We start from the raw sequence: 144,179 nt of genomic DNA on the forward strand, positions 1-144,179 counted from the left end.
TCCAAGCGGTTTAAAAGATATGATCAAATCTTTAAACCAACTAAGTTTTTGGCCTTCAAACCAATCTACTTATGGGTTGGCCTTAAAACCAAAGTGATAATTCTACAAAAGCATTTGATTAGATCCAATATGCTGCTGTAAAAAACTAGAGATGAAAAATAAAAGCAAATGGAGCTAAAAACTTGATTCAAGCCCCACGGTGGGCGCCAAAAATGTACACTCGAAAGTGTCCCACTCTAAACCCTTCTATCCAAACGATTCCATGAGTTCGAAATGCTTGGATGCCGGCTTAAAGCTCCCTATCCACGGAGTGCAAGAGAGTGTATTTCAAGTTCAAGGGCTCTTAGATGAGCCTTAGAGATACTCTTCTTGCTAGTAAACCATGCAATGGGAGGTTCCAAAGACAAGATGCAAGAATGCAAATGTCCCAAGGAGTTCCTCAAGGATGCAATGCAAATGAAGATTACGCTAAGAATGAATATGAAAAGTGCAGCTATTCTAAGCATGTATGAGAGTGTTGCAATCCAACTATTAGACTATATGATTTAAGATACATGTAAAAATGAAAGCTAAGCTAAGCTAGAATGCCATGATGCCATGGATGAGAGAATGTAGACAAGAAATAGAAGTTCTCCACAAAGCTCCAAAGAAACCTGTTAGAAAACCTGTAGCATAACAATGTTCAAAAGATGGATCGATTGAGGGGGAAAACTCTCTCCCCTTTAAAGATGTACGGACGATGGAGATCAAGATGAAGATGGTGGATGATCAACGGTTGAATTCGAAAATAGGAGTGATCCATGTGCACACACAAGTCAACCAATAGAATATAAGTTGACTTGTCATATAAGACAAAAGTCTCACAAGCCTTTTCTTTTATTTGTAAAATAGAAAAAGGACATTATGTGTGCACTTTAAGTGGGTTAGAAGAATGGGGTCCTTTATTTAATTAAAAGGGGACATGTTCTTTTAATCAAATAATGAACTTAGGATAGCATAGTCAAACTATAGATTATAATCAAATAAATTGATTATTAGCAATTTGGCTTAGATAAATGATTAAATTAATTTAGTCAAAATTTTGAAAAGGGGGCTAATAGTCTAGATGACCATTTTTAGGTGATTATAATAAGAAGGTTCAAGACTAATGGAGTCTGGTTGAATTACCTCCTCCTGATCATGAGACTTTTGTGCTTTTGGTTTCTTTCCTTTGGAGAGATCTTTTTTGCGTTCAACAACTACTTCACTACCTTGTGGGACCTTGACCTCATTGATTTTCTTAGCTGCTTAATTAGGGGATGACTGGTTAACATATTCAATCATCTTATCAAGTTCACTAGGATTCATTCTTAAATATTCCGCAGGAGAAATTTGTATCTTGGATGTCTTACAAAACTCCACGATGTCAAATGAGGAATCGGGATCAAATACCCTTTTTAGGATTTGAGGTGTAGTTGTAAAGATAGGCGATGATTTATTCTCATTACTCCCTTTTACTTTTTGCTCTTTAGCCTGAGTTGGAATTGAAATACCTTTGCCATGAATATCAACTTCTGTAGTTCATTGCCCTCGGGTTAAGACTGAACATGAAGCTTCTTCTAAGGTTAATAAGATATCATCACCTCTGTTAGAATCAAATTCATACTCAAGGTAATAATTTACGGAGTCGCCAGGTTCCTCAGAAGATTCTTCTTCTATTATCACATTAGTGGAAGACACCCTTTCTGCTTCTAGTTGCTGATATATGATATTTTTAGGGCAAGAAGTTCCCTCATGGTCATTTGTAAGATGGAAGACACATGTTGTTTTTGCTAGGTGGAGCTTCAATCTGTAATCTTTGTTGACTTGAGGGTAATGCAAATTGTTTTCCCTGATAACTACTTTGGCTTGCATATTTTCTTGGGATATCTTGGTATGGTGTGTTCATTTTAGGGAGTTGTTTCTTGAGAGTCATCACATCGTTGATTAACTTTTGAACTAATGGGTCTAACTTTTCTGAGGAAGGTGATTGAGTTTTAGAACCTTGCATTTCTTTCTTCCATTTTCCTGCAGCTAAAAGATCATCTTCTAGTTCAACGACTAATCTTTGAGCTGCCTCAACATCTGCTACTCTGTTTCTCCTCAAATGAAAACTAATGTCCGGAGGCATCGCATTAACAAAGAATCCTTTACAATTTTCATCATTGGGTCTCTTGGTAGCAGGAATCTTATGAATTATCTTATTGAATTTTGCTACAAAATCCCTCATGGGTTCGTGTACCTCCTTTTTCAATTGAGTCAGCTGAAGTAGCAAGGTATGTTCATCTTTAGAGGATTTGAATCTATCCTCGAAAGCAGTACGCATATGATTCTAGTCGGTAATAGATCCTTGAGGTAGATGATGAAACCAGTCTACTACATCATCAATTAGAGTCTACACAAATAATCTCACAGCTACATCTTCATGAGCCACAACAAGGACAACACATGAGGTATTAAAGGCATTAAGGTGCTCATCGCTTGATTTCTTTCCATCACCATAAAATTTAGGCAATACATCTTTTGCACCTTTAGGGAGTGGGTGTAGATTACCTCCAAGAGCTAAGGGGCCTACTTGCGCACCCCAAGGATTAGCAGCCATCGTAGGGAAAATGAGGTGCAAAGGCTGGATGTTTAAATGAGAAGGTATTAATGTCCCAGGTAGAATTAATGCTTGAAGGTTTACAACTACAAGAGTAGGTTTGCTAGGAGAAGTTGGCCTACTTTTACTCTTGATGGACTTCTTTCGCTTCTGAGAGAGATCAGGGGCAAAATTGAGACTTTTTACAAACTCATAAGATTCATCAATGAATCCCTTCCTTTTTTCGCTTCGAGTATACCTTTTGCTAGCTAGCTTATCGCTGTATAGGTTAATATATAATACTCAGAATGCTCTTGGAACTAGTCTATCCACTATTGCTTCCTCGTTAGCAATAGGTACACCCCTAATGAGTTCGGCCCTTTCTTCCTCTCTTTCAAGCACTTGATTAACTTGTGTAAATTGCTCTATGCTTGTTCTGAGTTTCCAAGCTAGTGCACTTAAGTCAAAAATGATATCTTCTTATGTGTTATCGAACCCTAACCCTGGTTGAAGTACTGGGAAAACTTCATGATGCGGTAACACCATTTTATCGTTCCCCAGTAGAGTCGGCAAAAAATGTTAGTGAACAGTTTTTCCCATGGATGTTCATATATCAAAACTGAGAAAAGAATGTAAACTAACAAATGAATTCCTACTTGAAGAATTTAGGAATTCTCTGCTTAAAATTTATTCAAATGAAACAGGTGCAGCTACCTTTATTGCATTAAAAGTTTTAACTAAATAAACTCAACATAATAACTCTCTAAGAATGTCATTTGCTGGAGATGTTGGAACAACTTATTTGATCTCATCAATACGAAACAAACCTTAATGCAGAAGATCCACTCAACTTTAATTATCAAAATGATCCACATAGCTGAATAATTAAATTATCGAGCAGGCAAATTTCATGAACTCATTTCCCACAGAATTTCCAAATTTAGAATTCACATTTTCAAAATCGATAAAAGATGCGGCTAAAAGCTTAAATAGTATCTATAGAAATACTAAAAATAAGTAGACAACAATACCCACTTACAAAGCTTTCAACTCAAAATCAAACTTTAGAGTTTCAAGTATCTGTTGAAGTTCTGAAATGTTACTTATAAAATTGGAAATAAAACTGTAAACAAAAGTAGTTCTGTCTACCAGTCTACTGGAGAAATTCCAACCCCTCAAACAATACTAATTATTACATTTATAGGCATGGGGTTGGACTTGAGCCAAAAATTACCCCGCCAGGAGTTAATTGTCTCTTGGAATACCTAGTAACTGAAAATGCAAGAAAATCAAACGGTAAAGAAACTATAGCTAAGCAGTTCTTGATCAGTTTGGAATGTCACCACCAATCGCTCCTCTTGCCAGCTTCCATGTTTCATAGGCAGTTGAAAAGGAAAAAATAATGGATTGATGTGGAAGACCAATGTAGGCGAGCCTTTGTTTCCAAATTTCCTTCATCTTTTTCAATTCAGCAACCTTTTCTTCGTGCATCTCCAAGTGCTTCAGGTTGATAATTAACATAGCTTCAGTGTGAGCCACGTTGGATAAATCCTGCTTGACTGGTGTCCTCTTGTCCTGCCATTCCTAAAATTTCTTTTGGACTTCTTTGATTATCTCATTTGATTGGGCAACAGAGTCATCTTGTCTTTCCATGAATTGTTTTACAAACCACTTAAGGTCATTCTAAATAATCTGATGTATAACCTTAAGTTCTTGCAATGCTTCTTTGATTTCAGATACCCCTTGTGCCAGTGTAAGGCTTGGGTATAGGCAATAATTATATCTCATGGCCCAAAAATTGGAAGTTTGAAATGGGGGATTTTTTATTCGTTTCCCTTTATGGATCATCATACGCCATGTAGAGAAAAGATTTATTTTTTATAGATTTGTGGCGTGTTGGGAATGATGGAAACAATTGGGGGAAAGATTGTGGTGGCCAATTCGTGATCTTTCTCACCAATTTAAGGGTTTATCTTTCTAAGAGTGAAGTATTTCTTAGGGACTGGGATTTGAATAGAGAGAGAGGAGAGAAAAAAATTACAGAGATGGGAGGTGACTTGATGCACATTGAACTAGCTATGATCGATGATAGTGCGAGGAAGCCCTTGGTCTGGTACATATTGAAGGGGGACATTTTTGTCCCATTCATGGAGACTCTCAATAGTCACAAAGAGAATTGTTCTATGCAGTTTGTTAACTCATGGGAGAATCACAAAGTGACAATTAATGGTATCTTGTTTCATGTTTTGGAGGAGGTGATTTCTATGATGAAGGGCATGGTGATGAGGTGAAGAAAATGATAGAAGGTGACATGGGTGACTAATGAAACAAGTCTACAATGTTTCTTTATGGAGGGTGATAAACTGGCTCGACATAGAGGGGATTTCATGAGGGAGAAACTGCCTAACGCATGGAACAAGGTTTGTCTAATTCTAATGAAATATGTTACCCTAGAAGGAAGGTATGGAGTTTTCTACTACTACCATTTTCCTCTTAATCATTTCTAACACCGTGATTTTCTTTCACTTCCCTTCTTCCTACTACATGATCTTGAGGATACTGTTGTTGATGTGAAAGATAAAATGAGAAGGGGGGTTAATTTTACTATTCTACACGAGGATTTAATTTTTAGGTTGTACCAATTTCACCTTGCCCTGGCCCCCCCTAGGATTGTGGAAGTTGATATTCTTGTTCACCTGAACCCCAGGCCCCAAATGGTCCCCCTTAGGATTATGAGTCCTAGAGCCTCTACCCCTCAACCCTCTCCCAGTGGGTCCCTAGTGAATCCCTCCCCCAGGGGTAAAAAAGGAAAAGGTAAGGAGAAAATGCAGATGGAGGTGGAAGATGAGGGGAGAGGGGGAAGGAGGAGGTCAGGGAGGTTGGCTAAGTCTTAGGCTAAGACAGAGTTAAGGGAGGGAGCCTCGCAGGAGGAGGAATCAGATTCTAAGGATTCAAGCTGCCACAAAAGAAGAACGAAGGAGAAAACTATTAAATTTAGAGTGGGAGGTATGAAGGAGGTTGAAGAGGAGAATTTTGATTCCTCTAGGTCAAACTTGGGAATGACAAGGAGAATAAGGAGGTGTCACATGTCTTAGTGATGATCGTGCCCAGGTGTATGGACCTAACAAAAGATGAATTCCCTGAAATAGTAGACAGGATGCCTTCCCCTATTATGATCTCCTCCCCTATTAAGGTAGGTTCTAAAAATTTCACTAACCCCCTTGTTGTGTAGGATACTCAAGTTGGTAGGGACAGACATTTGGGCGATTCAAATAAGGCTGGTAATGAGTTGCAGGAGAAAATCTAGGGACTAGAGGAAAGAATGGGACTGTTAACCAAACTTATGGTTAAAGTCACTCATGTGTGGTAGCTACCACTCTGTGCCTATTGAAGGATGCCAAAGGGGACTAACCTAGGGAGGACTCCAAGCTACTTTTTGACCTCTTGGCGAAAGACTAGGTGAATGTCCTTTTGGGGAAGAAGGAGGTCAAGAAATCTTAAGAGCTCCCCCTTCTTTTATTTTTGCATGTTGTTAATCCACTAGTTTATAGGCTTTTTTGGTTTTAAGCCTGTCACACCTTTTTTTTTTGTTAATTGACTTCAACTTGTTAATAGGTATTTTGTTTAAAGCCTATAGTTACTTTTATAATTATAGTATACACTTCTGTTGGTTTTTAACAAGCATTTTGTTTAAAGCTTGTAGTCACTGTAATAATTATAGTATAAACTTTTATTTTTATTTTAAAAAGCATTAGGGGTTAGTTGTGATCTGATGGTTATCTATTGGTAGTTGTCTAGCTAGTTTGTAATGGGCCAACCCCCTTGTTTTGGCTACTTTCATTTCAAAAAAAAAGTAAAGAATTTATCCACTTCAAATATGGAAAAAATTTTCCAAAACAAGGAGTGGCAAGATTAAAGACATGAAAGCCTTAGTACTTTACTCATGATGAAAGTGAGATATGACAATATGAATTTGGAAAGAGCAAGAGGCACATCGTAATCCATGCTATCAAATGAAAGAAAAAGTAACAAGTATGAAGATCTGCAAAGACATAAAAGTACTAGGCTAAACTGTAAGCACAAAAAGGAAGGACAAAGTGACTAACTTCAACAAATAAACACACTTAACCTCATTAATGAGAATTAGCATGATCTTTGGTCAATGTGTCTTTGATGTTATGAAACTCTTCCAAAGTTGACAATGTCTCATTAAATATTGATTTGTTGCCATCACATGCTAGGTTGGGAAACACATCCCCCAATGAGTTGCCCTCACCATATGAATGATAATTGTATTTTCAATTTTTTTGGGGGGGCATTCATGCAGAGATAAATTCAATTAGTGGGCCATTTATAAAATGATGTTTGTGGTAATATGATCTTTTATTATGAGTAGTGGCCTTTTAGCTTGATGTATTGGTGATTGCATATGTACTTTCCATGAAGCACCATGTGCACATTGGTGTGTAATTCTAGGGAATGCTATAATATATCAAGTTATAATATTTAAATGAAGATTTATCAATTTTCATTATAAAAAGATACATCTAATAATGGTACAATTTATATTGGACCAAATATTATATGGTCTTATAAATATAATTACATGATAAGTAATTAGTGTTTAAATATCAATTATAATAATTTTGATAGTTCTGAGTAGGAAGAGGAGTGGAGGTTGGTTTTCACAAATTGTGCTTGTAGAAGAGGAGGGTGGTGATGAGATGCTGATCTAGGCAGCTCCATGAAAGCTTATTATTCACCAATATTCTTCGTTTTTACCATGCCTTTGTGTAGGAATTCGTGGGTCATATGTGATGGGTCCACTCTATCCTTGTCATGCCTTTGTTTAGGCATTTGTCGTTTATGTGTGATTGGAGATTTTGTGGCCCCTTTGGGTTTTTTGATTTCAGTTCTCTACCCAAATTTTCTTCCTAAAGTTTTTCAGCCATTCAAAATTTGTTGTTGCATGACTAGAGTTTCTATCACGCATGTTCCTTGTTGACCAAGGAGTATGAAATTGGATGGTCAAAATTGCTATATTTACTCATGTCCTTGGTTGAAATCATGGGGAGTATTTTTTCACATGTAAGGGTCTTATCTCTATTGAGGTGTCATTGCCCTTTCCCTCTATTTTGGTATTGAGTTCCATCCCTCCCCTATTAGCCATTGTTAAGATCATGTAGATGTCATAGGGAGAAGGCCATGCAGATTTTGGAGAACTAAGACTTGTCTCAAAGGTGAGTTAGATGTGCCTTACTAAATTATTATTGATGTAATATCTATATCATAGGATCTTCTATCACAATACATCAAAGTAAATTTCCTTAGTAGGGTCCAAATTATCTCACCATAGCAGGCACTAAACCACCATCTCACCTTAGTGTGGGCCAAAAAGCCATCTTGTCCTAGTGGGAGATAAACCATTTTCTAGCCTTCATATGGACCAAACTATCATTTACTTCACAGGGAGCAAACTATCATTTCCTTCATGGGGTTGAATATATCATCACTTTCATTTTGTGATTCCCAATCTAGTCTATAGTATTTGCAAAGACACCATATCATATAACTTGGCATAACATAACTTTCCAACCATATTAGTACACCTATCAAAGATCTCCATCAAAGGTTTCATCATCCTCTACCATTCTTTAGCATGTAAGATCTAGTTCAACATTACTACAAGGATTCCTAACTAGGGGAAACCCATGCACAAAAACTTCATGTGCAACCAAATTCTCCATAGGTAAGTTCTTTTATTTTATTTTCACACATCTTCTAACATGTGATGTTCTTGCTAAAGTGGGGGTAAAATGTATTGGCTTAAAATTTATAGCCACATGGGTGGGTTACATACACATCAAGTTCACCTTTAGCCTAAAAAAAAAATCCACAATATTTATACATTTATTCCATAAGTTAATAGAAGCATTAAACCAAGAAATCCATCTAGGAGAGTCTAGATAGCCACTGATATGTGTGCATTGTGGAGACATCCATTCAAATGATCTAAATTAGTTTTCGAATTCAAATGAAAATACTAAAATGATATTGCAAACACATATTAAATAATATGAAGACTTCTATTTATTCATAATATTAAAAGTTTAATATAATTTTGGACAATCTTGTAAGTGAGATGGATGAATTTGAATCAATCCAATTTGGGAAACTTCACAGAAAAAATGTATGCTCATGAGTCAATGTGATTCAAGCATACTCATGGAAGAGTTTTATGCCTCTCTTTAGTGACATATATGCCCATGAAATCCATAGGAGTTTGACAATCTACTAGATGAGATGTAAGCCCATGAAGTCCATATACAAGATCTAATACAAATTGACAATCTTAGTACATGAGATGTACTCCATATCATTCTTCTCTTCAATTTAACTTGAGTCTCTTTATAGATCTTCATGAATGGTTAAAGGTCACTTTGTTTATATTCTTATCAAAATTGGATGGACAAATAAAAATTAAAAAGTCCATAAAATTAACTAGAGACAATAATCAATTAAAATATATGATGTAATATTATATGTCATTTTAATTCTGATCAGAAGTACACTTTTTTGGGTTAAAAGTCCATCTTCCTTATATTTTGGTTTATACCCTAATTCTTAATGTGCCCAATGTGGTGCAAGAAAAATTTGTTAGTAATAGAATGGGTCAATGTAGGTGTTCTATCAAGGACCTCTAAATTGAAGGGTACAACTCCCTTGTGTGAAAAGATTTGCAATGAATATTGTTACTAGTAGATCAACAAGTTTCAAGGGTATGCTCTTAACTAGAGAGAAGAAGAGGTATAACTAGATTGCCCAACACTTAAAGCAATCCAAGTGAATTTTAGATGATGACTCACAAGTTTCACAACTATGTATTCATGTGAGTCATTTTAACGTACTTCTAATACCTAAATTCAATTTATTCTATCTACTAATGCATACTGCATAAGAAGAGAAAATGTGATTAACTAAACAATACCCAAATTGGCCAAGTAGCTAAGATTTCACAACAACCATTTTCTTCCTACTCAACACTTTGCATTATCCAAATACTAGAATTCTCACACAAAAATAAAAATACAGTTGAAATTATCTTGCATAGAATAGAGGAAATGATAAAATACTGTGAATGATGATAATATGTCATATAATCACTAAAAGGAAAGCAAGAAGACCCAGTTTATTTTTAATCCCACAACTTTCATTAACAACATGTTTCATTCCAAAGACCATGCTAGAGGTAAGACTAAACTAAAATGAATGACAGAATCAAAATGTAGACATAGAGTCTTACATAGTAGTCCCATCTATAGGGGTTTTCCCACATAATAACTTGCTAATGTTATTCACTTCTCAAAGGTTACATTTATAGGCCCTTTAGAATTGGCCAGTTACATTTCATGATTACAATACAGAGCATAAACATATTCTAAAAATAGGGTTGACTGATCAATCATCTATTATGAAGCCTTAACCTATGGGGAGAATGCCAAATATGGCTACAATATTAGAAAAAGAGAGAGGAAGAAGGGGTGACACTTGTCACATCTTGTAGGGAGAATGTAATGCTTTTGATAGGGTATCAATTCTTCTTTGGAGTTACTAATTTATCTCTATACAAATTCATTGCATTAGTTACATTCTTCAACTCCATGACACCTAGAATGAGGACATTGTCGGCTCTAACCATCCAATAGTCATGCATTTATGTAAGTTCTTCAACTCTAGAGATCCTTGATTTGAGCTTCTCTGTTGCACACTTCAACATGCAATCTATTGCTATGGGTTCCAGAATCTTTTCCACTTGTAAGTTCATTAGGTTAGTATCCTCTTTATTGAATGCCAAAAACTTAGTCTTCATTCATTGAATGTTTATAAGCTACCCATTGTTGGTGACATATGATTCAGTGTGCAAAACTTTTAAGTATTCAAATGTCTTATCCATTAGTTTCTTCAATAAATCATAGACATATTTAAGTTCATGTTCAAACTTCATTGAACTCACAATTTTGAATTCCAATGATTGCTTCCAATGAACCAATGGTTCTTGGTCTGACTTTAGTATTCCATGGGTCACAACAAAATTTGTCTTCATGTCAATCACCTCTTGTAAAAGGGCCAATTGCTCTATTAGGATTTTTGACTTTTTCTTCATTGAGGTCTGGTGATTTGACACTACTTCTATCAATCTATCTATGTCTACCAACAAATTTCCAATGTTCTCAATGAGAGGGGGACCTTGGACCTTTAATTCATCTATCCAGGCATGACTGACTTGACCAAATTGCCTCTCTTGCTATAACTTGACCAATAAATTGCCAATAGTAGAACTTGTTGCTCCAGTTCTCTTTCTTCTTGCTCTAGTCCACTTTTCTCATTTATTTGTAGTCTTGATGATACCATGCATAAGAACTTCTATTGTATCAATAACAAGACCATCAGGTGGAGTTGACACTATAGGAGTGCCCTTGATTTGCTCATAAGTTGAGGGCCACATAGAAGAGCCATCATCTATGAGATCACTAACATCAACAATGTCATGATATAACTTTATCTCATTAGGTGTCAACCTAGACAATTATCTTTCTCTAGTTTGGTATTCATTATGACATCTGGCCCAATAATATTCAATATCTGGAACATGCCTATAAGCATACCCAAGTTTTAGATGATATTTGACAAAGCTAACATGATCATACCAAGGTCTTTTAATTTCATAATCAATCAAATTAATTTTTTTCTCAAAGGCTTTGACTAGATTCTAGGCATCAAACTTTGAGGCACAAGAATAAGATCCTACCACAATTAGAAATAGAATCCTGACCATCTTCTTCACATTAGAAAATAAGGTATTTACTTCTAATATTTTGACTAAGTAACTCAAAAAGAACTAGCTTATCTTGGGGATACCCAAGGAATCTCTTTGGGAGACCATCAAACACACTGATCCTCAAGTAGGAGAAATATGGAAATTGAATAAAGAAACATCTAAATTGGTTGACTGCTAATATTATATTTGATGAGAACCTCAACTCAGGGTATCCTTGCAATTCCTAGCATAGCCTCATTGTGAAGGCATCATTACCTTTTTGTATTCTTCAAAGCTCTTTTGCAATTGTAGGTGAGGATAAAATTCATATACCTTGGTGTTCTCATCAAAATCTTCAATATAGAGAAAACTAGGCCATAGATGTTCTGTGGCTAAGGCATACATTAAATATGATGACATAATGCCTTAATATTCATATTTTGAGGGTCTTAACATAAACCACTTCACCACTATAGATTGGAAAGAGGATCCTAAAATATGACCCCCTTTGAGACTTCTAATCTAATTAGTACTATCCAAAAGATAAAGGGGTACTAATGTGGGATCTAGGTAATTTAGGGGTCTATATTCTAGGGGTAAATAAATATGATGATGTTAAGGCATACATTAAATATGAATATGAGCATTATATAGGAAAGCAAAGCAACACATATTCAAACACTTGTTTGAACATGTAAGAAGAGTTACTGCACTATTGATTGAAACATTGTTTCAACAAGGTAAATATACATTGATCCATGTCACAAATAGTCTCACTCTCTCTTGATAAGTTATCTAATCTTATTTGAATAAAAGAACCAAGATTTAGTTTTAAATTCTATGCACTATCTTTTTAAGGTGATTGTAGAGCATTATAAACAAATACCTTTGTAGGAAAATTCTCCCCTCTTTCCTTAGCAATGTGCTAAACATCTAGCAAAAACTTACCACACTACTTATAGGGATCAAAGAAATAGTCAAGCCCATTTATGTGCTCTTACAATTTCTTCTAGTTTAGTTACAATAAAAGGGTGTTCTCTTTGCCTATATTTGCCATCTTCTTTGGACTCTTTTGAGTGCCTTCTCCTCTCCTTTTTGCAAGCTTTGAGCTACTTATCACTGCAATAGTTATTATTATTAGGTATTGTCATTAGGCCACTCAATACAATGCTCAAATGATCAGTATTTTGGAGCAGCAACATGTGATCATTGCCTTATTTAGGTTCAACGGATAGTTATTCTATGAAAGAATTATAACATTATCTCTATTGGGTTCTTCCATGATAGACCTATATCAACAACCCAGCTAAGTTATCATCATATGATCTAATAGACCCTTATAATCCATATACAGTCCTTCTCTTCACCAAATATTAGAAAGAATCAATAAATCAAAGAATACATTTCATATAGAAATGATGAATCTTAGAAGCTATTGAATCTCGATACCTTCACCACTAATCATTGTTCATGTCACATATGTATCAGATTTAATTACTAAAGTGTATCAAATTTCCATAATCTATGCTAGATAATTATTTTATCTTCTTGAATAGACTGTGAGATAGTTTTTAGTATCAATGTTGATCATAGTACATGATTCATAATAAAAATGCTTTTGCTCATGATGTATAAGACATCTTAAAGTATGACCCGAAATGTCAATGCTAAAAACTATCATAAAACTAATCCCAGAAGAGAAAAATACCATATTTGACACTATTAGAGAAGACACATTTTAAAACCCATTAAAGAGATGAAGCATAAAACACAATTGCATCTTTACAAATGATGCAAAAGTGGTACTCAGAATAATATGAACAACAATGAAACAGTTCTTAGTTCTCATTTTAATGGAAGAGTGATTACAAGAAACTATTTCTACATAAAGGTATACATAGTGCTACAAGTATTTACTATTTTAATAACTTTAGAGGCTATCGACTAATATGATCTAAATTATGTGACTTTGTGAGGAGAATATCTAGAGGCAAAATGAGGAAAATTTGGACATTGGAGTACAAAATAGTGTTCTCAGAAGAATAAAATATGACTATCATGTGCAACTATATAATTGATTAATTTCTCAAGAACATATATTTCCCCCAAAGGAAAACAAGCACAAAATAGAGTAAGAAAGTGTCTATATGTGCACACAAAAACCAAGTATGATGATGACTCTTCCATTCAAACATATGTAGCAAAGGATAGACACAAATTACCTTCCTAAGACAATGTGTCTAATACATTCTCATCACAGTTGTGTTGTTTTCCATCCATGAAATCAAAGAGTTACATATGCTTCTTCCTCTCTACTTCATCAACCTTATCCTTTCTACCCTAATTGTGGATTTAATGCCATATTTATCTCCAACAAGAAGATCAAGGCTATATATTTCAACCATGATCCTAACAACATCACCCAACTCTTGCTTAGTTAGATTGACCAACATATTGGTGGTTAAACCCATCTCAACCATATTGTTCAATGTTATGCATCTCAATCGATCAACTTGCCCCAATGACTCAATGATAACCTACTGTTAATCAATCTCTGCCAGAACTTAGAGATGACAAAAAACTATAAATGTAATTTCTTCTGGTAATAGAGGGGTTGGAAAATTTTGGTGTGAAAAGATCTTTTGTTTCAGAGACAAGAATATAAGTATTTGACACTGGATTCATTTACTATTCCATCCATATGTCATTCAGTGTATTTCTTGTGGGTTAGATTAAAAATCTAAAGACAAATAGAGCTTTGTTTCTCTTTTCGATTTAACAAATTGACAAAGTAATAAGAGAATTACTAAAGATAGAAGGAATATTTCTTTGTGACTTCATATCATTTCATCTTGCATTTTATTCATACTAAAATCTTTCATAACTGCATAATCAATTACGTGGATTCGTAAGATGTGTGAATTTTTAGAGTTGATCTCATTTCAAGACCAACCCATTTCCTAAGTTATTGTTGCCTAGGTCTAACTTGGTTTACCTCTTCTATTCTTTAGTCAAGAACACATCATAGTAGGATTAGAAACAAATAAATTCTTTGAAAATCACCTACAAGGGAGTTGTACCTATAATTCAGAGGGAAATTAGTTATCAAGTAACATTTTCCCAAATATTGTATTCAATTATTCTTCAAGTATTTAGGCATTTTGAGAGTTATTCAAGAAATAATTTTTTTTTACTGACATGATGGTAATATGTTTTGTAGGCTTGGAAGTAGCCTAGTTATAGATTTTGGTAATAAGAATGTATTAACACCTCCTCCTTGCATCAAATTTCAAGGTAGTTTAAAAGGTGGTTACTAAAAAAATATGTTTCTTTTACCAAAAAAATATGTCCCTTTAAGAGATTGTAACTTTACTTTCCAAGTCTTGAGTTTGCAAATTTTTGGGGCCACCATCTCCAAGAGTGTAATACAAGAAATTGTCACTAAGTTCCTTAATACAATTGATTGAAAGCAAGAATTGCATTTTTAGTTCTTATTAGTTAGGTTCCTAGCTCTCACAAGCATCAGAATAAAAAAAAATTGTGCTTGGAAAAAAGGGGATTTCTATATAGAAATAAAAATCTTACGAGAGTTTTCTTATATGTATGAAGCTAGTACAAAAGCCAATATATTATATAGACAAGCTCAATCCACCAATAAAAAATTCTCACCTAGTTCCCTATAGGAAGGTAGGTGTAAGCATGTGTTGGACATAATTTTATTTTTTAACAAAAATATTGCAAGTTTTAAATTTAATACTATAATGAATTTAGATTTGTATTACAGGTAGTGAATTAAATTCTATAATGAACCCTAGAGAAAAATAGTGGAAAATCACCTAAGAATCTCAATAACAATTGATTTCAATATACTGTGTCAGCCCATATCCTCCCTCATTCTAGTTCAAACCACTTTGCAGTTCAACTAAATATCTTTGAGGATTCACTCACTAAACAACGTTCTTTCAAGTTTGAAAAAATGTGGATGAGGGATGAAAACCTAATGAATACAATAGAATAGTAATTGAAGGAAGTAGAGGTATTGGGATCAAAATTTTATTGCTTGTTAAATAAGCTAAAGATGATCAAGAATAAATTGCTAATTTGGTAATAGTTTTGAAGAAAAACAAAGAATAGAGTAGGAAATTGAGGAGCCTAAAAGGGTAGTGATTGATAAAGGAATGGACATGAAACTCTATCTTAAAGAAAATAAACTATAAGCTAGTTAGGAATATATCTTTGGTATGTTAGTTTGAGCTTCACTTGGTTTCAAGAATACTTTAATATTCTCTACTTAACAAGGCCAACCACATGAAGGTGGAAGCTCATCTAGCCTCACCCCCTCCCCCTAACATCAATCTAAATTCTCCATTATCATCTAATTACATACTTCATTAATTCATTCATTCATCCATTTATGAACTATAACATTCAATCAATACAATCATATAACATTCATTAATATGATATAAAATTCATTAATACACAAAACTAATCAACATTTCATTAATACATAACAATATTCATTAACATGAAATAAAAATGAATATATTAATACACAACATTCATAGATAATTACTAACAAAATTCTTTCATTTTCCAACAAAGTTTATCAAACAAGGTTTATCAAAGAGAATTTTTAAAAAAATCATTCCTTCTTTTTATTTTTCTTAGCTCTCATAAGAACAAGGCTGATAGAGGCATCAATATCTTCCTCATTCTCATCTTCTTGTGGCACATGCAATGTCAAACTATGATGCCTCCTCCTACTTTGAGGAGTGGGAGGCTGCTACACTAAAGGGGGCTCTGTTGCAAGAACAAGTAAATGGGTTAAATTGGCATACTCTTTTTCTTTTTTAAAAAAAACTGTTACAAGTATTTAATTAACTAGTACAACATAACATTTATTTTTCTTAACTAATAATGCCACATCATGTACATTAACATTTTGATCCACCACCACATAAACATGTTGAACACTTGGAACATGCTCCACTCCTTCATCATGATGTTCAACATGCTCTTAAATATTCAAAAAAAAGGTTACACATCAAATTAAAATTGAAGATGTTAAATTGTTTCATAATTGTGTAACTAATTTCCAATAGAAAATTATTACCTCCACCACTATGATACACATCATGACCTTCATCATGGGTAGGTTTTGTGATAGGATATGAAGATTGTAGTGAAATGTTATGCACACTATTATGTAGTTCATTTGTGTTGGAAACTAACACCAAAAATGAAATTTCTTAACTATTCAAGTTGATTTTCACCTATGTCTCATTTGGTGCACCAGATTCTTGGGTATGGCTTTTGGATTCTTGGTGTAGGCATGCAACCACAACTTTATAGCCTTCCTTCAAGGAATTTTTTTTTATCTTCATTTGTGGGCTCTATATTAGATTCTATGCCCTATATTTTTTTATTAATATCGTCAATTTTTCATGTATGATTTGATTAAACAAAATTGTTTGCAACATTATATAAATTTTTCTATATGAAATTCCATTTTTGCTACTTACAAGTCAGGATTGAAGATTCATATAGCCACCAGAGCCAAGTTTGTGTTGGCCAACCTTTTCTACTCTCACTTTTGTAACCATTGATGTGTTTTGTAGTTTATGAATAATTTGAAACATGTTAAATTATATATTTACAAGGATCACTAATTAGTGCATGATTACATTCTATTTAATAATATCATGACATGCCTTCTTTTTCCCTCTTCTAGTTCATTTCCTTTATCACGTAGCCTTTTCTCTTTTGCATCTTCTATTATTTCATTCCACTCCATCAGTGGAATCATAGGAGGATGGTCGTAATTTTGGTTCTCCTTTACACCCCTTCTATATTGGTCCCTCATAGTATTTATATGTTTTTATATGTTTTGATGATCTTTTGAGAAGAAGGGCAGTATCAAAAATGTTTTTTTCAAAAAAGGTCCTCAAAAGATGTAATGAGCTGATTTTTTAATTTAGGACCCTAGTCATTCCACCTTTAAAATAAAATAAAATAGTTAGATCAATAATTTTAATATAGTACAATAAATAGAAGAAAAGAAAAATATTATAGCAATGATATGAAACTACGTACTTTTTATGCATGGTGGGTCCAAATAGCCTCACTGTCATATCAAAAAGATGATCAAAGAAGACATTATTTCCTACAAAAACATCATGGGATTGTTAGTCCAAAACTAGTTATGTATAAGTAAACTACAATTGCACTATAAATAATAACAATTTTAAAGCACCTAGAAGCTTTCATAATTTTAATGAAAAACATAGTTTTCTTGTTCGACAACAATGTCCCCACAAATGAAAAATTATTAGTCATATGAGCTACTCTAGAAAATGGATTAGCTTCAGTAGTACTGGTCTTTGTTGTTCTATCAACTGAAGGTCTATCTATTAGTTCACAAAATAGGTACATGAGTATAAAATCCACCGAACAAAATAATAATAATGCATGATTAGTGCACTATAAAATATAGAAAAAAAAGGTTTTACTAGTTGTGCTTGGAATAGTCAAGGATGTTTACATGCTCCTTGTTACAGATAATGCACTCATCAACATTAGAGTAACGATTGAAGGAGATGTCTGCACTTCATCATGAGCTAAAGAATAGAATATTGTTAGCAAATAAATTTGCAATGGATAAAGATCAAATGGAATACTAGCTAGAAGCATCTCAAAATAAAAGTTAAGTATTATAATGTTGATGAAAACAAACAATGTTGCACCAGTTTCACTTTCAACATTAGATGTCCTATTTCAACACTGAGTAGGAAGGGCTAAAAAATCAAACAAATATACCCATAATAGTTATAAGGTTACTAACATAAACATAAGGACTAAGTTAGGTAAGATGGCCAAGTGAAATCCATGTCATTCTTCTCTACATACCTTTCATTTGTGAAATGGTTATAAATTTCTAACACAATCAATTTAAACATTTATTGTATCTTCTTAGTACATAACAAATGCTTAAGTGAACGATAAATTAGTAATTACCCAATAAGGTAAGATTCACTTTTATCAATCATAATTCTTTTGAATATAGTAAGCATGGAATTAATAATTTATTTAAACATGATGGAGAAGGAAAAATAGGTTAACCTAGTAATCTTACTATTAATCTATCAAAAAAGGCACCAAATGTACTAGTTAGTAGTAGAGGAAACATAAAATTAATGTCAATTTGTTTTCCACTACATTCAAAATGGTCCACCTACTGATGCCAACACACATAATTGACCTTGCTCATGTACCTAACTTTTGAAACATATTAGTGCATTAAATAAATTTTGCTGGTCTTAATATATTTTTGGTACATACCTCTAATGTTACTTTTATATTAGAATTTTAAACTTTTATGAGACATCTTATACCTATAATATTACTTCTACATTAGAATTACAAACTTTTATGAGATATCTTAAACCTTATTTCTTTACTTATGGTCACTTACAATATTGCTAAAAGCATATTAGGTATATTCAAATTCTAAGGAATTCAAATTTGGGTCACTTGGTTGAATCTATTAATTTTAACTCTAAATGAATTATTTTATTAAAATTACTAGAATAGGTGAAGTGGTATCTTTCAAAAAAAAATATTGATTGTTCTTGCAACAACAATTTAGATGTATCTAGAATTGGTTAAGATGTGTACATTATTCTTGTGACTTTTGAAGAATATTCTACGGAGGGTTAAAAGAAGATAATATGTGATATAATATGAATTTCACTAGTCTAATATCTATCTTAAAATAGTGGGATTTTTCAATCAGTGAATTCTAAATTAAGATAATTATATTCTTTCGAAAAAAGGAGGAATCAAATAGTGATGCTTTAATCCTCTTTGTATCCCATGTGTTACTGCATTTTTAGAAATCAAACATACCATGAATCACAACCATGAATGTCTAATTAAATACTAGACTTTACTAAGGAACTAGAATGTGCAAGGCATATTACAATGTTTGGAAACCCTATGTCTAATTTAGTAGATTACCATAGATTTAACTAGTGTAATCTTGTTGTTACATGGATCTATTATAGTAAATAAGTTTTTAGTTGAACTTGATGGTCATAACACTCTCACCTTTCATGGTCAAGCACAACCTTTAAACTAGTTCAAACAGAGACCCAAGTATGGTATAAGACTTAGTCATAATTGAATCTACCTTAAATAAACTCAATGGTGTAATAATACTATAATTTTTAGTAATGTTGTAAAGAGAAAGTGTTACTTAGAAGAAGGTTGTGTACTAAAACCCTCACCATGTCCACCATGTGGTCTTGTAGGTGTCACAAATTTCTATAGAAGAACACATAATATTCTAGATCATGATCTATAAGATACTATACAATATAATAATAATCTATTGAATTTCTATTATTGCTTGAGTTTAATCACCACTTACCTTCAAAGATTTGACTCTATGTATGAATTTCTCTTTTAGTGCCTTTGTCTCCTTGCTTGTGTGACTCTCAAGGATAATGTTGAGAATTTCATCATTGTATCTTTGTATGAGTTGGTGGAATAAGGGGTAAGAACTAAGAGCAATGCCATCAAGAAATGACACCCGTGTTTTAGATTACATTTGATCTACTGTCATTTTAGCTTTTCTCTATCAATAAGTATCAAGCTATGACATCAATATTAGTAAAATTCCATCAAAATAACTCTAAAGCCATGAATAAAAGAACATAATAATATGACATTTTTTTCTATATAATCTGAACAATTATAATAATTAAGGTTTACCTTTGCTGATGAAGGTGTGTGAGATGGTGCATCCTTGCTTGTGGGTGGTGGTCTATCCATGTTGCCCTGTGAGAAAGGTTAGCAATTCTTAGAAATCAACAACAAAATGAAAGTAATAGACTTACGATTTTTTTTTATTAATAAAATAGTAGATTGTATATTGGAGTCAATATTAATTGGAGGCAATTGGTTTAAATGTTATACTTACCAGTCCCATGATAGGGAATTTTTTTGTATCTACATGATTCAAATTGTAATCTATCATAAGCTCTTCCCCTACACTTAGTAATTTTATCATACATACAAAAATACGATTTCCCTCGCGTGCCTCAAATATAAAATTTGGCCACTTATTAGTTGACATAGGTTGAGAACTATTTATAAATCCTACAAAATTATCTATTCCTTTTGGCCTTCCATTAATATACGTAGTGAACCTTTTACTTTGATCATTTTCTTTGCATTGTATATAATTTGGTGACAAGGCATACCTACAAATACCTTTTTTTATATTGCACAATATGCATCCAATTGTTGTCATTGTAACAAGGTCTTACATACTCCATTAATTCAACAACTCTATTGTAATAGACCTTTATGACATCCATGGAAAATAGGCCCAGACCATGTAATGAAGATGGAGCTATGCGATATATTCTTTTATTAACAAAAAATCAATGTTAATTGGAGGTAGTTCCTTGGATACCCATTCTTTCTAAAGATGTGTGTACCTTAAGCGAACCTCCCTATCACCTTCACTCTCATTATCATAAGAACATGATCCCCCTCAACAAGAAAAAATTGCATTTTTTTATTGAATTTTATTCTAGTGTTTTTACCTCTAGTTGATCTCCTTATTTTAGAGCTACTAGGTGTCTCAATTTTGTCTTCTATTCCTTCATTTTCCTCACCAGAGCAGGACATATAAAACAAATACCTATTTGGTGATACCTAAAATCCATAAAATGAGAGACATACTAGGACTAAAGTTGATGTTGATGGTAAAGAGAAGATATGTAAATAAAAAATTGTATCTATAGTATCTATTGATTTATACCTATCGATCCATGTGACTATGCAAGATCCTGGTCAAAGGCATTGAATAGTCTGCATATGTAAATCATTTATCTTAAGTTAGCCAAAAATTTGGTCTAATTAACGTGTATATCTACAAAAATATTGGATATGTTGTAAGTTTAATGTTTATAACTTCATAAATGGTTTTGAAAGAAAAATTTGTTCACCTCGCTCATCAAATTCACCCATATTATAATAAATGAAAAGTTGTCTGCTTATAATGCTCTATATACTACAAATTACATAGAAGACAAAAATTACATTTTGCATTCATCAAACTCATTGTATACTTTAGAATTCCTTACCTCTACTTTATGTGTGAAAGCTATGCAATATCATTGTATATACTCTATGATAGTAGAGTTCAAAACATAATAACTTAATTATAAAAACATACAAGTCAAATTTTTATATATAAATAAATCATGACCCCATCATACTTGTCATTGATTGTACCTCGACAAACATTTCATTGATCATGCCATTGATCATCATCTTCATCCATGTAATCATCATTCTCACCAAGTGAAAGCACAAACCTGTGTCACCTTTTGTAAAGGAAAAGGCTAACAAAAATATAATTGTTCACCTTCAATGAGATAAAATTGGTATTATTATTTTGAATTTGAAAATGAAGTAAAGAAATGAAATGTGTAGAAATGCATGAAGTTTAGGAATATAATTTTTAATAATTATTTGGAATAAGAATTGATATATTTTCCTAATTTTAATAGACAAATTTTTAGCAGCTAAAAAACACTAAAAATTGGGGTCTAGTTCCCACCACAAAACTATAGGGAAATAAATTTGTTTCCTTTTAATCTTAGACTATGTCATGAATAACATATATATCTAGAACAATCAAAAATAAAAATCAGCTTTAGACCTATATTTTCTCTTTTATAATGATTCAAATTTAAACTCCGCTAAAATTGATAGTTTTCATCTCCCACCAAATTTTTCAAAACAAATCTATTCTAACCAAGAGAAAAATTATACATTCCAGAAGAGGACTCTCTCCTCTAGAATGTCATACTTTTTAGATTTTTTTAATATGATTTAGTATTTTTTCCTTTCTCAAAACTTGCATCTTTTCAAGTGTTAAAATATATGTGCTTGTAGAATTTTTTATTTACAATATACTATATCTAATTAAAACACTATAAATTGTATATGGAAATATTCTTGACTATGAGCTTTATAAAATGGTGTTTATATGTTATTAAAAAAATATCATAAAAAATAGTAAGAGTCATTAAAATGCCACTTTTCTGAAATAATTTTATTTATTTAGTAATTGGATACAAACAAGTATAAAATATGCATTTAATAGCCATTTCCAATTGGAAAAGTGTGAGGCCATATATAACTTAGCTAGATTAAATTTATTTAGATCATATGTTTTAACAATTGATTTTTAGATAGAAATACTCAAACTTAGTTGTTTCGATCATTAAAAATCCACTATCATGTTCAATAATAGTCCTATTAGGATCATTTCGATCCAGTCATTGCCTATACCATTTGATGAGAAATAGAACTAATTTGAATGAATTAAAATCACACTCAATTATATCATCCAAAATTCATAGTATCAATTTCTAGATTGTTGAGGATGTATGCCATTACTAGACAAAATATTGGTGACCATGAAGACTATAGTTATCCTGGAATCACACATTTTCTTCAATTTTTTTGACATTTTAATGCAAAATTTATGGCCATGGTAGTACATAGCTTTGTGGTGTTTGATCTGCAATTATTCAAACATGTCAAGATTATTTACATTGATTTGTGAGTTAATATTAAAGTTATGGGTCATGATTAATAATCTTCTACATACCTTTCTATCTCTTAAGCCATATGCTAGATCAAGTACCATTGGCATAGCATTAGGATCTCCATTATGATGAGATTCTTTAACCAACGATGCAACACAATCCCTCGTTATTGAGAAACTATGTTCTTGAGACTATTGAATCCATACTATCATCCAATCAAAGAATGTTTGCAATATCCAAATGTAGTGCATCCCATTCACAACCAACTATAAAGAAAACACCAGACCAGTTAGAAACAACTTATATTGATGACATATAAGAATTAATTAACTACAATAAACATCTTATAATTACCTCTCACTCTCCTTACTCTACCTTTCTCCATTAGATACTCTCCTTCAAATTTGTTAATAGAGTTGGGATCCAAATGCAATCTACACGAATATTTTCACTATGTATTACCTAGTAATTAAATGAACATAAACCTTACATAATTATTATAAAAATTTTCATGCACTGTTTACAAATTAATTTAGATAACTATTAAATGAAAAAATACCTCGTACAATCAATGACAACATTATGTGCTCCCTCTTTATGGACATCCAAGGAGGAATGTTATTGTTAATAACAAAAATAGGCCACACTGAGTAAATAGATCTCATATCTCCAAATGGATTGCCACTGTCCATTGCCAATGAAAGCATGGGATTATGAGGTTCTTCTTTAAAGTGTTCCATGTTTCTTCTATGTATTTAAATGCAAAACCATTAGCAAACATTCCCATAATATCATCTTGACTTCCATTGTGTGCATGGTAATCCATAAATTGTGCCAAGCTAGTGCACCTGAATAATTGTTGAAGACGTGGAATAAGGGGAATGTACCAAAGAAACTTGTGAGGAAAATTTTTAGTTATTTGGTCTGCCTAATATCTACTAATATGACAATTCGGGTATTCTGTTGCAAATTCATGTTGTTTATGATATAAAATGTGATCATTGGGACATGCATGTATTGTCTGATACTTCATTCCAATTTGATTCATAATGGTAGATAGTTCTTGGTACAAATGAGGTAGAATGTTGGATGGTGGTAATCACCTATCAACCTAAAACAACAAAAATGAATTGTTACTATAATAAATAGTAATGGTATGCTAATATTGAAGATGAAAAAAATGACATACCTTAGCATACGTGACATTGCTACATTGGATAACTATTTATAACCTTCAAGTTCACCAATTACACTATAATAGAGAGAATAATTATTTGAGAACCTTCGTATAGGGGCTCATGTGCCTTCTCATGTATAGGTATATCAAGAACATCTTCATCATCATTATTAGATGCGCTAGAACCATCATCCTAAGCATCTTCATCAGCTGCACCAATTACATCTTCTTCAATCATGTCCTTTGGAACATTATCATCTTCTTCCATGTGAGTGTTATCCTTAGCTTGGATATTCATACCTCCATGTTCCTCTAGTTGGAAATCCAAATTCAATAATTAATGAAAATCATGGCCCCCTTCAATGTGACCATGTTTCCTACAATGGCACTAGGCAATTGTAATTAGAATTCTTCAATTGTTTAAGCCCTTAAACTTTTTTCAAGGGCAATTACATTTATCAATTTTTCTTTGGAACTCATACCACAATCTAGCAATTCTCTCATTATTTTATTCTGGGTTCATATTGCCAGGTGTGATCTTTCTTCATAGGAAAATATATTTGCAAAATTATTGGACATGTTGTACTTAATGTTTATATCTGCACATATGGTTTTGAAAGAAAAATTTGGTGTAATTAATGTGTATATTTGCAAAAATATTGAACATGTTTTATTTAATGTTTATATTTGCACATATGGTTTTGAAAGAAAAAGTTGGTCTAATTAATGCGTATAGCTACAAAAATATTGGAAATGTTGTACTTAATATTTATATTTGCACATATGGTTTTGAAAGAAAAATTTGATCACCTTGCTCAAATTCACCCATATTATAATATCAACAACTTTCACTGAACCTTTCCATTACTCCTTGTTTGTCATGAGTTGGGGTCATTTAATAGGGCAAGTTTGTAATTATTGTAGAGTATGTACATATCAGAGTTGTGATTGTTTATTTCCATAGTTTGGTATGATTCATTCAGGTAGTTGTTTGGCTTTCCTCATGTACATGTATAGATTTGTGTTCAAGAACCCATAGTTAGATATTAACCCAAATAGATTACTATTCTATTGATCAAATGTGGTGGTATCAATTTTTACATAAAATATGGACAAATTATGTGTTTTTCCTCATGTTTCAGATAGTGTCTATCATGAAATGCATAAATGTTGTGGTGGTAATTTTGGGATAGTAAAAAAATCCACCTTACATTAACCTACTAAAAAATCCAAGCAATAGGAGTAAAGGTTAGAGCTCTTAAGGAGAGCACTATCATAGAAAATTCTATTGACCTTCAAAATAATAAAATGAACAACGTCAATATCCAAGGTTGTAAATATGATGTGCAATAGGATTGTGTGCTCTAGAGGATTAATGATAAGAGATATTGACATCAAATTAGTCACGAATTTCCACACAAAGTCTGAATGCATTAATCCTTTTTACATGGCTTCCATATATGTCTATCATATTTTGAAAATTGGATTTGGAAGCTCAAACTAATTATTGTACAATAGATGCATATTTTACCCAAGGGATTATTCCTAGCTATATTAGGCATAACTCTGAAGATTTCTAAAATCTTCAAAACAAATTGTTCACAAAATCATCATCAAATGTATGTCTATAATCATTTTATAGAGCACTTTTTGATAGATATATTCAACAAAGGCTCAAGTATTCCTTACCATTATTTAAGTTGGATGCATAGACCAATGTCTTTGTGGAAATTCTAGCCATTATTGTATGACTAGGGAAAATTACATTTTCTAACTAGGTATTAGTTGATAATGATTGTGAGTCTCATCTTCAACATCTATTGAATCCTTAAATAGTTACACATAATAGTTCTCATTAGTTTCGCAAGATACTTGACGCCTATTTGTTTGCTAGATATCTCTCTTTTTGTTTAAATCTTATGATGGAAAAGATTATTTTACCATTTTAGCATAATGTCGTAGACCACATTTTGTAATTGATTTTCTTCAAACTTCTATGATTTCTTCATTTTCCTTGTCAGAATTGATGCCAGAAGACACCTTACTTTTTATCGATCTAATGATGTTTCTCACTTCAAGGAGAAAATGAAGATTAAGTTTTAGTTGTTTCATAGATTAACTATTCCAATTTCAAATGTTTGAAATTGAAGATACTCAAACAATAGTAGCTTGTGGGTTCACGGATTTGTAGACCTAAAACAAATTCACAAGTCCTCTTATGGCTATAACTTCCATATCTAATTTAGAATCCATCATAAATCACCTTTTCCCTAATCTAGTTGTGTCATACCCTATTTGATTTGTTAACACAAAGACATAAATTATGGGAGACACAAATTGTATGAAAAACAACTTATTTACTATTATTTTACTCTTGTTCATATATGTATATCAAATATCTACTCACTACTACATACTACCCAACCAAAAATGATATAGGGACTTCAAGACTAGTCTTCAAAGGCAAGTGAAACAGGGGGAAGTTAACTTCTAGAATATGTTGCTCTACCTTAAACTTATAAGGAATCTTAAATAAAATATTTCATTTTTAGAACAAGGAAAAGAATCGAGAACCTGGAATATAGTGACTATAGGTTGATGAAGAAGTGATCAACAAATAAGTCTAGAGTTAGTACAACCCCACCTTGTCCAACTTCTTACAAACATAAGGTTACATATATTAGCCTTTATTCCTATAAGATGTGTCATCAAATAAATAAAACTAGTTTGAAAAGATTGTAAGTGCAAATTTCATAGAACAAATTGATAAAATAACAAAATATGATTTTTAAGTACCTCAATCTTCAATAGAGATATTGTGGGTGCATATCTATCAACTACATTTCCATCGTTGTCAACCAAAAACTTAGTGAAGTTCCATTTTATTCTATCACCAAAAAATCCACCTTTGATTGATTTCAAGAACTTGTAAATAGGGGCCAAATTACTACCATTGACCTCAACCTACATCATCAAAGTGCAATACAAACACAAAAGATAAAATGTAATAAATTTGTTTACTAATTAAATGAAACTTGAAAAAAAATCAATTATTTTACAATAACATTGCCCCTAAAATATCTAGTAAAGATATATAATAAGTAATCAAAATATAGCTAATATGCTAACCTTGCCAAAAATGAGAAACTTTGCTATAAAGTGAGTACATGCCACCTCTACAATCTCCACATTATCACCTAGTTCATGTACATGATTTTTTCTTGTACTACACTTATTTTTTATATTCACTTTAAGGAAGAATACATTTAGTTCTATTTTCCATTATTCTATATCAGTATATAGATCAATATAGCTTTAGAGAAGTATATGGATCTGTATCTAGAGTAGGTTCCAACTTCCATTATTCTATAGTCATATAAATTTACTTAATATTTTTAAATTTATATTTTAACTTGATGTCTAGAAATATTTGATTATGTTCTTTTCCAATTCTTGTTCCACTTTTCTTGATTATTATTACGTCTATTTAGAATTTCAAAAGATCTTTAAGAAATGACAATAGATCGAATAAAATTTTGAATATTTATGTTGATCAATGGGACTTACTACTATATGAATTTTACTAATTCAATATCTAGGTCTCATTGTTAACAATATATCATTACTCATTATTTTGACAGTAAAAACTGTATAGTTTTAGAGGGCAGTGTCATTTTGTTTGCATGCTTTTATTGTGTGAAATCAGAGAAGATATAAGGTTCTCTTTATTATTATTTTATTTCCATTGTTTTGGTCCACACCATAACCATTTTCTATACCTTAGAGTTGGTTGAGAATCAACAAGTTTTCCTAGAATGACTTTGTGAGTGGTGAATAGGTACTTTCCAAGAGGTACAAACATTTAAATTGAAAATGTGGGAGGGCAAATGCTAGAGGCCATTACCAACCACATCAATATGAATGCTAGGATTCACTTGTGTTAAATGATTTCTCAATATAACCAAGTAATAAAAATTCATTTCTCTAATCTTTGGAGTTATTCTAGTCTATGGAGAGTGCTAATGAGACTGACTTTAACATCACATACTTAAGAATGGTTGTACTAATACCATGTATGAAAATCAATGTAGGATTGGAAGGAAAGTTATGGAGTGAGAAATCTATTTAATTTGGTAGGGAAATATAGGGAAATGTAAGGCTTTCTTGTGCTTTAGTATCTCCATCGTATGGAGGAATTTTTTGTGGAGGTGGAAGGATATATGAAACAAGGTAGACTCAAATTTAGAGAAGATGTAACAAAGGGAATATAAAACTTCTTGGAAGCATTCAATTCTCTTTTCACTAGGTGAAATATTGGAAAAGCTCTTGTTCACCTCACACTTGATTCATAAGCATACTGTGTTTTATTTTTCTCATTTGGAAATGTGATCAAAATATTATGAAAAGCCTTTATAACACTAAAAATTCCCATGCTAAAAAATATTATTCTCTAGTCGATTCTAGCTATGGAGAATGCAACTTCTCATGTGTTGTAGAAGTTTATAGAATTATGCAATAATTTATGTATTTTTATAAATATAGATGTTTTATATTACTTTATGTAAGAAATTTAAGGAAAGGTACTTTGCTCTATTTTAGGAAGCTAAGAACCAAAACATCAACATGGACACATTCTTTTCTATGAACCAAAATGACATGTATTGCTATGAACTGGTCAAGTGCACTAGAAGCCAAGCTAGGACCAAATATAGGTTAATACATTTTTCCACATAGAATTCTAATTCTGTCAACAAGAAATCATGATTCTTATTGTTAACCATGAATTTATAAAATTTTATGAAACCACCAATAGAAATGAAACCATCTTCAAGTCTATAAGAATTAATCAAATGATGATGATCTTGCATTTTAACTAATGGCTGTTTTATTTTTCTCTGCAATATGATATTCATAAACATGGCTAGTATATTTTCCTTCACAATATTTTTAATAAAAAGAGTTTCCTTATTAAGTGTTAGTTTGTTTTTGCTAATATAATGAGATGTCATTACTAGAAGGTACCATGGACAATGCTTAAGTATATTTGTAGTTAGTATGATAAGAGTATATTTTCTTATCACTCTTAATTACAAGTGCTAACAAAATATTATTAAGTGTTAGTTTGTTTTTGCTAATATAATGAGATGCCATTTCTAGAAGATACAATAGGCAGTGATTAGGTATATTTGTAGTCAGTATGATAAGAGTATATTTTCTTATGGATCTTAATAACTAGTGCTAACAAAATCTTATTCTTGAAAAGGCATTCAATTTTTTCAAGGCATCGACAAGGCACAACTTGAACTCTTTTAGTATAAGACATAGATATTTTTCATTATCTTCTTAAAACTATGGCTCCAATTAAAATGATTTTTTCCTATTTTTGCAGAAGATCAATCATATCATTAAATATATTTTTAATCTATGCATTGAATTATATCTAACATTCATCATCAGAATGAGGAAATAATGAGTATAGAATTGTGGATATGAACCTCACTATTGAATAATCATTATTTTCTCATTTTAATGATAATTCACTAGGAATTAGTTTAAACATATGGATTATAAATATATATATATATATATATAGTTCAATCCATAAAACTTGCATTGAAATTCCACATATTTTCTAAAAAAATTGTTTGAATGAAATTTTACTTTTTCCAATATTATGTTAGCATTTTTGCCACAAACATTTCTATAATTAGAATGAAGAAAGGATTGTACAAAAGAATATCATGATACTAGGAACTACTAGAAACAAAATTTAGAAATTTTACAAATAAAAGAAAGTGAAAGAAATACCTCCACCCACACTCTCGATGATGAATTCTAATTCTTCATTAGCAGACTTTTCTTTGATCCTCACTACAAGGTAGATAAATGAAATATTTTTACTTATTATCTTCACAAATATTTCATTAGGCATGCATACAAAATAGAAAAGCATTAAAATTTTCTATAAATGTTAATATATTTTTTATGTGCTCACGAAATTGAATGATTTCAAATGAACACACTAAAAATCAAATTTTGTTGAATGTGAAGACTCTAAACTACATTTTAAAGTGATGACTAAAAGGGTTAGTAGAGAAGAAGAAACAATAATAAGATTGTGAAGAATCTTTAAAGCATGTGATGTATCTAAGTTGTTGGTCTCCTTCATAAAATGTTTTTATTTTCAATACAAAACTATGTCCCCTCTCCATAGTTGTAAATTATCTTTTCACAACCCATTGGAAGTAGAGATGTAAGGGTATACATAAGAATTGCCAGCCATATTCCAGTTCACTCAACTGCAATTTTGTAAAATTTTTTTTTGTTCTTTTAATGAATAAATTATCAGATTAGTAGTGCAAAGATTCCCTTAGACTTCACAAATCAAAGAAATAAGAGGAAAATGATAAGAAATCTACAACTTAGGTGTTGGTTCATTGAAAATATTGTAACCAAAAAGAATGTTCTCAGGAAAGGATGTGCCTTTGCATGTATTACAAAGGCCGAGTCTCCATGAGTTTTTGGATCAATTGGATAAGGATTATAATATCGTAATTTTTACTAATTTCCAAAGAGGTTGTGGAGACTTGATCGTAGACAAGCTTGATGTCAACCTTCATATAAAACAATGGATTCTTGTAGGAGACCTGCTCATGATATGTCTATAAAGGATATTTCAATAGATTTTCCTAATTTTAGTCTAAGGGATTTCATTTTAGTGGACCATAATCCTATTGCATTTGAATGTTAGCTTGAAAATGGAATTTTAATGAAGAGGTTCCAAGGTGATTTAAATGATAGAGCTCTTTACAAGTTATAGACTTTTGTCATGTTGCAACCATGTGTAAGCATGTAAGAAAAGCCATTTCTACCTACTTGAGTTCACCATGACCACCAAAAAGGAATGAAAAATTTAAAGCAAAGAGTAAAAGATATCTTTGTTTCTGGTGAAGCTAAGAATATTTCTTTTTCACCTTGGCTATGTTTCTTGTAAATATCCCCCAAGTTCCTCCTTTGTACATGTTTTACAAAACAAATTACTTATTGATTTGATGAAACCCTTGCCAAATAAATTATGCTATAGGAAAAGTTATAAATTTCTACCACTTAACAATATCACTTGAAAGGGTCAAAGTTTTAATTCCAAGCAAGTCTTTCAGTCGAACAATGAAGGAAGAAACTCAAACCTATTAAATGTCTGCAATGGCAACTTAAACTGCAAACCATATGAGAAATTTCATATAAATATAAATTCCTTCCAAATGTGGACACCTAATCTCCAATAGAAATTCAAAATGTAAATGTAAACAACCATATAAGGGGATTGGTCGATGGAAAATGCTACTTCTTACCTCAAATGGCTCCCATACACACAGAGTGCATTGAACCAACTCTTCTGGCCAAAAAAAAGGAAAATGTGATGCCACTTTTTTTCTTTTTTGCTATTGATCTTGATTTGGTCAAAATTTCAACCAAATTGGGAAACCCTAATTTGGTTGAAATTTTGACCAAATAAGACCAAAAAAAAAAGAAAAAAAAGAAAGAAGAATTTATAGGTCAATATGACCTTTAGTCAAAAAGTAAGGTGAAATGTACTAGTGATAGATCTTCATGAAATTTGAAAGGTCACTCAATCTACATTCTCATTAGAATTTAATGGATAAATAAAAACTAAAAAGTTAAAATATATGATCTAATATTATATGCCAGTTTATTTCTTACCACTAGAAGATTTCTATTTACAAACATATATAGACATGTAGAGAGTTGTTTGAGCATTATAAACCTGCAACCATCCAATTTTTAATGCCCAAAATGATGGATTTTATGTGGACTCCATTGGGGCTTGATATCTCTCAATCTCTCTACCTTCACATATCTTAGTGAACTTGAGAATATAATAGTTTTATATCTCATCTTTCTTTAAATTAATTTCTTTTTCATTTTTTAATTTTATTATCTATCACTAGTTATCACATCCATATTTCCTGAGATGTTTGTGAATGTTGAAACAAAAACAAAGGGGTTTGACAAAGGCAAGCCTATCAAACAACTCCAATATTTTTCCTTCTTATATCTATGTAGGTTCAAGTTTGATTTCTTGATTGATTGTGAGGATATCAAATTATCAACCACCACTTCATATTTCTCCTTCTCATTTTATTTCACTAGTTTCATATGTCCAGCATATTCATTTTTACTTCTTATTCATTTCAACATTTTGGGCTTAGTCCTTTCACCTTTTAGTTCAAAGCTATAATTATGGAACTGCATCCATATGAGATGACAACATGATGTACTAACGAGACTCTAGATATATTGGAGTCCTTTAGACTCATGCATCTTTCTTTGTGCTTGAGAGAAAACTATTTTTTAGTATTTAATCTCTCAAGCTCATCTTCTCAACCTCTATCATCGACTAAGTGAGGTGCTTAAAAGAGAGTGGTGTGTCTATTTGAGAATTTGATAGATCTTTAGTGGATGCATTATTTTATGCTCCAAACATGTGCACTCTCTAATCTCTCACTCTTTGCTTAATAATCAAGACCCTTTATACATCTATACTCCACAAGTTCATCTTTCTTTTGGTGAAATAACACCTAGAAGGTTGCTTCTCTCTTGTCTAAGAAGGATATTCAATGATTAAATCCTATGTTTGCCCAAACCAATGTACATAAATTATACTAAATGAAAAATCAATGTCTCCCTTGTAAATGCACACCAAATCTACTAAAAATTACTTATCGAGTGTGATTGACTTTTATATAAGTAGCTTCATACAATTAAGTTTCAAATATTCTTATTGCTTATTTATATAAGACATATTCTCTTCATAATTTGAGAAAACTAATATATTATAGAACTATTGGTAATCCAAGCATTTTTCTGTTTTCCACACATATTGTTAGAAAAATATGAAACCCAATGAAAAATATATGGTTTTAATATACCTGTAGCCCAAAACAACATTCGTCGTTGATGCCTCACTTTCAATTAAGACTAATCTAGCTTTAAAGTAGAAAAAATATTTTTTCATATTGTTACCATCCTATTTCCCCCTTCACCACTCTTTTTCCCTCCCCTCCAGTGACTTATTGACACATTTCACCAATTTCAATCCACGGAAAAACTGTTCTTAACAAATTCCTTGAATATTATGTTAATAAATAGATATCTGAGTCCTGTTAACAATCTTCTTCAGTTTTGAGATCTGGTATTGTGTCATTAATATTGGGATGAAATACATGGCAAAAGGAAAAAAGTCAGACTCATTGGACCACGAACGCCCTGCAAGTCTAAACGTAAACAAGTAAAGGTGGTTCATGTTGGAAACCCTAAAAAGTTTGCATTATTATTGTTCCTGTAAGAAGAGAAGACATAATTTCTATGCATATTTTCCCCTTCTTTTTCTATGCAATGAATAGTTATCGCACAAAGCTTAGTTTGTATTATTATTATATCTCCACCCCTTAAGAAAATAATTTTACCATTGTGAGGTTAATGAGATTGAGCAATCATTTGTGGTTAGAATCTTTGCTAGCTTTATTTACTAGGTTTAGCAGAGTTATTGTTAGATGCTCTTCAATGTTCTATTGAGAGACACTGTGATCTTTCATTGTATATGCTATTCGCTCAAGTTTTGATCTATATTATATCATTTTTTCTTGTTTTGGTCTTTGCTTTAAAATGTATATATTTTCTTGTTATTATATCATTTTGTTATTTGGTTATAAGATTTTATGGTGTGGATCTTGTTAGCCAATTGAGTACGTAAAACATTATATCTTCTTTTATTCCAGGTTTAAAACATACTGATTAATGGTGTAAGAAGATGAAACTCTTTTTATAAAGTAGGATTTTTGAATGACTGTAGAGACGAATTATGAAATGCTGTTTAGACCACTCTTTCGGTCAATGATAAAGATTTTAAAGAAGCTAAAAAGAAGAATGTTTAAACTTTATTCCATAATGAATTTGTTTACTTTATTCCATAATGAATTTGTTTTTAGATTAAAAGATTGTGTGAGATCTTGTTAAAAAATTATCATGTAATACATTAAATCTTATCCTATTTCAGATTTCTAGAGAAGACAAAATGATAATCGATGTGAAACTCTTTTTATGAAGTACGATTTGTAGAGATTATAAGAATCTCTTTTGACCAATGATAAAAAAATTTATAGAAGATAAAAAGAATAATATTTGACCTTTATTTCATAATAAACAACTCTTAGGTTAAAGGATTTTGTTATGCAAAACATCACATCTTCATCTCTTCAAGATTAGGAGATAAGAGTATATACTATGAGTATGGTTTCACATAGATTGTCATTTTTGTAATAAAGAGTTAGCTGATTAGATATATCTTCCAGTCAAATATGAAGAACTTAAGGAAGCCAAATTTTGTTGTTGCTGCTATTGTAATTTACCACTGAGCTATTTGTTACAAATGGACAAATTAACCCATCTTCTATTCTACCTAGTTTATTGCTAAGCATACCTCAAGTAACCTAAATTTTTCTCTGAATTTTATATCATATATAATTTTTTATTTTATGGACTCTTTAGAACTCAATCCTAGAACCTTTCATTTACTATGGGTGTTCTCTGTCATTTAAAGACTACTCCCTTTAGAATTAGTGCATCTTTCATCTTGAAATACATACTTCAAGACTTATTTGAAGAAAATAATGAGGATTTTCTTGTCCATAATCTCAAATTACAAGGAAAAATTGTGTTAACACTAAGCGTAAAATTGACCAAAGGCATGAGAAAATGTAAGAAGGTGAAAAACTTGAAAACAAAAAGTAGAAATATGTATTACACCAAGTACAAAATTACCTTTGATTTTTCATACTTGATATTAGTATTTCACTTCTCCATTAGATTATTCACATTTTTACTATCAATTTATTTATATACCTAAAAAATAGTTATATATCCCTTTCTCCTTTATCATCTATGGCATGGGTGGATAACCTATGTGTTATTTAACTTTGTTCAAATTATTCCTATTTCAAATTACATCTACATTTGCGCATAGGTATTAGTTTTTCTTTATTTATTATTGGTTAAAAGAGTACCCCAAAGTTACATAACATCATATGTGGAGATGTACTTCTAAGATTTGAAAAAAAATGAATAAGTCAATAGCGACTTTTCTAATGGTTAGTTATAGTTTTCGTTTACACATGGGCTAAACTATGCTCATTTATTGACCACTTTGAAAAGAAAAATTTATTTATAAATAATTTTACCAATTTAATAGGGAAATGAAGTGTTGGTTCCATATTTCATAAAATATTTGGAATTGTTTTCCAAGATGGAGGTTTTGAAACTCTGTATATTAAAGCTTACACATGAAAAATACTTCATATAAGAACTCTAGTTTGATTTTTATAGCCTTTATTTATTCCTAGCCACTTTATAAATTTGAATTTGGCTCAATATACAACCCCAAGGTTGCAAGATTAATGAAGATTTTTTCAAAGTTTGATGGACAAAGCACATAAGACCCAAATAGTCCTATTCTATCATTTACTCTTTCCTACAAGGTTCAAATTGTTTATAAAGAAAATATATTTGTTGTCAAGGTAAAAAATTAATCTTGGATATAATCCAACATACAAGATTTGATAAAAAACTACTATTAAAAGTCACAAATAGAACATTATGGATTGTAAAAAATACTATAAATGACACTCTTGATAAGAAATAACACAAGCTTGCTCTGATCTAAAAATCAATACCAATAATAAGAAGTCAGAACTCTCCACAAATATTAAAATGCTTGTAGTATTATATAGTGCAATGTCATTAATGCCCTTTCCAATAAAACCAAGACCTTATAATATGTCTATGATGTGTATAGACCACTCTTTTTAAATGAATTGGGCACCTAAAAATATGCATCCAATAAGATTAAGAATTCCTTGCAATTAGAATTGAATTGGAAATTGAATGAAGAGGTTCTTAACAAGAGGAATAAAGCCTCTAATTTAATGATAATGGTCTGATAAATCAAACTCAATCTAATATCATAGGTAAAGGACTAAAATGACTTATAAATTAGATTAGAAAATCTAAATGATAAATGATATAGAGATGATTAAAAAATGTACATAATGGTGCTATATGGCCCCATTTGGCTATGGGAAGAAGTGGTGTGGAATAGGGTTTCAAGGGCCAAAACCTGGTTATGGAGGAAAAAAGGGGCATTTGGATCATCAAATGCAAAACCCAATTTCTGCTTTCTTCTGCCAATTTTGCTCCAAAAATGGAAGAAACATCTTCCAAGAAATAGGTGGAAGTTGAAATGAAAACCCAAATTTGGGTTTTTATGAATGGGTTTGAATAAATCGTCGGGTCCATGAAATTCGCGTTAGGTTTTTGGAAGAGCAAAAGTGCATTCTCCACTATTTTTTTGTGTTGTTGTGGGAAGATGCGGGTTTGTGCTATTTTGTTGTTGTGTTGTGGGAAGACAAGGGTTTGGGGTGTTTGCTGTGGCCATGGCATTTGCTAGGGTTTCTCTATTTTTGTTGGCGATGGTGGCGGTGGCTTTGAACACAGCTCATTTCTCTGCTTCGAACGGCGATGGCAGCTTTGAACAGTTCTCTTCTCCCACCCACCTTTGCATATTGGGTTTTTTTTTGGGTTTTTTGTGTTCATTCAAATAGTAATAGTTTGTTGCAGGTCTGCTTGGAAAAATAGTTAATATATGCTTAGGAATGAGTTCTAGTATGTGCTCATGCCATTAACTCTGATTACCTATATATATCATAATTATAGTTTTGATTTTCGATCCCATAGAAATGAAATTTACAACATATCAATAGCTTTTATCTATACATAGTTGACCTATACATAGTTTATCATGGTTCTATTTCTATTTGCTATCTGCTTAGCAATTTAGTCAATATATGTGGTAACTATTTGTTTCAAATTTGTTTAGCAAAATAGTCAATATGTGCTCACTAATAAATTCCAATATAGTGCTATTGGAGATCAATACCAGTGAAATGAACAACTAAATTTTGTAACAATTCCTAGCTGTTTGTTTCAAATTTGTTTAGCAAAATAGTTAATATGTGCTCACTAATAAATTCTAGTATAGTGCTATGAGAGATCAATACCAATGAAATGAACAACTAAACTTTATAACAGTTTCTTGCTAGTAATGAGTTCTAGTATAGTGCTGTAGAGATGAATGCGTACAATACCATTAAACAGAGCCAAGTCATAAACTATGTATGGATCAACTATGTATAGATCAATGGCAATCATGGCTTTTATCTATACATAATCAATATGTGCTCAATAATGAATTCTAGTATGTGCTCATGTGATTACCTGTATATATCAAAGAGCCAATCATAATAGCCATATCATGGTTCTATTTCTATCTACTATTTTCTTAGCAAAATAGTCAATATATGCTGTAACTATTTGTTTCAAATCTGTTTAGCAAAATAGTCAATATATGCTGTAACAGTTTGTTTAGAATCTATTTAGCAAAATAGTCAATATGTGCTCACTAATGAGTTCTAGTATAGTTTTGTGAAAGATCAATGTAATACCATTAATCAAAGTGAATCATGCCAATAAAATGAACAACTAAACTATGGATATATCAAGTATGTATTGATCCATGCAAAATCATTCAACATACTTATGAGGTCATAAACTATGTAGAGATCAATGCAATACCATTAAATGCAACCAACTCATAAACTATGTATGGATGTCCATCCTATATTTATGTAGTATACATGGAAGATCAATGACAATCATGGCTTTTATCTATACATAGTTGACTTATACATAGTTTATCATGGTTCAAATCTATTTAGCAAAATAGTCCAATATATGCTATAACAGTTTGTTTCGAATCTGCTTAGGAAAACAATAAATATGTGCTCAGTAATGAGATCAATGCAAATCATGCCAATGAAATATGCAACTAAACTATGTATACATCAACTATACATAGTTTATGAGGTCATAAACTATGTATAGATCAATGTAGAAAGAAACTCTATTCCCATTGCTAATAATGCTCATTTTCATCTTCTAAAAGACAAGCCTCAATTTCAGTGGACCTGATGGTTTATTAAAACACATTCATAAAAACCCAAATTTAGGTTATAGTTTGTACATGTGTATGTGTAAATACATACATACGTGTCTGTACATTTATACATGTGTGTATGTGCATACATACATACATACATTCATGTGTGTGTGCGTACATGCATACATACATGTGTGTGTATGTACATAGACACATTCATACATACATACATACATGTGTGTACATACATACATACATACATACATACATACATACATAAATGTGTGTGTACGTGCATACATACATACATACATGTGTGTGTACGTACATACATGCATACATACATGTGTGTGTATGTACATACATGCATACATGTGTGTGTATGTACATGCATACATACATGTGTGTGCACATACATATACACATACATGTGTGTGCACATACATATACACATACATGTGTGTATACATATAGATAAATGAAATTTGTATTATGCTTTCATTGGTATAGATAGATTACATGGAGTAGAATGACACATTATTGTAATTTGTTCATTATGGGTTTATGATCCCTAGTAGTTGGTACTCCTTGCTGTATTTGAATAAATAATCGACTTCTTAATGCAATGAGGCTAGCAAATAATCATGTTATATCTCAATAGGTGATAGTTGATACCTGATAATTGATAGTGTTTAAATTGTCCACATTTCAGGTCACTAATGGATCCTATAAAGAGTATAGAGGTTCAAGGAAACATAGTTAGGAAGACCACATACACCCGCATTCTCACAATTCTTTTTGCTTTTTTTGGCATAGCCAAAGTACTGGTAGCTTGAGAAGGTAGTCAAATGAGTAAATAAATAAGAAAAGGAAATTTCTTTTGTAGAGACATTATTCTTTCGAATGAGGTGGATTTTCATGATCAGATTTGGATGAGTAGGGCAGCCTTCTTTTCTCTAGCTTGTATTCTCAGGCTAAAAGGAAGCTTGAGAGATTTGATCCACTTGAAGTTAGAGGAACAACTAGTGATGTTCCTCCACACCCTTGGGCACAATCTAAGGAACCGCAAGATTGCTCATAACTTTGGGCACTAAGGAGAGACAATCAGTTGGTACTTCACAAGGTTTTGATGGTTGTCTTAGCCCTTCACAAAGATTACATCATACCACTTGGTCTAGGCACTCCTCCCAAAATTAGTGGGAAGGATCATTTTGAACCGTTCTTCAAGGTAAATCACACATTTTTACAAGTTTATTGTCTATAATGTTGTCCTTATCTTATTATTACTTGAGCATACATTTGATCAGTGTATCATATCCCATAGGATTGCATTGGAGCCATCAAAAAAACCAATATTCTAGTGCGAGTCGATGTCAAAAAATAGGGTAAATATTGTGATAGAAAAAGGAACCTATCACAAAATGTTATGGGTATTTTCTCCTTTGATTGTAAGTTTCAATACTACCTTGCTGGTTGGGAAGGCTCTGCTATAGATAGCCATGTTCTAGCCTCAGCTCTATCTAGATCAGATCCACTTGTAGTTCCCCTTGGTAAGCCAAATCACATTTTAATATACTCAAGCTTATGTTAAATGGTTCAAGTATTGACAATATACTTTCTTTATGTAGGAAAATATTATCTAGTGGATGTTGGATATCCAAATGCACCTAGATTTCTCGCTCCTTATTGATGTACATGCTACCACTTTAAAGAGTGGTCAAGAGAGAACCCAATAAAATCTACACATGAGTTGTTCAACCATCGACACTCCTCTCTTAGAAATGCAATAGAATGTATGTTTGGTATTCTAAAGTAGCATTTTGCAATCTTAAGACATGCAATGCCTTATGATATCATGACACAATCCTATATTGTTTTAGCATGTTGCATACTTCACAATTTCATTACAATAGAGGATGGCCTTCCATTAGAAGTAGCTATTGAAAAGGAAGATGATCATGATGGGATAGAGGTACTACTAGTTGAGACATATGGGTTGTCTCAGGAGGATAGAAATGAGTGGGTCCAATTTTGAGAACATACAGCAAGTAGGATGTGGGAAGATTATAGATCTCGAGAATAAATGATTTATTAGAAGGCAATGTGCTTTATATGATTAAATTGATGTATGCACATACAATGATGGTGTGTGATTTTGTTATTCTGATATCAGTCCTTGCTATATTCTAATTAAATAAAAAGAACATTAACTTTCAATTTCACACCTACTTTATGTATAAAAATTGTTGATCATATCTGCAATACACAATCCAACTTGAAATGTAGACTACATTGTTTTAAATGTAAGAAAGCACAATTATTATACATCTTTGCATTGAAAAAGTACAATAACATGCTTCATTGTGGGGCTCATGACTATTTATCTACCATTGATATCACAATTTTGTCTTGTTGGTAGTTTTTTGATGCTGATGTGTTATCATCAATTATTGCTTAAAATGTGTATCATCTGATAGGAGTAGCTTAAATGTCTCCCAACTATTCCTCCTATTTTCTGCCTCAAAACCACTCAAACTATCACATGTTGTAGTTGAATAATGTTTATCATCTTCAGTTAAATGCTTTCAAGTTTATTAAATGTTAGTCTCATTGCATTAGGATGTATTACAAAATGCTATTTAAAGTTTATCGTCTTCAATTTTATATGAAATACAGCAAGAAGTACCAAATGATGAAGATCATAAGCCCACTAGTAACAAGAGAACAACGAATTTTTTGAAAATCCTATTTTTCTGATGTTACTTCTTGCTGCATTCCATCTAAATTTAAAGAGTAGTAACTTTCAATTTCAGTCATATGATTACTTTAAATCATAATATTTTTACCTATTCAATATGTTAGCCTCATTCCATTATGATGTATTACATATTGATATTTAAATTTTATCACCATCAAATTTAAATGAAATGCAGGAAGGAGTACACAATGGCATATACCGAGCTGATGATGAGCATGGACAGATTTGATCATGTGAACTAGATGTGTTCTCCATTTACTTTGAGTGATATAGATGGATCCCTCACTACAAGCATCAAATCTTCTTCTTCAAAGAAGAAAATGTGGACAAAATCGATGGAACACAAGTTTCTAGACTTGCTCCTCGAACAAGTTCATCTTGGACGAAAAGGTGAAGGTGGTTTTAAAAAAGAGCCATGGACTGTGATAGAGAGGACATTCAATGCAGAGATGAACTTGAATCTATCACGAGATCATTTTAAGAACAAGTTGAAAACATGGAAAGTAGGATATAGAGTAATGAAGGACTTGAAAAATACAAGTGGGTTAGCTTGGAATGAAGAAACTCAAACTGTGGATGCTGAGGATTTAGTGTGGGAGGACATTTTGAAGGTAGGATGATCTTTGTACTCTTTTCATTGAATAAATTTTCCCTTCTTATTTTAATAATGAAAAAATTACAACCTAATCCATCTATTAATGCTTACATGTAGAGGAGAGAATTCAAAAATGAAAAAATGTATAAGAGGTCACCTTTCCAATATTTCAATGACTTGGCTGTAATTGTTGGCAATGACATTGCTGAAGGGTTCGCAACTACAATGCCTCTTGATGTTGAAGAAGGGCACCCTATGAATGATGCATTTAACATGCTTGATGAGGATGATACCAATTGTGGTACATCTCTTGACAGCCAACCAAATTTTGATGAAGAGTTATATCATTCCAATCAGTTGAGTGCAAGTGCTAGAGGGAAAACTCCACCATCATCATCAAGGAGTGGAAAGAGGAAGAAGACATCTTTGTCTACATCATTGGATGTGATATGCAAAACTATGAAGGAACTGAAAGATGGCCTCGATAAGCCTCAGATTGTAAAAGTGGATAAATCTGAAGAGGATAGCAATTTTTGTGAAAGCACATGATACCTTCGTGCTTCAACGTGAAAGAGCCAAAGGGTTATTGATGATGGACAAGGTAGAGAGAGTGGACTGGATTGCAATGACATTTGGTATGATTTAGCTATTTCAGCTACTGACTAGATTGCAATGACATATGCTGCATGATTACTCTATTCAATGGTTTTGCATTAATCTCTAATAGCACTAAACTGAAACTATAGATCTCACATCACTCTATTGGAACTCATTATTGAGCAAATTTTGACTATTTAATTGGCATCTGAAGTAATTCCCGTTTATGAGTTGCCTTTGTTTAATTGTTTTGCATGGATCAGTTTATGAGTTGCCTCTGTTTAATGTTTGGCATTGATCAATACATAGTTTAGCTATTCATTTAATTAGCATGATTGGCATTGATCACTACATAGTTTTGTTGTTCATTTCACTAGTATGATTCGCTTTGATCAATGGTATTGCATTGATCTCTCACAACACAATAGTGGAACTCATTAATGAGTACATATTGACTATTTTTCTATATAGATTATAAACAAACTGTTACAACATATAGTGGACTATTTTGCTAAATAGATTTGAAACAAATAGTTACAACATATATTGACTATTTTGCTAAGAAAATAACATATAGAAATAGAACCATGATAAACTATGTACAGGTCAACTATGTATAGTTAAAAGCCATGATTGCCATTGATCTACCATGTATACTACATAAATATAGGAAGGACATCCATACATAATTTATGAGTTGGTTGCATTTAATGGTATTGCATTGATCTCTACATAGTTTATGACCTTATAAGTATGTTGAATGGTTTTGCATGGATATATGCATATTTGATATATCCATAGTTTAGTTGTTCATTTCATTGGCATGATTCACTTTGATTAATGGTATTACATTGATATCTCACAACACTATATTAGAACTCCTTAGTGAGCATATATTGACTATTTTGTTAAACAGATTCTAAACAAACTATTATAGCATATATTGGACTATTTTGCTAAATAGATTTGAACCATGATAAACTATGTATAGATAAAAGCCATGATTTTCATTGATCTTCCATGTATACTACATAAATATAAGATGAACATCCATACATAGTTTATGAGTTGGCTGCGTTTAATGGTATTGCATTGATCTCTATATTGGATTGTTTTGCTAAAAAAATTTGAACCATGATAAACTATGTATAGATAAAAGCCATAATTTCCATTGATCTTCCATGTAAACTACATAAATATAGGACAGACATCCATACATGGTTTATGAGTTGGCTGTGTTTAATGGTATTGCATTGATCTCTATATTGGACTGTTTTGCTAAACAGATTTGAACCATGATAAATTATGTATAGGTCAACTATGTATAGATAAAAGCTGTGATTACCATTGATCTTCCATGTATACTACATAAATATAGGACAAACATCCATACATAGTTTATGAGCTAGCTACGTTTAATGGTATTGCATTGATCTCTACATAGTTTATGATCTCATAAGTATGTCTAATGATTTTGCATGGGTCAATACATAATTGATATATCCATAGTTTAGTTGTTCATTTCATTGGCATGATTCACTTTGATTAATGGTATTGCATTGATCTTTCACAACACTATAGTTGAACTCATTAGTGAGCACATATTGACTGTTTTGCTAAATAGATTCTAAACAAACTGTTACAACATATATTGACTATTTTGCTAAACATATTCAAAACAAATAGTTACAACATATATTGAATATTTTGATAAGTAGATAGTAGATAGAAATAGAACCATGATATGGATATTATGATTGGCACTATGATATATATAGGTAATCACATGAGCACATACTAGAATTCATTATTGAACACATATTGATTATGTATAGATAAAAGCCATGATTGCCATTGATCTATACATAGTTGATCCACACATCGTTTATGACTTGGCTCTATTGAATGGTATTGCATTCATCTCTCACAGCACTATACTAGAATTCATTACTGGCAAGAAATTGTTACAAAGTTTAGTTTTTAATTTCACTCATATTGATCTCTCACAACACTATACTGGAATTCATTAGTGAGCACATATTGACTATTTTGCTAAATAGATTTGAAACAAATAGTATGTATGTATGTATGTATGTATGTATGTACACACATGTATGTATGTATGTATGTGCGTATGTATGTACACACATGTATGTACATATGTATACATACTTGATCTATGCATTGCATTGATCTCTCACAACACTATACTGAAACTCATGACTGAGCACATTTTTACTAGTTTGGTAAGCATGTAAGTAAGTAAGTAAGTAAGTAAGTAAGTATGTATGTGTGTATGTATGTACACACATGTGTGCACACATGCATACATACTTGATCTATGCATAGTTTAGTCATCCATTTCATTGGCATGATTGGCATTGGTCTATACATAGTTTAGTTGTTCATTTCATTGGCATTCACATGATTGGCATATGAACTAATTCCAGATGGTTAGTTAGCTTTGTTTAATGGTATTGCATTGATCTCTCACAACACTATACTGGAACTCATTACTGAGCACATTTTTACTATTTTGCTAAGCATACTTGATGTATACATACCTGATCTATATATAGTTTATAATCTCATAAATGTTTGGTATAGTTGTTCATTACATTGTTAATTAGAGTTATATTTGAACCATACATACATGGAATACACGAGGAGTGACAAATGATGAATGCTCAATTGTAGAACTTGAGAGCATATGCTGATAGAAATGTGATTTGCTAGATGATTGTACAGTTCATGATTCTGTCCTATGTTATATCTATAGTCCTAATTTTCTTGCATATGTTTTTATTTCTTGTCTTTTTGTCCCATTTGATTTCCTATGCATGTTCTCACTGACAAGATTATCACAAGTAATGAGGATTTTTGGTAGATGATTGTATAGTTCATGATTTTCTCCCATGTTATATGTATATTCCTAATTTTCTTGGATATTTTTAAAATTTCTTATCATTTTTCCACAATTTGGTTTCCTATGTATGTGCTTTTTGACAAGATTGTCAATGGTATTGACAAAGTGTCTTTCTTTTGTATTTTTTTATTGCTCCTGATTTTTTGATATTGCAAGACCACACATGCTGATAAAAAATGAGCTATCTGATGATTGTTTACTGTGCATGTTTGTAAACAGTTAATATTTTTGATGCCACTCCTTGGTGTATTCCATTAAAAAAAATTAGGTTTTAATTTTTCAAGCATGTTTAGTTCATATATGCAGGATTGACCATCTAACAATACTGATAGTAATGGAAAGATTGAGCAACATGAGAGGGTTGCTTGTTGAATGTGGGGCATAAGGGCATACATTGTGGATTTCCTAGTGTTTTCATATTTAACGATGTGTTTCACACCACCATTCAGATCATGGATATTGTTTCTCTATCTTCTATCTTATGCTACATATGTAACATTGAATTATTGATCACATACCTAATTTAAACATATTTGGATCACATTCATAATTTGAACATATTTTGATGACATTGTTATTTGAATGTTGGTATCTATTTGATCTATACATAGTTATGCTGAAGGCATTTCCTATATGAAGTGTGAGTGTTGATTATGATAATTAATGATTTAGAATGTCTAGAAGAGTTTAGATGACCATTATTGAAAAGGATTATTTATTAATTATTTTCAAATTTATTAATCTTGTTTAAATGATGGGTAAAATTTTCTAATGGTTGCATAATGTGATCTAGTTAGCAAGTTTTCATATTGTAGTAATTATGTGAAATTCATTATCAAAATTTCATGATGTTAAAATATGATTTATATGATCATAGACGGAAGTTTATTTTTCTTTTCATAATATTGTATGTCAATTTGTATAATAATAAAAATTTATTAGTACATGATCTTTGAAAGAACCTAAGTGTCTATTTATTCTCAAAGTTCCTTGAGGTCACTTGTAAAGATGTGTGTAAATTTGGTAATGGATTTCATATGTATTTTAACACCTAAGACGAAAGTCTATGGACACTAATAGAGAGAGTGTTTCCATGGGGTTGGTGCAACAACCTATAGAAAGTGATTAATCAATTGAAAAATTAATGAATAAATTATGGATAACACTAATAAAGATAAAATGTGCCTCACCCTTGTCTTGTGTGCTAGTTTAGGCTCATAAAGGGAGTGAGAGAAGATGCTTTTAGTGTAATGCATAACTAAGCATCTTTGTCAACATGAGGAGGTGGCTTGAATCCACATCGATTGTTCCTTCTTGGGGGTTTGTGCCCTAAAGTGGTTAAACTTGGGTAATGTAAGGATAGAACCACGTGATGAGACTCTTCCCTTGTGAGTCCTAGTGTCGAACTCCTTATTGGTAATGATGTGATTTGAAATGCCAAATATGACCCTAAAATAGAAATTCATGCATCACCAATAGTTTTAATTACATAAACTAACACTTAGCAATGTGAACCAAGTAGAACTAGAAGCATACCCTATGTTTAGTATATCTAAATGCACACTACACTCTTTTGCAAAGACAAAGGGGATGATACCATAGAGAATTATTTCCTATATTATGGCTTTACAATAAAGGACACCTTTGAGTCCAATTGTGAGGGATGATAGTGTTCTTGTAGTTGGCACACTCAAAAAATTAACAACCATTGTAAATTTTGTAACTTAGTTTTCACAAGCTATAACTTTGAGTTCTAGAGCCATGAAAAACTTTGTGTAACAAAAAAACCACCTTTCCATCATATTCAATTAAGAAAGATTACATGAACAAAATATTTACAGACAGATAATTTGTGTCTAAGCTTAATGGAATGATCATGTTTACCTAAACCAAATATGGCTATGCCAAGACCCAAATTAGATGAAATTATTTTAGATGGTTTGAAGATGGATATAGTGTGCATCATCATGGATTAACTCAAGTCAAACACATATCCTTTCCCTAATTCATAGTAACATGTCAAATAGTGTAAAAATACACAAGCCTAATCACTCCAAATTTATTATAAGTAAAATATTTAAAAACTTCCTATAATATTTTTTTGATGTCCCTAACTCTGAAAGCTACAAAATTTCTTTGAGAATTTTTATTAAACATAGTGTACTAGATAGGCTTTTTTACTTCATTATCAATAGATTGTTGTTATATTTTTCTAGGAAGAAAGTATCTAGATAGAAAGTGTTATATATATACATATACACAAAGAGTGAGTGAGAGAGAGAGAGAGAGAGAGAGAGAGAGAGAGAGAGAGAGAGAGAGAGAGAGAGAGAGAGAGAGAGAGAGAGAGAGAGAGAGAGAGAGAGAGAGAGAGAGAGAGAAGTGGATATGTTAACAATTGAAATAGTAAAATTAAGTATAAATATAATTTAATTAAATTTGGAAAGCTAAAACTATTTTATAGAGTTCCCTTTAACAATAAAATAACATTAAAAAAAATAGTCAATGACATTTTGACATTTAATATTTTAGAAATAAAACTATGGCTTTTTTATGTGTAATTATTGTTATAGATGTAATGGTTGTACAAAAATAACCTGGTCAATTGGTTTTATTTGGGTTGGAACTTTTTTTGATGGGAAATGATGTAAAGTCTATTTGCACATGCACCAAAGTGGATTGAACATTAGACATGCTAAAGTGTGATTTGAGTGGACAGATATGGCTGAAGATTTGGGTAGACATTTATATAGACAATTTTTTTTATTTTTTAAATTGCATGTAAAATCTATGTAGCCAAAATTCCACATTTTTTAAGAACAATTATTGACAAAGCATCATTTTTCTTGTTAAAGTTATCATCAAATGTTTAATGTGTGTGAATGTAAAATAGTATATTTTTCCCTATACAATATTTCACTTAAAATTTTAGTTGCATATTTTGTTGAATAATTAACTAACTTAATAAATTTATTGAAAGGGAGAGATACATATAGGGGCAAAGAGTGTAGGATAGGAAGGGGGGAGAGAGGGAGACAGGGAGGGAGAGAGCGAGAGAGCGAGAGAGAGGAGCTTGTGTGTTCTTGCATCTATAGAAAGATGTCCTCGAGAGAGATATACATAGAGGGGGGAGAGAAGAGTGGGCTAGGTTGAGAGATGGACAAAGGGAGGACACAAACACACACATATACAAAGGAAGGGGGAGAGAGAAGGATAGAGGAAGCAAGAGAGGCATAAGGACATAGAAAGATGGAGATCTCAAACATGAAGCTATTTCTAATGGAGTGAGGAGCCTAATTATCTTCAAGTTATTTTGAGGTTTGGTTTAAGACATTTTTGGATCCTTTTAGGTGGATGCATAGTTGATCACATGCAATACAAATGTATACATAAATACAATTTTTTTATATAATTTATCTCCAAAATAAAGTTGGCATACCCATTGCACACCAAGGTGAGATTGCTAGTTTATATATGCAGGATTGACCATCTAACAATACTAATAGTAATGGGAAGAATGAGCAGCATGAGAGGGTTTCTCATTGAATGTGGGGCATAATGGTATAGAGTGTGGATTTCTCGGTGTTCTCATATTTAGTGGCTAAGTCACAAGGTTCGAGTTCGAGTTTGACAATTATGAAGTTCAGATGAATTTGACAATAAATTCAATTCGACGATAAATTTGTCTTATATAATTTTTCAAAAATATATAATATATATGATCACAATCAAAAAATAACTTTGTACAAATAATTGCAAGTATGATTATTTTTTACTTTTCTTTGCTAATAAAAAAAAAAATAATAATCATTTTATTTATTCTTGACTAACAAAATAAAACTATGAATATTTAAGAATTTAAAATAATAATAATGTAGTCTAATTATAAATGAATTAGTAATCATAAATATTAAATTAAATATTTATACTTTACTCATTATAATACTTGTGTTTCACTAATAAAATAATATTAAAATAATTTACATCAAATTCCAATTCCAATTTGAAAATGAACAACCAATGCAAGAAAAAGATATTCCCAGTCATATTTCGTTCCAATTCCAATTTCTAAATTGGAAACCAAACATAGAATATGGATTTGTATATTCATCTTTCGTGTCAACCAAACGGTCCAACTATCTTCCTAAAATGCATAACCAGAATTTTGAAAACCTGGTTATGAGATAACCTGGTTATGAGAGAAACTCATCTTCCTCAACCAAATGGGGCCTAAGTTTCTTCACTCAAATTAAGGCAGGGTCTATGGAAGGGAAGGGGTTTGGCTTCTATTTTTTGAGAGCCGAATGTTTTATGATAAGAGGCTACAGGATCTTTTCTTATAAAATAGGAGCTCTCATTTTTTAGTCTTTTTAATTTGAATGGGTGAGTGGAAACGAGGTGGGGCTGAAATGGGCGTTGTTAACTTCGCTACAAACTATACAATTGACCAATTTTCAAAAAATTGAAAACATCATAGATTCTTTTGAAAATTTTAACATTTGATCTTCATGATCTGAATAGTTTGTAGTCAAAAACAACACATTTGGAAAAAAATCACTACATTTTTGTGAATCTGGAAAAAAAAAATTGACTTTGTTTTGTCTTTAGTGCATTTTGTCTAGGGATTAGCCTATCTAGACTGAAATAGGCTCACAAGCCTAAAGAATTTTTTCCCACATGTCAACAATTACATTGCTTTCTATGAAAATTTATTAATAAATTTAAAATCTTAATTTATTTTCACTCTTAAACCTATAGGACCACTGACTTTACTTAAATTTAAGGGCTATATTTCTTTAGTTGAAGCAAATTTAAAAATTCAAGGGACCACTCACCATTAAATATTCTTAGAAAATCTCAGTGGCTCTAATATTGGTGACTTCTTAAAATGTCGAGTACAAAAATTGCAGCAATTAGCACTTCTAAAATATTCAAATTTTCAAATTTCATGTTTTTTCTTGAAAAAATGAAAATGGAATAGGTTTTTCTAGATTCTAATTTTCCCTGCAAAATAAGTGTTTTTATTTTCCACTTAAAAATTTGGATTTTGAACTGGAATTGGTGCAGAGGGAGTCTAGTTTAACTTCAAGTATGATGTCACATCAAAGGACCTTTTCTTCACGTGATTGTTAGTTCATAATCAGATGTCAACAAGTTGATGAATGTGGCAGGCATATTGGGTTACATTGGTTCAAGGTACATTCATATTGAGTTGATGACTATGCAGTCAGATGTTTTAAGGTTTGGTGGTGTTGTTCTTGAAGTTATCTATGGAAGACTTTCTTATTAGAGAGGATATGAGAAGGATTTGGTTGGGTGGATTTGGGAACTCAATCGAGAGAACAAGCACATGGGAGCGATTGATTGGTGAATCAACTTGGTCGAATTTGGTGGCTCATTTCTTGACTTTCTTAGAACTTATTTGGTGGCTCATTTCTTGACTTTCTTATGACTTATTTGTTGCTCACCTTTTTTTTGTTGCAAAAGCCTTTTTTTAAGATGTTGTTTTCCTTCCTCTCATTTTTGTTCATGCAGCTTAGGCTTTGCCCATAATTTGCAATTTTTTGTGGATTTTTAGTTGCTCTTACTATAAGCCACCATTGAGGGTTTCCAACAACAAACATTCTCTAATTTTTAATATTGGCTATGTTTTAGGGCGCCTCTTTTTTAGTAAGCTATGATTTATAAAACCTTCTAACTCTTGGTTTGATTGAATTTTTTCCAACATATTCTTTGTGGGTATTTCACATGGATTTTTTTGGTATTTATCATAATATTATGGGTCAACACCTTGTGCAAACAATGCATCAACAAAAAATCTTATTTGAGTTGTATTACAATTCTAGGTTTATGGAACCAAACATAGAACATGCATCTTCTCACTCATTTTCCAGGTGAACCAAATGATTCCAAGTACATTCTAAAAACTATTTTCCAAATTTAAAACATCCTAAATTAGAAAATTCAAGTGTTTGTAAATTCCAATATTCTCTAATTTCACTACAGACAAGCCCTAAATGATTGATGTATATTTTTCAATAAGGAAATACAATAGAAACTTATTAGCCTCTTACCTTATACACTATGCAACTTACATATTTAAAACGACCAAACAAAACCATGAATGACTTGACCAAAGTTTGCCTAATATTTTGCAATATATTGAAACCCAAAAATTTCTTTCTCAAATCAATTTTCATATCTATTAAGAGAAGCTTGTATGATTCCTCCAACGTTTAGGTTAGGGTAAAATTGTTTCACTTTATATTGAGTTGAGGGGATTTTTTTTTAGGGTTTTGACCTTCAAAATAATCTTATGAAATTCACACAAAAATAAGATATTCAAAAATAGGAGAAGATACCCAATAGTAAATTAAGGTCTAATAATTATTCACTATTCACTATAGTGACCTCCAATAATAAATAATTTTTAACAGCAATACATACACATAATTAATCCAAAATATAATTATTTGATCCCAATAAATGTTCAATATTGCATATATAGTTGATTCAAAAATATATTTTTTGTAAACTACAACTTATCATCATTTGATTAACACACATGATAAGTTGCACTAATAAAGTCAATTTAATATTTATTTAAAAGGTATATGTTTAGAAAAAAACACACTTTATGAAAGTGGTGCCAAAAGTACAAGTCAAATCACATTAGAAGTATAAGTGAGCAATAAATGGTCCCTCAATTAACATTTTAAAAATAAAAATGAAACTTGATGGGATGTCTTAGCACTTTCTCCAAAACTTTTTTACACTTGTAAATGTATTAACTCCAACTAATAACAATAAATGCATTGTCAACAACTGTTGTAAGGCTCATCAATAGTAAAAAAAAATACAATAGAAAATCCCCAAAAATGAAAATTAAATTGAAAATGCAAGTATGAAAGGATTGAATGAATGCAAGCAATAAGAATTCAGAATGCAAGTATGAAAGGACTAAATGAATGCAAGCAAATCATTCAACTTATGTCACCCATCTCCTAATTAAGTCTAAAATGAGCAATTGTTTCTCACCAATATTCACATTTCAAATTCAACATTTCCATATTCAAATGTACCATAATTTATGAATATTTTGACTTGTCCAATATTATTTTACATTACTCTATTTGAATATTCTCTGCACAATTCAAAGGAGGATGGAGATTTTTATACAAATTTATCTTCTATGAGATCATTTTCTATAAGTTAGTACAGTTAGCCAAAAAATTTCATCTTCTCACAATTATTGCATTTTACTGAAATGGATTCCAATAGATTTATTTTTGTGTCCTTGTTTATTAAAATGCATTTCATTTTCTCAAAATGTTTAATAATTTACAAATGTCATTGAGGGTTTTCAAATTTATCTAAATTGATTATTTGTATGCATAAAGGGTTATAATAAAATGATGAATTTTCCTTCTACATTCATATATTTTGTTTTCTTAACATCATCAATCTCTCTCTCTCTCTCTCTCTCTCTCTCTCTCTCACACACACACACACACACACACACACACACACACACACACACACACACACACACACACACACACACACACACACACACACACACACACACACACACACACACACACACACACACACACACTAGTCCAATTAACTAAAATGTCCCCTACCATCACATTTATTGCATTTAACTTAAAGAGATTTCAATGTATTTAATTCTCGATCATTATTTTTTCAAATGCATTGCATTACCTCAAAATATTTACTATTTTGTGAATGTCATTAAGGATTTTCAAAATTCTCTAAATTGATTATCTATATGTATAAAAGATTACAATAAAATGAGGATTTTCCTTTCCTAGTCATGCATTTTGGTATTTTCTTCCATCCTTTATTCGAATGCATTCTATTTCCTCAAAATGTTTATTATTTTGCAAATGACATTAAGGGTTTTTAGATTTCACTAAAATTATTATATGTATGCATTATGGATACATATACATAATTATGGAATAGATGCATAATAATATATACATCAATAATTATGTAGACATATGCATAATTACGTATATAATGCATAATTATATTTATGTGCATAATTTTGTACACATGTGCACAAATTTGTATAATATTTTATACATATGCATAATGTTGATTCATTTGGGAGCCCTAAAAATAATGTTTTCATAATCATATTTTCTGTTTTGGCCAAATAAATTTTCTCTCACAATTTCAATTTGTAACTAGGCTCTCCATCTAATCTCTTTATTTGTTCTTTCTCTTCTGTACAACTTCAAAGTAATGTTGTGTATATCAATCATGCTTCCTTTAGTATATGTATAGTAATGGAGTTAAACAATGATTGGGTAAATGTATTCCATTTCCTTTGATGTTTATTATTTTGTGAATGTTGTTGAGGGTTTCAATTTATTTTGTGTGTGTGTGTGTGTGTGTGTGTGTCTATATATATATATATATATATATTTGTGTAATTTGAGTGTTCTCATGAAACTCAACTTCCACTCATGGCACGAGGTAAGAGGTAGTCATAGAGGCATGGGTAGAGGAAGAGATAAAAAAAGTAGAGTAGAAGTAAAACTATGCTTTTTCTTCTCCATAACCCAATCAAATTTTGAAGAACCTTATTTTCTTTAGAATCCAGTTGGATTCTTAACACAATAATTTTATAATATTTCCTTTTTGAATTCTTTCACACCCCAATCGAGATATTGAAAATTTTGGAAAAAAATTATGTGTCTAATTTTTGTCCACCATCTTGGTGCACATACCCTATCAAGAGAAATCTCTATTATATTATCCTAACATATATATAATATCTTCAATATGATAAATACATGAGAGCTAGCTTTTATATATAGGTGATCTAGCTTGTAGGAGGCTTCGACGTGGTTAGGACCTTAACCTAGACTAAGTAGAGGGTTGGTGGGACTCAACTACCTCCTCTCTATAAGAGTAGTTGGAGTCAACCAACTATCAAATGAAGTAGTTGGAGTAAAAGTAGGACCCAACAATTTCCTCCTAATAATAACATCAAAATAAAATATTCCTCCTGATAAATATGTTCACCTTGTTGGAAATATAATGTAGACTAGGTTACCGAGAGGGGAGGGGTGAATTGGGAACCAATAAAACTTTAAACTTAATTCACCAATTAAACTATCATCACATAATCTGATCTAGTTGCATGCATGAAAGAATGAAAGAAATAAAAAAATCATAACACTTTGACAGAAGATATGGTGATGCAAAAACCTTCCAAATCGAAAGTAAAATTGGGGTGGGGATGATACCCACAAGCTTTAGTACTACAGTATAAAGTTGGCCTATTAAGGCTTACAATTGATCACTTTTGGTGATTTTCCCTATTAGGAGCAATAAGGATTATTAGTCCACCTTGTGAAAGGATTTACAAACATACAATGAAGTATGCACTCGGTTAAGCGATTTAGCAAAAGACTATTAAGTCTACCATGTTAAAGGATTTAACTGATACACCTGTTAGGATGAATCAATGGCTGATCTCTGATCTACAACTTTGATTTTTTGGTTGAGATTTTTTGAATTGCAATGATCACCTTTCTATGATAGATAAACCTTTGTTGTACCATATACTACTTGTAGCCTTCAATCCACTCTCATCTCCTTCTTATTACTTCTCATACATATTACATTTGGATGTGATACAATACATTGCATATATCAATCCAATTAACTACATATTGGAGTTAGCTACAATACCAAATTAATCATAATTTACAAAGTGGGCCCAACTATTGTAACTTGGGTTCTAAATGACAACTCTGCAATGTTCTAATACTTGACAACCACTGTCAATGCTTGACATTCTCTAGCACTCGGTTGACATAGAGGCTTGGTCCATACTAATAACTTCAAATAGTAAGAACTTAGTCAACACTGTGTGACTTGGTGAACATTGAGAAACTCTATAGATACTGAATCACTCAGATGATACTACATGACTCACTCAACACTATATTCACATCATTAACACTATGAGCTTGGTAGATACTATAGAACTTGGTTAACAATACAGAGCTCGATCAACACTACAATCTTCTTCACTTCTATTAGATAGCTTGGTAGACTCTGCTATGCTCGAGCGATACAGTAAACTGTCTCAACTACTTGGTAGACACTGTGGAGCTTTGCATGAACTACACTTTGACTGCTTGGCTTAGGAGTAATTGAAACACTTGGTTAACACTGCTAGATGCATTTGGCTTGGTAGAAACTATAGAGCTCGGTAGCAACTATAGAGCTTGATAGCAATGTAAGTCATGAATAGAAAAATTAACCTTAATGTCAATAGTTTCCCCCTTTGGCATTAGTGATAAAAACTCTTATCAAACCAAAAATTGAATTCTCAAAATTGTAAGTCAAAAAATTCTTCTATCATTATTATGTGTCTTTAATTCAATTTTGACTGTCTGCTATTGTAGCTAGGTAAGATACTATGATTTTCTAATTTTTCAAAATTGCTTTTGTAAACTACTTTTTCTATACATATGTTATTACTTCCCCCATACATATATCTCCTATACATATATCTAAAGTATAATATTCTATCTTCTCTCCCTTTATAGATAATCTTATTTTTCTACTCCCCTTTGTCAAATACATAATATCTTCTCCCCCTTTTTGACATTAATATCAAAGGTGTAAAATATCAACAAGTTAATACCAAAATGTGATAAGAAATTAGAATGTACCTTCAGAATTAGTACCATAGTCTTGTCCCAATTCTCTTACAATACCTTACTAATTGAATTTCTTTACCTTAGCTAAAACTTCATTGCTCGGTTGAGATTGATTCTCAATTTTTATTGCACTGGTTATGGATACACTCAACATTGAAATAATTGCAGATATAGATGGAATAGCAATAAATGTAGAAATAACACTAATAAAAGCAATACCTTGCTATTGCTCGGTTAAGCCTGATGTTGGAAGAACTAGCTACTCAGTAGATGAAGTGAAGCTCAACATGAACTACACTTTGACTACTTGGCTCGGGAGCAACTGAAACAGTTGGTTAACATTGGTAGATGAATGATAAGCCTAGTAGCAACTATAGATATTGGTAGAAATGTAACCAACTAACTAAGTGTTGAGTCACTAATAGATAAATTGACCTTAATGTCAACACACATAAGTATACTTATTTCAAGAGTGAAATGAAAAATAAACATTTACTTAGGGAGTATTGTAATGCAAAATATAGCTAATGGGTCCTAACAAGAAAGTTGTGTTACGTTCCCATGTACAATGAAATGAATCCTCCAATAACCAAAGAAAAGGAGAAAACCCAACAGGACAAAACTCCTCTCCAAAAGAGATTAAAAAATAAGCTAACATATCTAGAAGGAGACACTTATTGCACCCCAAGAAAAAAGCACATAAATGAATGAACTTTTTCTCGATGAAAGGTTTGATGAATATGTTTATAGTTAGATGAGATGTCAAATAGTATTGAAGGTCAAGGACCTATTCATGAATCAAATCTAGAGTATAGTGCATGTGAATCTCAATGTGTTTGGTCTCCTAATGATGGACCAAATTGCAAGAAATTTGAACAACACTTTAGTTATCAAAAAATTTGATTGTTGGCTTTTGAAAAGAAATCCAAAATTTAGTCTGAGTAGCTACATAAAATTCTCCTCGATTCTCAACCTTAGCAATGAAAAGGTAAGAGACAATCGTTTCGTGCTCGACTAAGAAACTGGACCAAAACTAAGAGAGAAGCAACACCCAAAAAAGACTTGCAATCTTGAGAATTACTTGAATCAGAACCTACATATCCTACCAAGTTAATATTTACACCTATTACATAATGAATTCCATAATTGTGAGTACCCTAGATGTAATTAAGAATCAACTTAGCTACTTTGCAATATAGCTCATGTAGCTCCTACATAAATTGAGAGACCATACCCATGACATATGAAATAGTCAGTCTTGTGTGAGTCAATTATATGAGGATTTCAAGTAAGTCATGATACAAGGTAACATTGACCAATGGTGTAGAATAAGAATCCTTAAGTATGACCCTTGACAAAAATGGAGTTGGTGCAGATTTATAGTTGGCCATGTGAAATATGGAGAGATTATCAAGAGCATATTTAGGTGGGCAATGAATATACCTAAAGATGATTGAGTGATCACAATCCTTAAGAAGTATTGTAGTAGGCCCAAGTCAAACATCAAGAGTCAATCATGAAGATGTTGAGAAAAGATTGATATAAGTATGAGAATGTGTTTCAATCATTGTTTTGTCACTAATGTCAAACCTGCTACCTGCTAGTAAGACAACTACTTAGTTGATCAGAGTACTATCATTTATTTGATTGATGAAGAGGATTTGGTCAAATGTGATAACAAGAGCATTTAGAGGAAAGGTTGAGTTATGATATGAAAAAGAAGTACAAAGATTAGTTGAGATAGTGATGATATAGTGTATTGATTATCTACTTAAGGTTGCAAACATTGGATACACTAATTAAGTCTAGAAAAATAATGAAAAAGAATTGAGTATACTAAGCTTGACTAAATGCATAGTTTTAGACTTTGTATAAAACAAATATAACCATAATCTAATGAAAGACATAGATTTATAAAGAGGAATAAAATTGTCAAAATATCAATACAATAATGATCTCAGATGTAAATGCTCAAAGGCATAATAGCATCAATATTTCCAGATGGATAATACATAAGAGATAGCCTATTTATATAGGCAATAGTCAAAGTTAGGCCCCTATCAAAGTTAGATGGCACATGATCAAATCCACCTACCAAAGTTAGGTACCTACCAAAAGTAGCCAACACATGTGTAATTCCCATAAGGAATTAAATATATGAATTATGTATGACTCAATATTAGCCTAATAAAATAAACAAGGCACCTAAGTAAACTTAAAAGAGGAGTTAAATGTTAAGAGTGAAATGGAAAAAATTAACCATTTACTCTAACGCCCCCCCCTTAAGTGCAAATTAGGGAGTACTATTATGCAATATAAAGCTAATGGGTCTTGCGATTAAAGCCATGTTAGGTACCCATGTACAACTAAAAAATACCCTCTCATAATTGGAGAAAAAGGAGAAAACCCTGTCGGACAAAACTTCTCTCCAAAAGAGAGTAAAAAAGAAAATAAAAAGCTCTAGAAGAAGACACCTATCGCATCCCAAGCAAGGCATGTAAGTGAATGAACTTGCTCTCAGTGAAGGGTTTGATGAAGATGTCTATAGTTTGATTAGATGTCTGGAAGTATTGAAGATCAAGGACCTTCTCATGAATTAGCTCCCAAATATAGTGCATGTGAATCTCAATGTGTTTGGTCTATTGATGATGGATTGGATTGTGAGAAATCTAAATAGCACTCTGATTGTCACAAGAGATGATTGTTGGCTTTTGGAAAGGAATGCCAAACTTAGTGAGGATGTGTTGAAGACAAATAGCCTTTGTAGTTGCATTAACTGCTCCTCAATACTCAACCTTAGTGGATGAAAGAGCAATAGTAGACTTCTTTTTGCTCAACCAAGAAATTGGACTAAAACATTTAGAGAGAAGTAATACCCAAAAGTAGACTTGCGATCGAAAGAATCACCTACCCACTCTAAATTTATATATCCTACCAAGTCAATATCCACACCCACTGCATAATGAATCCCATAACTATGACTACCTTGGATGTAATGAAGAATCCACTTAGCTTCCTTCCAATGCAACTCATGTGGTTCCTACATAAACCTAGAGACCATGCCCATAACATATGAAATATCAAGCCTTGTGTGGGTTAAGTATATGAGGCTACCAACCAATTGATAATACAAGGTAGCATCAACCAATGGTATAGAACAAGAAGCATCAAGTTTGACCCCTAATAGAAATGGAGTTGGTGTAGACTTGTAGTCAACCATGTGAAATCTAGTGAGCGTATCAAGAGCATACTTAGGCTGGCTAGTAAGTATACTAGAAGGTGACTAAGTGATCTCAATCCCTAAGAAGTAATGAAGAAGGCTTAAGTCAAACATTAAGAATTGATCATGAAGGGTAGTTTTAATTGCTGTGATGTGAGATGAGTGACTCCCTATAATCAATAAGTCATCAACATAGAGGGCAAGGAAGGTGAGAGTATCATCTTGTTGCAAGATATAGACATTTAGATTAGAATGGTATTGAGTGAACCCAACTGATAGAAGGAAGGAGTTCATCTTGGCATACCAAGCTTGCAAAGCTTTTTTGAGGCCATAAAGGGACTTTTGAAGGTGACATACAAGTGTAGGATCCACAATGAACCCTTGTGGCTGCTCCATATAGATCTCTTCATGTAGGTCACCATGAAGAAATTCACTCTTCACATCCATTTGATAAACTTCCCAATGATGGGATGCAACAATGGCAAGGACAAGTTAGATAGAATTCATCTTTGCAACTCATGCAAAGGTCTCAAAGAAGTCAATTCCAGGAACCTAGGAGAATCCTTTGGTGACTAGATGAGCCTTATACTTATCAACTAACCCATTTGCTACAAATTTTGTTTGATAGATCCAATTGCATCAAAAAAGTTTTCTTTCCTTAGGAAGAAGGACTAAATCCCAAGTATGATTCCTCTCTAAGGAACTAAATTCTTCTTGCATAGCAGTATCCCATTCAAGAACACTAGAAGCTTCTCAAAATGTTTGTGGATCAAAAGTTGTAGCAATAAAGAGAAATGGAGCTTGCTCAAACTGAGACCTTGTTCTTCTCTCATCTAAAGGATCACCAACCCAATTGCCTACTGATTCTAATGTATGTTGAGCCCAATGAGGCCCAATATCTAGAGCATTTGGAGAACCTAGAGGAGAATCATTCTCTAAATGATGATTGGAGGAAGATGTATCCCCATCATCATCATTTGAAGTAGAAGAAGAATCCTCATCTAGATTTGGAGGATCAAGAACTTTAGAAGAACTATCATCATGCAGTCGCAATGTCTTCATAGGAATGAATGATGAAGAAGTGATAAAAGAAGAACTTGGTGTATCTTCCTCAAAATAAACACTCCTCTCAATGGAAAGCTCATGTGTGTTGGTATGGAGAAGCCTATAACCTTTGACACCATCTAGATACCCAAAAAATATGCAAGGCCTGCTTTGTAGATCCATTGCCTTGTGTTTCTTAGCTAGAATATGGGCCCATGCTAGATACCCAAACACTCAAAAGTGTTTGACTGTAGGTTTTCGACTTGTCTAGGCTTCAAAAGGAGTTACCCTTTTTATAGCTTGATGAGGAACTTGATTCTAAATGTAATATGCATAGTTGATGGCCTCCACCCAATACTAAGGTGCCAATGATTTGGAATGGATCATACTATTGGTCATTTCCTTTGAGGAACTATTATTCCTTTCTACAACTCCATTTTGTTGTGGACTGTAGGGAACTGTGTATTGAAGATCAATTCCTTCTGAAATACAAAATTTCTCAAACCTTTGGTTGACATATTCCTCCCCATTATCTATGCATAAGACCTTGATGAACTTCCTAGTTTGTTTCTCTGCAAAAGCTTTGACCTCTTAGAAATACTCAAAGACTTTAGAGTTCTATTTGAGAAAATATACAAATGTGTATTGGGAAAGATCCTCAATGAATTTTAAAATATATTTGGCTTTGCTATCACTATGTATTAGCTCCAAATGTTGAGTGGCCCTCCATGCTTTGCCTTTATCAAATTTTTCTTCAGGATACTTGCCAAGAATGCATCCTTGACAAACTTCATTAGAAAATTCAATAGAAGGCAACCCTGTAACCATATCATGTTGACTGAGTTGTTGTAAGTAGTGGTAGTTCAAGTGGCCAAACTATTGATGCCACAAATGATGAAGTGAGTGAGTAATGCAAGTGAAGGTGAATTGGGAAAAAAGTGAGAGAAGTGATACAATCTTGATTGATGTTCTACCTTTCCCACTACAATTGTAGACCCATTGCTCATCTCACTAATAATCACATTATCTAGAGTAAACTCAACTTGCTCGCTAGAGCCTGTGTGAGTAATATGATAAATAGATAGGAGATTAGTTGACAAATATGGAACACAAAGAACATCATGAAATGTCCCTTCATTCAATCAAAGAACCTCTCCCATGCACTTCAAAAAGAGTGTCATCACCCAAAAGAATGGATGGCATAGAACATGACTCCAATGAAGAAAAACATTCTTTTGATGAAGCCATGTGGTGTGAAGCACTCAAATCAATAATCCATGAATTTGGTTGTGAGGCAATAGCTATTAGGGCCTTACCCTTTCCTTTTCCTTTACTTGATTCCTGAGAAGATTCTTGGGATGAATTTAGCTTCATAGAATCTGACACTTTGATATTGTTCCTTTCAAGAAGATGGGACAAGTGAACAATTTGCTTCTTCAGACATTTATGTTCATCTTGAGCAAGTTTCTTACAATAGGAACATGTTGTTCTCTCCTTCTTGAGTTTATAGATTTTTAAAGAAGATGCATCATTTAATGCTCTTGGATTAGAAAACTTTTTTTCTTGATTCTTTTCTACTTGGTACTTTTGTTTATTTTCTTGCTTAGGAGGCCCTCTTTGTTCTCTTGTTCCTTGATTTGAAGTCAAGGCATGAGACTTAGATGGCTTGATCATGTCCATATGGATCAACTTATCCTACTCCTTTGTGAGTTCATTTGCAAACTCATCAAGAGAAGGCATGGTGTAGTTGTTGCCTAAGGTACTTTTAGTAGCATAGAAGGTAGAAACAAACATAGAATATGTAGTACCAAGCTTGGAAAGAATACTTAGGATCAGTTGTGAATATTTCTTCTCAATTTTACATTCTTTGAACTATAATCTTAAAGTATTCAACTTAGTGAAGAAGTCTTGAATAGTATTAAAGTTTCATGGATTTAATCCTATCAATTCATTCTCTAATTGATGCCCTCTCAATTTATATTTCTTTCCAAATAATCTTTCTAATATTGTCCATACATTATTAGGAGTTGTAGATGATTCCATATGAAAGAGAAGCTCTAGAGATATAACCATACACAAAGTACCATATGCTTCATCACATTTGTTGTGACATTTAGGTTTTTCTACAAGTAATGTTGGTTCAAATTTAAGGGCCATTATTACTCTATACAATCCTAACTTCTTAAGATAGATTGTCATTTGAGACTTGCACCCATGGTAGTTATAGGGTGTGAGTAATGGTATTTTTGATTGATCCATTTTAGTGCAGAAATAAAGATTGTTGTGTAGAATGAAAGAGAAGCAAGATGTTACACAAGAGAGTAATGAGAGTACAGAAAGTACACATGAGACTACCCCACTTTTTACTAGATCAAAAATCACCTCCCCCACCCCCCCAAGATGAAATGATTTTGACACTTTATAATTTAGTGCATGTACAATTGCCACTTTTGCAATTAAAACTTCCAATCCAAAGCAAATGAAAACTTATACAATGAGGACAAAGGATTTCTACAAATCCAAAATATTACAAGTGCCAATTTTGAGCCAAAGGCTGAAAGTAAAAATTTTGTCCAAATAAGACTATACTTTTATAGAATATTTGGATTCTTCTCAAAAAATCACACTTTCAAAAAAAAATGGCACTCCAAAATCTATTCGTATGAGCCCATACAATACTCTAGAAGTTGCAAAATGTATGATTACACATGTACAGTCATGAAAACCTGCAATTTTGGATTACTATATTCATCCAAAAATCACAACTAACACCACCACTACATTATTTGATGAATTCTACCCCAAATCAAAAAATATTGCATCCAATTTGGAGTCTGGATGACCAAAATATGGCCATTCAAAGTTAGACTATCAAAATAAAAATGCAATTGAAGAAGGATAAGTCAAAAAATTTGTGTGGTTAAACTAGAAAGTCTAGTGGACATCACGATAGAGCAAAAATGACCCACAGAGACAGGCATTTGGATGTCAAATTTAACTTCATGTGGTTCTACAAGATATATTTGGATGAAAGAAAGATTGATGCAAAAGAACTCTATTTTGGATGAAAGAAAATCATTATTGACTTTGTCAAACCTTTTGGACACAATGGTAAGGTCTATTTGCCCCGAAGATGCTCATTTTGCATTCCCTCCTCTACAATTGAGCTACAAGCATGTGTTTGTAATTGATGCAAACAAACTCTGATTTGGATGAAAGAAAAGCCAATTTTGACTTTCTTGAGTCTTCTAGATTCAATGGAATGGTTAGAATGACTCTATGAATACACTTGAGTACTTCAATCAATAGATTAAGAAAAAACACATGTATGCAAAATAGGGATTATTGGGTCTTCATAAATCCTTTATGATTCTCTAGTTTGTATAGAAACGCAAGAGAAGAGTATATAGGATTTTACAAGACCTCTAATAAAAAATAATCTACTCTTTCAAAATTGCTTTGATACCATGTTAGGATTTGTATAAAATAAATATAGCTAGAATTTAATGAATGACATAGATTTATAAAGAGGAATAAAATTATCAGAATAACAATACAATAACAATCTTAGATATAAATGCCTAAGGACATAATAACATCAATATTTTTGATTTGGTAATACATAAGAGATAGCCTATTTATATAGGCAAGAGTCAAAGTTAGGCACCTACCAAATTTAGACACCTACCAAAGGTAGGCTACATGTGTATTCCCATAAGGAATTAAATATATGTAATTACCATAGGAATTAAATATATAAATTATGTGTGACTCAATATTAGAATAATAAAATAAACAAGGCACCTAAGTAAACTTACGAGAAGAGTTAAATGTTAAGAGTGAATGGAAAATTAACCATTTACTCTAACACGTAGTAGTTGATGAGAAAAGTTAGTGCAAGTTGAGCATAAATCTAGCTAGAGCCAACAAAAGTGAAGTTCAAGTAAATTTTAGTTGGCGCTAAGCATTAGAAAACTTTAATTTGTGCTAAGTGAATTGTTAGTGGATGCTGAGCAATGTAGTATGTGTTGAGCATCAAAAGTAAGTTAAATGTCAACTAACAACATTATGAGAAAGCTCATAAATTCAATGAATCTAAGCGGACAAGGTTGATTTCTTGGATTGTGTGAACTCTGTGAAAGATAAGCTTGATGATATGGTGGCATAAAATTCGAGGTAAACTATTTTGAGTCAAATTCAAGAAGGATTGATAAGGAATTTTCTAGAGGAAGCTAAAATAGAAAGATGGTTAGATTAAATGAATCCTACCTAATCATGAAATGAATGATTAAAATAAAGTGGCAACAGATCTAAATTCTCTTTATAAGGGGATACAAGGCATGAAACAACTATTGGCATGTGTAAGAACCCAACAAAGTAAGAGGTCTAGGGTGTTGTTCCATATGGAGGCCAAATTACAAAGTCTGCAATTGCAATGCAAAGTAAGAAGACTTAAGAGGATGAATGCTTGAAGGGTGAACAAGCTATGAGTGCTGAAGCGAATGAAGCCAAGCAAAATGGAGGACTAAATAGAGATTTGTAATCTACAAAATAAATTATATTTTGTTATCAGATCAAGCCTTGTTGTTACTCTAATAATTGCATCAGTTTCGATAAAATCCTTCAGATTAAGGTTGACCTAATAGTCATTTGTAAATCCTTTAACTGAATGGTATTCTAATGGAATGACCTAAAGTCCTATGAAAAGTCTCACTCCTAGTAGGGTGATTGATATCCTTAACTAGGTCACATTTAATAGTGGGTATTGTAACCTTTAATAGGGTTGGGCTTTCATAGGGAATCACTTCAAAAGAGTGAGAATTAGTAGCATGTTACTAGTGGTTTTTTACAAATTAGGTTTCCACATAAAATCCTTTCATCATATGTGTGAATGATTCTGTCATGTTTCATGTTTACATTTTAGCAAAGTGATTTTTACCTAGGATAGTAATTTGCAAGTTTCAGTTTTGATTGATGCAATGGATGCATGCAAGATACATGATAAAGAGTTATATGTATGAGTTGTGTTAAGCTTTGACAAGTTTAATTGGGAGTTTTGGACCTTGGATAACTGATTCAACCCCACTCTTAGTTATTCTAAACTATACCAACAATCAATATCAAAGCATTGGTTGCTTGTGAGAGATAGTTTCAAGGTACTATAAGTCAAAGACCAAAATACCTAAGAGGGAGGTACCCAATCTTAACAAGGATAACTTTATTGCATGGAAAAGTTTGATGAAATTACACCTAGGAGGACTTGGAGATCATGCACAGACTACCATTTATGTTGAACATATTGACCCTATTGGAGCCCTCACTACTGCAGATCTAAAAAAGAAGAAATAACACAATTAGGCAATGTTGGAGATTGCAACTACCCTAAGTTACTTAGAGTTTGATGACATCAAGGGTTTTGACACTATAAAGAAGATATGGGATACTCTTTAGACCATCTATGGAGATAAAAATGTTTTGAGAGCCAAATATGAAAGTGTCAAAGGTAAGTTCGATGATATGAGACTAGAAAAAGGTGATAACATTGTTCAATACTATTTTAGAATAAAAGAAGTTGTAAATGCTATAAGAGGATCTACTAGTAAGATTGATGATGATACTATATTGAGCAAAGTATTGAGGATACTTCTGCCCATTTATGTTATTAGAGTTTCTTCCATACAAGAGTTGAGATGTGTACCTAGAAAAGACCTGGCTCTTAAAGGTTTGGTAGGTAGGCTTACTACTTTTGAACTCTCCAATTATGATAATTTCAAATCTGAGAATGTTGAATCTACTTTTAAAGCTAAGTTGTCACCGAAAGAACCTAGTGAAAAGAAAAAGAGAAGCAAAAAACATGTTTCCACTAACAATTATATAGATGAGGAAAATCTTGATCAACTTGAAACACTGTTGGTTAGGAAATTTCACAAAGGGAAAGGGAAATACAGAGGTAAGATGCCTATCATATGTTTTAATTGCAATGAAGTTGGTCATATTGCTACTAGATGTCCAGAGAAGAAGAACAATAAAAGTGGAGACAAATTCAAAAGTAGAAGAGATGAGAACAACAAAGATTAAAAAGATAAAGGAAAGAAGTCCTACTACATTACTAGAGAAGAATCAAATGAAGAATTTGATGACCATGAGGAGGAAGTTGTCTATGTTGGAATGAAAGATAAATCTAATGAAGATGAGACAACTACGCTTGTATCTTATGTGAACAAGAGTGACAGATGGATCATTAACAATAGATTTTCCAATCACATGACTAGAGATAAAAGTAGTTCAATTACCTTGTGCATTATGATGGAAATAGTGTTAGATTTGGGAATGATGCACTATGTCTTATCAAAGGAAAAGGATCAATTAAATTGATAGATAAGATCATTTGTAAAATGCTTATTGTGTGGAAGGAATGAATTACAATTTTTTGATTGTATCTCAATTGACTAGTGTTGGTTGTAAGGTTGAATTTGGAAATAGAAAAGCCAAGATTTATGATGCTAATGGAGAACTAATTGGCAATGGTGATCAGACTAGAGGTAGTCTTTTCTATCTTGATATGAATGATGATACTTGTCTAGTGGTACAATTTGATGATGTGTGGCTATGGCACAAGAGGCTATGTCATGTTAACTTTGAAAATTTGGTCAGTATCAGTAAGATGAAGAGAGTCAAAGGTTTGCCAAAATTGAAGAAACTAGAAAATGTAATATGTAAACAATGTCAGTTAGGTACGATGAATAAATCAAGTTTTAAAAGTAAGACTTATACTTCAAAACAAATACTTGAATTAGTTCATACTAATTTATATGGGTATGTGCAAGATCATGATGTACTAAACTATGGCCTTAAGTGGCAGTGAAAAATCAACAAATCAGGGTTATGTCAACTTGACACATAATTTTAAAGTGGTTATGGACTTTATATCAAAAATTTGTAAGAAAATAATCTATAGGAAATTGAATGTAGTTTCTAAACTACTAGGCCTTATCAAGAGAAAAAAATAATTGATTGGTCAAAAGTTTGGATTTTACTGTAGTACTATGAAAATTTCAGGGTGAAAATAAAAAGTAGGTGTATGTCTGAACTCCTTAATCAAAATCAAATGATAATATTTTTTAAATATAATTATAAATATAAAAAGTAGACTCATGTCCAGATGTGACACATATTTTTCAGTATTTTTATTCCAAATAAATAATTAAATATGAATTTTCTACCAAAACTTTTTTGAAAAAAAAAACTCCTGTGTCTAACCACCTTAACTAATAGAAAATTTTACCAAATTTAATTTTTTAAATTATTTTTCTTATACTAGGAAAAGCATAGAATGTGATGGAACTTTTAGATTTAAAAAATGTTATACCATTTGAAAGTTATAGTTATTTTTCAATTAGTATGTCAATCAACACTTTACAATAATCTTCATTGAAAATTAACTAATAGATACTTATCGAACTTATAATTTGTCAGTAATTATATCGATGGAATCTTGAGAGTGATATTAAAAAACCCTTTTCATTTAAGTCAATTTCGATCAAAATAACATTGTCATATGGCTACCCGAAGTCTGAGTGTCATTGAAACCCTCCCCAAACACATTTTTTGGGTTGACCGAGTAGGCTTGGTAAATACATGGACTAATTGGATATCCAATTTCTGATCGGATATCCAATTTCAAATTAGATATCCAACTAGCCACTATAATTTCAAACTCATTTTTGAAATTTAAGAGAATAACTTTAGACAATTTTAAAGGAAAATATATTTCGTGAATGTGTGAACATTAATATTATAATTATAATTATTATTACATTATAGTAATATGTATGATTATCATTATTAAATATAATATATTTCTAAATATAATATAGTGATATATATGATATATTATTACTATTAAATATATATAGTAGTATTATATGAAAGAATTATTCTATATAATAAAATATATTGTTATTATTATTATTAAATCTATAATCTAGTAACATATATGACTATTATTGTTATATAATCTAATAATATATTATTATTATATTAAAATATACAATATAATATAATTATTAAATATAATATTGTCCCTTCGACCCATATGAAGCATTCTAATATGTCCCCAGGGGTCATAGGACCCCTCGGGACATATGTCATCATGTAATGAGTCGAAGGGGGTCATAGGTCAACCTATGACCCCCTTTGACCCATACAAAACATTCTAATATGTCCCTAGGGGTCTTAGGACCCCTAGGGACATATGTCATCATGTAATGGGTCGAAGGGGTTCATAGGGGGTCATAGGTCACCCTATGACCCCCTTCGACTGATATGAATGATTCTAATATGTCCATGGGGGTCCTAGGACCCTTAGGGACATATGTCATCATGAAATGGGTCGAAGGGGGTCATAGGTCAACCTATCACCCCCTTCAACCCATATGAAGCATTATAATGTCCCTAGGGGTCCTAGGACCCCTAAGGACATATGTCATCATGTAATGGGTCAAAGTACCCATAGGAAGGATTCTAACATATGTTATCATGTGGATCGAAGGGGGTCATAGGTCAACCTATGATGCCCTTCGAACCATAGGAAGGATTCTAATATGTCCCTAGGGGTCCTACAACCCCTAGGGACATATGTCATCATGTAATAGGTCAAAGGGGCTCATAGGTCAACCTATGACCCTCTTCAACCCCTAGGAAGGATTCTAATATGTCCGTAGGGGTCCTAGGACCCCTAGGGACATATGTCCTCATGTAATGGGTCGAAGGGGGTCATAGGTCACCCTATGACCCCCTTCGACCCATAAGAAGCATTCTAATATGTCCCTAGGGATCCTAGGACCCCTAGGGACATATGTCATCATGTAATGGGTCAAAGGGGGTTATAGGTCACCCCATGACCCCCTTTGACCCATATGAAGGATTCTAACATGTCCCTAGGGGTCTTAGGACCACTAGGGACATACGTCATCATGTAATGGGTCGAAGGGGGTCATAGGTCAACCTATGACCCCCTTCGACCCATAGGAAGCATTCTAACATATGTCATAATGTAATGGGTCAAAGGGACCTATGACCCCCTTTGATCCATAGGAAGGATTCTAATATGTCCCTATAGGTCCTAGGACCCCTAGGGACATATGTCATCATGTAATGGGTCGAAGGGGGTCATAGGTCAACCTATGACCCCCTTCAACCCCTAGGAAGGATTCTAATATGTCCCTAGGGGTCCTAGGACCCCTAGGGACATATGTCCTCATGTAATGGGTCTAAGGGGGTCATAGGTCACCTTATGACCCCCTTCGACCCGTAAGAAGCATTCTAATATGTCCCTAGAGGTCCCGAAGGGGGTCATAGGTCACCCCATTACCCCCTTCGACATATGTATATTATATTTATAGATAATAATAATAATAATATATATTAATAACACACACACAAACACACATATTAATATAACACACACACACACACACATATATATAATATAATATAATATAATATATTACATTATTATATTTAATAAAAATATAGGAAAAAATAATAATATATATTATATTTATAGATTATAATAAGAATAACATGATATATTATTATATATTAATAGATTATATGTTATATCTTTACGTTACGTTATATTATATATATATATATATATATATATAGTAATTTAACTCAAATAATTGAAAAGTGACAAACTATAACTCACATATTCGGGTTTCCCTCCAAAATATTTTTGTGAGCATATCAGATATCCAATTTCAAATCGGATATTCGATATTACTAGCATCATTTTCCAACATATTGCCTATCCCTGCAGACCCGACAACATCATTTTTTGATATATTTTTTCATTGCTTTTACCAAAAGTCATGTTTTGGGGCCCAACAATTCAAAAAAAGTTTGAAAATATAACCCTAGGTGTCTGATATTGTCATCTGAATGGGGAGCAGCAGTCGTCGAAAGGCTAAACGCAAAAGGAAGGTATCCAATGAAGACATTGTGGCATATAAGGAAAGGGACAAAATGGAACACCGAAGAAAAAGACAAGGTATGTTAAATATTAGTCAAGTTGATGATGAATTAGTCAAAGGTGAAATCATAGAGTCAGATAATGAATATGTATAGTTGGGGAATGAAAATGTACCTATTGAAAACAATAATGTCGAAATTGAAAATTTAAAAAATGAAAATTTTGAGGACGAAATGCTACCATGTCATAATACAAATTGCATAATTGACCATGTCGAACATGACAATGCACAAGAACCTAATGCACAAGAACTTTACATATCTCGTAATTATAATTGACATTAAGGTTCTAAAACACCAAAATGGATAATTGAAATTGATGAAATGATTATTACAAGTTTGGAAGGGAAAAAATCAGAAAGAACCATTTGGTTATGGGCTTCAAGACTATATAAGATGTTTTTCAGCAACAAGATAGTGGTAGAGCAATGTCATCTTTTCATGCACTTATTAAAGACGCAAAAGATGAGACCTATGCTTTCCAAATTGAAGATTCATGTCAATGAAAAGTTGGAAAGAAATGCCATTATTGTGAAGAATATTTTCAGTGCTCTCAATAGCATTAGGAAAAATAGCAGGGAGAAGGATAACAACACTGCTCAAAGGGTTATTACAACCTCTTTGGTAAGTCATCATTTGAGAAAGGGTAGATATATGAGAAAAACTTGTATTGATTTGAATCTATATCATATTACTTTGAGAAGAGCACTTAGTCGGCGAGAGAAAATTGATGATCCTCTTCAAAATGAAACATGGGCATTTTGTGGGAGACTTCCACATTTTGATAAGAAGCTATTCGATGATGTGAAGGAAGAAATTACACAATTTTAGCACTCTAGCTCATGAGTATCACCCAATGCTAAAGACGTGTTAAAGTTGAGAATTGGCATTAGAGATCGCACGCCACATCCTAAACACTATTTCGAGGTAAGTCAAACTATGTTGTTCAAACAATTTAGAGAGAGTCATCCAAGTCTTTATATATCACAAAGGGATTTTGAATCTTTGAAGCCATTTTATTGTGTGCCACTCAAAATTCAAAATACATGTTGTTGCAAATATCATGTTGAGTTTTCTATGCACCATGAACTTTTATGCTCCATCCATTCTACTTTGAACAATAGAGAAATGTTGGAGGATTGTGGTGCTAGCGGGCTTCCAAAATCATCAAGAGACTTGATAGATCAACTTTTATGTCGTAGAGTTGATGGTTGTTTCTTTTATAGAAATTCTTGCTTGAATAAGAAGTGTTTAGAATGTGGTGGCTTATCCAAGTTTGAAACATGTTTCCATGAGGCGTGTGAACAAGATCTTGGAAAGACAATAGTGAAAAAAAAGGTATATGAAACGGTGAAATACACATTGAAGAGTGGGGGTGAGAGCTCTAGATGTGAATTGGTTGGAAAAGATATCAATGTGGCTAGTTTTATTTTAGATTTCAAGACAAATCTTTTTTACAAGTATGCAATACATAGTCATAGGTCTCAGTGGTTGGATCAACAATTTAGAATATGTAAGGAGAATTTTTCCATTGGCACTATTATATTAGTTGTTGATTTTGCTAAGAACTACACATTGCAACCTCAAAATGAGACACAATCTTAGTATTACAACTCCATTTAGATTGCTATTTTTGTTCACATAACATATAGACATGCCCTTGATAGTGCAAAAGATAATTGGAAGATTATTAGAGAGTATCATTTTTATATGAGTGATGATAGATCTCACTCTCACGAGTTTGTGCAACATTGTTTCAAGAATTATTTTGATTTCTTACATGAGCATGCAATTGCTATGGATAGACATATCATTTGCTCAGATAACTGTACAGGTCAATTCAAGAATGCTCGCATGTTTTATTGGTTGTGTAGGATGCACATAAAGAGAGGAGTGCCTCATATTTGGAGTTTTTTTGAGTCCAGGCATAGAAAAAGGGAACATGATGGAGAAGGGGCATGTGTGAATAGAGCTCTAGTTAAGGAGCAACTAAAGATTTCAGCAGCAGAGCTTCTTGATGCTCATAGCATTGTCGATTGGTGTAGTTTAGCATTATCATAGGGGGGACTTTTGATTCAGTGGTATGCAGTTTCTTTTGGTTGGTTGAGGAAGGGTCCATAGCTAATAGATCAGATTGTGCTATAGTGAGAGACTCATCAAAAATTCATTCATTCTGGAGCTCTGATTCTAGTACATGGACCATTTGGACATGACAGGTAGCTTGCTTTTGTTCTAGTTGTTTTTAGTGTGATTGGGATCACTGTGAGTCAAGTGAGTGGGTGGACACATGGGCTCCACATTATCTTACTCCATTGTCTATCATACCCTCTATCATAAAGGATGACATGGAAAGTTCACTTGAGCATAACCATCTATCAGATCTACTTCAGCCATGACATGTCTTTGCATTGGTTGTACCACAGGGGATTGATGACAAATCTGATTATTGGTTAGCACATTGTGTAAGAGGTAAACAAAAACTTCCACAACCGATCCCAAATGATGATGGATTCACATATCCTACTAGTTTAGTGATTGTCATTGGAACATGGCTACAGACATACATGCTTAGAAGGAATGGAATTCCTAAATTTGAAGACTATCAGAAGCACAAAATAATTCTCATATATTCACATCTTATTATAGCAACAAATGTAAAGTTGTTGAAGAATCAAGGAAGGCCAAAAGTAAAAGAACTTCATACTATTACTAATGCTGATCATGAAGCCCTGTTGGAGACCCTAAAACAGAGAAAGGACCCTATTGGAACACTCGACTAGGTATATTTACTTCTTATGTTATTTTCTTCATAATGATTCAATGAACTGATGATTATCTTGTTTAATACAATAAGTTACTAATTTTTTTATGATATTGGAATGTAGGTACATCATGAAGAGTTGGGCAGGGGTGGTGTTGGAGAGAATTCTTAAGATTTATGATGTAAAATGTGAACTTTTTTTGTATATGATTTTTGTAATAATGAAAAAGATAGGTTGAATTAGTTGCACATTCTAATTTGTATTTTGGTAGGTTCTTTGGAAGGAATTATAAGAGGAAGATATTGAACAAGTTCTTGCAAATCATATTTGCATGTGATACAAGGCTATAAGGACAATTTTAAGAGCATTTATAACCATATGAAAAATAATTTCTTGATGATAGCTTATTACAAGTTTGGCTTTTTTCTTATTTGACATAGAGCTGACATTATGATTATTAAAACTATTTTTATCAAACTAATCAAATAATAAAATCTAGAAATTACAGATGAACAATTAGAATACTTAATTTCTTAAAAAACAATTTGGGGAAGGTGTCAATAAGTTTGAATACTCATTCACAATGAGCCATTGAAACAAAAAGTGATTTTATGATGCTAATATTGTGTAAGCCTTTTACTACAAGCCTTATTAATGCATTTCATTATTTTTTATGGTGTGAGGTTTCAATTGTATATTTTACTTATTATTTTATTCTAATAATGTGATCTTGTATATTGTCAAAGTCAAACCCTTGTATATTGTCAACATTTGGGACTGAAGCAACATGTTGCATTTGATCCTCTCCATAATCATCTTCATGTTCAAGTCCATCATGGTTCATAGTGTTTCTCCTTTTTGTTGGTTCATCATGGTTACCATGCATTTTTACACCATGCCAACTCTTCCTCCATTGGTTACCATGCTTAGAATCATTAGGAAAATTGTATATACTCTAAATTTTTAGTAACAAGGTTCTCACAAAAAACTTTTACAATACTATAAAAATAATCTTCTAAAATTTGGTTAGCTACCATCTCCAAATGAGCTATTTATTAATATGGTGATTTAACATCACCAAAACATATTGAGCTCTTAGGCCCATCCCTTGAAACAAGAGTAAAATTGACAAGAATCCCTTTGCATGCAGTCTCAAGCCTCCCCAAATGAACTAGTCATTACAAGTGGTTCAACATCACCCATTAGTGTTGAACCCTTATGCCCACCCTTCCAACTGAGAGGAAAATTGGTTCTTCATCCAATAACATTAATGAAATATAGGGTTGTTGATCATCCACATACCTACTACACCTAATAAAAATAATTTTCAAGAATGCATGACATGTTTCCAAATGAATATCCATAAAAATGCACAAAAATGAAATTCTATAATATTAAAGGATGCTAGTCCCTTTGCATACACCCTTTAGCATCTTGAAAAGAGCAAGTGATTTCTGTGTGGATTCAATATCACCCAAACATGGTGAGCCCTTAGGCACACCCATTTGAATTAGTAGGAAAATGGATTGGTTATCCAAAAATTCTCATGCTAAGAAAGCTTGTTAATCAATTACATACCAACCACATCTCATCAAAAATAAATAAATCAAGTAATGCATACATGAGGTATGCACAATCACTATCCATTCTATGCACTTTTTTATCACATCAATACATGGAACACTAGTGCAAAGCACCTAATCATTTTTCTTTTCTTGATGTAATAAGGTCTAGGGATAGATCTAATGATCTCCCTGTGACCATCCACATTTGTAATAGACACAAGACCCCATGGTGCAACTATAAGCCTTGGTCATCAATTGGTCCAATGAAGTGGATTTTTGGTAAATTCCATGTTTTTTAGGTAAGTCTAGATTTTTAGAACATTATTAGGGTCCCTAGGAGTTTGTAGAGTCCATTTGCAAACAAATTTGCAATGAAACTTGTCTTAGCACAAAAACTACAAAAATCTTTTGTAATTTTCTTGACAACTTTTCAAAATCTAACTCCTAATGGCTAGAACTATTTGAATTGTCAGTGCCATTAGCTATGAGTGGGTGGGTGAACCCTAATGACATCCTTGTTCTGACCATGGAGACTATCCATCATCCATAGCCACTCCATACTGAGGAGTCTCGAAGGTGCTCTAAGTGCATTTTGAGGTCGATCTTTTGAGGGTCATAACTTAGAGCTCGTGAGGGCTATCAATAAACTATCAAATGCTACATGATGATGATGCAGAGACCTAAAATAACCTATGTCATTTTTGAAAGATCATATTCTGTTTGGATTCAGCACAATGATCTTTCTCAATGCCAGGACTTATAGTGTGCCTCAGTTCATAGGTGCACCAGAGCGTAACTTTGAAATCGCTGATCTTGGCATCAATTCATCAGTACCATTAGCTCTGAGTAGGTGGGTGAACCCTAGTGACACCTTTTTTCTGGCCACAGAGACCATCCATTATCCATGGCCACCCCGTATTGAGGAGTCTCCAAGGTGCTCTAAGTGTGTTTCAAGGTCGATCTTCTGAGGGTCATAACTCAGAGCTCCTGAGGGCTATCGATGAATTTTCAAATGCTACAGGATGGTGATGCTAATACCTAAAATAACATATCTCATTTTTGAGAGATCACATTCTATTTGGATTTAGCACAGTGATCTTGCTCAATGCCAAAACTCGCAGTGTGCCTCAATTCATAGGTGCACCACAGTGTAACTTTGAAACCACTAATCTTGGCATCAAATTGTTAGCGCCATTAGCTCCGAGTGGGTGGGTGAACCCTAGTCACATCCTTTCTCTAGCCACAAAGACCATCCATCACTCATGGCCACCTGGTACCGAGGAGTCTCCAAGGTGCTCTAAGTGCATTTTGAGATCAATCTTTCGGGGGTCATAAATCGGAGTTCGTGAGGGCTATTGATGAACTATTGAATGCTACAATATGGTGATGTTGAGGCCTAAAATAACCTATCTCATTTTCAACAAATCACATTCTATTTGGATTTGGCACAGTGATCTCACTTGATGCCAAAACTTGCAGTGTGCCTCAGTTCATAGGTGCACCATAGCATAACTTTGAAACCGCTAATCTTGGCATCAAATTGTCAGTGCCATTAGCTCCAAGTGGGTGGGTGAACCCTTTTTAGACCCTTGTTTAGGCAACAGAGACCATCCATCATCCACGGCCACCCTATACTGAGGAGTCTCCAAGGTGCTCTAAGTGTGTTTTGAGGTCGATCTTTCAAGGCTCATAACTCAGAGCTCGTAAGGGCTATTGATGAATTGTAAAATGCTTCAAGATGGTGATGTTGAGGCCTAAAATAAACTATCTCATTTTTGAGAGATCACATTCCATTTGGATTCGGCATAGCGATCTCACTCGATGCCAAAATTTGTAGTGTGCCTCAGTTCATAGGTGCACCACAGCGTAACATTGAAACTGGTGATCTTGGCATTGAATCATTAGTGCCATTAGCTCTAGGTGGGTAGGTGAACCCTAGTGATACCCTTTTTCTTGCCATAGAGATCATCCATCATCCGTGGCCACCCTGTATCAAAGAGTCTGCAAGGTGCTCTAAGTGCATTTTGAGGTCGATCTTCTAAGGGTCATAACTCAGAGCTCATGAGGGCTTTCAATGAACTATCAAATGCTACAAGATGGTGATGCTAATGCCTAAAATAACCTATCTCATTTTTGAGAGATCACATTCTTTTTGGATTCGGCACAGCGAACTTGCTCGATGCCAAAACTCAGTGTGCCTTAGTTCATAGGTGCACCACAATGTTACTTTGAAACTGCTAATCTTGGCATCGAATCATCAGTGCCATTAGCTTTGGGTGGGTGGGTGAACCCTCATCACACCCTTAGTTTGGCCACAGAGACTATCCATCGTTCATGGCCACCTTGTACCGAAGAGTCTCCAAGGTGCTTTAAGTGCATTTTGAGGTTGATCTTCTGAGGATCATAACTCAGAGCTCGTGAGAGCTATCAATGAACTGTCAAATGCTACAGGACAGTGATGCTGAGGCCTAAATAACCTATCTCATTTTTGAGAGATCACATTCTATTTGGATTAGACATAGTGATCTTGCTTGATGCCAAAACTTGTAGTGTGCCTTAGTTCATAAGTACACCATAGCGTAACTTTAAAACCGCTGATCTTGGCATCAAATCGTCAGTTCCATTAGCTCTAGGTGGGCGAGTGAACCCTAGTCAAACCATTTTTCAAGCGATGAAGACCATCCATCATCTGTGGCCACCCCATACCGAGGAGTCTCCAAGGTGCTCTAAGTGCATTTTGAGGTCGATCTTTCGAGAGTCATAACTCAAAGCTCGTGAGGGCTATTGATGAACTACAAAATGCTACAGGACGATGATGTTGAGGCTTAAAATAACATATCTCATTTTCAAAAGATCACATTTCATTTGGATTCGGCACAACGATCTTGCTCGATGCCAAAACTCGCAGTGTGCCTCAGTTCATAGGTGCGCCACAACATAACTTTGAAACCACTGATCTTGGCATCGAATTGTCAACGCCATTAGCTCTGGGTGGGTTGGTGAACCCTAGTCACACACTTATTTTGGCCATAGAGACCATCCATCGTTCATGACCACCTCGTACCAAGGAGTCTCCAAGGTGCTCTAAGTGCATTTTCAGGTCAATCTTTCGAGGGTCATAACTCAGAGCTCATGAGGGCTATTGATGAACTATTGAATGCTATAGGATGGTGATGTTGAGGCTTAAAATAACTTGGAGCTTGTGAGGGCTATCGGTGAACTATCCAATTAAGTCTCTTAAGTTGAGATATTTGGAAGTTATGTTGAAATTGAAAAGTTGTAGTATGAGGATAGTAACAAAGTGAAGTGCTAGTTATCAAAGATTATGAATCTATGAATGACCTGGTAGTTGGGAATAGAATCCATGGTTGAGGAGTGGAGTCCTTAACTGTGTTGAGATTAGATTTGAAGCCAAGAGTTAGTTTCAAGGTTGAAGGTGGAGTTTAAAATCAGATTTGGGGTTATCTAAACCTTGTGTAGGAGGTTAACAAGTGTGTTTATGTCATGATAGCACTTCAAATTATACATTGCATCCAAATTTGATAATAAAGGTTGTTAAAATGTTATTAAAAAATTATTGCATTTGAATTGAATATAAAAAACATAATCAAAATTAATGATATTCCATAAACATGAACAATACACATGATCCACGATAAATTGAACAATACTAGATACTAAATAAATATGTATATCATTGTGCACATAAATGAAAAATATATATATCAAAATACATGTATCCATAGAAATTTTTTTACTCAAATATATATCAAAATACATAGATCCATAGACAAAATGTGGCTGATCATGCCATCATAATGTGTATAATATCAATGTTTCTGTATACAATGTGGCATATGCCAACTCAAAATGTCTCATGATGCATCCTACGACAACTATACTATCCTAGGGTGCTGGTGGATGATCAAAATGTGGCCTCTTCACTACACACAGGTGGATCGGATGCCTCCTACATAAACAAAAAAGGAAAACCCAAAGTTAGACTACTAAATTTATATGGTTCTTTGTATCTAACATTGAATTACTCAAATGCATAATGATTTTTTTGTAATTAAGATTTATACTGTCAAAATTTCATAATAAATACCTCTCTCATCGACCTCCTACATCGATCAGGAGTCCTCTCATATGCCCTCGACAATGTTTGTACCCCTCTGATTGTGGGTTGTATATGTTCAAATACGTTTGTCAGATGAATCTACAATTGAAACTATAACATTATAATTCATAGCATGCTAAATTTATAACATATTTAATCATGAATTCAAACTAAAACTTACTATTGTAGGCTCCTCCTTAGGAGAGAGTGGCTGATCATCAAATCTACATAACTCTCCTGTCGGACCTCATGTGCACTAGGAGTCTCCTATGAGATACAAAATAGTAATTGTTAATATCATGAAAATTAGTTTTGAATTTATTTATGAAGATAAGGATAATAAAAAAAAAAATGATACTTATACATACAATGGGGCTCTTAGTGTGAATAGAAATCCCTGATGGTCTACGATGCGAAATCTGTATAGGCTCATCGCTAGTAGCCACGCCCTATATACAATAAAGAATGTAATTAAAAGGGATTACCACAAACATTTTACAAGAATGCATCGATATTTAATCAAATAGAAAGCACCTAATTACCTTTCCTTTGTCAATGCATGTTGGCTCACTCCTCACACTTTGTCCCCTTGAGACAAGTGGTACCTGCAAGATAAAAGAAAGATTAGCAACCATTTTTGCTACAATATCAAATAGAAAAAAAAATGCAAACACAACATAATGTACCGTAGATGTCTCAAGGCCAAATGAAATGGTCAAGAGCATGGCATCATCAATCTATCTGAGCTCCTCCTCAGTCATCAACTAAACATGAATGAAGATCACAACATATAAAAGTCAATATGGCTTAAAAATTAAAATTACTCTATTATAAAAATTAACTTTAAATCACATATGTCATAACAAAAAATATATACACGTATTGACACTGAAGGAGTCCATGCCTCTGCATTCCCCTCCTCTCTTACATCAGGGTTTGTAGCCTCTATGCGTGTCTGGTGTATCCTCATCTAATACAAAATTATACTCAAGAAGATCACCTATGGGACCCAAGAAAATATTCTTGCATGTAATGCAAGTGTGAGGCACACAAATGTGTGATGAGCTAGTTGATAATGAACTGGCACTACCATCATCAACATGAGGAGGTAGGACTAATCTAGCTTGAGATATCATTAGGCTACTCAACCTATGAATGGCTCTAATGGTCTGAGAGCTTCTCTCATAATATCTGGATGCTGCACTCGAGGAGGGGGGGAGATATCAATGGGGGGGACAAAGTGCCAGCATTCTTTCGCTGGGAAGAGGGTCTATCCTAAGGAGCTCCTAGTCCTAAGCCCATGTTGGGCTTCATGCTCCAATAGGTCACTTTAAGTTTCAACACAAATTCTGCATATAATTTTCTAAGGAAATAAAATGGTATGTCTAAATTTCCATGTGGAGGGATATCAAAGACCATCCACCAACAATCCCAAAAATTTTCATGTATGGTGTCATTTGTTCACCATTTAATCGATAGTTTGGATTTTTTTGGGTCGACTGGTAAACCCATTTTTAGGTTCGCAAAAAGGCTAGCCAAATTATTTTTGGTTATGTTGAGGGCTACAACCTCATCATAATCCAAACCATCATCAAACATCTTGTGCATTTCATCACACCAATGAAGAGCAGCATTTTGTTAGTTCATAAGGGTTTCAATGTTATCCACTATGGTGTTTAACATGGATAACATAGGAGCCAATGCTGGTACATTATTATATGTTCTATGCAAACCTCTCAACTCGATGAGATTTTCATTTATCAAATCCTTGGTTTGAGGAGGGTTTTGAGGGGGTAGAGGATCATTTGGTGGATAGTTTTGTGGGGGTACTAGATCATTTGGTGGGGGGTTACGAGGAATATTATTCCCTACTTCAGTGTCATCATTCTGATCAACCATTCCTATTGAATTGCAAAACGTAATATATATTAAAAAAACCCTTAATTTTAACCTTTTTTTTCAAAAAAAATCCTAGATTCAATTAAAACAAACAAAATCATCCTAAAATCTATTGAATTTAGGTTAAAAATGAGTCGAAAAAAAAAATGCCTTAATATCTGATATCCGATCTTGAATCGTATATCTGATCGCTCTTGTAATACTGGCCCAAATTAACGTAATAAGAGGGTCCGTGGGTCTGTGTTTTTATTTTATGTTATGCGGAGGTATCGAATATCTGATATGCTTGCAATATTATATATTAATTATAACATATAATATCTTACATTTTTATTATTATATTATATTTTATATATAATATATTACATTATATTATATATTATATTATATTATATTATATATTATATTATATTTTATATTTTTTTATTATATTATATATATATTATATTACATTACTATATATTATAATATAAAATATTATATTATATTATTATAATATAATATATTATTATATTATTATAATATAATATTATTATATTATATAATAATAATAGTATTATATTATATTATTATAATGTATTATATTATATTATTATAATTTATAATATATTATACTTTTTTATTATATATTATATTATAATATATTACTTTATTATTATTATATTATATTTTATACATTACATTACATTACTATATATTATAGTATTAAATATTATTATATTATAGTATAATTATTAAAATTATTATAATATTATATTATATAATATTAAATAATATATTATGCTATTATGATATAATATCATTATTATTATATTATAGTATAATAATTATAATAATTATATTGTTATAATATGATTACGCTAATTATCGGATATTTGATGTCAAATTGTATATCTGATAAGGCTCGGCCTTACCCTCCAAGTTTGGTACTTGGATAGGTGAAAAAAAGTCAGAGCGAATTTTGAAGCACTTTTAGACATCTTCAAACTCTATTTTTTTCACATCGCCACTTTTTGGCACACCATGATCCTGCACATACCTAGTAGAGATTGAAAATTTCAATGACAAAAACTTTGAGTTGTAGAAACTTAAAGTTGAAGATATATTAGTTGACCATGATCTGTGGGTTGTTGAATCTAGTAATAAGTATTCAAGCATGAAGTAAGAAGATTGAGATCTTGTAGATTGAAATGCTAGAGGGCTGATTAGGCTATGTCTTGTGGATTTTATTCTATTGAATGTTCATGAGGAGAAAACTACACATTCTTTGTGGAAGAAGTTGAGAGATATTTATTAGGGAAAATCCTTGGTAAATAAGCTCTTCCTAAGAAAGAAGTTGTACTCTTTGAAGATGGATGAAGGAACAGCCGTGGAAGATCATTTAAACACATTCAATATGGTGATTACACAACTGACATATGTTGGTGTATCTATTAGTGAAGAAGAGTGTTGCATGCTACTGTTATGCTCATTATCTGATTCATGGGATAATCTTGTGATGGCCATTGGAAGTACTAGCACCCAATTAAAAATGGATGAAGTGGTTATTTCTCTTCTATTAGAGGAGATGTAGAGGAAATCTTTTGACATGGCTTTGGAGCTCTCATCGTTCAAGGTAGAGTGAAGGACAAAAGAAAGAAGGACATGAAGCTTGAATGTTCTCGAAAGAAGTCTAAAGTGAAGTGTTGGAACTACGGGTATGTTGGTCATATCCAAAAGGATTGCAAAGAGAAGAAGATGAAGAAGAAAATAGAGAGTTCTTCTAATTCTGAGTCTTCTCAAAGTGATGATGAAGATGCAAGCAGTGCTTCTTTGGCTAATCAATCATCTAATGGTGACTAGTTAGAGTAATTCAATCTTTGTGTGGAAGATGTTTTTCATGATGCCATGTGTGACTAGGCACCACTGTAATGTGGGAGTTGTTGGTAGTGACGCAGATGTCATGTGTAACTTGACACCATGGTTTAGTGGGAGTTGTTGACAATGACAAAGTAACTAATCTACATTAGTATTGCAAATTTTGAAGGTGCGAGATTTTGATGTAGCAAAAGGATCTTTTCACATTTGCTGAAGTACTGTTTGTAGATGTTAATCTTCGTGTGACTAAAGATGTTGACATCTTAAGGGCTCAATTGAGTCTTCCATAATGGTGTGGTTTATGTTTTCATTTAACATATTATGATATGTTTAAATGAAGCATGTAATTTCTCTGGTTGAGATTGTTTAGATCATGTTGGCATGTTTATGTTCCTAAGACTATGGTTGGAACTTTGACATGTTGATCTTGGTTTAGTTTCTTTGTTTTGAGTACATTGATCATTTTTTAGATACTTCATGTTGCATTTGGATTTGGGATGGAATGATCAATTGTGGGTGCTTATGGAAACTTAGAGATGGAGATGATGGTGTTATCTCTTGTGATTAGAGATGTGTTTTTTGGAATAGTTGAAGGTTTCAACAAGAGGATTGTGAGATATTTGGAGGTGTAAGTAGAAGGACATGATACATGGATAGTATATTTTTTAGGTTCTTGATGCTATGAGTTGATTGTTGAATTTCTATGTGAAGCTGTTGAAATTGGACATGGTTAAGTTTGAATGGTAGACATGACCTTGTTGAGTAACTCTGTGAATATGCATACATGCTTCGTTAAGTGGGAGGTTGTTGGTTTGTTGAAGCACATATAGTGCTCACCATATGGAGAGACCACTTTACAGTGTGCCCACCGTATTTGAGACATTGTACAGTAAGTCACCCAATGGCAAGAAAAGGTTGAAATGGTACAGTGAAGTCATTGAGACACTGTACAGTGTGTCACCCAATGTTTAAGATAGTATGAGGCTAAAGCGGTACGACAAAGTTGGTATGAGTGACTGAGGGCCAAAGGGAGTGTCTAAGGCTTTGATGTTGAAGGGGGTTTTAGAGGCTGAAGGGAGTGAACCAATGCTAAAGGGACTCCCAACTAGAAGAGTGACTATCAAATGGATGGGTAACCATTGGGATTACAAACATTTTGTTCTTGATAGTTAATGCACCATATTCCATAATGAATTGTAGAGTGTATAAATACTTGCAAGATTTTTTTGGCTAAAGAGGTTGAGGTTGTAGCTGTGAAAGTTAGGCTATTTGCAAAGGCAATCTGAGCTTGTGAGCCTTTCTAGAAACCAAAGTTTGTTGTATGTAAATTGTTTACTATAATACACAATTTCTTGGGGATTTTTGGGTGGTGGGTTATTCCCCAAAAGGATCTTTTGTGTTTATCTTGTGTGTATGTTTTTTCCAATGTTCTAAAGTATATTTATAATCTTTTAAATATTTCTCCTATAAATTAGCATTTGAAAGACATTTTCTGCAAGTAGCTTTCCTAATGAGTCTGAATGTAAACTAGTGAAGGTGGTTCATATTGGAATCCCTAAAACTATTATAACAAGTGAATCTGAATTGTTTGTTGTTGTGCAATCCCTCACTAGAAATAAGAGGCCAATTAGCAAGATCTCTTACTTATGATTCATCTACTTATAAAAGACCAAATATGGATCGTTGTGACATGCAAATGAAAACATCTAGGTTTGAAAGTCAATTAAGGTTTCCTTCAATTCATAATACTAGTCAACAGCTCTAAATTTGTGATCAAATTCCTGCTATTAGAGATAATAGTGTCCCTACATCTGAAGCTCAATAGAAGGAGATGATTTCTGATGTTTTTAACCATCAAATGTTTTACTACTATAAAACCTTTGAGATGCCAATTTCTTTGAGTATTTGGTGTCATATTTTCATGGCAAGCAAATTTGACTTATCCTGAGTAAATGACAGAAGAAGTTTTCCTTACTACTCTTAATTCCTCTAAGGACATCATTTCTATCTATATTTCTCCCTCTTTTCCTATACAATGAATAGTTATCCCACAAAGTTGAGTTTGTATTATTATTGTCTCTCCACTTCTTAGGAAAAAATAATTATGTGCTTAGAATCTTTGTCTAATAGATGTGTGCTACAAGAGTCCATAGATTCTTCAGTTGGCTAAAGATTTATTTACTATATTTTTAAAAATTAAAAATTAGAGATCTTGTTAACAATTTAGATGGGTCTAATTGTCTTGCATTTGATCGATTGGTGGATATCTTTTGTCTAGGGGAGAAATAAATAAATATTTATATGAAGAAAGTAGTGAGAAGGTTTGATTTCAAAATTGTAAATTATAAGAAAAAAATAGTTATTTTTAAATATATGTGACATACTAAGAAAAAATTAAGCTTAGCAAGAAAATAAAGTCTTATTATTTGACCCTTTTAGTCTAAGAATCAAGCCTTAGAGTGTGATGTTTAAGGCATCATGAAAAAATAGGTCACCACTAAGTCTAAAATTGACCAAGGACAAGAGAAAATGTGGGAAGGAGAAGATGTTCAAATCAAAGTAAAAATATATATTACACCAATATATTTATGTGTATTCCTTTTGAGTAAACATTTACCTTTTGATGCATTTGACCACCCTATCTATGATATCAAGATAAAATAATTTTAATTTTAATAATGACTATTCCATACAATATATAGTGCAAAGATATTCTAACTGCTAATTGCGAGTAGTTATGAAATGTATTATGCCAACACTCACTCTCTTAATACATTTATCCTAAAGATATCAAATTTATCTTAGGGAGCCGACCTTAAGGTTTACAAAGAAAACTATGTTAAATACATAGGTGAAATACATATTTTGAGAAAATGCTTTTAAAGTGGTAGACCTGAACCAAGCAAAGCTTCATGAAGCTGTCTTGTGACCCTTAGAAAGGTGTACCTTTAAGTTTTATTCCTACACCACAAAGTCTTGAATTATTCAAAAATGATTCTTAAGGGATGTCACAGATCTTTAACTTGTCAGCATTAGAAAGGAAAAAAATAAAAATCCAAAAAATTCAAAAACACTTCTCATATAGAGCACTATCTCAAAGATCGTTAATCCTCTGATGCCACCAATATCCAAATAATTGTCATAAGATTCAGTATGTCGTTTGCTAGTCTACACCAACAAATTGGATAGACAAATTATGGAATTGAACTTTCATAGTTATATCTATCACTAGGAATGCATCCTTTCCAAAGTAGATGATCAAGCCCGCTACCACAGATGGATCAATTATGTTTCACAGATTCACCTTTTGAACACTAGTTTCTTTTTCCTTCTTTGTAATTTAGGTACTTTGGTAAAGTTCAAGTATTACAGACGATTTATAATTCAGAATATTTTGTAATGTTCAAGTATTATAGAAGATAATACAATAGCATCTTGTGTATCTATCATTTCATTGTATTACAATTCGAACTCTTTTAGGATATCGTTTACTGCATTCGTCCTCTTCCTCTCGACAAGAAGACTTACACAATCATATCTCCAAGAATTGAATTTCACGTCATCTACAGAAGGCTTTTGAAAATATTCTTCATTCTATTGACAACTTCAAGGCTAATAATGAAATATATCTCTTGAAATATATCTGTTTCTTGTTCAACAAATGAGACAGCTTCTCCATACTTCTATTAATCACTTCAGGCGAATAATTAGATTGTCCAATATTCGAAAATAGTTACTGTAATAGAACCTTGCATTGTAATTATGGGACTTTATTGTTGAGATTTTGGGTGCTTTTTGTTGGGGATATGAAGTTCAACCGTTTTTCATTATTCTCTCCAAGAGACTCTGTCTCTTCAATTCTTCTGCTGACATTCAAGAGTCTCCCCTGGAGCTCTCTTATATATTGTATTCACTGTAACTTGTGGATGTACTTCTGGATTAAATAATATATTCTCCTGCTCAGTGTGGACGTAAGCTTTATTGGCCGAACCACAGTAAATCTGTGTACTCTGTTTTTGCATTCTTGTTTGCGCATTTTATTGCTTTTCTAACTTTTACAATTGGTATCAGAGCAATATATTGCTGTTCAGAATTCAGGGTTGAAATTCTGGGATCATGGAGGAGCTTAAAGTGCAGAAATTTACAGGCAAAAATTTCAGCCTGTGGAAGGTGCAAATGGAGTCGTTATTAATTAAGCAAGATCTGGTGCTTACTTTAGAGGGGAAATGGAAGCAACCAGACACGATGTCTGATGAGGATTGGGAAACAATGGACAGGAAGGCAAGAGCAACAATTCTTCTTTCACTGTCTGCAAATGTGCTCTTTAATGTTGCAATAGAAACAACAACAAAGGCAGTTTGGGACAAGCTGAGAACTATTTATGCAATGGCGTCTGCTGCAAACAAGGTTTTCATCATGAAGAAACTCTATAGTCTCAAAATGAACGATGGTGGTTATATAGCAAATCATCTCAATGAGTTTAATACTCTAATCAGTCAAGCAAATTCAGTGGGCATGCCACTAAGTGATGAAAACAAAGCTGTCTTATTGTTATGTTCTCTTCCAGCCAGTTGGGATTGAGTTGTAACAGCCATAAGCACATCGCTTCCCGGCAAGAAAAAGTTAGTTTTTGATGAAGTTGCAGCTACTCTTCTTGGTGAAGACATGAGAAGAAAGAGTGATGTTCCCTCATCCAGTGAAGCCTTAACAGCAGTAAGCATCAACAATAGAGGAAGGAATCATCAAAGAGGTAGAAACTCCAACAATAGAGGAAGATCGAAGTCTGCAAAAAGGGCAGATTCGAAAGAAAGCAAGGGGATTGTGCTGGTTTTGTGGCAAACCAGGCCACTCAAAAGAAAAATTGCTGTGCTTTCAAAAGGACACAAGATAAGGTGCGGGACAGTCAAGCTAACACAGCTTATGAGAAGGATGAACCAGGGATTTTAGTTCTTGCTGCAAGTGATACTATTTCAGAATCATGGGTACTTGATTCCGGGCCATCCTTTCATGCTTCCTCGCACACGGAGTTGTTCACAAATTATCATGAAGGTGAATTTGGGAAAGTTTTGGGTGACAATAATGCTTGTGACATTATTGGGAAAGGTGATATTTTATTACCATCACATGGAGCTGGGAAATGGCTTTTAAAACAGTGGTTGATCTTCATGTGGGAGATTGTTGGGGATATGAAGCTCAACCGTTTTTCATTATTCCCTCCAAGAGACTCTGTCTCTTCAATTCTTCCGCTGACATTCAAGAGTCTCCCTTGGAGCTCTTTTATATATTGTATTCACTGTAACTTCTGGATGTACTTCTGGATTAAATAATATATTCTCCTGCTCAGTGTGGACATAGGCCTTATTGGCTGAACCACAATAAATCTGTGTACTCTGTTTTTGCATTCTTGTTTGCACATTTTATTGCTTTTCTAACTTTTACACATTTCCGAAATCAGATCTAGAGATGGAGGAATGGCTGGAAGAACATGATCTGAGTTATGATATAGGAAAAACGAATCTATTTAGGATGTTCCTAGGTTTAGCGTCAACAAAGATAGTCCAAAATTTATTCCATGTTTCTTCTGTGCTAAGTTCTTATTATTTCCGTTTACAAACTATAAATCTCTCAAACTACAAAACAACCTCTCCTCAAAAATATATAGGCACTCTTCATTGCAAATATCTCATACGTGAGAAGCTTTCATGTTGTTTTACAAACTTTGAAGAAATTTCGTGGAGTACATTAAAAAAACAATAGTTTAATCCGCCTTACCGACTGCACATATGCACTCTGAATTCGAAATTGATGCAATACACATCAATCTGCGCTTCTTAATCTCTTTGATGTTATGCACACCAACTCTGCTCATACACCTTTCTGCGTTCTATAATACACACCAAAACTATTGTCTTACATATTTCACATCGTCATTTAATAGAGCTCATGCGTTCATTTCTCGATGTAAGCAATAGGTGTTGGTCTCTCCTCCAGGACAATACAAACATGCACTTCCTTGGTCATATTGGTTGTTAAAACAAAATGTCACCGATCTCCATTAATGCACAAGTCCCATAGATACTAGGTTGCTCCAATAGCAAATATCAGTGATACTGATAAAACATTTTTTTTAAAAATAATGACCATTCCATACAATATATAGCGCAGATACAGTGCAGAGGTATTCAGTTAAGTGATAACCCATAACTGATAACTGTGAGTAGTTTTTAAATTTATAACTTCTGATCAATGAGACCACAATTAGCCCAATAACCCACAAGGTTTCATTATTGCTTTACTTGGCTGTTTTGCACAAATATAGTTTAACCGATTCGCAAGGCCTATGACTTCTCCTCAGCCTTCCTAGGGTCTTATATGACTCATTCCAATTTGATATTTGGCAACTAGCCCTCCAGTGGTTTTCCTCAATTTTCTCTATCATTACCAAATAAAGTTTCAAAAGAACCATCCTCAATTTTCTCTATCATTACCAAATAAAGTTTTAAAAGAACCAATTTTTTTTTTGAAATACCCTTTTCTCATTTCTAGAAAATATCCAAAATTTAGGTGTTTGTTGTTTTGGTAGACTTGTATATAAATCCACATGGTTACAGTTTTTAGAGCCTAGTCAGCTCTATTTTAGAAAGAAACAACCCTAAATACTTAACCCCTGATTTTACAATATTGGATAGTTTCTATATATGTTACAAATAAAAAGATTTTGGTATTAGTTTGACAAGTCACCATTCCTAAGTATTCATATATAAAAAAACCCTCCTTAATTCACCCTCAAATTTAGGACATCTTCTAAACCCAATTAAACATGACCTAAAGAATGCAAAACTTGACTTTACAACTTGTCTTTATCATATACAAATATCTAATATCATAAAAAAATTCCCCTTTTTAAGCCCAATAAACCACTTCTAGAACCCATGATACATTTTTCTTAACATCTCAACATCATGTTCATGGTGTACACCTTTTTTCCAACATTCCCTGCAATTTTGGTTAGCAAATCTCGACACAACATATTGTGGCCTCATTCTATGAGAGTAAAAACCTAGATTCATAGAATAGACCTCATATCCATCTGAACAATAAACTATGAAAAGAAAATGCCAAATGTTAAGGATGTGTCACCACTAATTTATAGAACAAACTCAATTAAATCCTTGTTGTGATCTATAGGATGTAAAAAGACCTTAATTTATTTTCCATACATAAATCACAATGATCTCATTGAAATCAAGCCAAAAGGATATGCCAAAATATGAGAAAACAACAGAACAAGAATCTCCTTATTCAAACTTTCAATGAATAATAGAACCACTATATATATAGAACATAGGAGGCAGTTAAGCCATGTCACAAATCTCGAAGGGGAACATTGGTGGTTATTCCAACAATAACCTTCCTCAAACTCCTTGAATTGGCAAATGTTGGTCAAATTCCCTAAAACTCAACTAATCCTACATTTTAAGCTTTCTTGCCAAAAACCAAATAACAACTAAATTTTCAAAATTTGAATTAAAAACTTAGTTTTTTATTATTTTCTATAAAACCATATCCCCGAAATCACTATATTCAAGGTTTTAGTGCAATCCTTTAACATTTTAAACATTACTCTAGACCTGTTTTGATAATTTAGACAATATTAGTTCACTTGCAATGAATTTTGGTCCTCGGGTCATTATCAGTAACCTTACATCTCATTTATCATAACCAGAGGTCATAATGGGCCTTAAAACCTTCAAATTCAACCTTCGTGACTCTCCTCTATCCTCCATGCCTTTATGGTCTCATTGGTCTTCTTCCTTTATAGAATCTCCTAGAACCACCTTTGAGTCTTCATATTTAATATTAGTGTTTTCCATAAGTTTTATTGGATTATTAATATCTTCAGTATAGGATATGTGAGTTAATGTATTTAAATATATAAAAAAGAGTTGTCAATTCTTTCTCTCCCTTATCATCTATGGCATGGGTGGATAACCTATGTTTGTTTAGAATTTGTTAAATTGAGTTCAATTGAAAATTGTATATAGTTTTCCTTTATTTATAATTTCTAAAGAAAACATATCTCAAAGTTACATATCATCATACATGGAGATGTATATCTAAACATTCGAGGAAAATCACTAACTCAATAGTGACTTGTATAATGTCTAGTTGCAGTTTTTGTTTATACATAGGATAAGATAATCTAATCTATTGATCACTTTAAAAATATAAATATATTTACAAATATATTTTTGAATATTTATAGGGGAATGAGGTGTTTGTTTCATTTTTTCTAAAAAAATTGGATGTGTCTCCCCAGGATGGAGGTTTGTAACTCTATATAACAGAGTGCACACATGAAAATTATATCATATAAGAATTTTAGTTCAATTTCAATAACGTTTATTTTTTCATATCCATGGAGAAATAAGTTTGGAAATTTTGCTTTTCCTTAGTATGACCTTAAAGTTTTAATATCAATAGAGAATTTAAAAATATTTGGGGGAAAGAGCATACATGACACAAATTATGTTATTGAATCATTTACTCTTCCCTTCATGGAAAAGCTTTAGGATACAATGTTTATTTTCCTTCCTAACTATGCCTTGTATATTATTGAATCTTATCTAGGGTCATGAAAATTAATGATTCAAGATAGACCATACCTCTATCAACTCAAGGTAAGTGTTTCCCAAACAATTTATTTAAAGCTACTTACCTTTCCATACTATTTCTTCCTCATATTTCAACAAGTTGCACAATGATCATCATGACTGACCCAAAGTTAGATTAACACTCAAGATATCTTTTCACACTAGTTTCACCTCAATTTGACAAGTACTTGAATTCTAATTTCATTGGTTTCAAAGATAGGCTTAACAAACCTAATAGGTTTAAGCCCCAATTAGCTCGTTATTTTCAATTTCTTGGCGTTTCTTCCTAAATATTCACAAATGACTTGAAAATTAAACCTACATTTTCGATACCATTTTGGGAGGCCTTCAAGATTTTATAGGTTTTAGGATCTCAACTCTTTTACAATTCCCTAAACAAAGTTTTGGCATTTTTTCTCTCACAAGAAAAGGGTTGAAGTTTCTTCCTCAAAGATGATAAAATGGATTCAACCCAATGTTTTAACTAGTCTTAGAAATTCACCTAAATCCTTTTAATACTCTTTATCATTTTCTTTCACAAATAAATCCACTTCTACATTTAAACTTATATATTATGCCAATCTACCTAGTTAGGTTTATTGTCACCTGACCTAGGGCTTGATGAAAAAAAGAACAAGCCTAGCACACTTGCAAACTTCCATTTGGAGACTATAGTAAACATACTCCTATTCAATATCCCAAAAGTTTAGTAGGTTTCCATCATAAAATTTAAAGTTAGGGTCATTTCTATATTAAAACCTTGGAACAACCAATAATAGGGAAAATATAGTTTGAATTTTATTGAATGCACCAAAAATCAAAGACAAAGAAAGAAAATATACATAATAATAATAATGAAAAAAATATTTATAGTCATTATAAGTCTCATTCAATCCATGAACCATAGGTTTCTCAATTTGCAAAGAAAAGTATGTAAGAAACACAAAATCTCTCACTTAGTTCAATATTGCATGGTGTAAAAAATGACTTCCAATCCTTCAACAATAGATCAAAGAGGTTTTATATATACCCCTTAGCCTTGACTCAACTACTTAAAAATAGGTTTTAATAAATACTTTATTTTAAAATCACCCAATTGCATATAGTTGTATAAACAACATTTTCAATGTTGTAAAGTTTTGCAAGTTGGTTGCATTTTCATCTCAAACTTCTAATTTACCCTACTTTATTTGAAGAATGCTATTATTTGAATCCTTAAGAATTCCCAAACACTAAAATTCACCTTAAAACACCTATCACATTAATTTGAGTTATTGGCACCTAATTTAAAAATTTGAGAATATTGATAATTTGAGAGCATCTATGACCCAATTGACCATATTCAAGTCAAGTGACACTAAAATTTACTCTAGCAAACTAATGGGATTCAAACTATCCCTTATTACATTGAAAATCCCATTCAAGGGTTTACAAACCAAACTTGAGGGTTTAGTTCGTAATCTCATGTACTTTCACTTCTCCAACATCCTTGTAGAAACACCATTTTTAGTTTACCATAAATCCACAATAATATTACATAACTTTTGATATGTTTCAACCTATGTCCTTAATAAATATTTGTTTTAATGTGGCTCTTTGTTTAATGTGACTTTCAAAAAGTTCATTTTGATTATCATATTCCCAAATGGAAACTGAACTGTTAATTATTTTTTATTAAGAAAAATAGGTTTTATAGGGATCTTGAAATCCAAAAGTTCTTACATAACAAAGGGCTACAAGTTAACAAAAAAAGCCCAACAACAGAATGACGGCCAACAGAAAGGTCAAAACCAAAGAATAGGCAAAAAGCCAAAAAAACAAAAACCTATAGAGACTACAAAAACCAAGGGAAAAACTTGAAAATTCTTCACTTACTCCCCCACCTTCCTTATGAGGTCCTCGATAGTCTCTACCACTTCATAGGCTCTCTGATTCTCCTCTGCCATGAGCTCTTGGCTTTTTTCACAGGTCTGATCCAAGTGGCTTTGGGTTATGTCTATTAGGGTATCCTCTTCCATCCTATCTTCAATGTTGTCCTTCTCATCCTTCTCCTCAACAAAACTCTTGGCTTTCAACTTACCACCAAGACTAACAATTTTTTCATTGAAAGAATTCAGAATAATGAGCATCTGATTAGCCATGTTATGGTTGTAATTATCTAGATTTTGCATCCTTTTTTCAACCAACCTTATTCAATCCCCCTAGTTTGTCAAGATCCCTTGCTCATTCATTTTCCCCTGGCATTCCATCTATCACATTCATTATTATGATACAACCTGTATCATAATAATTAATAAAAGAAATTGATTATTAAATACCTAAAGTTTAGCTTAAGTAGACTAGAGTTAGTTAAAAATATCTAATTACTCTAACATAATGTATAATATTTGATCCAACATAAATTGTACTATTTCTATATATCCTTTTTATAATGCAAATTAATAAATCTTCATTTAAATTGATGATATAACTTGATGTATTATAACATATGCTAGAATTACACACCAATGTGCATAGGATACTTAATAAAAATTATATATGTGTAGGACAGAAAACGGGTTAAATGCATAACATACTATGAGAAAATCACAAAACTCAATCAACATACATTAGCACCCACTAGTCTACCATTAAAGCCAAACTAATAAAGAAAGCAATAGAAACCCTCTCTTTCATTTGTAGCTCTCATGTCCTTCTTTCTTCTCCAAATGATTGTAGCTCCAAAGTTGCCTATAGTGCACACAAAATTGAAGGAAAAGTCTATGATGTGGATAATGCCATGAGAATACTTGAAGTTGTGATTTGAATGTGAGAGATGGAATGAGAAATCTAAAATAAATTAGGACCTAAAGGCTTCCAAGACTTCAAGAAGACCCAAAATGAGAGAAAGAGTGTCCATTTTATAATCAACACTCAAAGTGAGGGCATTGGATTTGTCACCCATAGATATTCGATGTGGCAATAGATTCCTTTGAGAATCCATGACGCATATGACAAAATATGCCAATTGCGAGATTCTATGACACATGAAAGTCAAACTTGGCTAAATGTGGAAGAGAATCTATGACGCGTCATAAGACACCTCAACCCACTTAAAGCCAAGAATCTATGACGAATAAGCCAAATAGGGATGTGCGTAAGAGATAAGAATATTTGATTGTGACAAGTCTTAGCCAAGTGTCAAAGGAGAATCCACAAGGTGTCATATCCAAGTGTCATGATGATGCAATATTTTATGGAATATTCGAATTAAAAATCCTCTTATTCCACAAAATAAGAATTAGTAGAAAATGGAATTAATGATGGAAAATGGATCTTAGGAAATTGTAAATTTCCATGGTTTGTAGATGATGAACCAATTAATTAATAAAATTAATTAATTGAGGATGATAATTAGGAAGAATAATTAGAAAGAATAATAGGATTAAATTATGGGTTCTTTAATCCTATAGAGAAAGTTAGTAAATGATTGGCCAAATTGATTAAATGAATGCGACTGTATCCTTTGATAAAAAAGTAATGATGATGGATATGGAATAAGATGATGAAAAGGTAGACCAAAGCCATGGTCAAATTGATTGATAGATCGAAATTGATAACATGCCAAGGACACATGACATGAATTGGTTGATATGTAACATTTAACTGACATTGTAAATGCTACAAAATTGAAATTGATTGAAAAGGTTTGATCATAATAACATTGATGGACATTGTCAATATTATTAAAATGGTTGATGATGCCGTGATCTAACATTGAAAGCCTCAACAATGTCAGAGATTGGATGACATGAATGATAGTTTGACCTAGCACTGAGAGCCACGACAGTACTAAGGTCAGATTGATAATATTGATAGGTCGATAGGTTTCCAAGGCACTGAAAGCCACAACAATACCTAGGATAAGATAAATGATGATTGATTTGGGATGTTTGATATGTTTTGGGTTGATTAGGATTGATTTCGAGTGATTTTGGGTTGATTTGGGCTGATTCTGAGCTGATTTGATATGATGTGAAAGGGGATACAAATGACGAAATATGGTCAATCTGGCCAAAAGATCAAAGTTAGTAGAATGAGAAAATGGGACAAATTAGTATGAAGAAGTGATGAAGTCGTAGATGCAAACCATTTTGAGCATCTACAATATGACATCACCAATGCATCAAGTGTGGTGGCACAAAGTAAAAGACTTCACTACTCATAATGGAAGGTTATTATTAGCACAAAAAACATCATTTTCTAAATGGCCTACCAATTCAATTTATGTGATATACAAATATATGCAAATTATAAATAATAAATTTAATTGACCTAAAATCTTTTCATCATATCATTACATACCATAGATATAATTGCTAGTTAAAACATTAACTAGTTATATTTTTATGAATTATCATTATAAGAAAAATCCACAATTGTCATATATTGTAAAAAATTGTTATGTCTTCTACAAAAGTAAAATTATAATACAATATCCTATGATATAGATATGACATCAACAATAATTGAGTAAGAAACATATGAATCATCTTTGAGACAAGTCTTAGTTCTTTAAAGGATGCATGGCCTTTTCCCTATGATGTCTACATGGTCCCCACAATGGTTAACATGGGAGAAATGAAACTTATTAAAATAATAGAGGGAAAGGCCAATGACACCTCAATGGGGATAAGACCATTTCATATGACAAATAAATCCCCATGATCTGGGCCAAGGGAATGAGAGAACATAGCAATTTTGACCATCCAATTTCATCCTCCTTCGCCAACAAATAATAGGTGTGATAGACACTCTACTCACACAACAAAAAATTCATAATGGCTGACAAGCTTTAGCAATAACTTTTGGGTAGTGAAATGAAATGGAAAATTCTAGAGGGGCCACAACAACTCCCATCACACGCAACTCACCAATGCCTACATATAGAGACATAGAAAGGACAAAGTGGACCACCAAATAGTAAGCCCCTTGAGAGCTACCTGGATCATCATCTTCATCAACATCGTTCTCTTGTACAAGCACAAATTGTGAAACCCCACCTCCACTCATGTTCCTACTCAAAGCTATCAAAATAATTATAGAACTATTATAATTTATATTTAAACACTAATTACTTATCATGTAATTATATTCACAATAAGGTATGATATTTGATCCAATAAAAAATGTACTACTTGTATATATCATTTTTATAATGCAAATTAATAAAATATTCATTTGAATTAATATTATAACTTGATATATTACAACATACGCTAGAATTACACACCAATGTGCATAGGATACTTCATGAAAAGTACATATGACATCACCAATGCATCAAGCATGGAAAAGACTTCACTACTCATAATGAAAGGTCATTATTAGCACAAAAAATATCATTTTTTAAATGACCTACCAATTAAATTCATGTGACATACAAATATATGCAAATAACAAATAATAAATCTAATTGACCCCAAGCCTTTTCATCGTATCATTACATACCAAGGATATAATTGTTAGTTAGAACATTAACCAGTTACATTTTCATGAATTATAATTATAAGCAAAATCCCCAAATTGTCATATATAGTAAAAAATGGTTATTTCTTCCAAAAAAGTGGAAGCTCAATGCTTTTTAAAACCTTTTATTGCTATGAAGTCCCGACCTAGAGACATGAACACACTCAAACACCGCAAATGTGCAATGTGAAAAGGGCATAATTTCCGTCAAAAACATCTGTCAAATCTACAAACACCACAAATGTGCAATGTGAAAAGGGCATAATTTCCGTCAAAAACATCTGTCAAATCTACGTCCGTACATGAGAATGACAACTTAAATGGACAGAGAAGGGTGATAAATATAAAATACAGTTGTATTTAGCTTTGTTGGACCATAAGTCGGATTGTGTACCTAGAAGCTATTGACTGTAGACCATGACTGTCGACAAACATTAAATTGCTTTTGGCGTTTTATATTATGTTATTTCACATTTTCCACGGTGCGTGGCGACGACTATGCTTCTCCTTTGTTTAGCTCTGACGTGGAATTATATCATGAGGTCTGAAAATATGACAGCCAATGAAAACATAGATTTAAAATTTTCAAATAACATAGAGAACCTCTCTTTAAATATATGCAGAGTATTGAATAAGTCTAATCTAGGTTTAAAATGAAAACATTTAAATTGGTCTACTCTGAGTCGTCTCTTTCCCACTTACCTTCTTCCCCTCCCTTTCAATGACTTACCGACATCTTCCACTAATACAATTCACATGAAAATCGTTCATATAGCACATTCCTTGAATTTGCTCTTAAAAACCCATGCTCATCATTCATGTTAATTATCCTCCTGTTTTGGACATCTGAAATTGCATTTGGGAGATTAGGAGACAATACATGGCAGACATGAAGACTTTAGATGCATTAGCAGGAACATCCAGCAAGTGTAAATGTAAACTAGTGAAGGTGGTTCATATTGGAAACCCTAAAACGGTTATGGCAAGCGAATCTGAATTCTCTGCTGTTGTGCAGTCCCTCACTGGAAATAAGAGGCCATCACCCAAATCGGCTCCTTATCATTCTTCACCATCTAAGAAACTGAATAGGAATCATTATGATAGTCATGTGAAAATACCCATCTTTGAAGATCGGTTAGAATTTCACTCAATTCCCGACAGTACACCTCAGCCTCTACTTTCTCGTCAAATGCCCACAATTAGAGCAGATGATGATGTTTTTACATCCAAAGATAAGGAGGAGGAGATGATTTCTGACGTTTATAACCTTCAAATGATTGACACACTTGAGAACCTCGGGGACGTTGAATTTTTCAAGTTTTTGTTCCCAGTTTTTTTTGATGAGCGAATATGATGTATTCATAACTACGCTTTCTTTAATGATATTCCGGTGTGAAGTCCAGACATTACTTCTATCTAGACTTCCCTTTGTTATTTATGCAGGATATTGTAGAAGGAATGATTATCTTACAAAGTTAAGCTTATATTTCTATGTCTGCGCCTGTGAGCATAACTAAGAGTTTGAGTATAGCGAGGTTGAACAGTTTGAAATCTAATTTTGTATTTACAATCTCAGGTATATTTTAGAGCCAGTTACGCTTGCATATGAGAGTACTGGCAAGAGCGGGTAGTGATCATCTTAATTATATTTGTGGGATCGCCTTTGCATTTCAGCAAGACGATCGGAAAGATGTATGTAAATATGTTCTGTAATCTATTTGTTGCACAATACATGCCGATGCGAATGGAATCAGCCACTTTCTCCTGTAATTATATTTATATTTTCAAGATTTTCAATATAGCTTTAATCATGAGTAATACATAGCATTCTCCGTTCATGTTTTAGTAAAAAGATCTATTTGTTTCAATATCTTGAATCAATAAGAAGCTTTTCTGTTCTTAACAGTTCTACCATGATATTCATATCTGCTTATAATTGTTTTGTAAAAGAACGTGGGATTTCTCACAAATTGTTCAGCATTTTTTAATACTATAATAGAAGTGATAACATCATTGTTTTCATGCGGCTTGTAATTCTGTTTTAGCAGCAGAGTGTTTCTATAGAGAATTAGAATTATGTAAAAGAGATATTATTGAATTTTTTCTTATTTTTATGGAGCAGTTATTATTTAGGGAATGAAAATAAGCTATAATTTATTGAAAAAATTCTATTTGTCATCATAAATTTTCTTCCCTCCCCTTTTTTGTTTCTAAATTTTATTTTAGTTTTTTAATCACTAAATTTTCTATCCAATCTTTCTAAAAAAAATTAATATTAAAATGATTACCAGCAATATTAGCAGCTGCATGGGACCATAAGCTGCCCAAAATACTCCTAAATATACTAAGTAGTGGTTGTCAGGCAAATTAAGCTTAGTAGTTGCATGAGGCCTTGCTCTAAGACTCCTTGCAATTAAACTGTGTGGATAGACAAGTACTTAAGGTAGACAGATACATATGCCCTACATTCTATTATGTGTGCCAGAATTTTTTAGTTTTCAAGAATGAAACCAGGGTACTTATCTTAATTAGAAGATATTCAAAATATATTATAAAAATAAGATAATAATAGAAGAAAATTATAATTTTGAATGTCATAAATAAATATAATAAAATATATAATGCTAAGTTATATTATGATATATTTGTATTGACTTATAAAGTCTTCTACCTAGTAATTAACAAATTCAACTCTAAATCAATTGGTCTTTAGAAATAATTGAGTTTGAAATGTTCAACTTTTTTTTCTCAACTTGCAAGGGTTGTCTGCCCACCTAATGCTCCTCCCAATACAAATATTGTATGACCTATTATTGTGCTTGTTGTGGAGCTAGCTCTTTTAAGGTACAAAAACTCCCCATTTAAATGTTGATTATGTAAGTCATGAACTAGGGAAAATAACAACTACAAACCTTGTCCCTAAGGCTTGTCCAAGGCCTCCTTTGGGGTCTATTGCTAACACTTGTGGTTATGCCCTTGCTACTACATCTAGACTAGCAAAGACTCCTACAAATAGGAAATGAAAGCCTAGAACCCTTTGGCACAAGGCCCAATAGCCACTCCCAATGAAAAGTGAAACAAGATGAAATGTGTGGTAAGATCAAAGGTTAGAGTAGTAAGAATGGGATCAAGAAAAGGGATAGGATTAATAGTAGAAGTTGCAGACACAGTTGTCATTGATTCACTCTCCACCTTTACAATGGAATAATGTACCAAGGCTCTCTCCTTTTGACAATAAGTTTACTCCCAAGTATAAGATGGTTTTGACAATAAGTTTACTCCCAAGTACAAGATGGTTCTGACATCTTTCTCTGTAGGTGAGGTTTTTTTATGTCATTTCAACTAAAGAGGAGCTTGCCAATGTAGTAAGAGGTGAAGTTGATGGAAAATTTACTAGCATAGTCACTAGTGCCTTTCATCTTTTTACCTTATGGGTGGTAGGAGGAACAAACTATCCCCTCAAATATTAAGGAGTAGGTGCTAAAGTAGAGGGGGATATCTCAGGTGACCTCTTACCCTTACCATAAAGGTAGGACAACATATCTCTATAAGGATTAGGGTCAAATTAAGAGGGAAAACCTTGGTATTAATTAATAAGAGTGTCTTTCTAATGTAGGATCATCCTTGGGTCATTGGGAATCTTGCATCACCCAAAATTATTTACCTTTATTTTTATTTTTCCTATTCATTTGGATAGTTTCCTATTATTTTGGTAATCAATAGATCTAGCTCATTTGTTATCTTATGTGATCCTTATGGACTTGTCTAGGCATCATTGGGACCTTATGTGTTATTTTGTGATGCATGAGAATCGAGCTTGGATTTTGTGCACCTTACAATTCCCGTGTTTGGGGATGTGTTTAGAACATATTGGGGAACCTCATCCTAAGTGTGCATAAAGTTTGGAGTAATCATCTTGAAGTTGGAGCTTTTTTGGTAGTTGTTGGTAATGTGTTCCTATTTTCTTGAAAGACTTTGGAGATTGTATTTGTGAGCTTTGATTCTTGGGAGTTAGCTTATGTACTCTTGGATTTGGATTGTTGGATGACATGGGGACCTATATCTAAGTGATGTAGGAACATCACTAGTCTTTGAGCAATCTTGTGTCAACCAAAAATATTTCCACTTTTCCATACCATTATGTTGTTCGTGAAGTAGCCATTGTTGCTTTTGTTTTCATGTTATCCAAAGTTGTCATCTTTTTGAGGACCTATCCTAGATCCTTTTCCTAAGTGCATGAATTCTCATGTTGGATATTTCTCAATTTTTGTGTTGAGATTTGAAGTCCTAATTTCTTACTATTTCCACCTTGTGTAATGTGTTGATCTGGTTGGCATGGTTTTAATTGTTTACATGGCATTGTGCACTTTTAAGAGCTTATTCCTAAGACACGTGTGGACCTACCTTCAAGTGTTTGTGGCTTTATATATGCATTTGTGTGGGTTTTTTGTTTACTCTTCCAAGTATAGTCCTAAATTATAATTAATCCTTGTCTAGCTACCTTATGGCTTGCCTAGCTATAAAGGAAGCTTTGTTAGATGTGGGAAAGTAGAATTTTTATAGAGTAAAGGATAAGAGAGATTAAGAAGAATTAGTAGCATACTAAATAGGAAGATGTGAGCTAAGGCATTGATTTGTATATCTCTTATTTTGCATAAGGATGCAACTCAAAAGACCCCATAGTTGGGCATGTTGTAGATATTTTATATGTGAAGTGAAATAATTATATCTAGATATATTGCATATTCCCTTTTATTCTCTATGGTTTCATTTATCAAATTAATGGCTTTTCTATGTAACTTGGAGAAGTGTATAAGTTTGCAAGTTGACTTTATTCCACATGTTGTTGTAGGCCTCTCTATGCACCCTCCTTGTATCAAGTGGTATGATCAAAGTGAGTTCTTTCTTGTGGCTTGGCTTATGAAGAACCTTGTTGAATTTGACTATTGGGTGGTAGATCTAAAATTTGACCTATAACTTGCACAAGGTTATGATATTTTAGGAACTATTGTTAGGATGGTTCATGGCAAAGGAAATGCAAATATTGCTATTATGGACATACTGGGGTAGATTGGAGGAAGAGTTGAAGTTGTGGAGACATCACAGATAACAGTTATGGATCTTGAAGATGTTTGTGATGATGAAGAGGAAACATTAAATTCTAATCTTGAACCTAATGTTGAACAAGATGAGGAAGGGATCCTAAGAGTTCTATCTGTAGTGAATGCTAGACATCCTGTTGAAGTTTCTTGCTATGATGGAAGACTTGAAACTAATGTTGTGTTGGATTAGATTGTTGAGATGGGAAAATACTTTGAGTATGAAGGTACTCTCGATAATAAGAAGGTTAAGATAGCAGTCACCAAGTTGAAGGGGCATGCTTCACTTTGGTGGGATCATCTGCAAATTGAGAAACAAGAGAGAGGAAAAGAGCAAGACAAACACTTGAGAAAAGATGGCTGGAAAAATGAAGAAGAAAATTCTCCCTACTGAATATCAAGTTAAATTATGGAGAAATATGAAAAATTAGAGACAAAAGAACATGAGTGTGAAGGAATACACTAAGGAATTCTATAAATTGGATAATAGATTTGGACTTTTAGATGATGAAGTTGAGAAAGTAGCAAGATATCTGAATGGTTTGAGGACATCGATCTAGGATGAGATTAGCTATGTTAAGATGGATAGTACTGAAGAAGCATATTAGTACCCTTTGAAGGTTGAGGAAAGATTAGCAAAGAAACATGATCAAAGATAGAGGGGAAGAGGTGGTAGATTTTAGAGAAGAAGAGAGACAACATATGGAGAAGGTAGAAAACTAACAATGCAACATGAAAGATAAAGGAAAATTAGAATAGAAGGAAGAACCTACTGGAAGAAGAGGTAACTACACTAGAGGTAGCTATACTAGCTACACTAGGAATTATTAATAATGTTGGAAAAAGAGAAGAAAGATCTTGGTTTAAAGGTACTTGTTATCAATACAGAGAAGAAGGACATAGGGAATTTGAATGTACTAACTCTAGAAAGAAGATTAGAGGTAATAGAAGAAGTTTTTGGCTTGTGAAGAATTTATTAAAACACCTAATGAACTTTAAAATGGTGATAGTCTCATGCTAAGAAGAATTTTGTGGAATGAGGAGCTTGACGAAGAACCTATTTTAAAAAGAAGGCTTTTCAAACTAGATGTAAGGTAGATGGAAAATGTTGTAAGGTAATCATTGATAGTGAAAGTTATGATAACTTGACATCTAAGGAGCTGGTTAACAAGTTGCAATTGCAAAGATTTAGACATCCTAAGCCTTATCACATTTCATGGATCCATAAGGAGCATAAGTTACTTTTAAGTGAACAATGCCTTGTAAAATTCAAAATTGGCAATTATTATGATGACTTTTTGTGTGATATTATGCTTATGGATTATTGTCATATTCTTTTGGGTAGAACTTGGCAATATGATCGACAAGGTTTCATGATGTTAGATTGAATCAATATACTATTTAGGTACATGGAAAGAAATAAATATTTTTGTTGTTGGTAGAGAAACCTGAGGATAATCATTGTACCATAGATAGAGTATGTTTAGTTGAAGGTAATCAATTTGCTAGAGATATGAAAGAACATAATATTTTTCTTTCTTTCTTTCTTAGAAAGACTAAGAAACAAGATGAGTTAGAGCATGCACCTAAGATTGAATCTTTGTTAGCAAAGTGTCAATAAATAATTTTTAATAATATACATGATGGTTTACCACTAGAGACAAGTATAAGTTATTGTATGGATTTGATACCCAGATCTAGTTTACCTAAGAAAGAATAACATAGATTGACACTTGATGAAAAGGTTGAATAGAATATACAGTTGCAAGAATTACTTGAGAAGGGTCTAATTAGAGAAAGTTTGAGTCCTTGTGCAACACCTTCTATATTAGCACCTAATAAGAATGGGGAATGGAGAATGTACACTGATTCTAGAGAAATAAATAAGATATTAGTAAAATATAGATTCCCTTTGCCCAGGATGGATGACATAATGGATAGATTGAGTGGAGAAAAGTAGTTTACCAAAATTGATTTGAAAAGTGGCTATCATTAGTTCATAATTAGATAAGATGAATGGAAAATGACTTTTAAGACTAATGAAGGTTTGTATGAGTGGTTGGTTATGTCTTTTGTTTTAACTAATGCACCTATTACTTTTATGAGATTGATGAATCAGTTTTTGAATATATTCTTGGGTAAATTTGTGATTTTATATCTGGATGACATTTTAATATTCAATAAGACTAAGGAAGAGCATATTAAGCATGATAGAAAAGTATTGTAGAGATTGAAAGAGGAGAAATTGTTGATTAACCTGAAGAAGTGTTCATTTATGAAGGACGAGATTGTAGCTTGGTTCTATTATTTTAGTTGATGGTTTGAAGATGGATTCTTAAAAGGTGAAAGTTATTCTTGATTGGCCTACACTTGAGAATGTTGGAGAGGTAAGATCATTTCATGGATTGGGAAGTTTTTATAGAAAGTGCATCAGAAATTTCAGTTATTTGTAATGCAATGACTGAAACTATGAGAGGAGATAAAAAGGATTTCAAATGAACATATGGAGCACAGAAAAGTTTTGAAACATTGAAACAAAAGATTGCAGAGTTGCCTACCCTTTCTTTTCCTAATTTTAATAAAGTTTTTTGAGTTGAATGTGATGTTAGTGGAAGTTCTATTGGGGCTATCTTGAGTCAAGAAGGAAGACCTGTAGTTTTTTTAGTGGGAAGTTGAATGATAATAAGAGAAAACATTTAGTTTATGATCAAGAATTATATTCTATTATTCAAGCTTTGAAGAAATTGAGACATTGTTTAATGCCTATGGATTTTGTATTGTACACTGATCATAAAAGTTTACAATAACTAGGAATTCAGAATTAGTTGAATTAGAGACATATGAAGTGAATTTAGATTTTTGTAGAACTTTTACTTTTCTTTAAAATAAAAGAGTGGTCTATTAAAAAAATTTGCTAGCACTTTAAGCTGAAGAAGGAATTCATTGACAGAAATGAGGATTGACATATTTTGCATAACCTTGTAAAGATTGTAAAGAACACATGATGAGGGACAAGTGGAATGATTATTTCATTTAGAAAGACATGTTGTGTGAGGGCGTTCAGTTGTGCACACCTAGAGAATCTATGAGAGAGAAAATCATGAAAGGAAAACATAGTGTTGGACTTGCTAGACACTTTAGGATTGATGAAATAGCTAGGTTGATTTCAAATGGATACTTTTCACAAAAAAATTTATAGAGATGTGAAGAAAATGGTAAGAAGTTGCAAAAATTTTCAAACAACAAAATGAACTAGTGAAAATTTGTTATTGTACTCGCCGTTGTCTATACCCAATAATCCTTGGGAAGATATTAGTATGGATTTTGTTCTTGGTTTTCCTAGAACTCTAAGATGGCATGTTTCAAAGATGGTTCATTTAATACCTTGTAATAAAACATCTGATGTTGTACATGTGGCTGAATTATTCTTTAAGAAAGTGGTGAGGTTGCATGGATTGCCTAAAAGTTTTGTTTTAGAAAGACACTAAATTTATTGGTTACTTTTAGATGAAACTTTGGAGGAATTTGAATATAGAGTTGAATTTTAGTTCTACTTTTCATCCACAAATAGATGGGCAAACTAAAGTTGTGAACATAATTCTAGGTAACCTCTTGAGATGTTTGGTTCGAGATAAGTGTGCTAATTAGGACTTGAGTCTTGCACAAGAAAAGTCTGCATACCATAATTCTATGAATAGAAGTACTAAGAAAATAACTTTTGATATGTTTATTGGAATAAGTCCCATAGGAATGTTAGTCCCCATATGGAATCCTCATTAAAGAAAATCGTCAACCCTTTATTTACAAATGGTGCCTCTGCAACTATTTTTCCCTTTAAATTGATTCTTAGAGACTTAGATAAGTGAAAATATAGGTCATTAAATTTCCTAAACCAAAGTTTCAAACTAGTTCAAAAGATTCAACTAGGTCCAACTTGCTTACAAGTTCAATGCTAGAGTTCAAAATGGCTCAAAGTAGTCTAAATGGTTTAACAAGTTCAGACAAGTTCACTAGAGTTTAAGATGGCTCAAGAAGTGATTTGAATCCTAGTACAATATGGTTCAGATTAGTTTGTGTAGATACTTCTAGATTCATTTGGGTGAAATGCAATTTGTTTGTATGAAGTTCAAGTTCAAAATGCAAGTTCATCAATTCAACAGTCCAAACTAGTTTAATAGTTTGAACTAGTTATTTAGTAAAATATTGACATGCAAAGTATCATGCTATTGGATAAAAAATATGATAGAGGTTCATGTGAATGTTTGTATGAGAGATCATATCCAAATAATAAATCTAAACTCAAATTCATGTCCATGTATAATATTTGGTATGGATAATATTCATAATTTTCAATGCAACTAGCAACCATGAATTCGCGAATGACAGAACAATATCCATGTTATCTGGCTCATATCTCCCAATCCAACCATTGGATTGAGCTAAATTTAGAATATTTTTGGACAAAAATTGTTCTCTAAATTATCTCCAAATTTTTTGGCGAAATTTATTATAGATCAAAAGTTACACATGTCTAAGTGTAGAATTGTCAAAATTTTCCATGACAGTTACAAAATGTAGATCACAAAAAAAAGTCAAATTACGGGGTCCATAACTCACAATCCAATTGTTGGTTCATGATGATGTTTGGATATGTTTTGGAAAACTTAATTATCTAAATCCTCTCCAAAAAAATTAGGTGAGATGCATTAGGGATCAAAATTTACAAATGACTGAGTGAGACATTATCAAAACTGTTAATGATAGTAATAAAATGCTGACAACAATTTGTCACCAATAAATGTCACTTGTCCAAATCTTCTTATAAATATTATGAAATGATATTTATAAACTATTATTTATAATTTTTATAATTTCTTGATGTTATAGAAAGGAAATGAATAAAGGAAAGTCACCGTGAATAATGATCAAGAGAAATTATGTTTAGTTAATAATATTTTGAAATACTCAATTATGAAACTAAATGAAGTTCTTGTCGAGTCTATTTAGTGGGAGAAATTGTCAAGAGAAGGGTTCTAATTCTTTGCAAAGGCCTATGTAGAACAGAGAAGGGGGACATTTCTTTGCATGTGCTTGCAGAGGGAGAGGACATGTTTACATTTTATGCATATTGTTGTCCAAGACTTGAGTCTATGAGCTCGTTTGTTCTTTTTGGTATTAAATAAATGAAGGAAACATTTCTAAATCTGTGAATTTGTTATTGTCCCCTTCAGATTCTATTGAACTATATCTTGAATATAATATTTTCCAATGTCATAAAAAATATGAGTTTTGTTAATTATAGAACTTTTTTTTCTCAAACTAACCTTCTTGCTAAAAGAAGAATGTGTGTTTTTTGTATTTTCTCTATTAGTTGTAAATTTGTGAATGTAGGAGAGTAAATAGTGTATTAGTTTCTTGTACTCATTTATCTTTTTATTTAGTTCTTTCACATCTATTATATGTTTATGGGTAGATATTTCTATGCCTTTCTTTCTTTTGGGTTAAGAGAATCTTTGTAATTAGTTTTGTGAATTCATTGAAGACCTCACATGGGGAGTTGTAACCAAGACAATTTAGAGGGCACTTGTGTATTTCAATTGTAAAGTGACCCAACTGTTGGTAGCATATATTCATCTTCTTAATTTAGGCATTCATGACTTATTTTAAATTTATTTCTAAAAGACAAATCTACGAACTAACATATTTTTGGCAACTTTGTTAGGGATAGAAAGTGAAGCCACAGTGCTTTCTCTCTTTCTCAGAAATTTGAAGCTGCTTCCCTAAGCACAAAAGGTTGGCGACTCTATCTTTATTTGGTTGAAGAAGCCTAGTGTAAATCGTGGCCTTGATCACAACCCAATCATGTCGATCACATTTTGGTCCTTTTGGTTTGCCTCATTACATGACCATGCCGATGGGATCAAAGCAATATTTTCTAAAGTTTTCTAGAAGAAGTAATCAAGACCTTGACAGTCACATCTAAGGTAACATAGCTTGTGGGATTCTTGGGGTTTTAGAAGAATATATCTATGTTTTATTGTTTGTTAAGTCTCTTGTTAGTGATGTTGCTACTAGGTTTCAACATTTAGAAGACAGGTGTATTACAAGTTTGAATGTGATGGAGGAAAAATTTCTTGCTAGATTTAAGAAAACAATCAATGTGGGCTCACTGTTGTGTCAGTTTATTCAAATCTAGAAAGAGGAGAATGAGTAAATATGAGAGTTTGTGGATACATTCAATCAAACCTTGGCAAAAATTACACAAGTTGGTCAGACTAGTGAAGCCAATCTATTATCAACCTTTATTGTAGAATTGCATCTTGAGGTTAGATTCTATCTTAAAAAGAATAAGGTATGTGACTTTGAATTTGCTAAACTAGAAGGTATATGAATTGAAGATGTTCTATTATTATCAGGGTTGATTGAGCAAAAGAAAGTTACCAAATCACCCAATAATGAATATGATGATTGTTGATATCTTGAATCAAAGGTTTCTAAAATTTTATCTCATATAGTTGAAAGGTCAAATGTAAATTTCAGTCAAGAGCATTCTCAAGATATTAGAGTCAATCATTTAAATCACCACTTTGAAACAATCAAAACATTTAATCTTGTTTCAAGTGATCATTCTGATAGATCAAATGATAAAGAAGAGGATGAGAACATTCCTCCATTGGTTTTGTTTTCAATACCTATTGATGTGATGAATCGTAAGAGGGAGAAAAATAATAGGAGAAACCAATGGTAAAAATTGACATACTTCAGAAGCTGGATTTGGTATGCCAGTAGATGAAAATGAACAATTGGAAGATGGCATAACCATGGGTGAAAAATCCATGTATATCTCACCTCTCTTTAATCCACTCTTCTCACCAAACAATCTTAATGAAGCCTTTGAAATCAAAGATAATCCTCTCTTTGAATTACATGCTAATGAAGATATGGAAGGGTTAGGAAGATGTGAACTTCATGTTGATTTTATAGGAGGCAATAATGTTGAAACAGTATGTAATGAAAAGGAGGAGGAAAGAAATGCACTTTTTGTTGTTCCCACTAGAGGTAGTCTTCATGGTAGCATAGAGGTGGATCTTCATATGGAAAACATGGGTATTTATTCTAGATACCTCTAAAATAAATAAACAAGCTAAAGTGTTTCCAAATGAAAAATCATTACCTCTTTTACTTGAGGGTGATTTCACATTTGAAAAATTTAATGTAACTTGCATCATTTCAAATTTTGGCCAAGATGAAGTTGACCTAGATCTAGTAGATTATCCACAAATTAATGGATCAAGTTTATGCAAAATCAAACGTGAAGTTGTAAAAAGCCATAAACAAAGAAAATTTGGAAAAAAAGGGGATTCTAGATAAACACTTTATTTGCAAAGACTTCTTGCATATAGTGAGCCTTTGGTGGGTCCTCCTATTAAGCTTAAGTACGTGGATGCATCATGAAGGAATACATCTCTCTCACAATGGAACACACTTCTCCCATCTAGTGAATGGTTTCATATGAGTTACAATTTTCCCCATCTCATCATGTAGCTTTTCCTGCTTGTACATATTTATAAACTTGTTTTTGGCTTGCTCAGTTTTAGTGTGTGCAGTTTATTTTTCTTAGTTTTAATTTTGGTTGTTTGTTTTGGTGGTTGTCTTGTGTTTCCCTGCTCCACTCTACCCTCTTTACAGGCAATTCCATGTTTCACATTCCTTCGTGACTCTATTTTCCTAATGGTTCTAGGCACTAATCTTTTAACCAGATAATGTTGAAGTTCTCTACTTTTACAATAAAAGAAATCCCCTTGTAGAGCCAATGTTAGTTCCCATATGTACTCCTCATTTACAAAATTTAGTCAACCCCTTTATTTGCAAATCTTTCTTCTATAATTATTTCTCCATTTTAATTTTTTATTAGAAACTTGGATAAGTCAAAATACAGGTCATTGAACTTCTTGAACTAAAGGTTAAAATCAGTTCAAAAGGTTCAATCACGTTCAACTAGTTTATAGGTTTAGTGCTCGAGTTCAAACTGGTTCATAGCAGTCTAAATGGTTCAACAAGTTCAAACAAGTGAGCTAGATTTTAAGATGGCTTGAAATGATTCATCCTAGCATGGTATGATTGAGATTGGTTTGTGTAGATACTTCCAAATTCATTTGGGTGACATTCAATTTGAAGTGGTTTGAAGTTCAAATTGAGAATGCAGGTTCATCAATTCGATAGTCTAGACAAGTTTAATAGTTCAGACTGGATATTTGGTAAAATATTGACGTGTAATGTATCATGCTATTGGATAAAAATGATGGTGTTGGTCCATGTGAATGTTTGTATGAGAGATCATATCTAGAAAATGAATCTAAACTCAAACTGGTGATCTATGTATAAGATTTGGTATGGATAATATTCATAACTTTCAATGCAACCAGCAACCATGAATTTGTTGATGATAGAAAAAAAGCCATGTTGCATGGGGCCATTGTTGGAAATATTCAGGACTAACAAGGTTACTGAGAGGGGAGGGGTGAATCAGTAAACTTTAAAAAAAAATTTAAACCAATTTAGCATAATAAAAAATTCACCATTCATTCATCTTCTTTACTGTACGCATGAAAAGATTAACACACTGATTTGGTGACCCAAAAACCTTTCAATTTGAAAGTAAAACTGGGGTGGGGATGATGCCCACGAAACTTCAATACTGCAGTATAAAGTTGGCCAGTTAAGGCTTACAATGATCACTTCTGGTGATCTGCCCTATTAGGAGCAAGTAGGACTGCTAGATCCACCTTGTTAGAGGATTTACAAACATACAATGAAGTATGCACTCTGTTAGGAGATTTACAAAAGACTTTTAAGTCTACCCTGTTAAAGGATTTACAAACTGATTCACCTGTTAAGATGAAGCAGTGGATCTGCTTGCAACTAGTTTGCTGATTAGATCTTATGTACTGATCACTTGATGTGATGGATATATCTTTGCTGCTCCTTGATAACCTTGCTGAATACTCTGCTACTGATTCTCTTTCAATTCGCTCAAATTACATTCTTACTTCACTCTTTTGCAAATGGCACAATACATTACATATATACCATTCCAATATTTACAGCAACAAGGTCGGCTGAACACAAGTGGACAAAACATTACTAAGTCGGCTAGATAGTAGAAAACTCAGGTTCCTCAAACTCACTCGGTGACCTTCTAACACTCGGCATCCATTGCAATACACTGCATCTTCATGTACTCGGTAAGAGCAGGAGTACGGTCCATACTAATCATTCTGAGTAGCTTGGAACTTGGTAACCACTGGTGACTCGGTAAACATTGTGTCACTCGGTAGAAACTAACTCCGACGATTCACTTGGTAAGCACTGAATACTTCTTTTACCTTTTTGTCTTGGTAATCACTGAAACCTTCATTTACCTTCCTGACTCGGTAAACACTAAATCCTTCGTTTACCTTCCTGACTCGGTAAATACTAAGTCCTTTGTTTACCTTCCTGACTCGGTAAATACTAAATCCTTCGTTTACCTTCCTGACTCAGTAAACACTACTGAACATACGTGGTAACCAACGAATGCTCGGTATGAACTGTAAATTGAGTGATGAACTCGGTAAGCATTCAGAATCAAATAAGTGTTGTAACTAATGACAAATGTATCATTATTTCAACAATCTCCCCCTTTGGCATTAGTGACAAAAACACTTATGAGCCAAAATTTATATACAAGATCTGACAAAATTGACTTGATTCTGTTGTGCTGAATATACATGGGCTACCTTACATATAACTCCCCCATACATTATACACAAGGTTTTTACATGAGTTATATGTCTTTATTCATATTATCACCACTATCATTATTTCTTTATTACTTTATTACCTTCTCCCCTTTTGTGTTTGATTCTCCTCTATATATTACTTTCTCCCCCTTTTTGACAATAATGCCAAAGAATAAAGAATGAATTTACACGGAGACACCAAAATGTGTGATAAATCAGAATGTACCTGAAGAATTAGTTGCAGAGTTTTATCCCAATTGTCTTGCAGGATTTTACATGTGGAGAGAGCTACTTGAACTTCTGCAGAAAGTTCAATCACATGGTCTGCAACAGAGAAGTTATTTTCATGGATCAATGTTTTTGAATATGCAATGTGTTTCTGCATTGTGTTCATGATGGGAAGGATCATGTTCTAGATTTCCAACAGTGTAGACCTTATCCTTCCTTCCTCTTTGAGTAGCTCTACCTGCTTCTCTGCCAAAAATTTGATCCTGAGGTGATGAGATGAGCTTGAGTTGGGGTCAAGCTTCAGTGATTGGGCACTTATCTTCGGATCCTTATCTATCTTATTTAAATTTTCTCTTATTTCCTTTGTATACTCGGTAACATCACAAAGTTTTGCAAAAAGTGAGGTTACGTTATTAAAAGAATTTTCAATGTTAGACAAAATTGAGGTTAATTCAACCTGTTTTATTGCTAAGTGCTGAGCAATGTGCTCAAGCACCTTATTTTTAAATTTCCTTTCTGCTTTCTCCATTAACTTTTTTTGTCCTGAGATATCCTCATTAAATTTATTCACCGCTTCTTCTAGCTGCAACAAAATGTGTTGAGATGAATCCACATCAACACTTATAGCCTCAGTTATTATGTTTGTAGCACTCTCAATTATGTTGAATTCTCTATCGCTTTCATTCCTTAGCTGCATTTGTTGTGCCTTTTGCTCTAGACGCTGACTAGCCAATCTTAGTTCATTAACTGTAGCAGTTTCTAGATTTATCTTTGGAATGACAATTTCTTCATCCAAATCTATATCACCATCTAATACTTTGCCTGTAAGCAGCAGTTTCAATGGTGTCTTTGGTTTATCTGCAGTACTTACCTCTTTTCCTTTTGAAGTAGATACAATGGTTGATGATGTAGGACTAGCAGTCAAGACTGGAATGGGACCAACTAAAGGTAAACTAAGAGAAGTGTTGGCTGTATCAAAACTTGATATACTTCCCAAAAATGATGTACTACTCAAAAATGATGTACATACTAGTATATTTACAATTGGAGAACTGTCTGGAGCAAAAATTGGGGCCAATGTGGCTGAGGAAGACAAAATTGATAAGAAACTTGGAAGACTTACTATACAAGCTGCAAGTGGAAGAGATATACTCGGTGAAGTAACTGCTGTAGTGGATGACTCAGTGGCTGATGATGTGCTTTGAAGCTCAGTAACTGAATAAGTGATTGCCAGCTCGATAGATGAAGTGCTTGGCACTTGCATTGCAGAAACCTGGAGCTGAGAGGAGACTGGAGGAAATTGAGCAATGGATGTCTCTGTTGTGCTCACAATCTTGCTTGAAGATCCTATCTCCATAGTAGATTTTATAGTCTTTGGTGGAGAGTGAGGAAGGGAGGCAATGATAGCTGCTGTAATTTTGACTACATCATCCTCTTCCTTAACATTTTCTTCCTCCTTTTCTTCTTCTTCCTTCTTTTTCATTACTTGTTCAAGGTCTTCATCAGTTACTTCCATGGAAATCCATATCCTCTTCATCATCACCATTGTCATCATCATCCTTGATCTCTATGGGTTCCTTAGTTGTCTTATGCAGTTTATATGCATCACTCCAGACATCAGTTGCATTTTTAACAACTGGCTCAATGCTTTTTAGCAATATGAGACATGTATTAAATCTCATATTCATTCTACCTTCATGATCCTTCAATGCCCTTTTAATTTTTGCATCTATTAGGCTGGGGACCAGTTCTCTTAATCTTTGCTCAAAAATGTCTTTAACTGTTTGCTCGGTGTTCTCCCATCTCACCTTTATTTTATCAAACAGTTCAGCAAGAATTTGGGAAACAAATTGGTCTAGGGAGAATTTCTAGGTTCCCAACTTCTCCATTACCATATCTTCAATTTCTTTTTGCTCAGCAGGAGTTCTGGTTTCATATTTCAATGCCTTGAAATTGCTGATTCCTGCACCAATCCTTAGTTGTTTCATCCTTTCTTCAAATTTTAGAGGAGGTTTATTGAACACAACTTCTTTCTTGCCTCTCCTGGTTCTCCTTGTGAACACCGCCTGAGGTTTGGTAATGATTACCCTACCCTTTTTCTTTGCTGGCTTTGCTTCCTTTTCTGGCTCCTCTTCTTCTTTCTAGAACTGCTTAGGATATGGCTTTTGAAGATGCAGTCCCTTATCCTTCTTGATAAGTCTAATTAGGAATGGTGGAGTCACCCACTTCTAGAGTGACATTTCCATCATTTGAATTTTCTTGCTCGGTAGACTTAGGAATCCATTGTTGTTTCATTTGCTTTCGAATATTATCAGCTCTAGTTTTCTTTTCATCTTCAACCTTTATTATATTCATGCAATTCTTGGCTATATGACCAAGTTCAATACAAGTATAGCATCTTATGGTTGTATCTTTCTTCCTTAGGTGATGCCTTCTACAGTTTGTTCCTATGTGTCCGTATTCTCCACAATAGTGACATCTGCACCAAGTATTGTAATCCCAACCAAATATTGCTTTGACAATTTGTTTTGCTAGATTGAATGATTTTGATCTACATTCAGATGCCCTGTGTCCTTGTTTCTTGCATTTGTGACATTCGCCTTCAAACTTTGGTTTCTCCTTGCATTCATTGGCTTTGTGACCATGCTGATTGCAATTGAAACATTTGCCATTGAATTTACCTTTACCATTACTCCAACATTTGTTAGATGTATGACCTATCTTGCCACAATGATTACAAGTGGGTCTTTGATTCCTTTGGGTACCTTGTTTAGAAGATTCACCTTCTTCCTTGTATCCAAGACTAGCTTTACCTTTTTGCTTATAAAAATTCTGCTCATTTTGCTGATTCAATTGATTCATGTCTGCTTGAGATTTCATCATCCTTTCATTGACTTGTTTTTCAACATTTAGATCATTTTCCAAGCTTTCATTGATTTTCCTTTCATATCTTAGGTCTCTTCTTAGACTTTCATTGATTTGTCTTTCAATATTCAATTCATTTCTCATTCTTTCACTTTGTGCTTTGAGAATCCTAATTTCTTCATTTGCATTGGATAGTTGATCTGCTAGATCTTCATGTTCAAGGGATTGATTTTGAGTTTCATTGTCCCTTCTTTCTATTTATTCTTGCATCATGTTTCTTTGCTCCATAATTTCACAAAATCTTATTGATTGAGTTTCTTGTTCCAATCTTAGCATCCTTTCTTCTTCTTGCAAAGATCCATTCTTTTGTAGAAGTTCTTTGATTGCCTTGTCTGCCTCATTAGCTTCATTTGAACTACTTGATGGGATGAGATCTTCAATTTTTTTTTCAGTATACTGATGATCATTCATTTCTTTTGCAAGATCTTTCCTTCTTTTTAGGGATAGAGAAAGATGCTCTTTTGCTTCTTTGAGTTGTATCATGGCCATTTCCAAATCTAGCTTCTCATTCTCAATAGTTTTGTCAAGTCTGAATATCTCCATTGTCCTTGATCTTTGCTTAAGTTGTTTAAACTTTATCCTGAGAACCACAATGCTCTGATACCAATTTTTGGAAATATTCAGGACTAACAAGGTTACTAAGAGGGGAGGGGTGAATTAGTAAACTTTAAATTTTTTTTTAAACCAATTCAGCATAATAACACATTCACCATTCATTCATCTTCTTTACTATATGCATGAAAAGATTAACACACTGATTTTGTGACCTAGAAACCTTTCAATTTGAAAGTAAAACTGGGGTGGGGACGATGCCCACGAAACTTCAATACTACAGTATAAAGTTGGCCAGTTAAGGGTTACAATGATCACTTCTCGTGATCTGCCCTGTTAGGAGCAAGTAGGACTGCTAGATCCACCTTGTTAGAGGATTTACAAACATACAATGAAGTATGCACTCTGTTAGGAGATTTACAAAAGACTTTTAAGTCTACCCTGTTAAAGGATTTACAAACTGATTCACCTGTTAAGATGAAGCAGTGGATCTGCTTGCAACTGGTTTGCTGATTAGATCTTATGTACTGATCACTTGATGTGATGGATATATCTTTGCTGCTCCTTGATAACCTTGTTGAATACTCTGCTGCTGATTCTCTTTCAATTTGCTCAAATTACATTCTTACTTCACTCTTTTGCAAATGGCACAATACATTACATACATACCATTCCAATATTTACAGCAACAAGGTTGGCTGAACACAAGTGGACAAAACATTACTGAGTTGGCCAGATAGTAGAAAACTCAGGTTCCTCAAACTCACTCAGTGACCTTCTGACACTTGGCATCCATTGCAATACACTGCATTGTCATGTACTCGGTAAGAGTAGGGGTACGGTCCATACTAATCATTCTGAGTAGCTTGGAACTTGGTAACCACTGGTGGCTCGGTAAACATTGTGTCACTCGGTAGAAACTAACTCCGATGATTCACTTGGTAAGAACTAAATACTTCTTTTACCTTTCTATCTTGGTAATCACTGAAACCTTCATTTACCTTCCTGACTCAGTAAACACTAAATCCTTCGTTTACCTTCCTGACTCGGTAAATACTAAATCCTTCGTTTACCTTCCTGACTCAGTAAATACTAAATCCTTCGTTTACCTTCCTGACTCGGTAAACACTACTGAACATACTTGGTAACCAACGAATGCTCGGTATGAACTGTAAACTGAGTGATGAACTCGGTAAGCATTCAAAATCAAATAAGTGTTGTAACTAATGACAAATGTATCATTATTCCAACAGCCATATCTATCAATCCAACTATATTGAGATAAATTTCAGATATGTTTGGAAAACACTAATTATTTGAATCCCCTCCAAATTATTTGGTGAGATTCATTGTGGATCAAAAGTTATGCATGTTTGAGTGTAGCATTGTTAAAATTTTCCATGGTCACAAAATGCAAATCAGAGAAACACAGCCATATTTAGGGGGACATAATTCACAATCTAGCTATTGGGTAAAGCTAATGTTTTGATATATTTTGGATTACCTAATTATCTAAATCCTCTCCAAACATTTTGGTGAGATGCATTATGGATCAAAAGTTATGTGTGATTGAATGAGACAGTATCAAAACTGCCAATGATAGTAATAAAATAATGACAACACTTTGTCGCCAACAAATGCCACCTGTCCAAATATTCTTATAAACATTATCAAATGATATTTATAAAATATTAGTTATAATGTTTATAAATTATTTATGTTATAAAAAGGAAATAAATAAAGGAAAGCCACTATGAATAGTGATCAAGGGAAACTCATATATAATTAATAATCTTTTCCAAGATTTAGTTATGAAATTGAATGAGGTTCTTGTAGAGTCTATTTAGTGAGAGAAATTGTCAAGAGCAGGGTTCTGCTTCTTTGCAAAGGCCTATGTGCTATAGAGAAGGAGGATATTTTTCTGCATGTGCTTGTAGAGGGAGAGGATATGTTTACTTTTTATGCATATTGTTGTGCAAGACTTGAGTCTATGAGCTCATTATTTCTTTTTGGTATTGAAGAAATGAAGGAGACATTTATGAATCTGTGAATTTGTCACTATCTTCTTCATATTGTATTGAATTTTTTCTTGAATATAATATTTTCCAATGCCATCAACAATATTAGTTTGGTTAATTCTAATTTTTTTTTCTCATATTAATCTTCTTTCTAAAAGGAGAAAATATACTCTTTTTTTAATATTTCCTTTGTTAGTTGTAATTTGTGAATGTAGGAGAATGAAATGTGTGTTGAGTTTTTCTACTCATTTATCTTTGTATTTAGTTATTTCACATATATTATGTGTTTATAGATAGATATTTGTGTGCCTTTCTTTCTTTCAGGTTAGAAGCATCTTTGTAATTAGTAAAAGGGAACAGAGCATACTCCTCTAGCCTCTTCACCTTACCCAAACATAGCGAACAAGATTCTTTGAATCACTAATTTGAAATCACCTCACAAAATATTTGGAAAATCTAACAACAAATACCACCAATCTCAAAAGAGAGAGGACTAATGGATGTTGAGGAAAAATCGAAGCAGAATAGTGAGATAATAACAAATATCCTTCCCTACGTACAAGGGGATCCATCATCAAGAGGAGCTTTGCATGTAAAGCAAACAAATGAAGCCCAGTCTCTCAAGATCTCCCAAATAGTGTTCATAGGGCCTAATTACTATGTGAAACACAGATGCGTGAAAGCAAATCTAGATCCAATTTTAGAGCACCAAATGAAGTGTGAATCTATGAAAGCATGTAAAACAACTCAAGACAAACACATGAGATATTCATTTTAATTGCAAATTTAAATGTTATAGAGATCCAAAAATATACCTAGTAATCCTTGCAACGCGTCTTTTCTTTGTTGTACCTTTCATTTACACTTGAACGCTTGCTCGCAATGAACAAAGCAACAAGCAAAACAAGCAAACACAAGATATGCAATATATATCCAACTTATGCAAAACTAGGGTTAGATCTGAAAATCTATTTTTTAATAATGGTAATAATCAGAAAATGTCCCAAATGAAAGCTCACACCATGCATTGATCCATTGTAAAAACTAAATGCAAGCTATTCATTAAATGCCCTTTTTTTAAAATTGATTTTTGACCTAGTCATAAAGATTGGACCTATATGATATGAATTCGGATCCAAAACCCTAAATGTAGAAAAGTGAACCCTATCAAAAACTAGAGAGATTTCCAAAAATGTCAAAATTTTGAAAATAACTTTTTATTTGTGCCCTAGGGAGCCATTTTCTAAAAACAGACTAGTTTTTGAAAATTGGATTATTGAGCCCCAATATGATCTCTAAAATCAAAACATAAAGAACCAAATCTGTTTAAAATTTAGAGAGCTTTCCAAAAATGCAGAATTTTTCAAAAAAATTGCTAATTTTCTCCTTAAAATGATTTTTCATTAAAAATAAAGAAAAAATTATTAGAAATCAAAAATACCTTAGAAAAATCTAAAAATTATATGGAAGCTTGTTTGATATGTCACCACCTTGCCAAAAACAATTCAGATCAAAATACCTAGCCATTTGAGAGATATGATCAAATCTTTCAGATCTAGGGTTGTTTGTGTCCAAACAAATCTGCACAAGGGGGTTAACTCCAAAAAAATCTAAAACCAGCAAGTAAAGGTGGGTTGCCCTATGGTGGGCACCAAAAATGTAAGCCTAAAATGTAAGCACATTTATATGAGTCATTATATTCAAGATTGCTAAAAAATGAGGTCTCGAATGGCGACTCATAGCTCTCTATTCATGGAGTGCAAGGGTTTGTAATGGAGGCCCTCAACTTGACCTAGTTTGTGCCCATGCAAGTACACCATGAAATGAGAGATTCAAGGATCCAAAATGCATGCAAATGGAGATGAAAACTAATCTATATGATAACAATGCAAGAAGGGAAATGTAATAACAAATGCAATACTAATCTATGAAAATAAATATGACTCTAAGATAATATGAAAATGCAAGGGTGAATCCTCATGATAGAAGCCATGGATGCAAGAGAGAATAAGACAAGAAGATAGAAGTTTTTCGCAAAAAGCTTTGATGCTCAAACTCCTTCTTCAAAAATTGCTCTCCAAACCTATAGCGTAATAATAGCATAATTGTGGATGAATTGCGAATAAATTGTGGATGTCTAAAATGAGGAGAGGGCTCTCCCTTATAAAGGAAAATATGGAGGTGAGAGGCTTCTCACAACCAATATGGGATAATAGGGTTTGACCCATGTGAGACAAAATTCCACCAATGAGAAAAGAGGAGTGTTTGAGAAGAAAGTGAAAAGAGAAAAAAGAGGACTCCCACTTAGAGATATGTGCATTTAAGTGTAGAGAAAATAAAAAAGATTTATTTAATTTTATTTATTTGTTTTATTTTCTTTTTCTTTTTCAAGTGGGTTTATTTTTTATTTATTTAATTTCCTTTTTCATCATAAAGAGATATTTAAGTGGGAATTTTATTTAATTAAAAGGGAGAAAATTCTTTTAATTAAATAGGAAATATTTAATTAAATTTAAAAATGGGTTTTTCTCTTAATTAATTAAATGTGGATGAATTCAATTAAAAGAGAGGTTTTCTTTTAATTAAATGGGGACTTATTTTATTTAATTAAAATTTTGATTTTCTTTTAATTAAATAAGACTTAAGATAAAATGATCAACCTTAGAAAAATAAATAATTGAATTTGATCAAGGAAATTGATTTGAATTAATTTAATAAAATATTGCAAACAATTGATTCATGAAATTTGATAAATTGATAAATTGAATAATGGGGGCCCATAGTCTAGGTGACCATTTTAGGGTGCACATAGCAGCCATGTGTAAGGATGTAAGAAAAGCTATTTCTACCTGCTTGAGTTCACCATGACCACCAAAAATGAGTGAAAAATTTAATGCAAAGAGTAAAAGATATCTTTGTTTCTAGCGAAGCTAAGAATATTTCTATTTCACCTTAGCTATGTTTCTTGTAAATATCCCCCAAGTTCCTCCTTTATACATGTTTTACAAAACAAATTACTTATTGATTTGATGAAACCCTTGCCAAATAAATTATGCTATATGAAAAGTTACAAATTTCTACCACTTAACAATATCACTTGAAAGGGTCAAAGTTTTAATCCCAAGCAAGTATTTCGGTCGAACAATGAGGGAACAAACTCAAACCTATTAAACATCTACAATAGCAACTTAAACTACAAACCATACGAGAAATTTCATATAAATATAAATTCCTTCCAAATGTGGACACCAAATCTCCAATGGCAACTCAAAATTTAAATGTAAACAACCATATAATGGGATTGATCAATGGAAAATGCTACTTCTTACCTCAAATGGCTCCCATACATAAAAAGTGCATTGAACCAACTCTTCTAGCCAAAAAAAGAAAATGTGATGCCACTTTTTTTCTTTTTTGCTATTGCACTTGATTTGGTCAAAATTTCAACCAAATTGGGAAACCCTAATTTGGTTAAAATAAATGGCCTTTGGTCAAAAAATAAGTTGAAATGTACTAGTGATAGATCTTCATGAAATTTGGAAGGTCACTTGATCTATATTCTCATTAGAATTTAATGGATAAATAAAAACTAAAAGGTTAAAATATATGATCTAATATTATATACCAATTTATTTCTTACCACTAGAACATTTGTATTTACAAGCATATGTAGACATGTAGAGAGTTGTTTAAGCATTATAAACCTACAACCATACAGTTTTTAATGCCCAAAATGATGGATTTTATGTGGATTCAATTGGGGCTTGATCTCTCTCTCCATCTCTCTACCTTCACATATCTTAGTGAACTTGAGAATATAATAGTTTTATATCTCATCTTTCTTTACATTAATTCCTTTTTCATTTTTTAATCTTATTATCTATCACTAGTTATCACATCCATATTTCTTGAGATGTTTGTGTATGTGGAAACAAAAACAAAGGGGTTTGACAAAGACAAGCCTCCCAAACAACCCCAATATATTTCCTTCTTATATCTATGTAGTTTCAAGTTTGATTTCTTTATTGATTGTGAGGATATCAAATTATCAACCACAACTTCATATGTCTCCTTCTCATTCTATTTCACTAGTTTCATATGTCCATCATATTCATTTTTACCTCTTATTCATTTCAACATTTTGGGCTTAGTCCCTTCACCTCCTAGTTCAAAGCTATAATTATGGAATTGCATCCATATGAGATGGCAACATGATGTACTAACGAGCCTCCAGATATACTGGAGTCCTTTAGACTCATGCATCTTTCTTTGTGCTTGAGAGAAAACTATTTTTTAGTATTTAATCTCTCAAGCTCATATTCTCAACCTCTATAATCGACTAAGTGAGGTGCTTGAAAGGGAGTGGTGTATATGTTTGAGAATTTGATATATCTTTAGTAGATGCATTATTTTATGCTCCAAACATGTGCACTCTCTAATCTCTCACTCTTTGCTTAATAATCAAGACCCTTTATACATATATACTCCTCAAGTTAATCTTTCTTTTGGTGAAATAACACCTAGAAGGTTGCTTCTCTCTTGTCTAAGAAGGATATTCAATGATTAAATCCTATGTTTGCCCAAACCCATGTACATAAATTATACTAAATGAAAAGTCAATTTCTCGCTTGTAAATGTACACCAAATCTACTAAAAATTACTTATCTAGTGCGATTGAATTTTATATAAGTAGCTTCATACAATTAAGTTTCAAATATTGTTATTGCTTATTTATATAAGACATATTCTCTTTATAATTTGAGAAAACTTATATATTATAGAACTATTGGTAATCCAAGCATTTTTCCATTTTCCACACACATTGTTAGAAAAATATGAAACCTAATGAAAAATACATGGTTTTAATATACCTGTAGCCCAAAACAACATTCATCGTTGATGCCTCACTTTCAATTAAGACTAATATGGCTTTAAAGTAGAAAAAGTATTTTTTCATATCATTATTATCCTATTTCCCCATTCACCACTCTTTTTCCCTCCCCTCTAGTGACTTATTGACACATTTCACCAATTTCAATCCATGAAAAAATTGTTCTTGACAAATTCCTTGAATATACTGTTAATAAATAGATATCTGAGTCCTATTACCAATCTTCTTCAGTTTTGAGATCTGGTATTGTGTCATTAATATTGGGATGAAATACATGGCAAAAGGAAAGAAGTCAAAATCATTGGACCACGAATGCCCTACAAGTCTAAACATAAACAAGTAAAGGTGGTTCGTGTTGGAAACCCTAAAAAGTTTGTATTATTATTGTTCCTATAAGAAGAGAAGACATAATTTCTATGCATATTTTCCCCTTCTTTTTCTATACAATGAATAGTTATCACACAAAGCTTAGTTTGTATTATTATTATCTCTCCACCCCTTAAGAAAATAATTTTACAATTGTGAGGTTAATGAGATTTAGAAATCATTTGTGGTTAAAATCTTTGCTAGCTGAAACTTTATTTGCTAGGTTTAACAGAGTTATTGTTAGATGCTCTTCAATGTTCTATTGAGAGACACTATGATCTTTCATTGTATATGCTGTTTTCTCAAGTTGTGATCTATATTATATAATTTTTTCTTGTTTTTGTCTTTGCTTTAAAATGTATATATTTTCTTGTTATTATATCATTTTGTTATTTGGTTATAAGATTTTATGGTATGAATCTTGTTAGCCAATTGATTACATAAAACATTATATCTTCTTTTATTCCAGGTTTTAAAACATACTGATTAATGGTGTAACAAGATGAAACTCTTTTTATAAAGTAGGATTTTTGAGTGATTGTAGACACGAATTATGAAATGCTAGCTGATTAGACCACTCGGTCAATGATAAAGATTTTAAAGAAGCTAAAAAGAAGAATGTTTAAACTTTATTCCATAATGAATTTGTTCTTAGATTAAAAGATTGTGTGAGATCTTGTTAAAAAATTATCATGTAATACATTAAATCTTATCCTATTTCAGATTTTTAGAGCAGACAAAATGATAATCGATGTGAAACTCTTTTTATGAAGTACGATTTGGAGAGATTATAAGAATCTCTTTTGATCAATGGTAAAAAAAATTATAGAAGATAAAAAGAATAATATTTGACCTTTGTTTCACCATAAACAACTCTTAGGTTAAAGGATTTTGTTATGCAAAACATCACATCTTCATCTCTTCAAGATTAGGAGATAAGAGTATATACTATGAGTATGGTTTCACATAGATTGTCATTTTTTTAATGAAGAGTTACCTGATTAGATATATCTTCCTGTCAAATATGAAGAACTTAAGGAAGCCAAATTTTTTTGTTGTTGTTATTGTAATTTACCACTGAGCTATTTGTTACAAATGGACAAATTAACCCATCTTCTATTCTACCTAGTTTATTACTAAGCATACCTTAAGTAACCTAACTTTTTCTCTAAATTTTATATCATATATAATTTTTTATTTTATGGACTCTTCAAAACTCAATCCAAGAACCTTTCATTTACTATAGGAGTTCTCTGTCATTTAAAGACTACTCCCTTTAGAATCAGTGCATCTCTCATCTTAAAATACATACTTCAAGACTTATTTGAAGAAATTAATGAGGATTTTCTTATCCATAATCTCAAATTACAAGGGAAAATTATGTTAACGCTAAGCCTAAAATTGACCAAAGGCATGAGAAAATGTAAGAAGGTGAAAAACTTGAAAGCAAAATGTAGAAATATGTATTACACCAAGTACAAATTTACCTTTGATTTTTCATACTTGATATTAGTATTTCACTTCTCCATTAGATTATTCACATTTTTACTATTAATTTATTTATATACCTAAAAAATAGTTATATATCCTTTTCTCCTTTATCATCTATGGCATGGGTGGATAACCTATGTGTTATTTAACTTTGTTCAAATTATTCCTATTTCAAATTAATCTACATCTATGCATAGGTATTAGTTTTCCTTTATTTATTATTGTTTAAAAGAGTACCCCAAAGTTACATAACATCATATGTGGAGATGTACTTCTAAAATGTGAAAAAAAATTAATAACTCAATATTGAATTTTCTAATGGTTAGTTATAGTTTTAGTTTACACATGGGCTAAACTATGCTCATTTATTGATCACTTTGAAAAGAAAAATTTATTTATAAATATATTTTATCAATTTCATAGGGAAATGAAGTGTTGGTTCCATATTTCATAAACAATTTGGAATTGTTTTCCAAGATGGAGGTTTTGTAACTCTGTATATTAAAGCTTACACATGAAAAATACTTCATATAAGAATTCTAGTTTGATTTCTATAGCCTTTATTTATTCCTAGCCACTTTATAAATTTGAATTTGGCTTAATATACAATACCAAGGTTGCAAGATTAATGAAGTTTTTTCAAAGTTTGATGGACAAAGCATATAAGACCCAAATAGTCCTATTCTATCATTTACTCTTTCCTACAAGGTTCAAACTATTTATAAAGAAAAAATATTTTTTGTCAAGGTAAAAATTAATCTTGGATATAATCCAACATACAAGATTTGATAAAACACTACTATTAAAAGTCACAAATAGAACATTATGGATTGTAAAAAATACTATAAATGACACTCTTGATAAGAAATAGCAGAAGCTTGCTCTGATCTAAAAATCAATACCAGTAACAAGAAGTCACAACTCTCCACAAATATTAAAATGCTTGTAGTATTATATAGTGCAATGTCATTAATGCCCTTTCCAAGAAAACCAAGACCTTATAATATGTCTATGATGTGTATACACCACTCTTGTTAAATGAATTGGGCACCTTAAATATGCATCCAATAAGATTAAGAATTCCCTACAATTAGAATTGAATTGGAAATTGAATTAAGAGGTTCTTAACAAGAGGAATAAAGTCTCTAGTTTAACGATAATGGTTTTATAAATCAAACTCAATCTAATATCATAGGTAAAGGACTAAAAGGAATTATAAATTAGACTAGAAAATCTAAATGATAAAAGATATAGAGATGATAAAAAATGTAGATAATGGTGATGTATATGAAAGAGAAGAGAGTACAGAGGAAAAATAGAGGGGCATGTGTTTCAAGAGGGTATGAGAGTAGGTAGACTAGATACAACTATCTTAATGTGAATAACATTACACTTATTGTGGGATTTTATATATTAATTAGTTAGGTTATATTAATAAAATAAATTAGGTGTGGAAAGTTATATTCATGTAGTAGTAGTTGTAGTGAAATAATGACTTTATATAGCCATCTATAGTTAATATCTTTGTTTGAATAACTCTCATTCATTTGGTATTAGAGCCTACCAAGATTGAAATAAATGGTTAGTGATGCTAATGACATTGTAGGTTTGGTGAATAAAGTGTCATGTAGATAGAGTATGTATGAAAAGTTGAACTTGAGATGTTGAAACTTCCACAAACGCTCTAGTCCCATTAAGCGGATTCAGTCCAATTTATTAGCCAAAGAACTCAACATAACTACATAGTTTATTTTTTCTCTGCAAATTGGTTCATTGAGTCACTAACATTGAAAAAAGAAATACCAGGTCTATCGTGGTCTGCAGACTAATATGGCAATGTCCCATGAGAAGAAAGATCAGGTCTATCATGGTCCCATGAGATCATTCCCAATATGAGCTCGTTGAACAATTGAGCATTGGTTTTGGAATACTATGAGTTTGGTACATATTAGAGGTCTTTCAAAGTATTTTTTAGAGTCATTTCAAGTGGTTATGCAGACAATTATAATTTGTTACGCATGCTTCATAATATGATGAGGTTCTTGACTAACATCTCTAGACTAGTCTTGGGAGGATATTTAAGTTGAATGTTTGTAGGTGGATGTCATAATTCAATTTAACTTTTAGTTTGAGTAATAAGGATAATGGATAATTAAACTACTATTACTGAATTTTAAGGATTTGAATTTTAAATGTGAAAAATTAAAATATAATTTATTCTCATTGAAAAAGATTTGTGGGACATTTTTAAAGGAAATGTTAGAAAACTTTAGTATGCACATAAAGTAACAATATGTATGGATAAGGATCATAGGGCCACAACATTGATTGGACTCGATCCATGAAAAACATATTTGCATCATATTGATATTTTAAATACTTGAAAAGAAATATGGGATGAGATTAACATCTTGTTTAATTTGTAGGGTTCTAGTGTAAAAATTTCTTTAAAAAGTTGTTCTCATTGAAGATGAACAAAGGTGATAGCATTATTCGACATTTAAGTATTTTTTGTTCATTGTTTAACAATTTGTAAGTATGAACTCTAAAGTTAATGATGTTGATGCCAAGATAATCCTAATTAATAGTATGTCTTCAAGATTTGATCATATATTATTCTAACTTTGAACAAAATGAATACTAGCTTACAAATTGTAATTTATTTTCTAATTGATGAAGGAAGTAGATTTCATAAGGGTCATCATATTACTAAGTAGTGTGCTTTAGTTTCTAGAAATAAATCTAACATTCCTACCAATAGAGATTTTTTTAAAAAAAATTGTCAAAAAATGGACGTGTATAGATGAATTGTATTCAAGCCAAAGATCCCATTGATGGCAAGTTGAAGAAAAATACAACCTTTTTTGCAATTCAAGGTGAGATAGACTTTTGTTTATTTGAAATACAAAATGGCTTATTTGATGTTGACAATCCACCTCCTAGTACAAGAATTGATAAATCATATGAACTTTAAATAATTGTAAAGGAATGATAGGAGGTTGGAGGATTCTCATCATCTTGAGCTAGCTTCTCATTCATAGACGATTATTGTATCAGAAGAAACTATTTGTGTTCCTATCAAGCAAGGGCTTGGTAGATTTTTCCTTGAAGAGAAGATGAGGTTTGTCTTATATGTATACTTGAAGAGAAGAGGGGGCTTGACAACATGGTTGTCCTTCCAAGGGGTGAAGGAGGGAAATATTTTAATATGACATTTTGATCACTTGAGGCATTAGATATGATTGGAGGAGATGTTGACTATCAGAAGAAAGACATATTATGATCAAACATATCAATTGTGACTATCAATTATTGTATTTGAATTGTGACTATCAATAATGTAATGATTATCTAGTTTAATCAAATCAATCATATTTTATTTATCTTTTCTTGTATTTCTTTCACATATGAAATATTTAGTAATGAGAACTATTATCTACCCAAGTGGAAATTAAAAAAAGTTTAGATAATATTTACTTTAGATATAATATTTTCTATGAGGCTTATAATTTAGAGCTCCATTATGATATCACCACTTTGGAATTGTATTAATTTAATTTAGCCACTCTGTTTTTAATGCATTTTTGGATTAAGGTTAAAATAGGTTTTGAGGGGACCCAAAACCCCATAGAAAATTATAACAGAAAGATAGAGTTTTAAAGTACTAAATCAAAACCAAGTTTTACAGGGACTAGAAACCTAAGTCCAAACTAGAGCATAAATAATATAAGGTCAAATCCATTCTAGGGAAAAATAGACTAATAACTTGTTGGAACAAACAAAAAACTAGTAGTGTAAACTAGCTTCCAAAAATAAAAAACTCTAGAAAACCAACAAAAAAATACAACAAACTAAAGAGCACTAGACTAGCTCTTTAATGACATTACCAAACTCTTACCAATGTTAGATACTTCTTTAACATAATCTTTCACCTGCATAGTAGGAGACACCATTCTGGCCTTCTTTGTGTTGAGCCTCACGTGTTTTCTCATATCCTTGCTATGAGAGACAACAATTGGAGAAGTTTAGTCTTTACCTCCTTTAATGAACCTTTACCAAGAGCAGTCATAGCCACAAGGAGATTGGAGGAGATATCTTGAATATTTTTTTTTATAGATTTAATCAATTGGCTCAACTTTCCCTCATACTTCAACATCCTTCTAGGAATGTTCCCAAATTCAGCGTTGAGGACCTCCCTTTTGGTAATCTTACCATCTAACTTATCCTATCATATACAAACTTTTTCAAGGCCTTCAACTTCAACTCTCATAGTGGTATCAACTTTCAACTGGGCCATGTTGAGGAATTTAAGGGTGCTAGCTAGAGTAACCTCATCCTGACAACCCAACACATCTTTCATATGATCCTCTTTAAGCTGATTATCATTGAGCTTCTTAACATTGACATCATGATCTTTAGGATTATTTATGTTAGGAGGGATAATAGTGTCATCCCCAAAGTTTGGGGGACAACCGATATATCCACAAGATTCACATTTGGATTTGTGACCTCCACAAGTCCTTCAATTTTATCTTTTCCATAACTAGCCTTGTCCTCCATCAACCACAAGCTACTCTAACTAGCATAACCAACAATAGATCCTTCATCCTTATTTTTATTGTTAGCCTTTGAAATATCCTTCTCCTTTTCCATTGGGGTCAGCTCAACATCCTTAGCTTTACGTATATAAATAGGCCTAGACATTGCACTCCTACTCTTATTCTTGCCCACATGCTTTGTATTGTTATCTTTGGCCAGAACCTTGTCCTTCTTCTTCTCTAGCCCTGAATTTTGAGGGTCTTAACATAAAAACTAAAAGTAGGATGTAAATGCATGTAGGTAAAAGATAGCTGAAAATAAATATTTAATTTAACTAAATAATGTAGGAAAGAGAAATGATAAGACAGAAAATATGACAAGAATAATTGTGTTCTCACCAAGAATGCAATAAAAAAGTTGAATGAAGTGATATCTTCTCTTTGAATTAAATTGAATGATATTAATGTTTAAGAATAAATGGTTATCAATGGTAGACTTCCACTTCACCACTATAGATTGGAAAGAGGATCCTAAAATATGACCTCCTTTGAGACTTTTAATCTAACTAATACTATCCAAAAGATAAAGGGTTGCTAATGTGGGATCTAGGTAATTTAGGGGTCTATATTCTAGGATTCCTTAGATTTTGTTTAATGTAAATAAAGGTATGAGAAGGGATGTGATTTATATGTAAGGAAAGTAAAGTAAACACTCGTGTAATGATAAAAAAACTATAGAAAATCTAGCATACCAAAGTATGTACTATGAAATAAGTTGAAATAATATGTTCTCAAATTGAGTGGTATTAAAGGAACTAACTTTAAAACCATATAAATTCTTTCACAATGTACTCAATTTGAAAACAAATAGAGTCCTAAAAACTGAGAGATAGACATTTTTTTTGTACAAATATGGAGTCCATAGAAAAGTCAAACATGGGGTGAACTCTATCGGTATAGGTCAAACTTGGTATCACCTATACCCAGAAGAGATAAATGTGGAGGTATTAAGACTATGATTTTAATTTCACTTTCTAATTTTTACTTCTAAATGAAAACTTCATGAGTCTACACCTCCACATAAGAAAATGGGAAATTATTGGGGGAGAGGGTGTTCTCTTGGTCAAGCCCCCATTTAAGAATCAACCTTAAAAACAAAATAAGTAAATAATATAAAATAAGCTAAAATGGAACTATTACCTTTCTTTTAAAATCCTTGTGGATTGATATGGATCACCTACAACCATAAAATGCAAACTTTCTTGATTGTAGGAGTCTAAAATGTAGGATTTCTTTACTTATGAAATAGATCATGGATGTATGAATTATTTATATCCTTTAACAAAAAGTAAGAACAATGAAGCTTGGATGTAGATCTCCTTCCTTGATGGTCAGATCCTTTATCTCCTACAAATAAAAAGCTATACCTATGGAAGGAAATACATGATGAGTCTATGAAATACCTTTAGTCAATCCTTTCTTACAATAACTCATTGAATGCACAATATATTTATTTCTTGAGCGATTGGAATGAATTATTTAGATCAGATTATAAATGATGAATATGGAAATGAGGGTAAGAAGCCTCCTTCCATAGTATTCTTGGAGATAATTTTTGCAAAGACCAACTCCAATGGGAAAGAAATTGAAAATAATTTGGATTGTCCCCTAATATTTATTGAAACTAAATCTCTAAGGTGTAAATCATCAAAAGTACAACCTATGATAGTACATATCACCCTAGGTACAAACTATACATGGAAGAGATAAGTTCAAGGTAAACTATGTACGAGGTTTCAATAAGTATTTTAAATTTTAAAGGAAAATAAAAATATGAAAGTGAAAATCAAGTGCAAATGTATCCAAAATTAAGAAGACTACTAAAATGGGGCTCAATATATCTTAGATATTTATAATTAATATGTGCTAACTTTTTAGGACTATACAAATATATAGGAGTTCATTTGATTTAATAGAAAAAGGTAAGATCATAAGAATACTTAATAAAATATGATAAGTATTTAAATCTCATGAAATGATAACTAAATAGACAACTTATTATATACATATGGTAAAAATTGAAAGTGTTAGATGTCCACTAAAGATCTAGATCACCATCTAGGGTAGAGATTGTGTATTCCTCATATCCAATAAAGGTGGATCACCTTATAAAATGGAAAGATATTTTCTAAATATATCCATAAGTGGTGGATAAGTCATAAAGTGATATGCATACTTATTGGTAAATATAGTTGTGGTTTCAAAATAAATAACAAATTAACTTATTTTAACTTAGGTGTCAAAACTAATTATAAACAAGTATAAGTTCAGTAAATTACTTTGAGTTAGTGATTTTAAAATGAATTCTAGAGGTACAAATCCCAATTTTAATATAATCAAAACTAGAGGTATGCTTTTAACCATAAATAAGGAAATGCAATCTTATTCCTGAGAATAACCATGAAGTAAATGCAATTAATTAATTAATATTCAACGAAAAACACATGTAAATAACTAGAATGCCATCTACTCAACACCCAAAAAGGATAATTAGGAAATAAAACTTATTTTCTTTCAAATGGTATGGATAGACTAAGACTCAAAAATTATTAAATGGATATAACCTCAATCTACTATAATTGGTGATAAATATTGAGTACTGCTTATGAAAAAAATGGAATATGATAGTAAAAAGGAAGTCAAATGAGCATAAATATTTAGAAGAGATTATTTATTTCTTTAACAAAACTAGACACCTCAAAGGCACTGTGCCTCTCTATAACTAAATATGTCTAAAGAAAATGCATTTTAATCAGTCTCTCTTAAATACCCACTCACATCTCATAGGGAAATGGGGGTTAGAATTTAGAATCCATTTTCTATTTTGGATAGATTCTTGAAAGAAAGACCATTCAATGGTTGCTCAAAACCATCAAGATGAAAATAACTTTTAATATCCTACAAACAAGGAAAAAATAAAAAATAAAACAAGGAGAACTAAACTAGAAAAGAATACACAAAGTTCTCGAAAGTGTTAGATATTTCATTCTATAGTCTAGTCATATTCTTCACATTCTTCTTCATATCCTTGATCTTGAGAGGATATATTTTAGCCTTTCTCTTGAGGCACCCTCTAGTCCTCTTACTCAATCTAAAATGTTCCTGACCTTTTTCCTATTGGTGATCGACAATCTACTTGTCTTGGTATTCCTTCTCTAATAAATCATCCAATCTATTCACTAGTTTTATCATGTTTCTAATCTCTTATGCCATTCATTCATTATTTTCTATAGAACATTATTGATAAAATTGATTTTGTCTTCCATATAATGTTGATCATTATTCAACTTATCTAGGGAATACATAGTCTTCTTAATGAAATCAAATATGAAATTCTTCTCTTCTATAACACATAAATTATGATCAACACTATCAAGGAGAAAGTCCTTGAAAATGAATTTAGCCTCTAAAATGTAAAATTTTCTCCCAAGATCCCTCCATCTCTCTTAATCCCATTTTTTTCATTAAAAAAATATTAAAAATGAGATAAATAGTCAATAAACAATCCCTAGCAAAAAACAATACATTGTAATAATCATCTTTGTCAAGTTTGAGGTGAAGGAAATCAATGAGTCCATGGTGAGATACTAAGAGTGGGGTGGCAACAAAGAGTGGGTGAATTAGTATCCCTAAAAACAATAAACCCTTTCTAATTAGATTAGCCCTTATGATTTATGAATTTGGTAGACTTCGTAAACTGGAATGAAAGTAAACATATATATTATGCTTCACCATAAGCATATAAACATAAACCATTTAATCATCACACATGATAGAAAGCCCTTTTTTAGAGTATAATATGTGATGGCGATGGCACCCATAAATCCTTTACTACTACAACAAGAGGCTTCCTGTTAGGGCTTACAAAAATGTCACTTTTGGTGACTTAGTCTATTAGGGGTAATACAATAGGATCTATCAAAATCAACCTTTCTCAAGGATTTTGCAACACTTATACAATATGTGCACTTGGTTAAGAGATTTACAATAATGAATATTTGGTCTACCCTACTAAAGGATTAATATGCTAAAATGGTGAGAAAGTAATAGTGAATTGATCTAGTTGATAGAAACTTACTTTATTGTGCAGATTTCTCTTATGTACAATAATTTATCACCTTCTATAATTGATATATCCAATCCTTTCCTTTTTTCCACATGGAAATTTTCTCTGTGGTTGATTCAACTTTTCATTCCTTCAACATTTCCCCTTCTCAATATAATAATAACAACAACAACCTTAAAATTCTTCTCCATAGGTTCTTATAAAGAAAACTTTTGCCTCTTTGATATATGATCTATTTAGTGCTAATGACTTGTTTAAAAGAGGTCTAGTTAGTATACTCTTTAGGTGTATAAAACTTAAAGAGCCAAAGTGCACATTAGTTGTGGTACATGAAGGAATTTTTAGATTCTAATCAAATGGAATGGCACTAGCTCGAAAACTTATTAGAGATGGTTACTATTGGCCAGAAATGGAGAAAGAGGCAATATAGTATACTAAGCCTTGCAAGTAGTGCTAACTCTATGGAAATTTTATCCATGCTCTAGCTAGGGAGATAATTCTATTCATCACACTTTGGCCATTCTAGCAATGGGCCTTTGATTTGGTGAGTTGGATTCATCGTTCTTCCTTGAATGGACACAAGTTCATTATCATTGCTACAAACTACTTAAAAAATTTAGTAGAGGCAATTCCTCTTACTAAAGACAATGAAAAAATTGTAGCTATGTTCATTTTAAATTACATCAGCTATAGGTATGGTATACCCTCCTTAATTATCAGTAAAAATGGGGGGAAATTAAGAAATAAGGATATAAAATAGTTCTGTTCAAAGTTCAAAATCAGACAACATTGGTCTTTCATCTACTACCCTAGGGTAGCAGACAAGAGAAAGCATCCAATATGGTGAACCTTTAGATCCTACATCACACAGTAAATACATTTTGAAGGGATTGGCAACTTCAAATCAATCTAGCTCTATGGGCTTACATAGAAAGTATTAGAATGCCTATAGGGGAAACACCCTTTTCTTTGGTATATGGAGTAGATGCCATGCTTCAAATTGAGGTTGAGATTCCTACTTAGCAAGTCTCTCTGAAGGGCCTCATCATTAATGATGACTATAGAATATCTTGGCTACAAGAGCTAGAACTACTAGATGAATGTCAGCAAGTGGCATTCAATCATTTGAGAGCTTATCTTAAAGGAATGTCCAAGAGTTATGACAATAAAGTTAAGCCATAGGGCTTCCAAATGAGTGCTATCATCTTGAGAGAGAACCCCAAGAATCAACAATATTAGATATAGAAGGGGAAGTTTGAACCAAACTAGCTTAGTCCTTATATTGTCATTGCTATGTTTGGATTAGGCGCTTATCAACTCTCAACTAGTGAAGCACAAATGCTCAAAGAGTTGATCAACATCCTTCATCTGAAAAGGTTCTACAACTTCTATTTTCTGAAGCTCTCTATATACATATCTAATTATCTTTAAAAAAGTACTAATAATTGCAAAAAGTCCTGAAAAAACTTATTATCCAAGTGAAAACCTAGCAATAGGAACCTTCATAATACCAAAAAAATTGAAAATATCAAAATACAAAAAATCTATAAAAGAAGAAAAGTGCCATTGATAAAAACCTAACAAACATGCATCATGGTAGAAAAAATAGAATCTTTTCCAAGAAGGTAAAAACTTGGTATACAAGCCCTCTTGTTCCAAATGCTATATCTATCAACACACCTTCTAGCTTCTATACAATCACTTTCTTGCTTTGAGTTCTTTTCTTTCCACTTTAGTTCACTGCTCTTATTGCTCTCAATTTTCTTCAACACCCTACTTGTACCTACATGGATTGAAACAGGTCATAGTCTAGGGGAAAACTACCCAATTTAAGGGGAACATTTGATACACTCTTAGAGAGTCTCTCATGCATCAGTTACCATTTCTCCTAATGAGTCTTCCTTTTGTCATTCATCTACTAAAGAGATTTCTCCTAAACACTACAAACTTGCAACATGACAGCAATCCTCTAACACTAAATCTAAAATTGAAAATTTGAATTGTTTAAGCTATGATAAGCTCTTCATTATGTTCTTTTCTTTCACTTTTTCATTGTCCTTTGAGAAAATTTGGGATGTCTATCTTGACTAGAGGAGAAAGGACTAGGGGGATGATATTTTCTTTGTTTTTTGTTTTTGTTTTAGTTCCAATGATTTGAAGGATTGACATAAAAGGGATGTCCAATATAAGAGCCTTTATCTCAGTTTGGATGGCCATGTGTATCTCAACTCATTTTATGTGGAAATTTTGGTGAGGTTGATTCTTCTCCTTGTTTGTTTGAGTGAACTCTCTATCCTATAGTAAATAATGATACTCATCCTATGAAGTAAAATATACAATTCACTGTGAGTATGTTTAGCACACTTTTGTCTTAGGTTACGAGCGTAAGGATCATTGCAGACAACATACTTACTAATTACTTAGCATGAGAGGAATCTCTCTTGTGTTTGGTGTGCTTGTTCAAAAGTAACATTCCAGTCTTCCTAGCATTTATGATCTGATGCTTATGTTCACTTGCTAATTACAAATCAAAAAATGTTCTATCATTTTGTCTTCTTATGCCTTAATGCTTACATCTCATTTTGAAAAAAGTATGACTAATGCCATATTCATATTCTCATAATAGAAATGTTAGAAAAGGTTGTACAACATCTGGTGGCCTTAAAAAACATGTTGTGTTAAAAACTATGTCTTATGGGTTTAGTAATCAAGTGCCAAAGATTACATCTAACATAGGATTGTATTTCATTTTAGACTTGCAGCATGGCATTGTCTTGGTAACTAATTTTATTGCATTAATTGACATGAAATGTAGAAGGCTTCTTATGTGTATCATGTTTTCATCTCGACTGCACAAGTGTTTGATCCCACATTTGATCTTTAGGAACTTGATTGAGCATTTATCATAAACAACAAAAGTGAAACTAACATGAATTGTTAGTATCATACAATTTACATCTATGTCTTTCCATAAACATGTGCATCAAATATACAATTGCATATACATTTACATCTACATCTCACCTCACATACATGTATAGGGAAAAGTAAATCATCTCATTACACATCCATCTCATAAGCAAAACAAAAGAAAAACATACATGTATAAACTATCACATTTTCACACATATGCATATGCATATCATATCATATAAAATATCCAATCCATACAACATAACATCTACATAATCAAAATCTATTTGAGATACATCTCATGTATGTGTATGCACCCAAAAATGGTCGCCTAGACTATGGGCCCCCATTATTCAATTTATCAATTTATCAAATTTTCTGAATCAGTGGTTTGTAATATTTTATTAAATCAATTCAAATCAATTTCTTTGATCAAATTCGATTTATTTCATTTCTAAGATTGATCATTTTATTCCAAGTCTTATTTAATTAAAAGAAAATCTTCTCTTTTAATTAAATAAAATAAAATCCCCATTTAATTAAAAGAAAACCTCTCTTTTAATTAAACAGTTCATCCACATTTAATTAATTAAGAGAAAAACCTCTCTTTTAATTTAATTAAATATCTTCTATTTAATTAAAAAGAACTTGCTCCCTTTTAATTAAATAAAAATCCCACTTAAATATCTCTTTTGATGAAAACAGGAAATAAAATAAATTCTTTTTATTTAATTTCTCTACACTTAAAAATGTGATCTAAGTGGGATTTATCTTTCCACTTTCTCCTCAACCACTCCTCTTTTCTAATTGGTGGAATCTTGTCTCACATGGATCACCACTTTCTTCTCAACCACTCCTCTTTTCTCATTGGTGGAATTTTGTCTCACATGGATCAAGCTCTATTATCCCATATTGGTTGTGAGAAACCTCTCACCTCCATAATTTCCTTTATAAGGGAGAGCCCTCTCCTCATGTTAGAGACTGATGATTATGCTATCGTTATGCTGCAGGTTTGAAGACCAATTTTTGAAGGAGTTTGAATACAAAAGCTTTTTGTGGAGAACTTCTATTTTCTTGTCTTTTTCTCTCTTGCACCCATCATGGGCTTTTAGCTTAGATCTTGCATTTATAGATTATATTTTGATTTCATAAATTAGATCTTATTTTCATGCATTTTTGAAGATCATGGAGACTAGCATTCTTGCTTTTCCTCTTTGAATCTCTCATCTCCTGGTGTACTTGCATGGGCACAAAAATAGGTCAAACTGAGGGCCTCCATTGCAAACCCTTGCACTCTATGAGTAGAGAGCTATGGATCGATTTGTTAGGGCTCATTCTTGAGTTTTCTTACATGTAATGATTCATAGAAGTGTGACAACATTTTAGCACACAGTATGAACATCATAAAAGAAAAGCATGGCACATGCACTAACATCAGCTACAACATAATATAAATCACAAAATGTTAATGAGTGTTGGTGCAAATAAGTATTTACTATTTACATTTACTTAAGTTTATTGTAGTTAATGCATATATTTTATTATTTATTTATTACTCACCTAGGAGTATGCATACTCTTGTGAGTTGTCATCTTGTCTACACTTAGGAGTTAGCACATTATTTGAGCACATGGTTTCTACAACATTCGAGACACCTCATTGTGCTTATCTTCTTATTGTGGAAGATATGTGCTTAGTTGCCATGCTTATCTCCTAGTTCTTTCTAGACACATTCTAAATGCATCTTAGGGACCTTTATATATAGGCTCTCCTAGTGTGTATGTACATGCTTATGATAATAGTAAGCATTTTCATATTGATCACACTCTTTGGTCTATTGTTTGCTTGTGCTTGTGCTCCTTGATCTTGGGTCAATTTTTCTCTAAGGAAAATTCTTAGATGGTATCAGAGCTCAGGGAGATTCTCTACACATAGCCATTCAAGACCATTCATGCTTCAACACCTTGACCCAAATCCGGAGCATCCATAGAAATTGGGAGCATCTAGAGCCATATCTGACCTCACCATTACATCCAGGGCATCGATTCAATGAAGATCAACTATAAATTTGCCTATGCTAGGTGAAATTTGATTGTGAGGCAAAAATTTTATTTGCAAATAAAAAATCAGAGGCCCTGATTTTGGATATGGTCATTTATATTTAATTTTTGGTTCTGGTGCTTTTAGAGTTATTTTTTCAAATTTTTTTCCCAATTGGGCATTCAGGCCAAGACATTTTTTTACAGAATTGAGCAGTTACACCTTGGCTCTACAATTTCAGAAGATTTTTTTTTAAATTATCATAGGGTATTATTAATCAAGTAGGCTTCAATTTCATTGGTAAAGGAATATTCTAAATTCCATACACTAGCTCTTGCCATAAATCCACGATTGTAATGCATTGGCCATAGCCACTGGCCAACTTTACCACATGGCACTTACTCTCACCAACAACTTAAGATTTTCCATTGATATTGTGGCTTATTACATTTATAAACCTGCAAAATCCATACTCCCACGCATGTGGGACTAACTTGCAAAAGTTTGGCAATGAAAAGGAAAAATCTTACCCGCTCAGAATAAAAATGATGCTCGTTGTTCTGGAGTTTTTGGTAGGTATTTATACAAAAAAAAAAAGTGACATCATATTTGAAACCCCCAGTGCTATAATTAATAATTTTAGCATTGAAAACTTTGTAGACACGCAACAAGCATAGCGAGCCATGTGGACCATTATCATACTGCCACATCCTCACACTATCAGCACTTGCGTAGTCCCATGGTACAACATTCAACTTAGCACTAGCATATTCGACTATGCACAGTTAGCATGACACGTGGAACTTTAGTCACCATCAAACTAGGATGACACATCAGAGACATGTCATTCCTGACTCATCGTGCACTATCAACCATCTATATAGTTTCATATAGTTCGTACAATTCTGTATAGCTGATGTCATCACTGACATCATCACTAGGCTTGGAGTCACTGACATCATCCTATTCACGATCCTAAATTTGATGGCAATCTGACTATCATTCAAGGACCAATTTTAACTGTTGCAATGGCTATATAATCATCAAATTTAACCCCATCTTTTGCTAATGTAACCCCTCTATAGATTGATTTTTGATTTTGTAGTTTGACTTTGGGAGACCATATCTCAATCATCCAGATTCTAAATTAGGTGCATTTTTTTTGAAATTGGGTAGAATTTCTTGAGCTTTTTAGTAGTGCAACTTTTTTCTAGTTTTGGTGCACAAATTTGTTAGAATTTGCATTTTTTGGCAATTGTACCTACATAATCCTATATTTTGCAACTTCAAACACTTTGTATGGGCACATTTGGAGTCAAAAATAGGTTCCATTTTTTTTGAAAGTGCATTATTTTTCATCTAATTTCCAAATCTACAATTAGATTGTAGGGTTGTGTGGACAAAAGTGTCACTTTCAGAAATAGGTCCTTTCTTCACTTTGTAATGCTTCAGAATTGTAGCACATTGTAAAGTTCTAGATTTGTAATCCATTAAGAGGTTGTAACAAGAAAAATCACAAGTCCATGAAAACAAGTGGCCATTATAATTCTGCTACTAATAAAGTGCCAAAAGCATCTATTTTGGGGGGGTTTCTTGATTTAGTGAAAAGGGGGGGTGTTCTTGGTGTTGTGTCCTCTCTTTTTTGCACTTTTCTTTCTTTTTATGCATTATGGGAAATTTTAAGTTTCCAAAATTAACTACACATAACTATCCTACATGGTCCATAAAAATGTGGTATCATTTAATGCATAATGTAATTTCACAATATGTAGATGGTACTCTTCCAAAACTAGTAGGTGCTAATGTATTAGCAAGTGATCTTTCAGCTTGGGTAGCAATAGATAGGAAAGCCCTAGGTGATATATGTTTGGGGGTAGATGATAAGATCATGTGTCAAGTTAAGAAGTGTTCTACATCTAAGGAAGCTTGGGATACCCTTGAAAACCTATATGGTAAAGTGTCTGAAGAGGATGTTTTCAAAATTGAAGATGAGCTTGTCTTCTTAGATCCTAAGTCATTTGACTCTATGCAAGATTTGATCATCAAGGTGAATGAACTAAGGACAAAGCTTACTGATTGTGGGAGTTCTATCAAAGATGACAGATTGATCTATCTTATACATAACAAGATATCCCCAGAATATTCCACATTTGTATCTTCTTTTAACACCTCAAAGACTACTTTAGGCTCTACCTATAAGAAAGTTACTTTTGATGAATATGCTGATCTATTGGATATAGAAGAAAAGAAGTCAAAATCAATGGGGAATCTCAATTCACCTAAGTCTAAAGCATTGGTGACCAACAATGATGATTCCCAAAATTTAGCTAGACAGTCTTCAAATAAAGGAAAGAAGAAATGGAAGAATAAATTAGAGGATGCAGAAAAGATAACACCACAATCCAATCAACAAGGCAAGTCCTCAAATTCCAATAAGAAGGGGGACAACAATAAGGAGAAGAAAAAGTGTGCCTATTGCAAGAAATCGGGTCATGAAGAACATGAGTGTTATCTTAAGAAGATTGATGAGTTGACCAACATCATAAAGAAACATAATGTTCCATTGCATAATGATTACAAGGATAAAGTGTCTTCTTCATATTCAAAAGGCAAAGGGCAATCACTCATGGCTAATTCAAATTCTTCAAAGGAATGGATCTTTGACTTAGGTGCCTCATATTACATGGGTTCTTCAAAGGAGGATTTTTCTTCAATGAAGAAATCAAAGGTATTGTACATCTTCGTGGAAGATGATATAAAAATGGAAGTTGAAGGAAAAGGAAATGTGGAGATGAAAAATGGAGAGTTTCAAAATGTTCTTTATGTTCCAAACCTAAGTTCAAATCTCCTATGAATCTACCAAATCACTCACCTCGGAGATGGACATAGATTTGATTTCCTTCTAGACTTAGTAAAGGTGCACAATCTAAAAGATGACTCATTGGTTGCAGTGGGGAAAGTGAATCATGAACAAAGGTTGTACTCTTTCTAAGCTTAAGGGCTTTCCCCTAAGTTGCACTTAAGGAAGGTTGTTGGTGTAAACAATTATTTACTATTTACACTTACTTTACTTAGGTTAATGCGTATATTTTATTATTTATTTATTACTCACCTAGGATTATGCATACTCTTGTGAGTTGTCATGTTGATAACACAAGAGTTTGCACTCTAATTATGCACATGTTGTCTACACTTAGGATTTAGCACATTATTTGAGCACATGGTTTCTACAACATTCGAGACACCTCATCATGCTTATCTTCTTATTGTGGAAGATATGTGCTTAGTTGTCATGCTTATCTCCTAGTTCTTTTTAGACACATTCTAGATGCGTCTTAGAGGCCTTTATATATAGGCTCCCCTAGTGTGTATGTACATGATTTTGATAATAGTAAGAATTTTCATATTGATCATACTATTTGGTCTACTATGTGCTTGTGCTCATGCTCCTTGATTTTGGATGAATTTTGCTCTAAGGAAAATTCTTACAATGAGAAGAGAGTGAGCTAACTACATCATTCCCCCTTGTCACCTGGAAGTGGAGGAAGAGGCTAATATTCTCTCATTGGAGCAGCCACACCCTTAGGACAATGCATATATTCAAAGAATCAAGACACCTGGTATGACTCTAATATATGCAACATAGTAGTACACTGCCTAGGTAGTCTAATGGAAAGTCACCTCTTATTAACACTTGAGCTGGTTTCTCAATAGTCACATCTCTAGAAATTTGGATCTATAGCTCCCTTAGCTAGTGCTGCATGGTTCACACACTCTCCCTAGATCATCAGAGGGTGTCTTGTGTCCAAGCTAGCGAATATCCTGCTATAGGTTCCTATGGTGGTGGATTAGGTATCTCCTCATTGCCTCTACCAATCTACTACATCTCACCGTACTAGTCTCCTTGTTGTGTTGGTTCCTCCACTCTTTCCCTTTAGGACTCCTTGCCAATCACACCCAAGGCACCCATCTCTCCTTGAGATCATCTTTGTTCTAACCCACTATGACGAGCTCTTGGATCTAGCCTCATCTATTATGAAGGAATTGGGACCTGGCTCACCCTCTGTCTAAGTGCTTACTGCTATTCCTATTGCTATGATGGTACCTATTCCATAGGATTAATAAATCTTAGGAAGGGATGGCACAAAATGATCCCTATATTCAAGTCTAACCTCTTCATCCTTGACCTCTAGTAAATAGTCCCGCCTAGCAATGGTGAGTCCTATACTATCCATTCTTGACCTCATTGATGAAGTAGGCATATGCACAATACTACCAGGAGATATCCCATAGGTGTGCATACAATCACCAGACCAGATTCAAGTGGAATCTCTTAATCATTTGGATGGATAAGTTGATTAGGAGTCATGGTGCAAATATGTACCCTAACTCTACTTTGGCATCATCCCATGCCTGTGTCTCTCTCCAAGCCCTCCATCTCACTGATATCATGTCATCAATCTAAATTCTCCATTGGTCTATCTTACCCAATATAGGATAGGTTATATCTTATCTACATTTGCATATGTATAGATCCTATGGCTAATGAAGATCCTCATAGAAAAACCTTGTAATGAGAAAGGGTAAAAGCACAGATCTGTGTCACCATTTATGATACCAAAACCTGTTTTGGTCAAATCTAATTTCTCTATTAAAACTCAATTTTTTTCAAAAACTAAAAATACCCTTTTATAGATCACAGATTCAATATCATCATTATGTAAATTTTTGAGTGTTTTGATTAGTTATAATATGTTATAAAATCAAAGTATTATAAGTCAATATTTCAACATTTCAAAAGATGCTCCCTCAAAAAAGGAAAAAAAAAAGTAAATCATATCAAAAAAATTCAAAAATTATATTTATCTCTAGAGGAGAGAATCTTCTTCATGAATATGTAATTTTTTTTCAAGAAGGTATAGATTTCATAGGAAAGTTTTGATGAGAGGGAAAAATTGTTGGATTCTGATAAGGTCAAACTTGAGTACTTATAACAAAGAAAATATACATAAAAAATAATTATTTCTTTTTTTGTGCACTAGCTATACATGTCATCTATAAGATATTTTCAAATCAGAACAAAAAAAGATGATTTGCATATACTTGTTTGACAGGAACTACAACCTATATTTTTTACAATTAAAAAAGGGACTTCAAAATAAAATAAAATGAATAAATTCCTACTCAATTTTTTTTAAAAAATTATAGGCATAAAATTCATCCAATTCTACACATTTCATCAGTTTACATCATCTTCATATTTTAAACACAAATACCATTTTTTTTGTTACTAATGTTGAACTGTCACATTTTGATATCACGTTTCTTTATAAAAGGTGACACAGGTTTGTGCTTTTACCCGAAAGCTCTCCCATATCCACACCTAAAGAATGAAGACTCATGCTTCTATTCTCTTCACCTCTATATAGATGATCTCCTACATCTCATGAAATATTGTGTGCCAACATACACTGGTTCCATCCAAACTGTACTGGCTAACCCAACATATTTTGTGGCATCCTACCCCAAATACACTTTAGTCCATGTTTCCCTCTATCTAGAATCAAGTAGCATCTAATGAATTCCACTAGTACCATTGCTAATCTATGTCTCTGACCATATTGATGTATCAAATCATCCCATGGGATGGCCCTACCCAAAATGACATCCTAAATGACTTCGCTTAGTGCTAGTATCTATAGTCTCAGTTCTGTGTCATAGTCTTCTCGAGGGCCTTGAAAGGGGATCTATAAAATACTCTATATATCCTATAGTATAATCATTATCTCACCCAATGGAATGTGGATTGTGTTTGTCTCCAAATAGAAACACTCCACTAAAGGTGTCAGTAGACCGTGATTTGCTTGAATATTGGGTACCTCATGAAGATGTGATAAACCAATGCATCCAGATAAGCCATCTTAGTGGCATCTAGCTCTCCCACAATCCTGTAGGTGGCTGGGTAATGTGATGGAAAAGAGATGTATGGAAAGTCAGCCTATAAAAAATTGAATAAACATCATACAATTAGTACTTGATCAACTCAAATGATATTGAAAACACAGAAAACATAACAAAAAATTATCTACAAACATTCTATGATATCCTACAAATATGCCCAAATGATGAAAAAAAAAACAATTTAACCTTAAGACTACGAAAACATGCTTATCTTCCTACGGAAGAAAACAACATTCTACCATACTAATACCAAGTTCTGCGCAAGACTTAGGTAGTTGTGGCATGAGCAATGATTTCCATGAGAGATTTCATAGGGTTCCTGATCGAAGTAATCAGTCTCTCTGACGAGAACAATAAAAAAATTCTTATAGGAAAATCGGTTTCTAGGTGTTTTCCCTAGACTCCTAAGGATTAAGCCTTGTTCTGAGGAAAATCCTATGAATTATGACCAATATTTTCATCTTTTCATTGGACAAGTATCTAGATGTTCTATGTGGATTCCTGAAGGTTGAGCCTCATTATGGGGACAATCCTATGAATCATGACAATCTTTGTTTTATTGGATTGGTATCTAGGTGTTCTAGCTGGACTCTGGAGGGTTAAGCTTTGTTCTGGAGATAACCCTAAAAATATCATCAATTGGATTTAACATCATCAAAATTAAAGTTAATCTCAAATCTTGCTCAATACTTCAAACTT

The 144,179-nt window shown here is 32.6% G+C and overlaps 1 protein-coding gene and 1 pseudogene across 1 annotated transcript; one reads left to right on the top strand and one right to left on the bottom strand.

Moving 5' to 3' along the window:
- Positions 1-12,270: 12,270 nt before the first annotated feature.
- LOC149545160 (floricaula/leafy-like protein pseudogene) lies at positions 12,271-86,410 on the bottom strand (annotated as a pseudogene).
- Positions 86,411-97,369: 10,959 nt separating this feature from the next.
- Positions 97,370-97,963, top strand: LOC149545161 (uncharacterized). Its single transcript, XM_089793701.1, has one exon. The coding sequence runs from the start codon at positions 97,431-97,433 to the stop codon at positions 97,902-97,904; it is 474 nt and encodes a 157-aa protein (XP_089649827.1). The 5' UTR covers positions 97,370-97,430; the 3' UTR covers positions 97,905-97,963.
- The last annotated feature ends 46,216 nt before the right edge of the window (positions 97,964-144,179 follow it).

Source organism: Cupressus sempervirens, chromosome 7 (genome assembly GCF_028749045.1).
Source record: "Cupressus sempervirens isolate cs-2001-9-10 chromosome 7, ASM2874904v1, whole genome shotgun sequence".
NCBI lineage: Eukaryota > Viridiplantae > Streptophyta > Pinopsida > Cupressales > Cupressaceae > Cupressus > Cupressus sempervirens.

Excerpts from the sequence above, each read along its gene's own strand:
- LOC149545161 (XM_089793701.1), top strand. The coding sequence starts at position 97,431 with ATGGCAGACATGAAGACTTTAGATGCATTAGCAGGAACATCCAGCAAG.